We start from the raw sequence: 144179 nt of genomic DNA, 5'->3' as shown, positions 1-144179 counted from the left end.
TATATGAACAAAATGACCAAAACACTTTTGAGAAGTTATAACTAATTAAGCCACTTGTGTTCCCTCTGTGACCGCAGTTAGTGTATTATTCTATCCCAATGTAAATACATATTTTCAAAGAGAGGTTTGAAAACTCCCTGTCACTTTTCCAATGCGCCTGTATCGAAGACAGATTTTAGACTGTTTCAGCCAAAAAACCTTTTCCAAGCAGAAAATCCGATAACACTTTGTGACAAAAGAACTGGGTGCATGAAAAGCTCATGACATTTTCCACAACTTCGGCATCTTCAGTGCAGACGTTTTCGCAAAACATCAGTAATAGTAAAAATCTACATTTGTCAAGCAGTCATTACTTTCCAAAGAGCAATGCATACTTACAAAATTTCAAATTTTCTATCAAATTACCTTTTCTGAAAAGTCTTGAAATTCTAATTCTTATGCCTATATCTTTGAAATTAATACTAAATTCCCTTTGCTACACTGTCGGTAAGTTTGCTGGGTGGGTGTTTAAACTTCATTAACATTTCAGAGAGTCATGTCAACATCTCGGCAGCATAAGACGTCCCTTGTTTCATCCCTCCCCACCAAAAACCAAAAATTCAACATCCATCCTTGGCCAAAAGGTGCACTTGAGGGATCTGTGCAATCCAGTACCATACCCATGGGGACCCAGGAAGAATCTCACCCACCCATGTGCCTGGTAACAGGCAGACAGACCTCATTCTGGCTGTCGACCCTGCAGTGGCCCATTAAGTGTCTCCAGGCCCTCTTAAGCCATGGTCCAGGAGCCCCTGGAGAACACTGACTCAGACTCACCCAGAGGTAAGAGACCCTTTTTGGAGAAAGGTTTCTAGAAGAGAAGTACCAGCACCCCATTGGAGCAAAAAAATAGCAGTTTGGATACAATCAAGTGGGTAAGAGGAACAGTTTGACTTTTACCCTGTCACCCATCCCTGAAGCCCACATAGATTAGAGGCAAGAGAGGTCTTTTTCCATGTGTGATTTCTCCTGTGGGGAAAAGGAGAGGGTGTGAGTGGGCACCCAGCTTCCCCAGCTGTGCAAGATCCTGCCAAAGATTCTCATTTCTGTCTCTCCACATCAAAAGAATTGAACCGTGAGGAGTTGGGAAGAAATAGAAAGAACAGCAGATAGGACTCTTAGAGGACATTAAAGGAACAGATCCTATTATCTGCATCACAGATTCCATCAAGAAGCCTACCCGTGAGCCACTGGGAATGTATCACTCGTGACTACCCCCAACTGCCACAAAAGCACCTCCAAAGCTCCGCCTGCCTCACCCACACAGGCTTTGGCAGAAGACTGGTAAACAAGTGCAGAAAGCACATCCAAATCTGTAGGTCAGGGAGAGACCATGAACTTGAGATTAATGCCTCCTTTGGAAAAACAGAGAGAGACTGTCAGCACTCAGCCTGGTATGTTACAAGATCTGGAGAAGACATACACATTAAGAATTCTGCCCTAAGAGGGAGCAAGAAGATGGGGCAGGTGCATCCAGAGAAAGTGTGACACAGCCTCAGAATCTCCAGCCGTGCCTACAGAGGTACATACCTCTCTTCTGAACACAGTAAGGACTCTGGGGGAGGTGGATGCTACCTCAAATGCAAAGAGTGTAAAGCAAAACTTCAAGGAACATGAAAAATCAAGGAAAAATACATCACAATCTCCCAAAAGGATAGAAATAATTTCCCAGTAACTGAACCCAAAATCATGGAGATTTGTAATTTACCCAAAAAAGAATTCAAAATAGCTTTTCAAAGGAAACTCAATGAGCTAGAAAACACAGAAAGGACCATTGGATGAAATAAGAAAAATCAGAAAAAGCACAAACAAAATGAGAAGTTTAACAAAGAGACAGAAAACACACACAAAAAATAACCAAACAAATTCTGGACCTGAAGAATATAATGAATGAAATGAAGACTGTACTAAACAGGGTTTTTTTAAGTTTATTTATTTATTTTGAGAGAGAGAGAAAGCACTGGTAGGGGAGGGTCAGAGAGAGAGAAGAGAAAATCCCAAGCAGCCCAATGCTGGGCTCAAACCCACATGAACCATGAGATCATGACCTGAGCCAAAGTCGGATGCTTAACCAAGTGAGCCACCTTGTAATTAAGAGTTTTAACAGCAGACTTAATTCAGCAAAAGAAAGAATCTGTGATATTGAAGACAGGGACTTTGAAATTATCCCATCAGAGGAGAAATAAGGAGAAGTAATGAAGAGTTGAAGGAAATCTACATGATTTATGGTACACAACCAAAAGAAATTTTCTGTGAGTTATCTGACTCCAAAGGAGAAGAGAAAGAAAAGGGTCAGAGGGGGTGATTTAAATAAATAGTGGCTATGAACTTCCCAAATCTGGGGAGAAATGGATGTTCCAGTTCATAAAGCTCATAGGTCACCAAAGAAAATCAATTTGAAATCCTCTCCAAAACATATTACAGTAAAACTGTCAAAAATCAGACAAAGGGAGAACCTTAAAAGCAGTGTGAGAAAAAAAGCTTGTAACTTACAGAAAATCCTCATAATGCTATCAGCAATTTCTCAGCAGAAACCTTACAGACCAGGAGAGAGTAGGATAATACAGTCAAAGTGCTAAAGGAAAAAAAAACAAAAAACAAAAAACAAAACCTGCCAACTAGGAATTCCTAGAGAAATAAAAGCTAAGGAGTGCTCCACAAGACCAGCCTTAAAAGAAATACTGCAAGGTGTTTTTCAAGCTTCAATGAAAGGATGATAAGTAGTAATATGAAAATATAGGGCAATACACAATGCAATGATAAAGGTAAATATAGAGTCAAATTCAGAATACTCTAATACTGCAGTAGAGTACAATGTTAACCACTGAATTCTACTTAACCTTGTATAAAGTTTAAAGGACAAGAGTACTAAAAATAACTATAGCAACAATAATTTATTGATAAATGCAATATAAAAATAGCTGAACTGTGACATCAAAAATATAAAAGGAGAGGAGTAAAAGGTAGAGTTGTTGTATGCAGTTAAAGTTATCAGCACAAAACAGGCTTATCTTACTATAAAATACTTTCTGTAATCCTCATGGTAACCAGAAAACAAAAATCCACAGTCCATTCCAAAAAGATAAAGAGAAGAGAATCAAAGAAAACCATGATGTAAAATCACTAATTCACAAAGGAAGCATCAAGAGAGAAGGAAAGGAACAAGGGAACTATAAAATAGCCAGAAAACAATTCATAAGTCCTCACACATCAATAGTTACTCTAAATGTAAATGGACTGAATTCTCCAGTCAAAGGGCACAGAGTTGCTGAATCAACTCTATGCTGCCTGCAGGGATTCCTATCAGTTTCAAGGATCCACATGGATTCATAGTGAAGGCATGGAACAAAATACTCCATGCAAGCAGAACCCAAATAAAGTAGGGCTAGCTATACTTACAACAGAAAAGTAGACTGTAAGCCAAAAAAGAGCAACAAGAGACATACAAGGTCATTATACAATCATAAAGTGGTCAATTCATCTAGATCTAACAATCATATACACCTATGCACCCAACATCAAACCAGCTAAATATATTAAGCAAATGGTATCAGATCTGAAAGGAGAAACAGACAACACTATGATAATAGTAGGGGACTTCAATACCCCACTTTGGCAATGGATTGATCACACAGACAAAAAATCAACAAGGAAAACATTGGACCCTTCTGCACTGTTGTTGAATGCTCCAGCCATCCAACTTCTGGGTATGTGTCCAAGGGAAGTGAGAACAGGATCTCAAAGAGATATTTACATTCTCATGTTCACTGTGCCATACAACTCACCATAGCCAAGATACAGAAGCAATCTAAGTGTCTCTCATTGGATGAATAAAGAAGATATAGATGATAGATTGATAGATAGATAGATAGATAGATAGATAGATAGATAGATAGATAGATAATACATAGATAATAGACAATAAAAAAGAAGGAAATTCTGCCATTTGTGACAACATGGGTGGACTTTGAGGGCATTATACTAAATGCAACAGTTATAAGAGGAAAGGCTGATACTATCTGATACCAATTCTATGTGGAATCTAAAAAACCCAAACGTAGAGGCATCTGCATAGCTCAGTTACTTAAGCATCCGACTCTTGATTTCGGCTCAAGTCAGGATCTCAGGGTTCGTGAGTTTCAGCCCTGCATCTGCATGGTAAACAAAGAGCCTGCTTGACATTCTCTCTGCCTCTCTGCCCCTCCTCTGCTCATGCTCATGGTTTCTCTCTCTCTCTCTCTCTCCCTCTCTCCCTCCCTCAAAATACATAAATAAACTTTAAAAATGCATAGAAACAAAGACTGTGGGGTAAGGGAAACAGGGAGATGTTGGTCAATCTACACTTTTAAGACCAGTAAGTTCAGGTGATCTAAAATACAGCACGGGTGATTATAACTAATAATACCATAGTTTACACTTGACAGTTGCTAAGAGAGTAGATCTTAATTGTTCTCACCACAAAAAAGAAATGGTAATTATATATGATGGAAGTGTTAGCTAACACTATGTTGGAGATCATTTTGCAATATATAACTGTGTCAAATTAACATGTTGTAGGCCTTAAATTTACACAATGTTATAAGTCAGTTATATCTCAATAAAGTGGGAAGAAAAAAAAACATTTCATATATTGCTTCTCCTTCGGAAATTCTAAAATATTTTAACAAAAGTTGGTGGTGATTATTAAAATCTTATTCAGAATACATAAAGTATCCACTCTGATCCAGATACTATGTTAGATGCAAATTATACAATATAGAGTGACATAATCCATTGTGTACTGATTACAAGTGGTTTTTTTTAATAAATCCATGAAATTAACGAGAAATACAATTAAGTAACTATTGCTTTATAGATAAGCGAAATAAAGTAATTGAGAGCTCTCATTGTTGTCAATTTCAGCACTAAAACGCCATTGAAACTGTTTTAGCAGAAAAGCTAAATTAATTGCTTTGTGTTTTTCAATTTTTTTTAATGTTTATTTTTGAGACAGAGAGAGACAGAGCATGAGCAGGGGAGGGGCAGAGAGAGAGGGAGACACAAAATCCAAAGCAGGCCCCAGGCTCTGAGCTGTCAGCACAGAGCCCTACGCGGGGCTCGAACTCACAAACCATGAGATCATGACCTGAGCCGAAGTCGATCGTTCAACCGACTGAGCCACCCAGGCGCCCCAACTGCTTTGTGTTTTGCCCTCTTAGATTCTCCCTAACCACTCTCCAGTACATATGGTGAAGAACAAAAAAACAGCCAAAAGGTTAGCAACCAGGAAAGCATAAGAAGGAAAAACAAAACAAGATAAAGAATCTCTACAATGACTTTTAAGTTAGAACCAAGAGTACCTCTAAACTTGTTCATGGAGACACATTCATTGAGTCACACTACAACATAGTTTTATTAATAAGGTAGAAGCTTTGGGACAGCACATGTTTCTGACAGAGAAATACTTTACAAGCCCTCCTTTGTAAACAAGGATGTTTCTTTCACCCCTGCTCTGCAAGCAGAAAATTTGAGTAGCAAGTTGTGGAAGGCATCATTAGCTCTTCTGCACACCATCCCTCTCCTGCAAGTGCAACTCCTCCCAGAAAGGATTTAAATACCAATGCTCATTCTGAAGGGCACCAATCTCATTGGTGCCACCAATCTCAAAGGCCACAGGAGGCAACAAGGTTGTATAGCATTCTTGTCAAATGGTGTTCCAATATGAGCCTTGAGAAAAAATACACATTGTAGCCCTGGAGTTGAGCTTTTCACTTATCTTAAAATTAGCATCTTAAATGTTTACAAGTATATGCTTTACTCCTAAATGGGTTTAATGCATATTCATTGATGTGGAATATCCTCTTAGTGTGCCTTATATCTGAATCTGCTAATACATGATAATCCTTGGGGAACAGGTAGAAACAAAACAATTATTTTTAGCAAAGGTAATCAGAATTTACAGATTTTTTTTCAGATTTCACAGATATTTTGACAAGGAGAAGTAAATGTGTGTCTGAGATGAAGTGAACAAATTCTATCTTATTTCAAATATTAGCTCTTTGACCTAATGTTCAGACTCAGTAATATTAACCAGAGTGATCTCATCGGGGTAACAGAAAGAATGCCTTTGTGGGTATTCCTAGCATCATTTTCTGCTTTCTGACTTCTTTGTTTCCTCATTTCAAAGTGATTTTTAGGGAACCAATCTTGCTTATTGCTACTCAACAAATCACTCCCATAACTTACTGGCTTAAGCCTACCCATTTGTTTTATGATATCTCATTTTAGGGGTGAGAAGCTGGCACAGGGTTCAGGCGGGTGATTGTTACATTCCACGTGGACTGATGCCTGAGGTCACTTGGTGGTACACAGCTGGCAGTGACAGCACCACACCCCCGCTCACATGCATGGACCTTGGAAGTGATGGCAGGGATGCTCAGAAGTCTCGGTTCGGCCATGACAGTCAGTTGAAGGACCCACAGGTGATTTCACCCTTCTGACAGTGTCAGAACATTCACACTTGTTACACAGTGGCTCAGGGATCCCAGAAAGACTGTTCCAAGAAACAGAAGGTGAAGTTGACATTCTCATAAGAACTGGTCAAAGCAATTACGCAGCGCAGCTCCATTCAAGGGAAGGAGACGTAGGTCCCACCTCTCTAGAGAAATGTCTGAGAAACTACAGCCATCTCTAATCTGTCCCCATCAACAAGCTTTCCTAAGTACCTGCTCCTGGCCCTGCAGACACAAATCACAATACTTTACCCTCAGATACCCTACTTTCTGACTTATCTAACCTTTATTAAATCATTGGGCTATTACTTTTAGTTAAAGAATTACCTCAGTCTTCCATGAGTTTCTTCTAAGGCAAAAGAAGCAGAGAATATAAAAAATAGAATTTTTGTTAAATTTTTTTGACATTTATTTATTTTTGAGAGACAGAGAGAGACATGGCGCAAGTGGGGGAAGAGCAGAGAGAGAGGGAGACACAGAATATGAAGCAGGTTCTAGGCTCTGAGCTGTCAGCACAGAGCCCGACACAGGGCTCGAACCCACGGACCGTGAGATCATGACCTGAGCCAAAGTCGGGTGCTTAACTGACTGGGCCACCCAGGCGCCCCTAAAAAACAGAATTTTCAGTATGCATTTACTAACTTCCAGAATGTCTGTTTTTAATAATCAAACAAGCATATTTGTTATCATGCCTTGCTATTATCAAGGATAATGTACTAACAATATTACACATAAAAACTGTATTACTGATGAAGAAATAAAAGCCTGTTTCAGATAAAACGACTAACCACTAGGCTATGAGCTAGCATCTTGCGCATTTCGTGGATTGCGGTCTCAGGCGTATAACCATCAAGCAGCTTTCTTCCGGTCGTCCTGCCGGTAGGTGTCAGAGCTGAGCAGGCCGCCTCCCTGGTGACCAAGTACAGACACTGCTTCTGGTCTATCGAATTACATCAATTTTTAACACAAAACTCTACAGTGAAGTTCAATGCTATTTATCCTCATTCTCTGTGAAACCTCGATATTCAATATTCAGAGCTTCTTATGATCATGTATGCACAGTGCCTTTTAAAAATCTCAAGGCATTTATATTCAAAACCTCCCTCAGAGCTCTGAGGATATAATAATTTATATTTATGCCATATACAACTTGGAGATAATTACATGGCAGTTGGGCTGTTTTTTTTCTAACTACCACACTAATGTTCAATAACTGCACTTTTGACAATCCACGGGCATTTAATTAGCAAAAAAAAACACCTTGGCAAATGCAAGTATCGTGCTCATTTAACAGATTTGAGACAGGCCACTGAAGAAGAGGGAAGATTTAATGGACACTCAGATAACTATACTGGTATTGGTCTTAATACGGTAATTAAGTACAATGATCTCATTTTTTTAATCTACCAAATGATTTTTGTCATTTAATGAGAACCACATTATAATTAAATATTTAAGTAATGGCCCTTACAAAGCATGTTTTCAGTATCACCAGTATGCACAATTTTTTTAACACTGTTGGTATGTGAGATTAATATAAGGCTCAATGGATTTACAGTATAATTTAAATATATCTCTGGCCTATACCTAATAAAGAAAATTAGACAGAAACGTGAAAGCTGTAAACTGTATGAAATGTGCATTTATATGTGCACTTAAAAAGATAATCTATAGGAATCAAATTACAACTGGCATGAATCAAAGAATTTCTGAAGCTGGTTCCTGAATGGACCAATGAGAAATATTTAATAATTTTGCTTGCTACATCTTTACTTAATAAATAAAACCTCCCAAAACTCATAAAAGCTTTTTGGAAAATTTTTCAAGTTGACATGACAATATCTCTTAAGCAGTTTTTTTCGGTGACAAAATTTGAGTAAACAATTTTTAATATTTGTACAGTATTTAGAAAATGGAAAATATAAATATGGAGAGTAAACAGTGCAATGAATTCCCTGCTACTCATCACCCAGTTTCTTGTTTTTTCTCAAATTTTTATTTAAATTCTAGTTAGTTAGCACACAGTGTAATGTTGGTCTCAGGAGTAGAATTTAGTGATTCGTCACTTACATACAATACCAAGTACTCATCCTAACAAGTGCCCTTCTTAACAATCCCTGGTTTGTTCTCTGTAAGTAAGTCTCTTATAGTTTGCTTCTCTCTCTTTCTTTCCCTTCCCCTGTGTTCGTCTGTTTTGTTTCTTAAATTACACGAGTGAAATCAGATGGTATTTGTCTTTCTCTGACTGACTTATTTCACTTGGCATAAGATCTCATCCACGTTGACCTCATCTAGCCTCATCCATGTTGTTGCAACTATTTTTAACTTTCTAAGGAACCTCCATACTGTTTTCCAGAGTGCACCAGTTTGCATTCCCACGAATAATACAGGAGGGTTACCCTTCCTCCACATCCTCGCCAACAGCTGTTGTTGCTTGTGTTGTTCATGTTGGCTACTCTGACAGGACTTATTACCCAGTTCCAACATCTTTCTAATCACCGCCATTAACCCTCCACTCCCTCGTTCACCAACTCTGCACCTCTACGGTTTGATGCAAATCCCAGATAAGGTATCATTTCACCTGTAAACACGGTAAGTATTTAAAACTTCATTCTGTGTCTCCCTCTCTCTCTGCCCCTCCCCCGTTCATGCTCTGTCTCTCTCTGTCCCAAAAATAAATAAACGTTGAAAAAAAAAATTTAAAAAAAAAATAAAACTTCAAATTGTGCTAAGTTAGGATACTTTACAAAGTCGATAAATACTGAGTTTAAAATTTAATTATTTTTTGAAAACTGAGTAAGAAATGAGTATTTGAAGTAAAGTTGAAATGTCATTATTTACCTTACAGGAGACATTACTATTTTTAAGAGTTAGGGAGTTATCGTTTGGTAATCAATAATGCTTAAGACAAAATCATTGTTATTAGTTCATCAGTGACTCAACATTATTAACCTCATTTAAGCCACTTTTTTTTTATTGTTTATACCACATCCAACTTCAAAACACTAAAACAGTTTTGTACCTATTTAAAATAATAATGTGTGATTTAATTTTTAAAATCTATTTGCTAATTCAAACTGGTCCCTATCCATTAGTCGAAACTAGCAATGTTCGGGGCACCTGGGTGGCTCAGTCGGTTAAGTGTCCTACTTCGGCTCAAGTCACGATCTCGAAGTCCGTGAGTTCAAGCGCTGCATCAGGGGCTTGATCAGAGGAGGACAGATCAGAACCTGCAGCCTGCTTTGGATTCTGTGTCTCCCTCTCACTGCCCCTCCTCTGCTTGTTCTCTCTCTCTCTCTCTCTCTCTTTCTCTCTCCCCCACCCAAAAAAATAAACATTAAAAAAACTAGCAATGTTCTGCAGTGATTATAGGCAAAATCTTTGACAAAATATGAAGTATGATAAATCATATTCCCAGTCAGTGCATTCATTCATTCCACAATTATGTATCAGTCACTTATTATATCAGGCTCTTCCATGAATTAAAGATCAAATTTGCCAACAAGACGGATACAGCTCCTGTCCTCATAGAGCTCACAGTCTAGTGCGAAAACAGACAATGAAGAAACAGCCTTATACATGTATCATGTAACACCAGACAGTAAGTTCCAAACAAAAACATCAAGTCAAGTGACATGGTTGCCAGTGACTCGGGGGAGAGGCGGTCCACCTGATTCCTGAGGAGGAAACCTGTGTGCAGACACTGCAAGAACAGGAATAAGCCCAGCAGGAATTTATAGAACAGCAAGAGGAAAAGCCTTGAAAGGGACACAGAGTGAATGTCCAACAGGAAGGGCAGGAGCGCCCTGGAGCTTGCACGGAGGGAGAAAGGTGTAAAAGCTCCGGGAGATGAGGTTGGCCACGTCATCAGAAGCCGCGTCGCGGAAGCGCTTCCGGACTAACGTCAGGATCACGGGTTTTGTTCTGAGCACAATGATAACCCGTTGAAGGATTCTGAACAGGGAAGGAAAGCAATCTCAATTTTTAGGTTGAAAAGAGCACTCGGGCTTTTGTATAAAGACCAGCTATATAGAACAGGCAACATGGAAGCAAGGGGATAAGTTAAACTCAACTGAAGAAGTCCACAGAAGAAATGATGATAGCTCAGCAAAGGCAGAGGACCTAAAGACCATGAGTAGTCACATTTAGAATATATTTTGAGGGGCGCCTGGGTGGCTCAGTCGGTTACGTGACCGACTCCTGATTTGGGCTTGGGTCATGATCTCATTGTTTGTGAGATCGAGCCCCAGGCCGGGCTCTGTGCTGACAGTGTGGAGCCTGCTTGAGATTCTCTCTCCCTCTCTCTGCCCTTCCCCTGCTCACTCGCTCATGCGTGCTTTCTCTTTCTCTCTCCCTCTCTCTCTCTCTCTCAAAATAAACAAACATTAAAAAATGTTTGTTTTAATTTAGAAGTTATCTTGTCTTTCTTTTTGAGAGACAGAGATAACATGAGTGGGGGAGGGGCAGAGAGAGGAGAGAGAGAGAGAATCCCAGGCAGGCTCCACACTGTCAGCACAGATCCCGACTTGGGGCTCGAACCCAAGAAACTATGAGGTCATGACCTGAGCCAAAACCAAGAGTCAGACGCTTAAGTGACTGAGCCACCCAGGTGCCCCTAGAATTTGTTTAGAAAGTAGAGTTATAGAGCTTGGTGGTGGATTGGATGTGGAATTCATGGAAAAAACAGTCCCATAAGACCTCTACAACTTTCACCTGAGCACAATGTAATGCCCCTAATGAAGTAACAGCAGGAGAAAGCCAGTCTGCAGAAAGTAAATCAAGAGTTCTACCTTGGTCAGGTTAAGTATGAGACGCTTATGAGACATCTACAAATGATTAGGTAGAATATTTAATACATGAGTCTGATGCTTGCCAGGAGGCGGGGGATTGGGGTCGAGATGTATGTGCATCTCGTGTGTGTCTGAATCATAATGAATGGCACAGAAATGAGTGACATCACCCAGGGAGTGAGTGTGGATGGAGAAGGACATCAGGCTGAGAACAGATCCCTGGGGAGAGGAGGAGCTGCCAGCTTCTCAGGCACAGAAGGAGCAGCCAGAGAGAAGAGGAAGCCAGAAGGCGATGCTCTTTGGAAGCCAGGCAATGTAGGTACCTCCAAAATGGCAGCGTGATTGGCCTCACCCAATGCTTCTGCAAGGACCAGCAGATGAAAAACGAATGTTGGTTACAACGTTTGTCATGAGGGGAATGTTACTGGTGAACCGACGGTGGTCATTTCGGTGGAGTGGCAGAAATGAAAACTTTATGGAAGGAAAATAAGTTATAAAATCAGGAGATAAAGAATTAGAGAAAAAGGACATCAAATTTTCAAGGAGTTTTGGTACGCAAGGTACCAAAGAAATGGCTTACTATTTGCAGAGTTGCTGGGTTTATGGATGGCTGTTCCTTTCTCTTGGGATGGGAGAAAATGGAGCACGTTGGACTGCTAATCAGAATAATGGTGTAGAAAGCAAGAATGTGATGGTGCAGGAGAGAATGAAGATGATCTCAGAGAAAGGTCATTGAGTAAGCTAAAAGATGCGGGCTCCATTAGCCCCAGGGAGGCTGCAACAGCCCTCCCGGATGCGTGAGGTGAGGCTGTAGATGAGCACACGAACAGGATGCTAGCGCGGGCGGTCCGTCTCCCGCCATGATTCTCCACCAACAGACCGTGAACACCAGAGAGTTCTTTTCCAGAGCTGCCCCTTCTCCTCCAGGCACGTCAGCGGCCCCAGGGCCCTCGGGAGGTGGTTCTCAAAGCAGGGTCCCCACGGCAAATGCAACAGGATCACATACAGGTACTTTGGAGAAAAATGATGTCTCAGACCCTAACCCAGAAACTCTGGGCAGGAGCCTACTAATCTGTGTATTAACACGCCCTCCAGGTATTCTGATGCATGCTGAGGACGAGGGAGAGCTGTGCAGGCAGCTTCTAAAATGACCCCCAGCCCCATGGCTTCCAAACAACCTCCCCCGCCCCAGACTCACAAGCTTATTGCCGGCGCCCCACCCACCTCCCTCTGAGAGTCTTCAAGAGCAATCTAGAAGCCTCGACAAATAATTATCTTTCCCAGCCCATACCCTTGCAGTGACCATATTCATGGCCTGTCAACACGCTTTTTATACTAAAAAGCAAAGTTTCCCATTATGATGAAACTTCAATTGTACTTGAGCCAAGAGATTTGTGCAAATGGCTTATTTTTCATCAGCAGGCCAGTTCCACTGTTCCAATGTTTCTAGTATACTTCACATATCAGGAAAATATCATGTTTCTGGATATATGAAATGCTTCTGAATATTATGTCTATGTCTATTTTTTTTTTATTTTAGAGAGAGAGAGAAAGCATGAGCAGGGGAGAGAGGCAGAGGTGGAGAGAGAATCTTTTTTTTAATATTTATTTATTTTGAGAGAGAGAGTGGGGGAGGGGCAGAGAGGAGGGAGAGAGAGAATCCCAAGCAGGCTCTGCACTGTCAGCACAGTCCGAGGTAGGGCTCGATCTCCACAAACCGTGAGATCATGACCTGGGCAGAAATCAAGAGTCAGACACTCAACTGACTGAGCCACCCAGGAGCCCCAGTCTACCAGACCAGAATTTTCTCTTCCTGCCACTCTTGGAGGAGGAAACACCAGATTGTTTCCTTGGGTAAGTCATGGAGAACTCACAACTCTCTCTTCTCATGACCTGGGGTAGGAAGCATGAATCTTGTTTTCCTAGGACTTCGGCAAATAAATTCTTCTGGAGGCTAAAAAGCCTGTGTAAATATGTGAGTATAGTACACATCTGAAATATGGTAAGCTTATGCTATCAAGATGGTATTTAAATTTTATTCTGGTTATCACTTCAATTGATCAAACTTTTAATATAAAGAATAGTCTTTTCTCCTTTTAAATGCTAAAGCTCATCTCAGTGGGAAGTATTATAAACTCTATTTAATGTGCCTCCTTTACAACGTGAGCATCACCTTTGTCATATTAAAATCCATTCATTTTTCGTGAGATAAAATTAAAAAGAACTCCAGCCGAATATAATTAAAAACTTGGACTATATGTCTTCCAAAGAACCAAGTGATTTCTGCACTGTGGGGAGTCCTATATGCTTTCCCACTGTGGCTAAGTTCATAAGTGCAGTTGAAAGGATCCGTGCTGATTATAATTACATTCTAAATTAGCCAATATTAGCACTGTGCCAAATAATTCACATAGCATGGTTTCCATGTTAGACAATCAATTACAGTTCAGATGAATCCATGCAAAAATCCATAATTTTTACTTAGGACCACAGTTTTTGTAATTTAACATATTATTACAGCAGAGCCTTCAAAAGGTCAGGCAGAACAATGGAAAGCAATTTCCAGTTAGTAAATGTTCCTTTATTGTCACAAGAGGGTAAGAAAGCTGAGTATATCTGCATGCTTGGTAGGATCAAAATTTTAATTTATTTTGACATTCGCCTTACAGAATACTTTAAAATGGAGAACAATTCTATCTAAAACCTATTAAAAATTCACAGTAGTGCACCGTGATGATGTGGGTCTCGTTAGAATCTTCCACACTGGCCCTTCGCTGGGAGACTGCAGAGGTAGGAAGAAACAGCACCGGACAGCACAGCAGGTGTGAGCACCTGCCTAGACACCCAGTGGAAAACGGCTTTACATTTTCCCAAGTTTGAGAATTTAGCAGCATCCTGCTGACCCCAGGAGTTTCACCTGTTACAGCGGCATAACAGAATCATTCCAGAAAATTCTGTGGTTTATCTTCTGCATACTAATGTATTAGGTCTGGAGAAACACCCATTGTTTTTCTTTCAGTATATACAGTATACTCCCCAGAGCCAACGTAATGGATTCAATTTGGTCCCTAGACTCCTCTAATACAGTGAACAGAAAAGCAAACATGTTCTCAGACAGAAAGATTAGATCTCGTGTTTATTATCACGTAAGGGTAATTTCACAAATTCTCTCCAAGATTTTAAAGTTAACTATCACCAGAATCTTTATATTAACTGAGTCACTGAAAATACACCCACCAAAACCATCCGACGAAGACGGATGCCAGCAACGAAGACGACGCAGAAACCCCCACAGTCTCTGGACAGTTACGAAGATTAACTGGATGATGCAAGGAGAACCCGGATATTTAGACCAGGTTATGTATTAAATATATTTGGTTGTAAATCAGCCAAATCATATACACACATATACCCAGCCTCACTCCTCTGGCTCCACAGAACCCTTCTTCGGAATGAAGGCATCGTCCGGAAAAGGACATGGAGGGAAGAGAGTCCTTCATTGACGTCTAAACATGTTAGCTGCTGCTTCCCTTCTGCGAGGTCTGAGAACCAGATCCGGAAAGAAAAGGATGCATGCCAAAGCGTGGAGGGGGGAGGAGAGGCATGATGAACCCCGGGCCACCCAATTTGAGACCATGCTTGTGCAAACACTCCACCAGAGGCCTGAACAGTGCAGAGGCAGTGGGCAAGACCAGGCAAGACAGAAGAAGGCGGTCTCCCTTTAGAGGCCACATGCTCCAGAGGTCCAGAGCCCAGATGCCGGGGCTGGACTGCCGGGGTTCAAATCCCACCTTCGCCGATTAGTAGAAACAGAAACAAGAGCACGTCTGAACCCCTGCCAGCCTCTGCTTCCCTCATCTGTAAAATGGGAATAATGACAGCACTCCCCTACAATGAGGAAACAGCTATTCTGAGTTGCCGCTTGGGCACTTTGCAGAAGGGCAATCCTGCTCACACTCAGAATCTGGTCCAGAGTTTGGGGTTTTCACTTCCCCAAAGTGGGAGCACAGATCCTGCTAATCCTGTATGGGTGGGGTGTCCCTCCTCATTCAGCAGGTCGTAATCTGCATATTCTTCTTATTTTTTTAATGTTTATTTTTGAGTGGAGAAGGTGGTGTAGAGAGAGAGGGAGACCCAGCATCCGAAGCAGGCTCCAGGCTCTGAGCTGTCAGTACAGAGCCCGATGCGGGGCTTGAACCCACGAACTGTGAGATCATGACCTGAGCCGAAGTCAGATGCTCAACCGACTGAGCCACCCAGACACCCCCTGCATACTCCTAATATACCAGCTACCAGCCCCCAAAACACCTCCCACAAACACACTGGTTGTCCTAAGGATCCAAATTGTAAAGATCAAGACCTTGCACATGGTAGCAACGACAGGACAGGCACTTCCCTCTTGCTCTCGTCAATATCAGCTGCAGTTGTCCCTTTTTAGAATTAAAGACACATTCCCCGACCCTAGTGTAGAGGAAAGAAAGAATGAACACACTGCTCTATTTTTTGCTGCTGCTGCTGTTTTTGTTTCCTTGTTTTCTTGCTTGCGTGGGATCACCTGGGCTGTGTTCACTCCAGCACATAGGCATTACCTGGAGGAAGGAAATGAGCCGGTGGAAGGTGGTCTGGGTTGTGTTCATGGGAGTAACACAGGCAAACGCTTCTGTTCTCCGCTCTTCTCTGGAAGTGACCTGCTGTACCGCACACAGCAGTGGCCACGGCACTTGCCGGACTTGATGTCCACACGTCCCTCAGCACCACGCTGCTAACAGGGAGTGATTCAGGGGCCGGGAACCATCAGGCTCATTAACTGCTCAGGATTACTAACTAAGCACTTTTCTCCTCCTGGCTCCTCTCTTGTTTGTGTTTTCATTGTTGTTGCTTCCTGGGGAATTTGTATTTTGCAGGGGGAAAAAATTGTCTAAAATGCTTAGGAAATACTTCAAGAAAATGCAAACATTTTTAGGTTATGAATACCCAGTAGACAAAAAAACATAAAACAAATAACATGTAATAAATATAAAGGTATTTCCCTTCATTTTACTTAAAGGATTCCTGATTTGTCTTTTAGGAACCACGGAAACGGGGTAAGTTATTCCCAGCTATTATGCACAAACAGAAAATATGCAAAATGTACCAAATACACAACTGGGGAAAGCCGGTAATTTTTCTCAAATGTGTAATTCTCTGAATCGATGACCCTTCTGAATCTGAGCGCCTTCTGTGTGTGACAGAACTTTTGCAGGTGCCCTGACAGGGGGGTCATGACTGGACTGAACAGAACCTCTGCAGCTTGTTTTCTGGGACCTGTGTCTGCATGGGTGTTGGGGGTGGAGGGACAGAGGCTGGAATCCAAGAAACTAAGTAAAACACCTAACATGGTAGACGGTGATGTTAGCTATGGAGTGAACGTAGGCAAAAACGAGAACCAAGAGTTATGTGAAGTGGCAGGAAGTCTCAATTTTAAATAAGGTGATGTCCAGGGAAATACAAATCAAAACCACACTCAGATATCACCTCGCGCCAGTCAGAGTGGCCAAAATGAACAAATCAGGAGACTATAGATGCTGGAGAGGATGTGCAGAAACGGGAACCCTCTTGCACTGTTGGTGGGAATGCAAATTGGTGCAGCCACTCTGGAAAACAGTGTGGAGGTTCCTCAAAAAATTAAAAATAGACCTACCCTATGACCCAGCAATAGCACTGCTAGGAATTTACCCAAGGGATACAAGAGTACTGATGCACAGGGGCACTTGTACCCCAATGTTTATAGCAGCACTCTCAACAATAGCCAAATTATGGAAAGAGCCTAAATTTCCATCAACTGATGAATGGATAAAAAAATTGTGGTTTAGGGGCGCCTGGGTGGCACAGTTGGTTAAGCGTCCGACTTCAGCCAGGTCACGATCTCGCGGTCCGTGAGTTTGAGCCCCGCGTCAGGCTCTGGGCTGATGGCTCGGAGCCTGGAGCCTGTTTCCGATTCTGTGTCTCCCTCTCTCTCTACCCCTCCCCCGTTCATGCTCTGTCTCTCTCTGTCCCAAAAATAAATAAACGTTGAAAAAAAAAAATTAAAAAAAATTGTGGTTTATATACACAGTGGAGTACTACAGGGCAATGAGAAAGAATGAAATATGGCCCTTTGTAGCAATGTGGATGGAACTGGAGAGTGTGATGCTAAGTGAAATAAGCCATACAGATAAGGCAGATACCATATGTTTTCACTCTTATGTGGATCCTGAGAAACTTAACAAAAACCCATGGGAGAAGGGAAGGAAAAAAAAAAAAAAAGAGGTTAGAGTGGGAGAGAGCCAAAGCATAAGAGACTCTTAAAGAGAACAAACTGAGGGTTGATGGGGGGTGGGAGGGAGGGGAGGGTGGGTGATGGGTATTGAGGAGGGCACCTTTTGGGACGAGCACTGGGTGTTGTACGGAAACCAATTTAACAACAAACTTCACATATGAAAAAAAATAAGGTGATGTCAAATGAGTGTTAGGGAGCAGGTGGCCTTTGTACAAACGTTGAGGAATTGCGGGAGGCGGGGGTCATTCAAGGCAGAGGGCACCATGAACACACACACCTTGAAACTGACACGGGTTTGGCACAGGATTGGCGTGCTCAACACACTGTCAAGAAGGTAGTCACTGGTGCAGAGGGCACAGGGGTTGAGTAGCTGGGGACAAGGGCATAGAACGCTGGGGGTCACATGCCCCCCCAGGGTTCTGCCACCGCTCTGCAGGAGGGGAGGAGCCAGTGAAGGGGTGTGGGGGAGAAGGGCGGCATCTGCACTGGCCTCCTCCAGCACAGGCCACGGGAGCCAGTGTGCGGTGCCCGGGATGGAAGCGGAGGGGGCTCAGCTCAGGTAAAGACGAAGGATGGTACACAGGGACCGCTCTGGGCAGTGGGCAAATGGGAGGACGCGAACCTGGGAAAATTCCCTTCTGACTGCTTGCGTTTTCTCAGAACAGTAAGCGAGGTCACCAATGAAAAGTAACATCCCTACACACACACACACACACACACACACACACACACACACACCCAACCCAACCTCTTACACATGCGCACAGATATTCTAGGAACTCATATATACCGTAGAGAAAACATGAAGGTTAAGGTTCACTGTCAGAAACACAACATAATGAAGCCAACCCGTCCAAGAGCCCAATCAGCAGAAACAAAAAAGGCAAACAGCAGGAAAACCGCTACGCAGAGGAAGGAACGATGTTCTGGGAAATCTGGTGACAGTGACAAGCACGTGGGATTATGATGGCACACGCCTCGGCCTCCACTAATGCAAGTCTCGTGTCTGTTCGTTATCGCGATACCACTCCTGAGGTCTCCGCCATGTAGCAGAATACAGAACACTGGCGTGAGCTTTACAAGATATAAAACAGTGGTCTACACTCTAATTTTTACCCCCCCCCAAAAAAAATGCTAAATAATCAGTGGTTCCTCTTCATACAGTAATTAGAGGAAATACTTTTAAAATTATTCAATTTTCAATAAAAAGTATTCAAAAATTATTCACCATCGGGGTGCCTGGGTGGCTCAGTTGGTTAAGCGTCCAACGCGATTTCAGCTCAGGTCATGATCTCATGGTTTGTGGGATCAAGCCCCACATCGGGATCTGCACTGACAGGACACAGCCTACTTGGGGTTCTCTGTCTCCCTCTTTCCTTCTGCCCCTCTCCAGCGCATGTACACTCTCTCTTTATCTCTCTCAAAATAAATAAATAAGAAGGTAAAATCAAAAATAAATCATTCACCCTGGTCTGTTGCTTCAGTCTCCACCCCTGTGCACGTACCCACAACAGCAGCCCACAAATCCACGTGGACACACATGAAAGCACATTCATCCGGTCCCCTTTGTCATGCTACACTTACTTATGCTCGATTGTTTCATGCAGAGAAATTTCCAGTCCTCGTAAAAGTATGAGTATGGTTTTGTTTCCTCCCTTTTTATTATCCTTATTCCTTGCAAAGAAGACAGAAAAGTAGAGCATGGTATTTCTTTCAAAGGCCCCCTGCACATGTATTCGTCACACGTACCTTAAGAAATCAACCTAGGGGCGCCTGGGTGGCTCAGTCGGTTAAGCGTCCGACTTCAGCTCAGGTCATGATCTCGCGGTCCGTGAGTTCGAGCCCCGCATCGGGCACTGGGCTGATGGCTCAGAGCCTGGAGCCTGCTTCCAATTCTGTGTCTCCCTCTCTTTCTGCCCCTCCCCTGTTCATGCTCTGTCTCTCTCTGTCTCAAAAATAAATAAAAGCGTTAAAAAAAAAAAAAATTAAAAAAAAAAAAAAGAAATCAACCTAAAAGTTAAACCTTTTCTTGTCCGCCTACAGTTAAGACTCATTCAGTATCTCCCAAATGTTCTCAGATGTTGCCTCCCTAGCTGCCGTAGGACCAAGTGGCTCATGTGGCACTCTGCAGGAACCATACTCACAATTCCTATTTTTAGCATCTTTAAATGGAGCAAGCATGTTTGTATTACCAAGGGTCTCCAAATATAATTACATGTCATCATTGATATTGTGAACCGTATACAGTTCACTGTATGATCTAATAAGTCTATGAATGTTTGCCTCAAAAAAAAAAAAAAAAAGGATTGGGCCATCATAAGAAAAAGTATAGAAAGGGTAGTTAATTCACCAAACTAGTACAATAATCCAGATATGTTATCACAACATATTTGTGGTTTATATTTATATCATGGAGTGATGGACTTCTGAAAAGTCACTTTATTTTTTCAGTGTTGTATTTTATTAAATTCTCCCATTTCTGTCACTGGTATGTATACATAAATCGAGTGCAAAATATCTTCCGCACAACTTCATTTACGGACCATCAAGCTTACCTTTAAAAGAGAAAACTATTAAAGAGTGTTCCGTGAGGCACTGGGAAAAAAACAAGATTTGAAATAGATAATTAGCAAACTAGCTAAATCACAGTTATGATTTCAATTTTGCTTTGGCCATCAAGGAGACTAGAAATAATTGCCTTCCTGGCTTTGTCCACATGATTAGAAACCTCTCCAGGCTAACGTCAAATTTACTCAGTCACATTTGGGTCTGATAAAGACAGAACTTTAGCATTTTTAGGGTCAGAATCAATGAACACATGAAAACAAAGTCGAGTCAAAGGCTAGCTTCAGTGGTTTCAATCTGTCAGCCTTTGAGAGACGACATATTTTAGAACACCAAACTCACATTTGTGCCAGCAGAGATTTTTAATTAGCTTTCCGACCTACCAGCAATAATGGAGGGAGCAGAACCTGGGTCACCACTTAGTGTGGTTTGGATCCTTTGAAAACTGACTTTTGTTCTCTTTTGAGCCAGGGCACTGACTGCCCTGCGTGGCTCCACGGGAGTTTTGCAGAGTGACAAATCAGCTATGGCACAAATAGTTTCTAATTAACAGTGACAGGATATTGACTGGGGTAACAACTGCTTGATAAAAGCCAAAGAAAAGTTTCAGGGGCATGAATTTTCCACTACATTCAGAAGTGATTATTCTCTCAAGATTTCAGGTTGGTCATTGGCTTTCCACAACAGATATTGGAAAATCCCCTTTTGAAAAAATTTTACTGTTGTAGCTCAGTTGGAAGAAATGGATGAAACACCACTAATCGATGATCGTTCTTCCCATGAATCAGCTCTTCACCTGCCCCTGAATCTCACAAAGCACGTTAATTACAGAACACAGATGTGGCCACCAGCTGGACAACTCTGACAACTGGGGTTTTCTCCTAAGGGTAGTATCATACTCTGAATTCTTCTGCACAGAGTTGTTCCTATTCCTTAAGACACTACTTTTTATGCAGTGTGATGCTGCTATTTCACATAAAGCTGAACAACTCGCTGGCTCCCCCAAAGAACTAGATTGCTTCAGACTCCTCAGAGCCAGCTGCCCAAAATGATGAGAGTTCAAACCACTTCACAAATCCCTAAGAACTGCCAAAGCACTTAACCGTGGGGTAAGTGATGCCAAAGCACTTAACAATGGGTTCTTACAGGTACTCCCCAGTGGACACCTACCTCTCCTATAAGGGTTATGGACAGACAAGTGTTTGTCAGCCCACTATGAGCCCTAAGTAGACCCACTTATACTGACATTACGTACTGGAGATGAGGTTCCAAGTAAAGACAGTTATTAAAAAGCACTCGGTTCCTCAAAAAATTAAAAACAGAACTACCCTACGACCCAGAAATAGCACTACTAGAAATTTACCCAAGGGATACAGAAGTGCTGATGCATAGGGGCACATGTACCCCAATGTTTATAGCAGCACTTCCGACCATAGCCAAATTATGGAAAGAGCCTAAATGTCCATCAACTGACGAATGGATAAAGAAGATGTGGTTTATATACACAATGGAATACTACTTGGCAATGAGAAAGAATGAAATCATACCATTTGCAGCAACGTGGATGGAACTGGAAGGTATTATGCTGAGTGAAATAAGTCAGTCAGAGAAGGACAGATATCATATGTTTTCACTCATATGTGGATCTTGAGAAACTTAACAGAAGACCATGGGGAAAGAGAAGTTGAAAAAAAAATAGTTACAGAGAGGGAAGGAGGCAAACCATAAGAGACTCTTAATACAGAGAACAAACTGAGGGTGGATGGGGGGTGAGGAGGGGAAAATGGGTGATGGGCATTGACGAGGGCACTTGTTGGAATGAGCACTGGATGTTGTATGCAAGCAATGAACCATGGGAAACTACCCCCAAAACTAAGAGCACACTGTATACACTGTATGTTAGCCAATTTGACAATAAATTATATTAAATAAATAAATGAAGGAAGGAAGGAAGGAAGGAATAAATAAATAAATAAATAAATAAACAAACAAACAAACATTTAAAAGCTACTTGTGTGCAAGAAAACATGTTTCCATTTTAACCTGTCACATTTGAGCTGTTGGGCACCTAGTGGAACTCAGTGATTCTTACATGGTATACAATCAATTTCTTCCACTAATTAATAAAGTTATAGTCTCAAAAGCAGAAAGGGTCTTATATATTCAATCAGCTCAAGTACCCCCAGCATTGAATTCCCTCTACCGTATCACTGCTAAGTCACAACCAAGTCTACAGACAACTTCACAAATGGAGCTATTCTAAGGATAAGGAATAGCAAAGGAAAAGATCCTAATGTTGAAGCATGCGGGGCTTGCTTGAGGAACAACAAAGAGGCAGTGTTACTGGAGTGGAGAGTGTAAGATGTGGGAATGATTGGAGATAAGCTCGAGAGGTAACCAGCAAGGGTGAACAGGCGGGTATTTAAGGAGCAGTGCGATTTTTCTGGATGAGGTGGAAGGAAAGGGTTTGGGGCAGGTAAGTAACTGATATGTTTTCATAGGATCACTCTGGCTGCTATGTTGAATGCAGATGGAAGAGAAGGTGAGACCAGAAGCAGAAAAACCAGCTAGGAGACTATTTCAATAATCCAGGCAATGTTTGTTGAAGGATTGGACCAGGGCATCAGCAGAGCAGATGATGAGGAGTAGTTCGATTCAGAAGATATTTTTAAGGTAGAGCCACAGAAGTTCCCAATGGATAGAACATGGTCCATGAAAGACAGAGAAAAGGATGAACCCAGAGGTTTTGTTCCAAATAGCGAGAAAGATGATGTTGCCATTTACTGACCCAAGGAAGACAGAAGAAAGAGCAGGCTTAGTGGGGTTACACAGGCGCTCCACTTTGGACAAATGAAGTTTCAGGTGCTTATCTAAGTGGAGACACCAGAAAAGAAGTGGGATGGTCAATCTGACACTCGGGAGAGAGGTGAGGTTGGAGATTTGAGTTTGGTATTTGAGGTGCACATGGATGGTATTTAAAGCTTTGAGACTGATGAGATCAGACTGAGCCCTGAGTGTTCCACCATCTAGGAATGGGGGAAGTGAGGAGAAACCACAGAGGAGCCCAAGGAAGAAAGGCCCAGAAGCCAGGAGGCAAACCAGCATCTGAAGCCAGAGGAAGACCGTGTTTCAAGGACTGGAGAGTGATCAGCCGTGCTGAATACTGCCCCAGCTCAGGAGCCTGGGCACTGGCACAGAATGGAACAATGTGGAGGTCATGGGGCCTTGACAACAGCAACAGTGATACCCTGAGTGGATCTGGAAGGAAGAAATGGAGAGACGGTGAGTAGGTGGCTTTATACTGGATTGTCTGTGAAGGAAATCTAGCTCACTCATTATGACAACCTTGCAGACAGGCACTATTGTACCCATTTGGCTGTTGAGGAAACGAGGTCCTGAAGAGTTAAGTGAGCATCTTAAGCCAATGGGGCCAAAGCTTCCGCTTTGACGCGTCTGGCTTCAGCTTCTCGGCTACCATTCAATAAAACTGCTGGTTACGTAAATATATTGGAGCAGCTCTGACACCAGTCACATCATCACAGATCCTGCTCCTTCTCTACTAGTAATTCTTGCCTCCCTCATCTTGTACATGTGCTGTTCTTTACGACGTACTTTTGTCCTAATCAGTTTTCATTCTGTTAGAGCCATTGTGTTACTCCTGCCTAGACGGTACATTTTTAGAATCCCGATTCAGTCATTATACACACTTGCTATTTTGCCCTATTTTAGGTTAATCCAAATATGTGAAAATGGATGCAGTTGTTTCTGTTTTTGTTTTCCCCAGGATTGCTTATATTTCATCCTCAATTATTCTTCATCAGTCTGTAAATGCCTGGAGCTTTTCCATCTGACCAGCCTAAAACATTTCCATTGTAGTTTAAGTGTCATTCTTACCTAGACAATACTTTTTAAGAATTCTAGTCTTTTTCCATAGATTATGAAATATTACTTTGCTCTGGAAAATTCACATGCAGGTGTTGCCATTCATCATTCTTCCTAATTGAAAAAAAAAGCAAGAAAAGAAAATCCACTTTTCTTTGGATTTGATGAACTATATTAAGTTGCCTTGCCTCTTAGTGGCCTCCTAAGCTGTATAACATACTTCCAGGAAACAAACCAACTGAACAGTTTTGGGTTGGTGGGAGAGTGTGCACCAAGAACAAAGATTTGTTTGTGCCAAGAACAAAGAGAAATAATAAAATATCAAGTAATATTGAGATATTTATTTTGCCTATAACTAAGAACAGAAATCTTTGTTTTCTAAAGCTCTTCCAGATAAATGACAGTAAAATCTCCCTCAGAAGGGACTGTATGCATCCCACCCCCTAGTCTGTCCATCTAAAATGGCAGAAATATATGCATGGAGCTTCTTTGAGAGAGAGACAGAGAGAGAGAGAGACAGAGAAAGACAGTCTGACATGCTCATGACTCTCCCAGCTCCCCAACAAAGTGACTCAGTTATTCAAACACTGAGGGAGAAAATGCAACTTAAGGTAGAGCCTGAGAAACTCTGGGTACTTGCAATGGAGCCATCTTGAAGAATTCACTGTGCATTGTCCTGGAGAAAGTCCTAGATCTCCATTCAAAATGGTCAAGAAATGACTGATTCTATAATACATGTAACAGGAACAACTGGCTATCCATTCTGAAGGAAAAAAGCCTAAGATCCAGGGGCACCTGGGTGGCTCAGTCGGCTAAGCATCCGACTTCGGCTCAGGTAATGATCTCACCATTGAGGGTTTGAGCCCCACATCGGCTCTGGGCTGACAGCTCAGAGCCTGGAGATGCTTCACATTCTGTGTCTCCCTCTCTCTCTGCCCCTCCCTGACTTGTATTCTGTCTCTCTCTCTCTCTCTCTCTCTCTCTCTCTCTCTCTCTCAAAAATAAATAGACATTTAACAAAAAAAGAAATAAAAAGAAAAAGAAAAGAAATGATTGATGGAAAACTGTTAAAAGTGGTTACCTATAGGGAATGTCATCGTGTGGGCAAAAACATGACAAGACCTGTCATGATCACCCATGTGCCGCTTAAAATATTTAAGTAACATTTTAAATAAAATTCTAACTCCTGACCTATTTTCCAAAGAGCTTTGTGGTGAGGATAAAAATGCATGTGATATTTTTCTGCAATATTGTCTCAAGTGCTACAAAATTCAGTGTATTATTATTATTCCTTTAGCATGAATAAACCATACATATAAAATCCTGAAAGACGGAAGGAAGGAAGGAAGGAAGGAAGGAAGGAAGGAAGGAAGGAAGGAAGGAAGGAAGGAAGGAAGGAAGGGAAGGGAAGTAGGAAGAAAGGAAGGGACAGAGGGAATGACGGAGGGACACACTAAATAAAGTTGCATAAAAAGAAGGGAGTGTATCAGATCAGATGACCATCCTGATTGCTCTAATTATTGACACAGTGTTAGCATAAGGGATTCATAAGGAGAATGAATAACTCACTGTCATTATAAAGCTCCTCAGGTTTCCCTTGTATAGTATTTCCAGCCTGTGAAACAATAATGGATTACTGAACACTGCAGAAATTCTTTGACTGTTAGTGGTGAATTCTCCATTCCTTTTCACTACTTACAAACTCCTTTAGTAAGATTTTATTCCATGTTACATTTCATTCCTCAGTTTGTACCCAAAGAAAGGCTGCCCAATGACTTTATTTTTAGGCTACCTCTCCGATGCCTCTAAAATTCATGCAAATTTTATGAAAACTAGAGTATAAATAAGTTATTCCATACATATCTTCACACACACACACACACACACAGACACACACACACACAGACACACAAATAGCTGACCCCTGTCCTCACTGCAGTTCAGAAGAAACCAATATGCTTCAGTAATATGCTCTTGAAAATTGGTTTTATCGAAAGCATGAAATAAAGCATAAGAAATCAATACTGAAACAGATTGCATAACTCAACAGCATGGTGCCTCTTGTCATGTGTGTGGATAAATTTCAAGAATAACCAGTTATCCTATTGGAACTTCTATTAGTACTTAGACCTTAGAGTCTTTTAACTCATTTTACATTTTAAATCTTCAATTTGGCAAGACAGAGTATTAGAGAGGCAGCTGAAGAGACTGTAGCAATCATATTACAGTTTGAAATTGTCAAAAAATAGAAGTATATAATTTTACTTCTTTTAAGGCAATTATAAGAATAAGAACTGATTTTTGTGATGCAATTTTCAATTTACATGACATTTATCGGAAAAATAGAATCCCAGACAGGAAATTCTCTGATAGTTACCAAGACAATTTTGTGAGTCCTAGTTTAACTAATTGATCCTTTTTCCGACCACTTACCTAATTTCCTAAAGAAGTTTTTCAACAAACCTGAAAATTACACTTTACGTTTCTTTAACGACACCCTTAAAATTAAGTGGAAAAGTCAAATCAGTAAAGCAGTTTTTAAAATGACAATTTTATCATTCATTTGACTCATCTAGTATAATTGTATATTTCCTGTACTTTGATCTCTTAGAGAATGGATCATTTTCAAGGTTTTCATAAGCTTATAATCAATAAGATTCCAGAGGACAAACAAATCAATATGGATTTCCAGTGTTTCAGCCTGTAGAAGTCTTTTGTCACATATGAAAGATCCTGATTTATTTGGGTGGTTTAACCCCCAAACAGCAGAAAGTACCTGATCAACAATGAAAGGCTTTTCTTCCCCCTTGTATCTATGTAACAGACAAGAAATAACCAAAATAAGAAGTCTTCCCTAAGTGGGGCGGTTGACTTGGTTAAGCATCCGACTCCATTTTAGCTCAGGTCATGATCTCAGGGTTGGCGAGTTTGAGCCCTTCATTGGGCTCTGCACTGACAGTGTGGAGCCTGCTTGGGATTCTTTCTCTCCCTCCCTCTTCCCCTCTCCTGCTCACATGTGCTCACACATGCTCTTTCTCTTTCTCTCTCTCTCAAAATAAATAAATAAATTTAAAAAGAGAATCTTCCCCAAGAAAAGAAATTTACAACTGGTATTTGCATTCTGGAATTGCCCTTGGAGAACCAGGGTTCTACTTGCTTAAAGACAGAGAGTGAAGCATTGCTAATCCTCCTGCTGCCGTAAACCCTCTGGTATCTTACTCAACTGCTATAAAATGAGTAAGTAGTGTTTAAAAGATTATCCAAATATGTCCAGACATCCAAGGAGTCAGGAATAATTGAAATATTGAAACAGATTGTGATCCACCTTCAAGGAAATCAAGACTATAGAAAACAGATGCATATCAAAAGAGCCAGGGATCTGGGTGTTTGACAGAGGGTAAAATAACAAAGACTGTTTTCCTGCTAATTCCCTAAGGATTGCATGGGGTAGGGGATAGAAAGCATCAGTCTAAAACTTTGAATATGCTAAATACATTTTTGGTTTTATTTCAACCATTCTCTGTGTTTCCATTTGGGGACAAGAACTAGCTGTATTCTAGGAAAGACTGAATCTGGAAAATCTATCAGATGTAAAAGAACATCACGGTTGGCCTTGCCACTCAGCGTTTTTTCGTCTTTCATCTGCCATTTGTCATCATTACCCCTATAAAACGAGAGATCGCCTCTCAGACAGCTTAAAGTAGGAGAATCTAGGTTACTCCTAAACCAAATCAGAGTATTAGAGCAGAAATCAAGGGCAATTCAAGCAGGTGAGGAGTCTCATGGTCCGCCATGGGGCAGGTGCAGTGAGGAACCAACTGGGGACACCCTGAAGATACAGGACCCAGAAAGGCAAGGGATACGGTCCTGTTTATATGCAGACTCCAATCAGTGAGGATGAAGATTAGTAGGGGAGCTTGACCAACATCTTTGATTCGCCTTCACTAGGCCCTCAAATTCAAGCAAACTCAAAGGGAAAACTCAAAGGAACTGTCAAGTCAAGAAGAAAAAAAAATCTTCATGCCTTAAGCTCATTGTGGTCTGGATTGCGTGGGGACTTTTAAACTTTACAAAATGGCCTTCTGTGTTTATTATAGATAGACTAGTGGAACACAAAATCTTTCTGTCACCTCTCAGATTTCTCAGAGAGACCAGGGCCAGAAATCAATTCATGAAAGGAATATTTTTTCTCCTTAGTTGTTTTGAATTTTTTTTTTTTTAAATAATGAATGTGACAGTCCTGGATTGCTCTACAGATGGGCCCATCCAATAGAGACATGGCTAAAAAATCTCTATCAGGAATCACTCCAGTCCTGGCCAGGATTTCTTGGTCCTATATAACTCCAGGAAGTAGCTGAGGAAAACTAAGGCAGGATGAAACTTTTTAAGATGAGTTAAAAATGAATGTGGATGAAGCCCCAGCAAGCGTATGAGAGACCACTCATGTGGCACAGAAGCCTGACACAAACCCTCCTGTGCCACGTGTCTTATAAAAATACAATCCGTTCTCGGTATTCACAGTAACAATGTTCTATAAAGTCCCTGCAAACGCTGAATAATCATGAATATAGAACTATTATTACTCTTAGGGGAAAGACAGGGTACGTCCCGGGAGCCTCAGGTATATTTATCAAGAAACCTAGTGCCTCCCGGTAGTTTTCCAAATCCAACTCTGTCCTTGCAAGAAGGATTCACCCTACTGTCAAGTTGAGGTCTTGCTCATCTCCACTTCCTGCCACTGCAAACACCGTCAACAATAAATCTGATGTTTATTTTTGTCATAAAATGTACTTTCCAAAAGATTTTTGTCCCACAAATGGAATCCTGCTCAAATTCAAAGAACACTACGTCGAAAGTTCACATGTGCGTACTGTTTATAAATACCACAAACATCTAAAATTGGATAGCGATCCTATGAGTTTGAGAATGCCAAGTTAACGTCTGGCACCTGATACTCGAAAAGAGAGAAGATCTATAAAGGGGACTTGGGAGGAAAGGCTTTGGAAACAAAGAAGGGAAAGGTCCCCAACCACCTGCCTTTGCAATGTGAAACCTCCCAAGTGCTAGCCTCTCTGTAGCCACACTTCTTCTACTTTATCTAGAAAATATAACTTTTAGTTAAGAAAAGAGGAATAGAATTGTTTAAAATAAGTATAATCATTGAAAAAAAAGTATTGAAAAATAACCTAAAAGGTAAGAACATGAATGAAAAATTCTGAAAGCTGAGTAGAAACTATGAAGAAAATCAAAGCAATACAGATGATTCCTTTAAAATAAGAAAGATAAAAATTTCACAAAATGTAAAGGAAGAGAAGAAGACTATGAAGAAAAGGCAAATACATTTAAAGAAAGGAACAGAAAAGTTCTGAAATACAAAATAACTGAACATTTATAGAATAAGTTAAAAATAAGACATGATAAGGGGTGCCTGGGGGCTCACTCAGTTAAGCATGTAACTCTTGGTTTCAGCTCAAGTCATGATCTCACGGTGTGCGGGATGGGATGCAGCCTACCTGGGATTCTCTCTCTCCCCATCTCTCTGCCCCTCCTCCACCTGCACTCTTTCCCTCCCTCTCTAAATACATACATACATAAAAACATTTTAAAAAATAAGAAGTAATAAATATTAAAGGACCACATGAAACAAGTAGATAACAAAAAACCAAAAATATATAGAAAAAGAAAAATAGTGAGTAGAAAAATATCTAAATAATAGCAGATTCAATAAAGTAAGTACAGCCAAAACAGGTGAATATACAGCAGTGTAAATAAAAAAGCATTTCAGGGCACCTGGGTGGCTCAGTCAATTAAGCATCCAGCTTTGGCTCAGGTCATGATCTCATGGTTTGTGAGTTTGAGCCCTGTGTCGGGCTCTGTGCTGACAGCTCACAGCCTGGAGCCTGCTTCAGATTCTATGTCTCCCTCTCTCTCTGCCCCTCCCCTGTTCGCACTCACACTCTCTCTCTCTCTCTCTCAAAAATAAACATTAAAAAATATTTTAAAAAGCATCTCAAATGTTTTTTTTTAAGTTTCAGACTCACTGAAGTAACCATTTAATGAAATGAAATAAAGAGATTACAGCTAATGAATGGAAGAAGGGGACACCTCGAAAAATGTGTAAATTGAATGCCTATCACAAGATTCAGAGTTCCACCTCTGTCTTGGCACGAAGTCCCTGAAGAGGTGGACCAAATCCTTGATCTTCCTCCTTCTCCCCGCGTACAGATTGGAGCCACCACACTTTCGGTGGCTCTTCTGGAACATGCCTGTGGATGAGGTGAGCATCACCCACAGGAATGCCCCAGGTCAAGCAGGAAAGGCAAACATGCAAGCTGGAGCCACACAGGACAGAGGGCTCCAAACAGAATGATCCAGGGAAAGTAACAGTGCTAGGAGACAGCACAGTGAGCGTTTACCTGAAACCCTACTGAGGCAGGGGTGTCTGGGCATCTGGCTGGTTAAACATTCAGCTCTGGTCATGATCTCACGGTTCGTGAGTCCAGGCCCATGTCGGGCTCTGCATTGACAGCACGGAGCCTGCCTGGGATTCTCCCTCTCTCCCTCCCTTTCTTCCCACCTTCACTCTCTTCCTCTCTCTCAAAATAAATAAACTTAAAAAAAACCCTACTGAGGGCTGACACTTCCATGGTAATTACTTCAACTATAAAGAGTTTTCACACACAACCTTAATTTTTTTTTAGTTTCTTTCAAGCAACATCATATGTTATTGAAACAAGAATATAATTTGTTTTAATAACAATTATCAGGAGAATCCCAGATGGGACCAATTTCAGTTATATAAAGTTAAATCACTACTCTATAGCACCCCAAATTTGGGGAAACTTTGATTTCTTTATGTAAATATGTACACAAACATACACACATGCCTACACGCTCATGCACCTGAAGCAGAACTATCCTGGGAAACAACATGTAAAGATTCCAGGCCGTGGTGTGAATGAAACCAAGTCAGATTCAAGGAGCAAACTGTGGGTATAACAGGACAGGTAATGATTCCCTTTTGCATCCTCTCTGAACACAGAGGATTGAAATATTCCCAGGGTCCGGTCGCCTGGGTGGCTCAGTTGGTTGAGCATCTGACTCTTCATTTCAGCCCACGTCACGATCTCAACTCCGTGTCGGGCTCTACGCTGACAGAATATGTTTAAAAACATATTCCCAGGGTCATGAATGAAATACATACACACTCAAAATTAAGGAATAGTGCATGACACATCACTCAATCATCTATACTTAAATTTTAGATTTAATGCAGTCTTCTATTCATTATGGCACACTGGCACAGCCTTAGCTGAAAAATAACTTTCTCTCTCAGTAACTGTGTATTCTTTGTAATGACCCAGTGTAGGAAATCCAGCTAACAGCTACAGTGATGATCTCTTTTCCACACGGCGAGAACACACAGAAGAGCAAACCGCATCGGAGCAATCATAAGTGCAGGGCCCTTATCACACACTCTAAAAGGACGTGCCATTTTAATTTTCTGGCACTTTCCCAGGAACTTTCAATTTGCTCCTGCTTATTGACTTATCTCTTCAATTTTTCCTACTCCAAGGAAAGCTCTTCTCAGCCTGAAATTGTACAATGCTCATTTTGCATCGGTTCTTTTTCTTGCACGGGTGAGTATGAGAAGCTGCACGATGAGGGAGCGCACCTGAGATGCCTAGCGGACATCCTACCCCCGAGCACCACCCCGCCATCAACTGCACCGCTGGCACCCACCCAGCCCCAGAGCTTCACGCCCTCCGCTGGTATGTGGGAATAATAATACAACACGTCTCGCGAAATTGCTTTGCAACGATGTAGTGACACGATTCCCATTTGTTTTTATATTTTTAATAGGATTAGATGGGTAGGAGGAAATCTGTAGCAACATTTTCTTGACCGTCCTCTACAACATGGTGGCCTCACCTTCCATTTTATTGTTTTATAATCGAAAGACAAACATACGATGACAATCGTGAAGAGGCAAGGATAGCTTGCCATTTTGATTTTAGTGGCCGGTACTCAGCAGACTTCTAGGAAATTCCACGGCGGGGGGGGGGGGGGGGGGGGGGGAGGTGGGATGTGCCAGTTCCGTTTGTAAATAAGCTGGTTTCTTCATTCGTCCTTGAGGCTATATCCTTTCTTACTTAAAAATAAAATGTGGGAGTCAGGCAATGCCATTATAGCAAGCTGATATTCTGTCTTCCTATTTTTCAAAGCTTCATTCAAGAGCCTTTCAAAAAACACCCTTGATTTTCCATTAAAATTCAATTTGTTGATTTATGTATTTCAAGATGGGACTTCAGAGATCATTTTAAGAAATCAAAAGCACTATTTTTTGAGACATCGTTCTTTGAAAAGCCTGATCCATTGGGTACATACTGGTTTTCAAGTTTGGTTGCTGTTTCCCTTTAAAAAATATAAATTCCCTAAGATAAAAAAGTACTTCTGCATGGGTTCACTTTGAAGACAGATCTTTTCAATATCATATTCTTAAAATGGCAAATTCATCTTTTAGCTGATCTAAAGAATTCAAAGGAAGTTAACATATGCTTTTTTCAAGATCATAAATGTTTCTTTTTTCACACAAGGATCAGAAGAAAATCTTGATTGCCAAAAATACTTTTAAAATTCTACTATATATGTATAGATTGTGGGAAAAGAAAAGGTCAAAGTGACGAAATTTCTGACAAGATAAAGCAGATGAAAAAACACACTTCAGATTCATGGTAGTTGTGGCCACTATATAAACGGTAAGTGCCCAAATTAAATGTCACTGGACTCCTGGGTCACCGTTTACTTTAGAGAGTTTCACTTCCTTTGTAAGACTCATAAAAGAAAGCCAATGCCTCAAAAGGTTCCTTGGTCTGAATGATTCTTCAGAAGAAAACACCTAAGAGGAGGATTACATTTTCAAGAAAGATAACCAAATCTATAAAGATAAGGCAGGACCATCAGATGAACCTGTAGAAGTGGATTTCTAGGCTCTAGAAGGCATACTCTTGTTTTAAGAGTTACTGTTATAAAAAAAGGGGGGGGGGGGGGGCTTCCCTAAATGTGTATTTGGTCCCGAATCAAACAAAAAAAAAGTCTAAAAACAACGTATACAGCAATGGGGGGAAATCCAATCACTGACAAACTATTTTATGGCATTAAGGAATAATTGCTACTTTTTAAGTCTGATAATAGTACAGGAGTTTCATTTCTTGAAAGAACTTCCCTTGTAGAGATAGGTACTGACGTATTTATAAAGTGCTCTAAGAGTTGCCTTGAAATAATCCCTTGATGGAGGAACGCGTTTGGGGATTTAGATGTAACTAGACAAGCCATATGCTGACAATCACTGAAGGTGGGTGATGGGACCCAGGTGTGCATCACAATATTCTCTCTAATTCCACAGATGTTTGGAACTTTTGTGAGTAAATTTTATAATAAGTATTATCCCTGCTCCAACATTCTTCCCTGTGATAAATATCACATTTCGGTTGGAAATGCCTTAATTAAGTACTTTCGATGACTCCAATCCTGTTAGTTTTAGACTGGCATGATTATTAAATAAATCCTCCTTCATAAGGCAGCCTACACCATTCCTAGAAGCTCAACTGCAAAAACACATTCACATTAAAATGTAAAATTAAAAATAAGCATACCTTCCCATCATCCACCGTACATTTGCAAGCACACAGCACACTGTATGGGCTTCACATATTACAACTCACAGATGATTTGGCTCTCACACGTTTGTATGTAAATATAGATTCAACGATCTGTCAAGATACAGGACCATCTTCCCATCCAAAGAAATGCAAAGACACGAATGCCCTTCAATGTCAGCCCCCCACAGCCCACCAGCCACAAACTCCCCTCCTGAGCTCCCTTTCGTCTCCCCATTTCATCTCCCATGAGGCTGAAGCTTTCAAGGAGACAACAGTCTTACGAAGAACTTCCTGCTAGGGACATATTTTCGCTTAGGATTCTAGGTTGACGCTCCCTTTGGCGCTTGACTCCACCTCTTTCTCCATGAACAGGGGAGAAAACACACAGAAATAGGACGGGAGTAGCTGCTCCTTTGTGTGGGTTCACTCTCCTGAGGATGTGAAACAGTCAACATAGGGCTTGGTGAGTGAGGAGTCTGATGAAAACCCCTGCCCGCAGGACACAGTGGGCTGGGAGAACGTGGGTGGAAAAGCAGTCCCCCGTCATTTTTAGGCTATCATCTCTCTCCTCTTTCTTGAATCTCACCTTAATCCAGTCGTCCTGCTGCTGAGTCTGTAGTTCTAGTTTCCTTCTTACCCGTTTGTTTCTTATTTAAAGGTGACTACACTCCAGGGGCGCCTGGGTGGCGCAGTCGGTTAAGCGTCCGACTTCAGCCAGGTCACGATCTCGCGGTCCGTGAGTTCGAGCCCCGCGTCAGGCTCTGGGCTGATGGCTCAGAGCCTGGAGCCTGTTTCCGTATCTGTGTCTCCCTCTCTCTCTGCCCCTCCCCCATTCATGCTCTGTCTCACTCTGTCCCAAAAATAAATAAACGTTGAAAAAAAAAAATTTATTAAAGGTGACTACACTCCAAATTAAGGCTTGATGTTAAGCAATTAAAAATAATAAATAAAAGGTGTTGATAACAATCAGGGGAGTAATTAAAATTTAATATAATCTATATAGCACCCATTGACGTTGGAACGTCACATATTCCATCAAATCTTTTCACAATGTGCAATTTTTTTTCCCTATTTTTCTCTGATTTATTGAAGGGTCCTCTATTTTCCACACCTGGATGCTACCATTAGGGAAAAAAAAATCCTTTGGGGAACCAGGGCACATTGAGATTTTAAATGAAAACCAAATAAGGGGCCAGACTTAAAGTGGAACTGAAAATCCAAGTATTCCATCGGCAATGTTAATAACTGTATAGTCATGCTTCCTGGTTTCAGACAGATTAATTCATTATGCGACTCTCACATTTATGAATGGGAGAAGGAAACATCATTTAGCTCATCACCTGCTCCATTTTGTGTGCAATGTAGCCTACAGAAATCCATGTGTTATTTTCATTCCTCCCCGTGTTGCAAGCAACTGCAGGAAACAAAGTGCTGGGATTCATCATGTAATCAATACCCTGTACATTAAAGCCTCAGCATCTCTCTATGCAGCCACAGACCATTTAATCACTGTCAGCGGTTCTGTGTGATTCTAGACTGTACAGTGCAGTCCTCAATAAATATTGTATGCTTCTCTTTAGAGGTTTATTTCTATTACCTCTAAAATACCAGGGAAGTAGCCTCTTTATTGTTCTTTCCTTTTGTAAACTCTGGCAGTAGCCGTTAGTACGGCATTTATCTCTTTCCTTGGAATGAATTTGATTTTGCGATTCTTAGCCTAACACAGAAACGGGGAAGGTTTTGTTTGGCCCTGTTACCTGTTTCCAAAGTGCTCCATAGTGGTTTTGTCCTGTGAAAATTGTTTGAATTGTGTTTGCATTCTTAAGAGCTCCTCAGAGGAGTTCCTGTAATGGTTTTGTTGTTTAAGAGTGTCTTGTCACATTCATTTTTAAAGATATGGTAATGAATATGGAAAGGACGAATCTAGTCCTTTCACAGACGTTTTCCTAAATGCCTATCAGACTCAAGCAAATAAATAAACCCGAAATCACACAAAGTAAAAGTAAGATTAAATCTAACTTGCCCTTTGATTTCAAATAATACAATAGTAATAGAAACAAAGAACTTTTTTTTTTTTCCACTAACAAAAATCTACTTCCTCAGACCAGAACTTTCTGAGTGGGTTCAGCATGTGGATAACAATCTTTGCTGCAGGTGCAAATCAACCTCTAGCTATTAATGACCGATTTGCAATTTTTATTCATAACACGAAGAAGATCCAAAATATTTGGACTTTGTTTCTTGATTTGAAAACAATGCACTTAATTATTTTACCTGACAATTATTTGAAGGTGAAAACCAAAATGACTGATGTCCCTCCTTGCTGTTCCTCTTTTTATGGGTCCATTTGCCCTACACGAAATAGCTGGAGAAAATACAAAGCACCTGATTCATTAAGCTGGAAACATATTGTCCCTACAGCAGGGTGGGATGGTAATTTACTACACGGCCAGGAAAGACAGACTTTACAACCCAGATTTGCAGCTTTTAACCTGGAAACTTAATAGCAAAGGCAATTCTGCTTACTTTGTTTCCCTTCAAGTCAGAAAGAAAGCAATATCCACCTTGTTACAAAACAGAGCAGGCCATATTTTATATTGCCACAGTCAATTATGTGAGGCTGTGTAACCTTTCCCATCTATTATAGTCTTCAAATCTTTCTGTGCTAATGTTGCCGACACAATACAGAAGCAGCTTCAAAGCATCTTTGCAGTGCTAGAAAGGAAAGCCAGCTGCACTGCTCAGAGACTAAGCTGAGATGACCAGATTTCTAATCTATAAAACAGGGACAGCACACGTCAGGGGAACATCATCGGGGGTTTTGTGAAGGTATAGCTCCAGCTATTCCCTTTTGTCAAGTAAAGGCTTGTTTACTGAAAAAAGAGAGAAAGAGAGAGAGAGAAACCTGAAAGGTTCTGTTGTGAGAAGCTGGCAAAACAAAACAAAACAAAACCCACATTCAATTAAAGCTACAAGATTAAATATTCTCGTTGAAAACAATGCTATGCTCCAATGTACAGAGTTGAGAGAATTCTACCGACAAGGTAGACTGAGAGACCTACAGGTTCATCAGACTCACCTCCAAGCCCAGTAGACCTTGGTTGTAACAAAACATTCGCTACAAGAAGGAAATGATACAATTGTAAACACCACGGACCTTGGGTGGTTGTAACTTCTGATGATCTCTTGGGTTCCCTGGACACTTTTACTCCGCCTCATGTGTCTTGTGAACCAGGAGACAACCCCTGAAAGCACCACATCAGCAACCTCTGAAGGTCGGGAGGTGTAATACCTGGGGCCTCAGTCTGCGGAGGAGGATGGGAAACCACTGACACACGCAGTTCGGGAAGGAAAACAACTCACGCTATTTTCTAGATTTACACAGCAGCGTTTCCTTAGTTTCGTAGACTGCTCTTTGCAAACATGGTCTCATCCAATATCTCGTTTGATTTTCACAACTCAGGAAAATGTTGAGCTAGTGTTAGTTTGGCCATTTCGAAGAGGAAATGTAGATTCAGAGGCTGTATGGCTTGCCTTGGGTCACACAACTAAAATGCAGGAGGGGCGCCTGGGTGGCTTAGTCGGTTAAGTGTCCGACTTGGGCTCAGGTCATGATCTCACAGTTCATGGGTTCGAGCCCCGCATCAGGCTCTGTGCTGACAGGTCGGAGCCTGGAGCCTGCTTGGGATTCTGTGTCTCCCTCTCTCTCTGCTCCTCCCCTGCTCATACTGTCTCTCTCTGTCTCTCAAAAATAAATAAATGTAAAAAAAAGGTTAAAAAATTTTTAAAAAAATAAATAAAAAGCAGGAGAATCCGGCCCCAATTCTGTTCTTCTTAACCCATTGATGAATGCACTTTCTTTTAACTTCTCACCAATGGATTTGGGGAAGAAAAAACATTGAGATTACTTATTGGGTATCCTATTTCACATTTTCTCAGGGGAAAGCAGACAGAAATGCTAAGGTATGAATGAATTAGAACAGAGATTTTCATAGGATGATTTTTTAAAGTTTTTTTTTAACATTTATTCATTTTTGAGAGACAGAGACAGAGCATGAGCGGGGGAGGGGCAGAGAGAGGGAGACACAGAATCCAAAACAGGCTCCAGGCTCCGAGCTGTCAGCACAGAGCCCGACGCGGGGCTCGAACTCACGGACAGTGAGATCATGACCTGAGCCAAGGTCAGATGCTCAACCGACTGAGCCACCCAGGCACCCCTATTTATTTTTTCAACTTTTAAAAATGTTTTTATTTATTTTTGAGAGACAGATTCAGAGGACAAGTAGAAGAAGGACAGAGAGAGAGACACAGAATCCGAAGCAGGCTCCAGGCTGTGAGCCGTCAGCACAGAGCCCTATGTGGGGCTGGAACTCACAGACCCATGAGATCATGACCTGAGCTGAAAGTCGGACGCTTTACCGACTGAGCCACCCAGGCGCCCCTCATAGGATGATTTTGAGCCCTTTAAACCATATTGCTTTGTTCTTGCAGACACATTATACTTAACTTCTATAACAACTCCCTAGATCTTCCACAAGAAGGAAATGTAAACTATCCATCATGAATTGGATTAAAAGCTCTGTTTTAAATGGAAGTGCCTAATGTGGTTACATTTAAACTCTGCCATATATTAACATTCAGAAGCCTAATTGAGGAAATAATAATTCTCCAACAGAAGACAGATTCACAATGGGGGACCAAAACAAATAAGCTTTTATTTAGCCCTCAGTATTAAGGTCTTCACAAGATGTAATGAAATAGCCAAGAAGAAACCATGCCCGTGAGAGAGATTTCCATTGTGCAATAAGGGAGCAAGATTTCTTCAGTCTTCTTGCACTTGTTTTTTTTTTTTTTTTTTAATGTTTATTTTTTCATTTTTGAGAGAGAGAAAGAGAGCGTGAGAAGAGGAGGGGCCAAGAGAAAGGGAGAGACAATACCAAGCAGGCGCTGTGCTGTCAGCCCAATGCGGAACTCGAACTCACGAATCACAAGATCACAACCTGAGCTGAAGTCATAGCTTAACAGACTGAGCCATCCAGGCACCCCTGCACTTGTGTTTTTGATTTCGTACACAGCCTAGGGACAGTGCCTTAGCTAACACCTCAAAGCTTCTCATATGGATTGTCCTGTTGACAACGTTACTGTATTATTCTGTGAATGTCAAAAACTAGAAATACGAATGTAACACTGAAACGGGTTGTGGTCCCACCTACAAACTGCCAGCATCCTCTAAAAACAAAGACAGCTCTTAACTTGATAACAAGTGAATCTTTTAAAGAATTGTCTTTGTTCTTCAGCCTTACATTTCTGTGACCTTAAGTGCAACGGTACATCCTTCAAGTAAATACCAAACCCAATGTCTAAGTTATGCGATGTCAAAGAGATGATTCATTTACGATTACAAAGTATCAAACTACGAAAGCACAACAGCAAGTCTTCACCAAGAACACAGAATAGTAGTTTTGCTACATCCTCGACTGTGAACATAATTACTACCACTCTCATCCTGAACACGGAAGTCAGCACATTTCATAAGCCCACTTGCTAAAACAAAATTCGTCTGACTGTGGAATCTGATGATCGAGGCTCATTCTGTCCATCTGCCTCCTCAGACACCTTCTTCTTTCTTCACCGTTCCATGGACATCCCCCTGAACTTGAGCTCTTGACTCCACGTGGACATGCAAGTCTTCAAATTAGAATTTGCTGATATAAATGTACAAGGGTGGGCAGCATCCACCAATTCGAAACGATTGCAACAGGTGCGATACTGGGAGGCTATAAAGTAAGCATTTCGCTTACTTCACAATTGAACTTGGATGCTCCCTGGAATCCTTGTGGTAACGAACTGACTGAAGGGGCTTAGCTAGGATGACGTCATCAGCAGGAACTGTCAGATATTTGATCTCCCAGCCTTCTGATAGCCACAATTTCATCCCATCTCATCAGACTACTTCTATCCACGTTTTTGTTGCGTCCTCTGCTTCATCTAATTACTCCACATATAAGTAAGTAGAAACTACAATTACCTCAGTGTCTACATCAGCCATTGTCACCCTCCTGCACTTGTCTGTGAGAGACGCACATCCTCTTTATCCAAACCAAAAAATGCCTCCGTTTCCATTCTGCTAAAGCATAATGCTGAAATGACACAGAAAAAAAAGTTCTCAAGCCATACTTGCGTTTCTGGCAATTTCTAACATAATTTTACGGAGGAGCCAGGAATTCTCCCAATAGGTTAGGTCATTAGAGGTCCAACAAGACCCACATACAGGCATCTAACCATCTGAACTGAAGTGAGACTCTCTCTCTCCCTCTCCCAGGTCAGAGAGACGTTAAACCCCGCTTGTGCAGAAATCTGAGGAACGCAGTATTGCTTGTCACATATGCAAATTCAAGCATACGATTTTTTTATTTAGATATAATGGACACAGAACACCTCAGTTTCAGGTGGACAATGTAACGATTCAATATTTATATATATGGCAAAGCGCAAAGTGATTACCACAGTAAGTCTAATTAACATCCATCACCTCACATAGTTAGAAAATTTCTCTTGAGATGAAATTTAAGATCCACTTTTAAGTAGATTACTTTTAAGATCTACTCGCTTAACACCTGTCAAATATGCCATACAGTTACCATAAGATCCCCAGGACTCATTTATGTTCTGGCTGGAAGTCTGTGCTTTCTAACTCCCTGGCCCCATTTAGCTCCCCCCCACCCACCCACTCCCATCCAGCTCTGGCAACCACCCCCTTGTTGTCTGTGCCCGTGAGAAGTACGCTTTCTCAACCTAAACAAGGAGGGGCCCTGAACATTCTTTTATGTGCCTTGTAAGGTCTTTTATCACCTCCTTCCTTTCAAACTAAACCCTGATACCCGCTACCCTGGTGCAATGGATACACAGCCAAAAGCGCACAGACAAAAGGCCGGATGCGTACTTGAATTTCGAGCTTTCTGATACTCCTTCCCCAGAATCAGAACTGTTTTTAAGTATAATCTTTACCACACTTGAATTTTCTCTTAGTGTGCAACACTGAGTAGACTGTAACTGCATTTAAATCTCCAAAATCTCCCTCCCTCTTGGGTGTCAAACACTACTTTCTCTCAAGGCTGTTACCTCTGCTATGCACTACAAAAGTCTATTTTGAAACGCCCAAGCTGAGGATTTCTTTCCCTTTCTATTTCTGAGGCACCGCCATCCAGTGAGGAGTAAATATACAGAGACTGAATTCACGGCTGCCTAAATGGAGGCAGGTCAAGAGTGGCAGGAAACACTGATTTTTTTTAATTAGTTAAGAATTGATAATGTTTTGTCTTCACATCATCACACGTCCTGGCTTAAAACACTGATTGTTGAACAATCTCAGCCTAGAAGACTGGAAGGTCATATTTCACTGAGGAAGCTTAACAGATGTGATCAGCTCGCTTTTTTTTTCTCCAAACCAGTAAGTCACTTGACCCCCACCACCTCACAGGAAGGCTCCTGAGGTCACACGTGCGCGTGTGCACACACACACACGTGCCCGAGATCCAGTGTGATGAGGTCTAGGTCCTGTGTGCAAACACCAGTGAAGAAGCCCGGCACCTGATGAGGAGAATGCTGCTAGTCCTGCTCCTCTCCACACAGAGGGGCCGCCCAGGTGATCCTCACCCCCTGAGAGATGATGCTTTTCTGCCAATACAGGACCTGCCTTCTCTGGTCCAGGTCTCAGGACAAGCCAAGTTGAGGGCCCATGTCAGAAGTTCACTTTAATTCCACCCTCTCCTGCTCAGCCAGTGTTCCTCACAGCACAACCATTGTGCCGCAGTGGCTGAATTGAGAGAATTTTCCAGCGCTGGTTGAGTCGGCACCATTTCACTCCTTGAACTCTTCAGGTCCATGCCTTGAGTTTGGGTCACCAGCCTAGACTCATACTTTTCTCAAAGAAGTTATATTTCAAGAGTTCCATCCCCTTCCCTCCCACAAGACCTCAGCCAATGCTGTCATAACCCACACCGAGAGCTCTCTAAGTTGACCTGGGAGAACTGAGGTACCTTACCTCTCTAAAGATGGTTCCAGATGTAAATGGATCTACTTCATATAACTGGTCAGCCTCACACACCAGCAGTCCCAACAAATGGTAGTCGAGTAGGGGCGCCTGGGTGGCTCAGCTGGTTAAGTGTCCAACTTCAGTTCAGGTCATGGTCTCGTGGCCCATGAGTTTGAGCCCCATGTTGGGCTCTGTGCTGACAGCTCACAGCCTGGAGCCTGCCTCAGGTTCTGAGTCTTCCTCTCTCTCTGCCCCTCCCCTGTTGGTGTGCTCTCTCTCTCTCTCTCTCTCTCTCTCAAAAATAAATAGAGAAATTTTAAATAAACAAATGGTAGTCCAATAAAGTCACAAGAAATGTTGGTTTTACCGAATCCCAGAAAAAATGGCTGCTAAGCTGGCAACTTTGTGGCATAACTAGAGAAGTCCCTAAGTAACCTTCCCAAGTATAAAAGTACTTCTTTTTCCAACTACATAACCATGGAGTGAAGAAAGGAAGGGTCTGGACATGTTACAAGGTTAAAAAAAAAAAAAAAGCTCTGTGGAAAAGATAAATGAGCCTAATATGTGCATATGTACAGTCATCTAAGTAGCCACTCATAAACTTTCCCAGGGAGAATAATAACTTACGCCAACTGAGTAGCTGGGAATTCTGATTTCATTTATTTTGCTACCTAGAAACCCTCTATTTCTAAAATGACTTCTAGTCTCATACCCTGGAGCCCCAGAACATCTGTCTATGGTGCTTTAGTTTAGAAGTCACAATGTATACACATGTATTGAAGCCTCTCATTCTTCTCCTTCACGAAAACCCAAACGCATGGTACTATCAGCTGGGACAGCGCAGAAGCCGTGACCATGAACAAACCATTTTTCCAGAAAGTACTTTTCCAAGCAGAGGGATTTAGAGTTTTAGGGACAAGTAATACACCAAACAGGTACTCGCACTTATTTGATGTAGCAATGAAATATTACCAGGGTCAGAGCTAGCCCAAAGGAAAACCCATTCAGCAAGGCTCCAAAGCACCATTTCTTTTTTAAAAAACATTTATTTATTTATTTATTTATTTTGAGAGAAGGAGAAAAAGAGAGAGAGAGACAGGCAGACAAAGAGAGAGAATCCCAAGCAGGCTCCAGACCGTCAGCGCAGAGCCCGATATGGGGCTCGATCCCACAGACCGTGAGATCATGACCGGAGCTGAAGTCAAGAGTCAGACACGCAACCGACGGAGCCACCCAGGCGCTCCAAAAGCACCATTTCATGGTGGGTGTGTATGAAAGCTTGAAATGACATCCTGAAGGAATAATGCAAGATAGGTGATCCTCTCAAGGTCACAAGAGAAAGTCACTTGAAGCCTCTACTTGTCGGAAGAGGACAGGTTGTTTAAGGAAACTGTACCCGCATGCCGACCATCTTTCACGGTACCATTTCCCCTCACCGTCCGCACAATAAGCATCCATCTATGGGTACTCCCTGGGCTCCTATCAACAGTCACTGCGTACATCAGGGACAGATCCCTTGTGGAGACATAGCTTGCTGCAGCCACCTTCTGACCTCCATTATGCAATAATGCCATTTAGCCACAAACGAAGCTTTTGTTAAAAAGAAAAAAAGCGAAGGTCCATACAGAGCATATGTACGGAAGGAAAAAACAACAGACAGAAGAGCCGCCAGCCCCTAGGGCCTTGGAGGAAAATACCGTGTGGGCCTCTTAGTACTTCCATAGCATGCATCTCATAGGAGTGACTCACCCAGTAAGAACATACCGTCTCTGCTCTGCTCTGTCGCTGCTCAAGCCCACCTCTCTGAGCCCACATCTCCCTAAGGGTTTTGCATCCAGTAATCTTGGCACAAGGTGAGAAGGAAAGAGGAACAATCGGCACTCACATCACAATTTCAGTAACCTAAGTGCAATTTTTATATCAAATGCTCTCTGAGAAGGAGAGAGAGTCAATGACAGTCTACTTTTTACTTTTTTAGAAGAGAAGCAAACCCAATCACGCATACGCACACGTCAACCGCAAGCTTAGAGAGCTGAAAGGGTCCCCCAGTTATCACGCACTGAACACAGTTCCCCTCCAAAGGGTCATCTTTGACATGAACACGGGAAACTTTGGGGTTCTTCTCTTTCCTCGGGGAGCCGTGGGATTGTCTCAGGTCACCCCATGACAGCTTTTACAGCAGTCACATGAATAAACGACACCCAGCCTCCCTGGAAAATGATGGAAGCTTTGTCAGCAGAATTTGTTGAAGAAAAACCCCCTCCTGTTAAGAAAATAAGTCATGATTAAAAAGTAGAGGCAGACTCTACGAAGAGACCTTCTCAGCGAATCCTACGCTCACACACAGGCTTGACCCACCGACCATCTTGCAATGGCTTCTCACCTAGCACTCCCTTCAGCTCTTTGTTGTTTTACCTCCACAGAGTTGAGATTCTTGTCCATAAATACCTGAGTTGAATAAATGGTTTGAGTAAAGTAAGTCTAACGAGGGAGTCCTTTATGAGGAAATTGACAATAGCATCCACTGAAGAAGTGATTGTGACAAGGAGAATAAATGCATTTTGTACTACGTGACACAAACCTCTTTTGCAAGTGCACTAAAACCCAGATGGCTCTGTTGACAAGATACCCGGCTTTCACAACCTCCTGGAACTTCCTTATAATCCTACCTATACTGGTTGGGGAGGATCGCTAGTAAATCATCACAACAGAGCTGAATTTTAACAGAGATTGTTGAGCCATAATCCTCGTTTTCTGAGATGAGAAGGCTGACAGACGGACACCCACCTCCTCTGACCCAGAGGCAGCTTGGAGAAAGGGTTCTGACTGACAGGGTGACCGTCCCCCCCCTCCCCCCATGTTTTGGCCCTACCTCCCTCTCCCTGCAGACTTCTGGCCCCGTTTGATGTGCAGCCCCAGCATCTGTAGATGGGTCTGCACCACCGAGTGGGATGTTCTGATCACCGTGAGGAGGAATCGTCATAAGCAGAGCCTAACAAGCCCTCAGAGCTTATAGTTCTCTCCTGCTCCAACTAAAAATTCAAGGTAAACTACCCTACCAAGAGAAAAAAATCAAAGAGCTTTCCCTTATAATTGGTAGAGATTACACATCTGAGAACTCAGTATCTAGCCCCAAGCCCAACACATAGAAAAGCTAAATGATGAACATTTTAACCAGCGAACATGCAGAAGGTAGCTAACTAGCCTGGTACCTAGAGAAAAGCTTCCATCTCAGCAAAACTTGCTGTTCAGGAAGTTGTGGTTGTGGCCACAGAAAGACAGGATTACAGTTGTCAGAGACTAGGTACCAGGCCTTTGTGAGAGGGACTCTGTCACCGTCTGGTCAAGGGGGTACTTCCATTTAGAAGAAGAAAATGCTAGGGATGTCTGGGTGGCTCAGTTGGCTAAGCATCCAACTTCGGCTCAGGTCATGATCTCAGGGTTCCTGAGTCCGAGTCCTACATCGGGCTGTCTGCTGTCAGTGTGGACCCCGCTTCAGATCCTCTGTCCCCCTCCCTCCGCCCCTCCCCCCTGTTGTGCTCTTTCTCAAAAAATGAACATTAAAAAAAAAAAGAACATATACACTATCAGCTATTTTACTAATTTATTTTCTTTTTTTACATGTTTATTTATTTGAGAGAGAGAGAAAGAGCATGAATAGGGGAGGAGCAGAGAGAGACGGAGACTCAGAATCCGAAGCAGGCTCCAGGCAGAGCCTGACGTGGGACTCAAACCCTCAACAGTGAGATCATGACCTGACCCAAAGTCAGATGCCCAACCAACTGACCCACCCAGGCACCCCACTAACTTACTTTCTTTATTCTATGTCCTTTCCTCTCCCAATTGAAAAGGCACTTTTGGGGCGCCTGGGTGGCTCAGTCAGTTGGGTGTCCGACTTGGGCTCAGGTCATGATCTCACACTCTGAGTTTGAGCCCCGCATCAGGCTCTGTGCTGACAGCTCGGAGCCTGGAGCCTGCTTCGGATTCTGTGTCTCCCTCTCTCTCTGCTCCTCCCCTGCTCATGCTCTGTCTCTCTGTGTCTCACAAACAAATAAAAACATTAAAAAATAAATAAAAAATAAAAAATAAATAAAAAGGCATTTTTATATTGTGATTACTTCAAAAGCAAAGATACCATACTACCTCTAGGGTGAAGCAATCTGCAAAATTAAATTTTAGGATATGAATTAGATGGCTGGAAACATGTCATTTTATTTTATATATTTATATGTATATATGTACTTATATATGTATAATATATAACACTGCATATAATACATATAAATGGATATATAATATATAATTTTATAAGCTTTTGCCCATTTAAAATGTTTTGTTTTCATATTAAGTGAGCTCAAAAGCTGTTTCCATCACTATGAAGAAGGAAACAAAAATATCCAGTTTTGCTTAGGATTGCTGGAGAGGTTTTGGGTGGGGGAATGGGCTAAATAGGCAAGGGGCATTAAGGAAGACACCTGTTGGCATGAGCACTGGGTGTCCTATGTAGGGGATGAATTACTGGATTCTACTCCTGAAATCATTATTGTACTATATGCTAACTAACTTGGATGTAAATTTTTTAAAAAATAAATAATTTTAAAAGAGAATATTCAGTTTTGATACCTCTGCTATTTATGCAGTCATTTCTATAACCCCAGCCTATAATTTATATTATTAGATTATTTGGGTCCTTATAATTGTATGCTGCATTGCAGAAAAGAACAAGGTTCCCTGAAGAGGAACCATTTATAAGGTAGGTATTATAGACTAAACTGTGTCCCCACAAAATTCCTATGTTGACGTGCTAACCCCCAATGACTGGAGAGAGAGAGCCTTTAAGGAGGCAATTAAGGTTACACGAAGCCATAAGGTGGATCCCTGATCTGATAGGACCGCTGTCCTTACAAGAAGAAAAAGAGACAGCAGGGACACCTCTCCTGTGTGCACACACAGGGGAAAAACCACGTGGGGACACTGTGAGAAGGCAGCCATCTGCAAGCCATCACCAGAAACCAATGCTGCTGGACCTTGATCTTGGACTTCCAGCCCCCAGAACTGTGAGAAAAGAACTGTCTGTTGTTCAATAAGCCTTCCGGCCTGCAGTGTTCAGTAATGGTGGCCTGACAACCACTGAACTAGCCGATGCCCGGCCCGGAGCTGGGACAGAATGGACCTGTCTTGTTGCACATTCCTGTAGAAAGAGCAATGGTGTTCCATATCACACAGGAATGAGACCTCAGGGGCACGGCTTCCATTTACAGCAGAAACACATTCACATGAGCTCATAGGCCGTACTTGGCTATTTTGCAGATGTAAGTGGGCTAAGTTAGATTACTTAGACTTTAAGTCTTGTTGAAAATCACACAAGTAAGGTAAAAAAAAAAAAAAATCACAGGTGCACAAAACCAGGGCCAGAATATGAGATATTTTGATATGAAACCCATTATTAGAAGAGACAAAAATATTGAAAGAATTCAGAATGTCTCATTTAAACTAAATCTAAAGTTTCTCTGATCAATTATATTATATACTTGCTCTGAAATAAATGAAAAATTGTTTGCTGGTTTAAGAAGAAAAGCTTGACATTTCTGTTGTTTTTACTGTTAAAAGTACAGGAAATAGTAGGAAACAGAATTCAACACGACATCACAAATGAAGGCACTGATAATCAGACTGAGGCCAGGAAAAACTCATCAACTCACAGTAAGTGATAACACATTCTTTCCCTAAGGAATGCCCTTGATTTGGACATGCTAGGACTATAAACCATACATTTGGCAGCTGTCTTTTTACCTATAGATCAGTTCTGTTGGGCACACAGAGCATTTTCTGGTTTACGGTTTTGTTTTAGTCTTATTGCATGTGCAAGCAATTTGGTGATTTCACAAAATCTAGATTTCAATCTTTTGATAAAAAAATCAGAAGACCAGGAAATTATTACTGGAGTCTAGGAGTAAGCTTTCCTCTGTCTACACACAGTTCCCCAATTCCCCAGACCCAACTAAGACCACTTTCTTCATTTCCTTACCTTCCTGGTTCCTTCAGACATTTTGTGTATTACTGCTACTTTAATATTGGGATTTTTTTTTTTTTTTAAAGAAAGGTAATGCGCTGCTTGTTATTCCCTCCCCATCAATACATCCCTTTCTATAAACCATTCTAACTGGAGACTGAAACATCTGAATGGAGCAAGAAGGGCTGACGTTTGTAAATCTTTTCCTGGAAAGCATGGTCCTTGAAATTAAAGTAGAAGACTTAAAACTTAAATAAATAAATAAATAAATAAATAAATAAATAGGTGTAAAAACAGACAGATGTGCAGCAATGTGTGTGCTTTAAGTTTTTATAGACTCACGATATATTATATATATATTCAGTATATGAAGTCATACCAGGGGATAGAGATAGGCTTAGAAGAACGCACTGCCTTATTTATTTAAAATAGACTAGATAAAAACTGAGTAGATCCTGGGGCTTGGGGTAGGAAATACATGTTCAGCTTGTCACCCACTTCTAGATTTGAGAAAGGGATTCAGTGGTGATACTGAGTGAGGCTAGACCCCAAATGGCAAGTCTGCAGAGATCACAGATCTCTCCGAAGGTGAGAATGATTCATGGAAAGGCAGTGGGGTGGGTGTGCATTAGCGGGGCTCACACACACACACAAAATTGCAGAAAGGGAACATTATTCCAAAGATTCTGACACAGCCCTGAAAATAACTTAGTGTAAAAAGAGAAAAATGTCTTTAAATTGTTAGCATTTGGAAAAAAAAAACCCTCAAGATTAAGCACAGGCATATTATGGTTCAACCATCACCACCATCCGCCTCCAAAACTTTTTCACCTTCCCCAGCTGAAACTCTGCAACCATAAAAATAACTCCTCACTCTCTCCTCCCAAAGCCCTTCCCTTCTCTCTTCCATCTCTATGAATTTGGCCACTCTGGGAACCTCGTATGAGTAGAGTCATGCACTCTGATCCTATGTTACGTAAAACAAAGTGACGAACCAAAACAGAGGCTCTTACATAGAACAAACTGGTGGCTACCAGAGAAGGGAGGTGGGGACAACGGGTAAAATAGGTGAAGGGGGTCAACAGTACACTTGTGGGACAAGCAGTGAGTAATACACAGAATTCTTGAATCACGACATTCTATGCCTGAAACTAATATAACACTGCATGTTAATTACACTTGAATTTGTAATTAAAATTTAAATTTTAAAAATAAATAAATAAAATGGTATGCTATGTATATTTCGCCACAATAAAAAAAGACTCAAGGAATCACTTTCTTTTTTTTTTTAAGTCTGTTTATTTATTTAGTTTGAGAGAGAGGCAGAGAGAGAGAGACAGAGAGAAGGGCAGAGAGAGACAGGGAGACAGAGAATCCCAAGCAGGCTCCACACTCCACTCAGAGTGCACTGCAGAGCCTCAGGCGGGGCTTGATCTCACGAACCGTGAGACCAGGACCTGAGCCCAAATCAGGATTCGGATGCTTAACTGACTGAGCCACCCAGGCACACCAAGGAATCACTTTCTTTATGAAATCAGAGTAGAAAGTCATAAAGGTAAAATAAGCAGGAAACTTTATTGAAAAAAACCAACAAGACAGAAGATGGGTAGAATAAGGGAGATTTCAAGATGGAAAAAAACATTAAAATTGATGACCTGTATGCAGATAGTATACAGCTAAACGGCTGCTATAGAAAAAATTGAACCTGAAATGTGATTGACAAACATGAAATAAGCCCATAAGATAGAGAGAACATTGTCTGTGGCACATGGCAAGAACTGTAGAAAAGGCAGCTGTGACTGTTATTTGAGGGAGGGAGGTGTGAGAAGATCTTTGTGATACACAGAAAATAATAAATAAATAGACCGTGGGAAGCTGTGAAGGACACATAACCCAGAAGCTTACAAAAAACTATAAAGGGTCACCATACCCCAGGGAAAGTCAATATACACAAAACAGATGGACCACAGTGATTTTAATGGCAAGGATTTTTTTTTTTTTTAAATCCACAGCACAGGAAAAACCAACAAAAAAGAGGATACCTAAAGAGGGGGAAAAAAGGTTTTTCTTTATATATTTTTTCTTCTACACAAAATGCCACAAAAAAATAGACCAACATGTATTATATTTAAGGAGTTTTAAAGGTTATGATCTACAGATTATTCCTTTCACTAAATACTCTAGCCAATCAAGAAATTAATCAAAACTAAGAACCAAAGAACAAGAAAATCAAAGTTAAAAATAAAACAGAGGAGTTTCTGGGGTGAGGGTTTCTGATAAAACACCCAATCACAAAAATCCCACTGAGCATCACCACCTACAATCACCAAGGCTGACTGAATCAGCCACATTTAGGAACCTAAAAATACAGACAAGCCTTAATCAAGATTTAAAGCAAAATACTTCATTGGGATTGCTGTTTCTTACTGAGGGAATGATCTTGTTACTGAATGTAAAACATTCCTCCAGAAGTGTTTATTCTACACAGAGGTTTACCACAGGATTCAAACTCACATACAAAAGTAGGTCTGATGGTTAAAGGCGGTGATCATACACAGGGGTTTATCAGATTATTCACTCTATTCTTGTGGGTGTTTGAAATGTGGCAGATTAAAAAGTTTTATAAAAACAGGAAAAAGGTATACAGTGGGGGTGGGGGGACGGTTCTAGAAGTTAAAAACAAAACTTGGGTCACCTGTGTGGCTCAGTGGGTTAAGCATCCAACTTCAGTTCAAGTCATGATCTCGTGGTTCATGAGTTCGAGCCCCACGTTGGCCTCTGTGCTGACAGCTTGGAGCCTAGAGCCTGCTTCGGATTCTGTGTCTCCCTCTCTCTCTGCCCCTCCCCCGCGCTCTCTCTCTCTCTGTCTCTCAAAAATAAACATTTAAAACAAACAAAAAAACCTTTATGTATAACTTTTAAACCAGCTATGTTCCCAAAATTAATAGAAGTGTTAGGCTCAAATTCAAAGATACAGGTTTGAGAATGTCTCCATGAAAGTTCCACATTAGCTTACAAACTAAAGCAGGTTGGCCTCAAAAGGACTCTTCTTAAAAAAAAAAAAAAAAAAAGAATACTTGGTAAAACAAAAGTACCCAAAAGTATCCAATTACTGTTCCAGGTAAGGGATACAGAGGTGAAACCTGTTACTTTCTCCTAATTTATAGATGTTAAGATTACTTAACATCTATAGTGAAGAAAATAAAATACAAAAACGGATTCTTAAAAACATGTTAAAAAATTATACTCAAGGAAAAACGTTGGAAGAAAATTTAATACGAAACTTTTTAAATACAGTTTTGTTTAAATGACAGAATTATTCATTAGTATTTTTCTTCTTTCTATGAGTCTGCATTTTCCAAGTCTCCTTTAATGCATATAATAACATTTATAATGAATAAATTATTCTAATTGCTGGGGTTTTTCTCTTGCCCAGCTCCTGAAAACATTTGGGGAGTGCTGAGGACTGAATATCTGTGTCCTCCTCAAACCCATAGGTTGAAACCTAATCTCTAATGTGATGGTACTTAAAATGGGCAGAGCCCTCATGAGTCAGATTAGTGCCCTTACAAGAGAGACCCCAGACAGCTCCCCTGTCCTTTCTGCCAAGTGAGGACAATGTAAGAAGACGGTCACCTGTGAACCAGGAAGGGGGGCATTTCTGCAGAATCTGCAGGCACCTGAGCTTGGATTTCTAACCTTCAAAATTAAAAAGTAAATTTCCATTATTTATAAGCTACCCAGCTTATGGTAATTTTGTCACAGCAGTCAGAACAGACTAAAAGAGAGAAAAGATTTTATAGTAAGAGTGGGATTGATTTTGTTATTTATGTATACGTCTTACCAAAAATAAAAGTATCCTCTTTGGGGGCACCTGGGTGGCTCAGTCGGTTGAGCGTCCGACTTCGGCTCAGGTCATGATCTCACGGTCCGTGAGTTCAAGCCCCACATCGGGCTCTGTGCTGACAGCTCAGAGCCTGGAGCCTGTTTCGGATTCTGTGTCTCCCTCTCTCTCTGACCCTCCCCCATTCATTCTCTGTCTCTCTCTGTCTCAAAAGTAAATAAATGTTAAAAAAAAAAATTTTTTTTTAAAGTATCCTCTTTGAAAATAATTCAGTATTGAAATGAAATAAAGTGGGTAAAAAATATGTAATCACCAGCCTCATTTTTTTTAATCTAGGAATTTCACAAATGCAACTAACAGTCTTAAAATGACAATAGCATCCACAGATAAAGCTGGATTTTCTGGATGGAAATTAAAAGCTCCAGCAGCCTGGGAGGTTTATTTTGTGTGTCCCTCTTCTATTCTGCTGGTGTTATTCTGATCATCACTGAACTGGTGCTTGCTTTGCTCCTTCAAAGCTCTCCCAGAAAAAAAGATTCTCATCTATTTCATAATGAGGAGCCCTCAACTGTTAGTCAAACTACCATATTCAAAACGGTATTTTCTACAAAGCATACTAACATTTTAGCATCTTCCTTGATAACAGTGTCTGCTTTATGACATGCCTCAGACTTGAAGCTATTTTCTTATTACACACTTTTTAATCTGATCAAGGCTTCTATTGTAATTATTTCTTATGCTGTTGTAATTTTCCACTGGTCTTTTTTAATTCCCCTTGGTGAGGGGTCTGATAGCACATTGGATCTTCTAAGTATTCGTTCATTTTGCAGTAACCTCTGGGCACCTGCACTTCACCTGACTTTCTCTTCCAGGATGGTTTTTACCCTCACTTGTTTGCATCTCTCTACATTTTGCCCCAGAATGATTTATCATCTTTGTTGTTCTTAGGAATCACTTTTGTTCTAATTGCAAAGCTAAATAAATTGCACTCCTTCTCTGTCCCTTCAGAGAATTCTCTTTCAATTGGACATTTCTAATTACGGCCTAGAGAGCTCCTAGAAAAATTAAGGTCAGAATCACTGCATTTCAAGAGTGTTGCAAAGCATCGTGAGCCCAAAGATCTTTTTTGTATACAGGCAAACCTCAGACATAATGCAGGTTTAGTTCCAGACCACTGTAATAAGAGGCACGTCACGGTAAAGCAAGTCAAATGAATTTTTTGGTTTCCCAGTGCATATAAAAGTTACGTTCACGCTATACCATAGTCTAGTAAGTGTGCAATAACGTGTCTAAAAATGTATATGACCTTCATTTAAAAATATCTTATGGCTAAAAGTGCTAAGCGTCACCTGAGCCTATAGGGAGTCATAATCACTGAACACAGATCACCATCACAAATATAATAATAATGAAAAAGTCTGAAATATTGTGAGAATTGCCAAAATGTGACACAGAGACTCAAAGGAAGCAAATGCTGTCGGAAAAACGGTGCCGTGCAAACCTGCATCTGTAAAGAACACAGTATCTGCAAAGTACAGGAAAGTGAAGTGCAGCAAAATGAGGCATGTCCACCAAAACAAAGAGCTGGCTACTTTTACTCCTATAATGTAAAGGTTTTCCTGTACGTTTTCAGATCTTTTGACTCTCGGCACTGCTGTCCCGCTCTCAAAACTATGAGAGACTGAATACAGAGGTGGACAGTGGTCAGACCACACATGAAAACTGAACTCTAGCCCCCAGCCTACAGCAGCTAGTCCGGGAAATCAATCCACTCTCTGCAGGGACCCGTCCAGACAGCCAGCCTACTGTCTGCAAGGCAGACTCGCAGGAGGTCAGACCATGATCCCTAGCAACAGTCCAGGAAGCCAAACAATAACCCTTGCAGTGATCCACCCTCCACAGCCAGGATTCCATTCATGACGACAACTTCCCCAACTGTCACCCACATCCAACTTAGGGTCCATCAGAGAAAGTCAAATATGCACCTGTAGCCAAGCACACAGGAGGCCCTGCTTCCAGCTAGCTCCCCCGCCGCTTCCCAGGGCTGATACCCTGCAGACAGAGCACACCTGGAGCCTGCCTTGTTTCCCCACCGAGCGTCCCTACTCCCCTGCTCCTGAGTCTCTGCTACACCCAAGTGATGGTGGCCCATCCCCTTGCTAGAGCAAGAGCGAGCTATGAATAAAAATAGCCTTTGCTTATTCTCACTCACGTGGTCTTCATTTATATCCAAATTAGCCTTCAAAAATTCTGCTAGAGCTTAACTTTCAGATATAATGTAGGGGCTAAAATGCCTACTTTATTTACTGCTTTGTTATTCCTCGGAACATAAGGCTTTATGAACCTTCTACATTTTGCTACATCTTTTTTATCGAGGCCACACTTATTACAGTGGCTGTGTACTTAACATAAAATAATTATTGCCTTTTTATCTGAGGGCTTATATATTTATAAACTAATCTTTACCGAGTGTTCGCAATGTGTGAGGCACCAGGGGAAATGCAGATAAACAAGATGTGATTTTAACACAGATACTCACAGTCTGATGTCCTCGACTATTTCAGTGAGTATCACCTCATCACTTTTACATGTCAAATTTAGTACCACACAATAGGAGTATTTCATATCTAATGGAAAAGTGTGGACTTCTCCTAGGGATCCCACCAGCTCCTACCTGGAAAAGTGGGTGAGGAAAATCAAAGTAGTGTTAGCCTTCCTCACCAGGTTAGGACTGACACCTTAGGACCCTATTGAAATGGTTCTGGTTTCCAGAAATAGTAGTCTAGCGAGCTAAATTGAAAAGAATCAGACCACCAGGTGCTTGATGAAAACACAGAACACTGTGTCCTTAACAGGAAGCTTCATTTTTATTCTAGGCAAATATAGGGCTTTCCTTTGGACTACTAACAAAATCTCTGACAGCAAAGCCAATATCAAAGCTCAGAACCGGCTTAAAAGAATAAGAGGAAAGCCCTTTGTACCTGTAACTTTTCCCGTCTAACTTACGGATGATGCTGGTTGTTCCAGAGTGGACCCTGTTCCCTTCGGTGGCTCAGCAGCCTTCCTCAGGTTACTCAGAAGTCAAAGGAAACTCCCGCAGTATCACTTCCCGAGAGTTAACCAGGATGTTTTCACTCCTGCTGGAACGCACGAAGAGCTATGGTTTCCCATATAGAACCCGAAAGAGTTCTTCCTCCATACCCCAGCTTAGCTACCCCACCATTTGAGAGAAAGGACCATTTCTCCATCCAGGGACATCCATAGTGGAGGAGTATATTAGAGCAGCCTTCAGGCAGAAGTACCAAAGAACAAGCAGAATGATAATGAGGTTGAACCTGCCTGGAAAAACATAAACATGACAATTAAGAGCAAGGTTATAAGGCAAAGTAGCACTGAGCTCAGTACTGGGGTCCTGCCAGGCACAGGAGTTCGGCTGTAAGAGAATTACTAATCGCTCCATGTGCTTGGCTCACTCACTTCTTTTGGTCTCTATTTAACCTGCCAGTAATGCAAAATCTCTGTTTGGTGTGGCTGCTGAAAGAAAACTGTGAGTCCTTCTCATCGTGTGTCACATAGGATTTTTTTCTTTTTCCCAAAGCTATACTTCCAGGAGCATACACTTCTGGCTGCCTAGCTGAAGAGAAATGTTTGTAAATCTCAGTTACAAGGCCCAGCATGAGCATTCAAGAATATGCAAATTTCAGGCCCAAGCTCGTGTGTGCCTGTCAAGTAAGGGCATAAAATTCACACCAGAGTCTGATTCCAAAATGAAAATATTATACAAAGTATTTCAATTACCCACAAACTCATACAACTCCGTTGGGGAGATATCTATAGACAGTCCCTAAGTGATGGGTTCCCTAGTCATTAACACAGGGCAGGAAGATATATTCAGGAGATTTCTAATTCATTTTTTCTTTCTAGATGAATGACAGCTTCCCCTGTTTTTCAAGGCTCCTGGGAAGAATGTGCCAGGCGTCCTCTGGGATTCTTCCTCCAACCTTTAATATAACCTACCTCCCCGCAGTCTTGCTATTAGTTTATGGATGTAGTAAGAAAAAAAAAAAAAAAGCTTCTGAGATATAAAAATTAGGGCCCGGACCTTATTTAAGATGATACATTTACACATACACATGAATAGTAATTTGAAAGATTTAATTTTATATTCCTTATGCCCATAAAGTGAACCAGAATGAGATATTCATGATCCTTCCCCAAGAAAATAAAGAAACTCATCTTAAAGTCACTTACAGTCCCGTATAAAGTGTGATTTCTAACCCTACCATTTTAATGATGAGAAGTTGATTCAAACTTCCCTTCTGCTAAGCCTGTACCAAAGCAGTTTATATTCTTCCCAGGTTCTTTATAGGCTTGTGCTTCGTAATTAATCCCCCAAGTGTAATATAAAGCTAGGCTAATACAAATATCCAGTCTCCTTGAAGCAGCCGGCCGAGCAGGTGATACAGGCACACAGATCAGCCTGGAGAAGCAGACTGGGAAATGGGGGCCAGGGGCTGGGGGAGGGGGTAGGAGGAGGAATGAGACAAGAGGTCACACAATCAGCCACATGGCAGCTCTCTTTGCAGAGAAAGCAGAATTCACTGGCTAGATTAAAAAGGGCCACGAAAATGTATTGCCAGTTATTTCCACAATGTAAACACTATTAAATGAAAAGAGACAGGAAGCCAACTCCGTTCCAGTGTGAATGTAAACAACAGTAATGGTCAAAGCAGCAGCAAACCCTATCTGACCCCCTTGGTCTCATCAGAACCCCCCTGCTTTATGATGCAAATGCTCCAGGGCAGGTGACATCCAGGACCAAGGAAACTGCACATGAAATTAAACAACTTCTAACGCTTGCCTCCCTTCAGTCATTCTGCATGGGAATGTGTGGTTAAAAGCCTTCTGAAAAGTTTGCTCACATTTCAAATTCTTCCCGTAAAACTATTAAGATGGGGAATGAATATCTGAGTTATTATCATCGACTGACTCAGCAAAAGCTGGAAAAAGTAGATTCTTTTGAAAAGCACGTGTTCTTTGTAAATCTTTTTAGGATCCTGAGAACCAACTAATAGGATAATTAACACGCTAAAACAAAGCAGTTATACAGATATAAGAATTGTTAGTAGATGGAAGTATTTACCGATAATCACAACCTCGTCACCAAATCATGTGTGTAAAGAGAATAATTATGAAATCTGGTCACGGTCGTGCAGTTTATAAACCGGAGAGAAAACAAAACATCTCCGGAACAATAAAGAAAGCACGATGTCTTAATTTTATCAACAGTCCGCAAGTCCTTCCAGAGCAAAGGGAAATTGTTAAGGAAAAGAGTGTTCAGGAAAGACACTTGTGAAGGAAGCAAGAGTTTCAGCTGACTCTTAAATGATCAGATACTGGAAAAGTGGCATGGAAACATTCCGGCTCTGAAGAATCACACGAGGGACACTGAAACCCTAAAAATGTCAATAATGGAAAAACCAGTAGCATTGCTTTGTACTTACAGGAGCCACATGCAAAATACAACAAAAATTTCTGTTCACAAGAGCCATAATTTTTTTTTTTTTTTTTTTTTTTTTTTTTTGAGACAGAGAGAGACAGAGCATGAGCAGGGAGGGGCAGAGAGAGAGGGAGACACAGAATCGGAAGCAAGTTCCAGGCTCTGAGCTGTCAGTGCAGAGCCCAACACGGGGCTCGAACTCATGAACCGCGAGGTCATGACCTGAGCCAAAGTCAGAAGCTTAACTGACTGAGCCACCCAGGTGCCCCCATAATTTTTTTTTTTAAACAACAAAACACTTAGGAATAAATTTCTCATGGAATGTTCAAGAGCTAGATGATAACATTCTGAAATGTTTCTGAAGGGCCAGCTGAATAAATAGAGGAAGAAAGTGATTCCTTGGGGCACCGGGGTGGCTCAGTCGGTTGAGCGTCCGACTTTGGCTCGGGTCATGATCTCATGGTTTGTGACTTTGGGCCCCGCGTCGGGCCCTGTGCTGACAGCTCAGAGCCTGGAACCTGCTTTGGATTCTGTGTCTCCCTCTCTCTCTGCCCCTGCCCTGCTCGCTCTCTGTCTTTCTCTCTCTCAAAAATAAATAAACATTAAAAAAAAAAAAAAAAGAAAGTGATTCCTCTATGAAGTAACTCAATACCAATATTGCTAATCATCTCCCTTAATTTATATATTCAATGCAAATTCAGTGACTTATCCTAGTGCTTCTAGAACTCTTCAAACCTTGACAAACTGATGTTAAAAGACATGTATAAGAGAAATACAACTTGAACGGCAAAGGAATTTTGATGAAGAGAAAGGAAAGGATACTTGCTCTCTATAAATAAAACTATAGGAAAGTAAACAGCAGGGGGTAAAGGTGCCAGAAATGATACACAGATCAACAGAACCAAAGAAAATATACATAAGCAATCCCAGTTATCTAGGGCTGAAAATATTAAAAGGTGGCATTTCAAAGTAGTGGGAAAGGATGCACTATTCGATTTGCCCATGCAACACGGGAACAATAGGCTATAAATTAAAAAAAAAATTAAAAATCTAGATTCCCTCCCTCACATTACTCACATTTCAATTCTCAACATATTAAAGGGCTAAATGTGACAAGCAAAACTCTGACAGCATGGGAGAAAACAGGGGAATTGCTTATAACCTTGGGGAGAACCGGGAACCTACCTTAAACAGACACAAAGCAGAGAAGCAATAAAGGGAAAAGGGATAAATCTAACGACCTAAAAATTGTAATCTCCACTACAGAAGACAAGCCCAGTTGGGGAGAAAATATTTACAAAATGTAACACACAGAGAGAACTATACCCAAAATTTTTAAACTCCAGAGACCTTCCCTTCTGCCATCCATCATGCCAGTGTGAACACAGCTCATAAATCAGCAAGGATCTTTCCTTCTCCTCCCAGATATCAATTTTCAGGGACACACGGAGACTCCTATAAACTGTAGACCCCAGATTACAGGTAAGAGCTGGACAGAAATCCTGAGATAGGACGAGAGCAATGCGGAAGGCAGCAGAGCTCAGAGACCATGGACATGATGCTTCTGAAAGTGTGAACACAGGCTCAGGCAAGAGGTATACCCCATTTTTGCCACCACAGTTGGGAGATACAGATTGAGCCGCCCAACTAAAGCCCCACTGGATGCAGTTTGGGTTTCAAAACCAGATGAGATATGGCTACAAATAAGTCATATTTTCCAAGGCAAAGGAAAAGCAAAACAACTATAGAATGGGACTCTTCTCTGGTCTAACATCCTACAAAAAACTTGCAGGTAGGTGGTCCAGGGAAGCCCAATTCAGTCAAAGGTACATAAAATATCAGGATTTGGCAGGATATCAATGCAAAGATGCAACAGTAGAAAATAAAAGATATTTTTGAATCTGTTATTAACAGATGAATAACACTCAGTAGAAGAAGAAAGTGTTGGCAAAGAACAGAAAGATCTGCACCGAACACTGTATAAGGAATTAAAAATATAACAACCCCTGGAATGAAACCATGGACATACAAGCCTTCTAGTATCAGAAATACTACACAACACACACATGCATGTACACCCACACAACAAAACCAGAAAGAAGCAGAGACCTCACAGTAAAATGCTTTTTAGTATCTATAAAGCCAAAAAGGGGTGCCTGGGTGGCTCAGTTGGTTAAGCCTCCGACTTTGGCTCAGGTCATGATCTCACAGTTCCTGACTTTGAGCCCCGCGTCAGACTCTGTGCTGATAGTTCAGAGCCTGGAGCCTGCTTCAGATTCTGTATCTCCCTCTCTCTCTGCCCCTCCCTCATTTGTGCTCTGTCTCTCGGTCTCAAAAATAAATAAACATTAAAAATTTTTTTAGGGGCGCCTGGGTGGCTCAGTCGGTTAAGCATCTGACTTTGACTCAGGTTATGATCTCACAGTTCATGAGTTCGAGCCCCGCTTCAGGTTCTGTGCTGACAGCTCAGAGCCTGGAGTCTGCTTCAGATTCTGTGTCTCCCTCTCTCTCTGCCCCTCCCCCACTCATTCCCCCCCCATCAAAAACTAAATAAACATTTAAAAAAATAATTTATAAAGCCAGAAAACATATCAATATAATATTAAATGACTAAGACCAAACTTCTCTGTCATATCAATAAACGTAAATGAGCTAGACTCAAGCACTTAAAAAAGGATTTTTGTTCTGATTCCAAAACAAAAACAATTGTAGATAAAAGAAAAATGTAAATGGAACTGAAAAGGTTGACTATAAAAGAAAATTTAAAAATTAAACAAAACCAAAGAGAAAGAAAATGAGAGAGAGGGAGAGAGAAATCATGATCTTATTAAGAGAGCCTGTCAAACAGCCAAAAACTTAGCCAGATCATAAAAATATATAGTAAGGTAAAGACAACTACTACAAATTCCAAACGGTACAATTCACCATGAAGATAGCTTAGGAATATCTATGCTCCAAATAGCATGGCCACAATATCCATAAAGCAAAAAGTACAGGAGATACAAGGGGAAATAGGCAGAAACAAACTAGTTAGTAGAATATCCTAAACCAAGTCTAAAGCCCAACACATGTAGATAAAAACAAGTCAGTTTGGGGGCACCTGGGTGACTCAGTCCATTAAGCATCCAACTTCAGCTCAGGTCATGATCTCACAGTTTGTAAGTTCGAGCCCCGTGTTGGGCTCTGTGCTGACTGCTGGGAGCCTGGAGCCTGCTTCGGATTCTCTGTCTCCATCTCTCTCTGCCCCTCCCCCATTTGTGCTCTGTGTCTGTCTCTCAAAAATAAATAAATGTAAAAAAAAAATCTTTTTTTAAATCAGTTTTTAAATAACATAACATCAAATAACATAATTAATAAGTTATACCTAATTTATATAGAAAACCTAGAAAATAGTAAAAACATTTTCTAGTCAAGTACATTTGGGCAATTCATAAAAGTTAGCTACATATTTGACCCCACAGACATGCATTCAAAAGGCACCAAATTGACCACCACAGTCTGGCAGGCAGATTTTTGGCCCTGGTGACCCTCGTCCCCTGGTGTCATGCCCAGGAGTTACAAGGCAAAAGCTGTCAGATGTTATTTAGATTATTAATCAGTTGACCTTAACTTAGGAAGATCATCTTGGAATATCTGAGTGGGCCCAACGTAATCACATGAGCCCTTACTAGCAAAGCTTTCTCCCTGCTGCAGAGGTGGGAGCCGAAGACAGGCAGCAGACTACCCAGAGCCCTGGGAGGACAGAACTTTGCTGGCTCAAAGATGCACGGGGCCACAAGGAAAGCCCAAGAAGGAAGTTAATTTTGTCAAGATCCCCTGAGGTGGAAAGAAACGCCAGGCCCCTGGTGAAGAGCTTTCCTCTGGCCACTACCTTGATTCCAGCTTGGTGAGACCCTGAGCAGAGAAAACAGCTGGGTCTCCAGCACAGCTGCCCTCCAGAACCAAGGTCACACGTGGCCACTGCTTGGAGCTGGCTGAACTGGTGGTCGTTTATTCACCAACAACAGAAAACCTCAGCTCAAGAAGCAGAGTTACATCTGAACATCATGGGGTGGGGGGGAGGGGGGCAGGGCATGAGAGTGTAGTAAGAAAAATAACTCTCTCGGATTTTAAATAAAAATATATGAAGATCTGTTTGGCTGCTTAGCCTCATTCATTTTGTCCTAAATCTATCACCAAATGTATGGATACTCTATAAATTTGAAAAACGGGTTGATCTTTAAATGAGCTAACAAGGTTTTCTCTGAATTTATATCTGAGAGTACTTGATGGTGTAGGAAATATTTCATCCAAAGAAGTAAAATATCAATAGCAATAAAGAGACTTGTCTTTTTCCCCCAGAGTCAATGAAAACTGTAAGCAGTGATTCATTTGACCATGTTTTACAGTAAAATGCTGCCCAAACTCAAAACAATTACAGTTGGCCAGCATATCTCACTGCCGCTTACGTAATTACCCATGCATGCACGTGTCTCAGCAATCCTAAGTGACACCTTCTGGACATCGTCATACTCTTCATATCTGAATGAGCCTTGCACATCAAAACTAAGATATCAGAGTCTATTTCAACCATTCAAAACAGGAGGAATATTTAGAGCCCTGACGCTTTCAAAATTTTTAGTCCACCACACTATGGCAGAGCCATTTGGTGGTTACATACGTCTATGATATTTTTAGAGAATTTAGACTCAGTTTAGATTTACAGATTTAAATGAGAACTATATAACAAGTCAATTCAGCTTTTCAAAATACCCATACAAATAGACTCCATAAAGATACCCTTTCCTCCACATTGGATTCTGACTTTACTCAACAGATTTTCTGAAGGGCCAGGTTCCCTAGAGACTTCCAACAATGGGTCCCTTGGATTCATTTTCCTAGCAATGATTCATATTTAATTAACACAACTCAATCCTTTCTTTTTAAGTTTTGTCCTCACATAATGAGCCAATTTGTTACCTATTCATTTGTACAGTGCTTATTTTTCTCACACAGAAATGCTGACACAGATATGAGATCACAAGCAGGATAAGAGGGAAAAAGACTTCCTTTTGATATGAAACTTTTAAAGCCCATTAAGCAATTAACCAGAGCCAACTACGAAAAAAAAAAAAAAAACACAAAACACACGTTTTTAAAGCATCTGGTAGCAATGACCAAAAAATGTAGGAAAGTTTATAAAAACATAAAAAACAAGTAAGAATGACTAAATACAAAAGAGCAAGTTAATGGAAAATGTACCATAAGTCTGGATATTTCCTAAGTCACTGAACGTTAAAAAGTACATGAATAGCTTTGGGATGCCTTTTCCTCTCAATTCCTCAGCTTCTTGTTGATTAATCATTTCTAGTTGTTTCATGACTATTTACACAATGGGGTTCTGAAAAAGTCATGGGTGTACTTTGTTTGAACATATTCTCAAGAAATGAAAATCAAACTATTTTGCAGACGTGTCTTAGATTTTCTTGGTAGCCAAACGTAGATAATTCTTTCTTGGTAAAATCAGGCATACAGAGTACCTGGTATCTAAGAAGCACTTAGAAAACTTGTTAAATGGTTGAATCTAACAGACAAGAACTTATTTAATGTTAATAAGAATACCTGATCAGGAAATGATGCCATTACCCTTCCCCCGACCCCAGGGTGGAATCATTCAGGTTGTCAGGGGTTGGCATTTCTCCTCAGCTCTAGCTCCCTCCTTAATTCCAGAGTTCCATGGTTATGTGTGTTTTGCAAAGCTGTGCAGTGTTGGACAATGGAAGTGAGTGACTACCACCTTCCTATGAACAGCACCGCGCCTGTGACCGTCAACCACGCAGAGTTAGGCGGGTTTAATGCATAAGCCTGTGGCTTCTTGGAGGGATTCGGAATTCCAAGGTAGATAGAGCAGTACTCTCAGGATTTTCTGATTCAGCAAGCCTGCTGATGAGGGTTTATCATACCAGCTTCGTCTTCCAGACTGTAGTTTATGCACTAAACCAATGACCCTTGTATGCTGCAGTGTCTGTCCTCCATAGCTGAGATACACCCGAGAGCCGGGTGGTGAAGCAAGACTGACCTCCGCCGCGGTCCTAGAAACCCACAGCCCTATAATAACCTTAAGGTTCACCTGATTAGAGGTCTCGGTTCCCAGCATGACGATCTCCTCCACCAGAGGACACAGTGAAGTTCTAATTCATCTAAAGCTCCAACTCCCAACTGGCCATGTTATCTTCCCATGCCTGGGGTCAGGACAAACAGGATTCTCGGCCACCCTTGGTGCTTTTAACAGTGAACTGTCCCTTGCTGCAGCCAATCCTGGCAAAAAGAAGAAAAAAACACAGGTCCCCTGCCCCTGCCCCGAGCCATAAGCCCTGCATCGCCCCGCCTGTGCAGGGCAGACCAGCCGAAACACCGGCTGTGATGGAGGAAACGAGAACGCGCAGGGGAGAGGAAGCTGGTGCTCTCCATGACGGTCCTCAGAGCCGCAGCAGCAGTGCGTTCTCTCCTGTCTTCTAACGGTGACCCAGTTGTACTGAGTCTTTGGAGATTGATTGCAGCAGCCACCACCTTGCAGGGAACTCCGTGACGCTCCGACGGTGCACGGGGGCTGTGTTGGCCGCCCCTCACACACCACGGAGAGTCCTCTCGCCCTACCTCCTGCTCCGGCTTCAGCTGCAGACACCGTTCCATGCAGCCCGCGGCCAGCTGCGTGCAGGTGCAACCCGGAATTGCCTCCCCGGGAGCCCCTGGTGCACGTGCTCTCTCGGGACCAGGGCTCTGAGGTCTCCCAGCAAGGGCAATATCTCCAAGAATATCTTCGACTATTTCCACCAACCTCAGACAGCTAAATATATTTTGCAGTTGCACTTGGTGTTCTAGGAGTTCATCAAAAGTTACTGCAATCCTGCCACACTCTGCTCAAGGTTCTGACCTGCAGATCTGTCCTGGAGAGCTCTGCGGGAGGGCTGTGCCCTGGCGGCTGCGGGGGCAGGAACGGAAACCGGCTTCCCCAGGAGCTGGCAGGGGGCGCAGCGTGCACCCGCTGAGGCTTGCGCTCCGCATGTCCTTCCGGCCTTTGCTCCACCAGGACCTGTTCCCTTAATATGTCCGCTCTCGGGGAGGGGTGGACTAGATTTGAAGGGAGACAGGACTGAAAGCTTAGCTGGAGTCGTCTTCGGGGCTGATTAGAAGGCTGTCCATAGGAAGTTCAGGGACGGTGTGTCTGGACGAGGTGTCCTCTCGGGATGAGACTCATGGCAACGGCGTTCGCCCAACCGTCAGCACTGTGCACAACCGAGCTCGGCCAGCACCCCCGGAAGCGGGCAGACACCCGCAGGGGGTGCAGGGGGACCCAGGGGCGGGGATACTCTCTGAGAAGGGGAGGGGCGTGGCCAACGTGCAGTACTCTCGCAGAGACATTCTCTCTCTCCAGCTAGGGATGGGGAGCTGGGAGGAAGCTCCCTGGGCAGACCCCACACCAGGGAGGCAGGCGGGCGGGCGGGAGACAGCACACCAGGCCTTTCACCGCAGACCCGAACTCCTCGCTCCTGCACCAGCCCTGCTGGGTGCTGGTTACTGTAACCCAGTCCTGCACAAGGATTCCAGAAACTACTTGCTTCCCTTGGGCACTGCCCCACATTACTGGAATTAATCCAAGCCCCAAATGGCAGAGGATGTTAACACTAAATGCAAAAGCAGGGCCTTCTCATCGAAAAGTTGGGTACTTAATAGAGGCCATTCACCCCCGTGCCTACAATACTGTGCATGTAACATATTTCCTGTCCGTGGCACCAAGCAGGGACGGCTATGTCAACACTCTCACAGTGACAGATGCCTTCATTTGCCGTGTCCGACGGGAGCCCAGCCGAAAGCAAAACATGGCCACAGCAGGCTGAATCCTCTATGAAAATACCTGTCAGGACCTGAGTTTCCCACATAAATCCACTCAGCTCAAGAGAGAAACCGTGAGCACCGGTTGCCACACAGCACATTTCATCTGACGGGGTTACAGAAACATTTCTCCTATTTCAGGGGTCAGCAAGCTGCAGCCCATGAGTCAAATCAGGGCTGTTGCCTATTCTTAGGCAGCCTATGAGCCACGAGAGGTTTTTAAATTTCTAAATGGTTGGGGGAAAAATGAAAAGAAAATTCTGTGATGTGTGAAAATTGTATGAAATTCAAATTTCAGTGTCCATAAATAAAGTTTTATTGGAACGCAGCCACATTCATTCATTTTCATACCGCCTGAGGCAGCTTTCACACTACAAAAGCTCAGAGTATTTATTATCTATCCTGCTACTGGCTGAGTTGTATCCCCAAAAATTCATATGTTGGAGTCCTAATCTCCCGTACCTCAGAATGTGACTGTATTTGGAGATAGGGCCTTTGAAGAGGTGATGAAGTTAAAATGAAGCCGAAGGGTGGGCCCCAGTCTTGATTGGACTGGTGTCCTGATAAGAAAGGATCTGGATAGACTGGTTCGCTATACACAAAGACTGCAGGGATATGCACGTGCACGGAGGAAAGCCCACATGAGGGCACAGAGGCAGGTGGCCATCTATCAGCCAAGGAGAGAGGCCTCACCAGAAACTGAATTGGCTGGCACTTTGACCTGGAACTTCTAGCCTCTAGAACCGTGAGAACACACATTTCTGTTGTTCAGGTCACCCAGTCTATGATATGCATGAAGCCCTGGCAAATTAATACATATCCCTTCACAGAAAAAGTATGCTGACCCCATCTATACCATAACACCCTTCACAGATTCACCTGTGTACTCGACTATATTGCAGTTCAGTATGTTGTCAGGATCCCCAGAGAGAACAGGCCTGATGCACTCCATCTTCTTCCAAGACCAGTGAAGAAAGGGTGGTCCTTTTGCAGAGGACCAGGACGCACAGTCACCCAAGGTGGGCATCCAGTCACCATCAGGCCCGAAGAGAAGGACCGCCTTGCTGTGCTCGGGTGACACCTGCGGATGTCTGGGCACAGGTAGAGACACGCAGGTCTGCACATCTGTCCCTGCATCAGGCAGGCATCTGCCCCTGAAACTCTGCCTATGGGCGGGCTCCAGGCTGTTTCCCTACATGTTGCCTTGGTGGCTCCACGACATCAGGGTTTAGAAGCACTTCCTCAGGCCCTGATATTTAATCCCCCTGCCTCGTTTATTATGATAATCCCTAGTCTCTGTGTCTTTCTTTCCCTGTCTCTGAGAAGAATGTAAAACATCCTGGCTGTTTTGTTATGGGGACCGTGCCTCCCTGCTTGCCTCCTGTTGAAGCAAGCACTCATGTCTGTCTCTCTCCTGCTCTTACTCAGGGTGGTTTATCAGCATTGGCCTGCTCTGCCGAAATGTGCTTCACAGACCTGCAGAAGCCACGCAAGGCGACGGTGTCCACCCTCACACCCTGAACCACGGCCTCTTATGTCGGCTGCACAATTATCAAGCACAGCCTTTTATCCAGACACCATGTGCATTTTGCATTCTCCTCCTGGCTCCAAAAACAGAGGAAATGCCTAGAAAAGTAACGCCATCTTGATAAAAGTTCCATCTTTTTTGGTAAATACATGGGTGAGGATTAACGTAATTGATTAGTTATGAATTCTTGGCATTTATCCACATTAAAAAAATTTTTTTTTATTTATTTTTGAGACAGAGAGAGACAGAGCATGAGCAGGGGAGGGTCAGAGAGAGAGGGAGACACAGAATCCGAAGCAGGCTCCAGGCTCTGAGCTGTCAGCACAGAGCCCGACACGGGGCTTGAACTCACGAACCGCGAGATCATGACCTGAGCCGAAGTCGGAGGTAAAAACCGACTGAGCCACCCAGGCACCCCATCCACATTTTTTTAAGATTTTTATTTCTTTTGAGAGAGAGGGAGAAAGAGACAGAAAGAGAGCATGTACGTGAGGGCACGCAAGCAGGGGAAGGGCAGAGAGAGAGAGAGAAGAGAGAGAATCCCAAGCAGGCTCTGCACTGTCAGCAAGGAGCCCCAACTGGGGGCTCAATCTCACAAACCATGACATCATGACCTGAGCTGAAATCAAGAGTTGGATGCTTAACTGACTGAGCCATCCAGGCGCCCCATCCACGTTTTTTTTAATTGCACCAAATATGTATTAAAAAAAAGAAAAACAAAAAAACAAGAAAGGCCCTTTCCTCAATCTCTGATAACTATGCTTAAAATGAAGTAATAGTTGGGGTACCTGAGTGGCCCAGTCAGTTGAGTGTCCTGATTTCCACTCAGGTCATGATCCCAGGGTTGTGGGATCGAGCCCCGCATCAGGCTCCACGCTGGGCACAGAGCCTGCTTGAGATTCTTTCTCCCTCCCTCTGCCCCTCCCCTGCTCGCTCGCGCTCTCTCTCAAATAAATAAATAAATAAATAAATAAATAAATAAATAAAATAAGGGGCTAGGAACCACAAACACACTGATATATTAAATATTTCCTTTCTGGGCCATTAGTACTATATGCAACAGTCCAGTTTAGCAATTATAAAGGAGATAGTGGGTCCAGTGACCACGCTTCTCGGGTATCGTGCTAGGAACCGGAGCAGAACATGGTATGCGTTGCCTCGAGAGGCTGGCGTGTGAGCCGGCAACAGCAGAGCAAGGGGAGGGCTGAGCCGTGTGCCAACAACACAGCAGACAGCAGAAGCGTGGAATCCGGGCCCAGGGGAGAGGAGGCTGCGGGGAGCAGTGGGTGAGAACAGAAAAGAATACTTCCCGGGGCGGTGTCACCTGGGCCAGATCTTAAAGAAGGTAGAGATTTCACTAAGTAAAGACCAGAGGACTAAGGAAAGGGCACAGGGCCCCCCGGGTGAGAGAAAAGCTTCACGTGAAGGGTTCTATGAGCAACAGAAAAGCTCGTGTTAAATGACATTCTGAAGTGGAAAGTCATGTAACGCTACACCTCAGTCCTAGCCTCCAACCTGCAGCTGGATACAGCCTGATACAACTCTTACCACCTGCCCACTAAAAATGTTACCTTTCTCAATTCTCTGTTCAGTCGGACAACAAATATTTCTGAGCGCCTACTGTGTGCCAGGGACCGTTATAAGCACTGAAGATTACAAGAGGGACCAACACAGACCATGTCCCCGATGGGCTCAAAGCACACATGTATTAGTATTTTAAGAAAATTAAAAGTTCTCATATATTACATCTATTTTATACACATATCTAAAAGAATCCACTTAAGTGAACCCGAATGACAAAGGAGAACGCAATGATCACAAACAGCCTCTCCAACGTGGAATCCGCTGGCCACATGTGGCTATTTAAATTTAAGTTAAAATTGAATACAATTTAAAATTTAGTTACTCAGTAGCATTAGCCACATTTCAGGTGCCCGATGCCCCCTGTGGCTGGTGGATTCTATACTGTACAGGACAGACCCGGACACAGACCACCTCTCTCGTCACTGAAGGTGCTGTTGGGCGGTCCTGATTTAGCACATGTCCCCCATAAAAACAGCCCCATCTTCCCCTCACTGACAGGAATGAAATAAGGACTTTGACAGAGATCTACTGACTGAAAGCTCATTCTTGCAGTAATTCATGAACAAAAGTCTCCCATTACATTTAAAACTTGGCGCAAACACAATGCTTTCCAAATCATGAAACTGCATCAAAATAAGATACAACATACCGTGGATATAAACTTTTATATGGGACATTTTATATTTTGGACACAGGCTGAGAATATGCTTTTTGCCTCCATTGCTGAGATGTCATGAGAACGATGAATAAGAAAGATCTGGTAACCCTTTCTTTCTTTCTTTCTTTCTTTCTTTCTTTCTTTCTTTCTTTCTTTCTTTCTTTCTTTCTTTTTTATGAAAGAGAGGTTTCACAGAGGATCACAGGACTGTGCAGATGCAGGAGATTTGAAAGATGAGGCACAGCAGGCCAACTACAACCTAGAAGATGTACAAGGAGGACCTCGGTCATGCCAGTTGCCAATCTAGAGAAATTCAAGACTCAACAGTGCCAGGAAAGTGGAAGCAAGAGACGTGGACATAAAAACAGCCTATAAATGATTCCCACCCCACCCCCAACTTCTGTGTGCAAAACACCTGGCAGCCTGTTTTTTATACAAGACAAGCCATGGAAGGGGCAGCTGGGTGGCTCAGTCTGTTGAGCATCCGCCTTCAGCTCAGGTCCTGATCTCACGGTTCATGAGTTCAAGCCCCACATCAGGCTCTCTGCTGTCAGCACAGAGCCCAGTTTAGATCCTCTGTCCTCTTTTCTCACTACTCCCCCACTCATTCTTCTCTCTCTCTCTCTCTCTCTCTCTTAAAAACAAATAAATAAACTTAAAAAAAAAAAAGACAAGCCACAGAAAAAGATGCCCCCCCCCCACACACACACACACAAATTGGGTACAATGTTGGGAGGAACCAGGGTGGCCATGATACTGGGCACAGCACCAATGGAGCATTTGTTTCTTAGCATTTTAGAATGTATTGAAAAATAATCCATGCAGTCTGGGGCACTTTGTTAGTGTCTCATTTTTTTTTTTTTAATTTTTATTTATTTAAGTAATCTCTATCCCCAACACGGGGCTTAAACTCACAACCCTGAGATTAGGAGTCACACGTTCTTCCCACTGAGCCACCCAGGCACCCCTTTGGTGTGTCTTTTTTTTTTTTTTTAAATGTTTATTTATTTTTGAGCAAGAGAGAGACAGAGCATGAGCAGGGGAAGGACAGAGAGAGAAGGAGACACAAATCTGAAGCAGGCTCCGGGCTCTGAGCTGTCAGCACAGAGCACGACATGAGGCTCAAACTCACAAGCCATGAGATCATGACCCGAGCCAAAGTCAGATGCTTAACTGACTGAGCCATCCAGGTGCCCCAGAGTCTCATTTTTAAACATGAAAGGGCAACCAAGCATCATTAGACATTTGAGGAAATTCTGGAACATAAAAACCAAGATTTGAAAAAAAAAATTTAAAAGATCCCAGGTTTAAAACAAAAACAAACAAATAACAAAAAAAGACAATGCAGGAAAGAGAACTTTTAAAAAGTCTAATTCAGAGACCTCTAAGGAGATATTCCATCCACAAATAATAATAATTTGCTATGAAAAAGAAAAAGCCAGAGAATCACAAAAGACTCTTCAAAATTAAATATATAATTGCCAAAAACCTCAATAGAAAAGTAGGAAGATGATAAAGAATATCTCACAGGAAAACAAAACAGAAAGAGGAAATGATAGTTATTAAATAAAATCAGAGAAGAAACCCAGTTTGCTTTCCACTGAACTAACAGATTCTAGAGATAATAGAGAACACGTGAATAAAAAGAATATATTAAGGCTTCCACAGAAGGTAAAGAAACACTCACCTAGAAAGGAAAGAAAATCAGATTCTTTATTACCAACACCAGATGGTAGATATAGCAACATCTTCAAATTTCTGGTAAGAAAATCATTCTCAACGGAATTTTTTTTTTAATGTTCATGTATTTATTTTGAGAGACAGGGAGAAAGAGAGAGAGACAGAGACAGGATTCCAAGCAGGCTCCACTCTATCAGCACAGAACCCAATGTGGGGCTGGAACTCACAAACCATGAGATCATGACCTCAGCCAAAATCAAGTCACTCAACCAACTGAGTCACCCAGGCACCCCTCAACAGAAATGTCTATAGAAGTCAATGACTTAGTTGACCATAAGTGCCAAGTGAAGGCATTTTCGAACATACTGGGACTCAGAGTATTAATTTCCTTCTTAGAAAGTGAATCAAGGATGTAATTTACAAAAGAAAGGACTAAGCCAAGAAAGAGGATGAGAAGGAAGAAATCATGGGAGGCAGGAAAGAGTGGCTCTAACTCAGGAGACCCATGAAAAGGAAGCTGTCCCACAGAGCAGCACCTGTGCTCAGAGAAGAAAAGATAAGGGACCCAGAGAGAGGTCTCTGGGCAAAGGGGAAATCAATAAAATAAATGCTCTTATGCTGATTTACTTGAAAATTAGACTATAGTAAAGGCAGAGCCAAGTGAAAAAAAAAAGGCAATAGAATTCCATGTGAAACAAAAAGCTCAAAAACAAACAACATGATCATTGTACATGGCCTTCTAGTGAGCAACAAATACCTAGTCAGGCCAAGTCAATGATTTTGTTCTCCAGCTCTTATCAAAATCTCGACCAAGAAAAGAAGACAATTATGGTTACAGGATAAAATGGAATGTTATGTGGACAATATGAAATCACAGAAAACAAGGGTTGAAAGGAAGAAGACCTGGAAGAATAATGTCGTTGGCATCCACATGCACACGGCGAGGTATCGGGAGAGATCGCCTATAATCAATGACACAAGAAATAAAAAGGTAAAATATTATTTGGAGTCTAAAAAACAATCAACAAACTAAAAACACCAGGGCACCTGGGGGGCTCAGTTGGTTAAGGGACCGACTCTTGATTTCAGCTCAGGTCATGATCTCATAGTTGGATTGAGCCCCGCGTCAGGCTCTGTACTGAGCACGCAGCCTGCTGGGGATTCTCTCTCTCTCCCTCCCTTTCTTCCCCTCCCCTGCTCTTGCTCTTTCACTCTCTCAAAATAAATTAATTAGTTAAAAAAAAAAAAAAAAAACTAGGCAGGTAGGCTCCATCAGTCTGTTTTAATAAGCTCCTCCAGCAGATTCTGTTGCCTACTAAAGTCTCAGAATGACTATTAGGGACATTGAAAAAAAGCTGGGAAGAACAGACACCTAATCATTAATAATTCAAGCTATGGAAAGTGTCATTGGCAAGCATCATTTTCATATAAATATAGTTGATATAATGGTAAATGTATGTATGTAGTACATGTGCTTTTGCTTGAATAGGAAAATATGGAAATTTTCCAGAATATCAAAGTACCCATTAAACTATGCTTACTTCCCCAGAAAACAATAGAGAGGAAATTTTACTTTTTTAAGGTTATTTACTTATTTTGAGAGAGAAAACGTGAGTGGGAGACGACAAAGAAAGAGAGAATCCCAAGCAAGTTCCGTGCTGTCAGCGCAGAGCCCAACATGGGCTCAATCTCATGAACCAGGAGATCATGGTCACCACCTGGAATCAAGAGTCAGACACTTAACTGACAGGCACCCCTTAGAGGTGAAATTTTACATAGATGTACTCTCTAAGACAAAAGAAACTGAGGCAGAGTTGAACATATGTATAGCTACAAGAAACATACCAAAAGTTGAATTAAAATTCTAAATAAGCACCAACTAAAGTGTGCTCACAACCTCTTCCTAGCATAACAATATTTATGTCTCTGATGCTCCTAAGGGCCACAACCATGCAAAATGTGCCAGCAAGAAAAGTGTTAACTAACCAGAGCAGAGCAAATTTCTTCCTCACAATTACTATTCTAGCTCTGGGGAAAGAGCCCAAATGACTTTTCGAATATCTTTCCTGTACTGCTCATCATTTCTGATTTTCACAAATCAAAGTTTACTGTGACCTATGCAATCACAGACTTTTTATTCCAGAGACCCCACCCAACTTAGTCCTTTCTGGATCATACTCTGAAATCCAGAAGACCTTCAAGTCAAAGAAGCTCTCAATACTTGCGATAAAAGTTCTCGGTGTATAAAATATTTTAGGAGGGATACAGAAGATGCAGGATTGGAAGAAGTAAAACAAACCTAGAAGGAGAAAGAGGAGGGAACACAGAAGAGACATGACTCACCGTGATTCAAGTTCAAATGACACAATAAAGCAGATACAAAACGAAAAGAATATGGAAAAAAGACGGAGCCCAGGTACCACCGAAGGAAGGTGACGAGAATCATAAAATGAAATGGACCTGGAGATATGGAGACTTAAAAACCATCATTATAGTTGATTTATAGAATCCAGTGTAACGGCCTGTTAGAGAAACATTAGGCACATATCTAGCTGCAATTTTTTTTTAGCTGTTCTCTTTTGAGAAGATTTATTTGCAACAGTGCTGCATGGTTAAAATGCCATCACAGAGGTGAATGCAAGCATAAGTATTTCCCCAGCTCATTCTAAAAAAATAACAAAACCCTCTTTCTCCTCTTTTGGAAAAGCAGAAAGTGCTGGGATTTTTTTAATAATAAAAATTAATAATGAAACATTTATTAAAGAAAATCAAAGCAAATACGCCATAAATCATCAATGTTGGCACATGGCATATTAAACGTCTTTTCTTAACCACTCCCTTTTCAGGTCGTGAAGGAATACTACACAGTAACTAAAATATGTGCGTGTTCATAGACGTACAAGTCATTCTACGACGTGCTTTCTCGCGGACAAATGAAATAATGTCGTAGAACACTACCAGGCAGTCCATTGTAACGTATGTTTACGGTTGGATGTATTACAAGCTCTGCATTGTAGGGCCCCCTCTTTCCTGGTCTTAATGAAAAGGCTATTCCTGGGGTCATTCTCAGCATTGACATGATAATCCAACATCCGTGGCTATTATCACCTAAAAGCCTTAAAATATAAATTAATGTTTTATTTTAAAAAATGTAGGCAAGCATTATATAATGCCTTTGACCACTTAATTAAAATTTTCTGGAACGTGTCCATCTCCCCTCTAACTGCCCTTCCGACAAAGACATTCCATTTCCTCAAGCTGATCCAGTAACAAGTCCCTGGGCCTGACACACAGCTGGACTCCAAAACTGCCTGCTGTACCAAACTGAACCCAGACCCATGGAAATTACCTCCTTGGTTTTTCTGGAACGTATCCATCTGCGTGTTGCTATGGACTGAATATCTGCATCCCCCTCAAAGTCATATGTGAAACTCTAATTCCCAGCGTGACGGTACTAGGAGATGGGGACTCTGGGAGGTGGCCCGGTCACGAGGATGAAGCGCTCGTAAGTGGGGCGTATGTCCTTACAAAAGGGCCCCCAGAGAGCTCTCCCTTGCCCGTGACATGACATGAGGACACAGCAAGAAGACAGCCATGTCCCCCGGAACCGGTAAGAGGGTCCTCACCTGACACTGAGTCTTCCAGCACCTTCACCTTGCACCCCTGGGCTCCAAAACTGAGACGGAACCGTCTACAGTTGCAGTCACCGCTCTTTGACATCTTTGTTTTAGCAGCCTGGGCAGACTCGATGAGAAAGATGCAATTCATTTTATGTGTTTAACCATCAGCATGTATGCTAACACATTTCCCTGTTTGGGAAAAGCCTCGGGGAGTCCCCTAAGTCACCTCTCAGCTTCCCAGCAACGTCCACCCTGCTGTGCCTCAGGCCAGACAAACCAGAGCCTGGCCCACAGGCTGCAGAGAGTGCAAATATGTCTGCTCCCTCTGAGGTGTTCGGGGTCCCTCCGTGGCCAGGAACGTTGCTAGGGTACGTCACATGGAACGGAAGGTCAGGGTGGTGTCTTGGACCCCCGGGAGAAGGAGGCACACAGCTGTAGGGGCGGCCTGCTGGCAGACTGCCCTATAGAGGGTCTCGTTCTGCGCCCTGGCCCTTCCTCGAGCTGCAGTCCTGTCCTCTCTGTTGGTGCTGGCATCTCGTCGGACCTGACAAGTCCCAGAACAAGAAAACTCCCCACCTTGCACGACTCCCTCCCAGCCAGGAAGCAGTGCACAGAGCACTCCGCCTCATCCACCTCCCCACCTGATTCGGTAAATCTGGGGTGAGGCCTGGCCATGGGACTAAAGACTCCCCGGGTGACCACTGTGCAGCCACACCTGGGAACCACAGCTCCGGACCTCCGTTCATAAACTGGCATAAACTGGCCCACACACCATCTCGGGCAGTAAAGCTTACCTGGCCCTCTTGAGCCCAAATCTTTGCAACATCAGAGGCTGTTTACAGACGGTATTCACACTTGGCCAGCTGCTGCTGTTCCTTTTAAACCCAAAACAGCCCTTCCAGGCCTCGGGTCTCAATTATGAAAGCCTGCCACCCACCCTAAGAAACCTTTGGGGAGATCAGGGGTAGCAACCAGTGAGGGGTGGCAGGGACAAAGCCTAACAACTAGAAAGCTGAAAGCTCTGACAGGCATCTGAGAAGAACAAGCGTTTCAGAGGGAGCCATCGAGGCCTTCCGGGCCCTTGGGGCACCTACAGCCCACAGTACTGCGTCCAACAAGGGGCTTTGTGGGTGGCGGGCACAGCCTCCTAATCCAGCCCTCCTTGACCTGGGACCTCGGGATCTTTCCAGCACCACCGCCTGCCGTGGAAACCAGCAGGAGTTAGGGACGCATTACTTCACCTCTGGAAGGGCACAGACATGTGAAGTGTGCCCTGTTTTTCACAACCAGAATTAGAAACGTTGTGACCTCTGTGTCCATTGCCCTGTGGGAAGCCCTCCATCGCTGGCAGGTAGACCTGCTCTGTAATATTGGGGACATGCTTCTGCCAAAATAAATAAATACTGTTCTTACAAAACCGAACATATTTTTACCGTACCATCCAGTAATCACACTCCTTGATACCTGCCCAAAGGAGTTGAAAATGTGATCCCACATAAAAACGTGGATGTTTACAGGAGCTGACAAAACTCGAAAGCAACCACCATGCCCTTCAGTAGGTGAGTGGATAAATAAACGGCAATAAACTGTGGTCCACCCAGGCAATATTGTTCAGTGCCAAAAAGAAACGAGCTATCAAGCCACAAAAAGACACAAAAGAATCTTAGATGCATAGTACTGAGTGAAAGCAGCCAATCTGAAAAGCTACGTACTGTGCGATTCTAACTACATGACACTCTGGAAAAGGCTTAACCGTGGACACGGTAAAAAGACCAGTGGTTACCAGGGCTTGTGGGGGAAGAGCGATGAATAGGGGATTTTTAGGGCAGTGCGACAACCCTGGATGATACTAACATTGTAGATACATGTCATTATACATTCATCAAAACGCACAGAATCATGCCACCATGAGTAAACCCTAATGAAAACCATGGACCTTGGGTGATTATGGTGGGTCAGTGTAGGTGCCTTGACTGTAAAAAGGCACCACCCTGGATGACGTTCGTAGTGGGGGAGGCTGTGCATGGGTGGGGACAGCGCTATGTGGCAAATCTCTATATGTTTTGGTCAATTTTGCCGTGAGCCTAAAACCGCTTTTAAAACATCAGTCTATTGGGGCGCGTGCGTGGCTCAGCTGGTTGTGTTCGACTCGTGATTTCACCTCAGGTCATGATCTCACGGTCATGACATCGAGCCCCATATTGGGCTCCATGCTGAGCACGGAGTCTGCTTGGGACTCTCTCTCCCTCTCTCTGCCCCCCCCCCTTCTCTCTCTCGCTCTCAAAAATAAATAAATAAATACATAAATAAACATTTTTTAAAATTTAGTCTAATAAAGGGGTGCCTGGGTGGCTCGGTCAGTTGAGCGTCCAACTTCGGCCTACGTCATGATCTCCCCATTCCCAAATTCAAGCCCCACATCGGGCTCTGTGTTGACAGCTCAGAGCCTGGAGCCTTCTTCAGACTTTCTCTCTCTGCCCCTCCCCCACTTGCACTCTGTCCCTCTCTCTCAAAAATAAATAAAAAATTTTTTAAAAATTTAAATTAGTCTAAAAAAGTGAAAACATTATTCATTTTTAATCAGAAACTCAGTTTTAACAGCTGTCCTACATCTCCATTTGCTAAAGAACATGGAAATTTCAAATTATAAAAATTATCATGAATCTTTTAATATACTGGGCATTTTTTGAGCCTCCTTCTCCCCCCGTGGCAGGTGATCCCCATATATCTATCCAGCTGACAGGCCCCAGTTAAGTAGAGGAAGAGGCTAGGTGGGCTGGGCTCCCCCAACACTGGATCTGTTCATTTGCCACAGTTTGGCTCCCTCTAATGAACCCCAGGATTTTAAATAATTTTTTACATTAATTCATAGTCTTCTAAACAAACACTCCTTATTTACATCAGGTTTGCATTTGATCCCAGGCTTTTTTGTTTACACGAGTGTTGTTTTAGTGATTCTGTTGAAGTCCATGAACTCAGAAACTGGGATCTCAGTAATTTCAGTGCTCACCAGTAACCTAATATGACACCCAAAAATGCTCTCAGTAAATGCCTGTTAAATTATTCGTCTCTTGTCTCAGCTATTTTAAAGGTAACACGTCTGACCTTTAATGCGGTATGCTTTCTCTCCACTAATAGGGCTATTTCTTAGAAGCTCATTTACATTACCTGAGTATAAATTTAATATTTTATTTATTCAGGCAGCCATCCCCACCAAACTTGGCAGAGCCAGGATTAGAATCTCTGTATTTCTGGAGTCACCTGTCGACACAACAGTGGTTGAATAATTACATTCAGCAGTCTCTAACCTGAGGCAATTCCAGCCGCTTCCGCTAAGCCGCGGCTGGGATCTCAGGTATCAGCACATCGCCAAGATAACAATAAAGCTCATAAAACCGAACCTATTATCTGCCAAACACATCTCTGGATACTTGCATCTTGGAGAGAAGTCTATTATAGAGATACTAACACACATCACACCCCCACCATCCAAGTACATCCTACAATATTATTATTGATGGTAAGCGCCAACTAAACTCGTCATCAGCCATAATCAGCCGATCTGTCTGGGACAGATTTAATTTACCAACATAAAACATTCTCATTTTCTGCTCTCCCAGGTTAGGCACATGCCTGAGAGGTCCCAGGGACTAATAATTGCCACCCCAGGGAGCTGACTATATGTCACTGATTATGACCAGACGTTAGAAATCCTTTGCTAAAAAAAAAAAAAAAAAAAAAAAAAACTATTATAAATATGAAAGAACTTTTGAGCTATTCATAGGTTTTCTTAGAGGCTTTTCCCAAATCCAGAGCCAAGATAGAACAGCTCAGCATAGCATTCATATTTAATGACTCTCAAGCTAGAATGTAAATCCATGTTCCGTGTCCATTAACTCTCCTTAGCATTTTAACAACTGGCCTAAATCTTGCCTTTGCCTCCACTGGTGAAAATCCTCATGATGCCAAGGTAGGCAGGGGCCAAGAGTAACAGAATTCCTCCCAGCCAATCGGAAACACGGAAAGCAGAAGCAATCTGAGCACAGCGAAGCCAGACTCCCCTTCCTTGTGCAGTCCCGTATGGAAACTCAGCACTCACCAACCCCCCAAGCAAGAAAGAGACAAATTAGGGGCTTTATTATTTATTCTCAGTGAACACAGAAGCCCTTAGGGGTGTAAATGAGCTGTCAAGCATTAAGAACAAGTAACCCAATTAGGAACCAGAGTTTTGGCCTTAAGTGCTTCTGTAAAGAAAATCTAGAAAATACATAATGCTCTTTAGCAAAACCTGAGAATTCAGACCCAGCAGGGTCACCCAAATCTCATCAGCTGTGTCCGCGAAATAACACCTACAATTCCTAGGAATAAAAATTAAAGTTGACATCAAGATATATACGTTGGCAATCCCATGCTGGTCTGAAACACATTCAAACACAATAAATGACACTTCTCATAAACAGTGCCCTTTGACAGGATGGAACATACTAGCCATGCTCTAGTCGATGAAGGAAACCACCACCCCTCTCCACCTGCACCACAACATAAATGTTGTTCTATGTGTGACACCTTTGGAGAGTATCTACTGATACGGGAAAAATCCCACCACAGGGTAACAGCTGTTATTTAAAATAAGTGAAAATGACCCACCCTGCACAGAGAAATCATTGTGTGCTTTGAGGCCCACGGGCACAAACTTGCTTCCAGAGGCAGGCGTCCAGGACCCTGGTCTGAAACCAAACTTCAGGTTCCATGTCTGCTACACTGAACACTCACTGCTCACGAATCACCTGCTGTGGGTGTCAGGTGTCTCTCGGGGACTTTTCATTTGCTCACATACGTGAGGTGTGTGCCTTTCATGAATTCTCTGTGATGAAGCTGAGAAGAAGCGGCTCAGAGAATAGGGTGAGACTGTCCCTGAAGCACGGGCTGCCACGACGCAGGGGACAAGGGAAGCTGGTGACGCTGGCTGGTGAGTCAGTTATTTTTAATTCATTACCATCAGCCTTTGCTCTCCCTTGGTCACCCCTAACCTACACACATGCAGTACAAGCCCTAAAATTAAGATTCATTAGTTCGTACTGTCTTCACACCTGGTGAGACCACGTGGCCCTTGGATAGGCTAAGTTCAAGTTCCTCCTCCACCCCACTCTGCTCCTCAGGAAAGATCTGCCAGCCAAACGGTCCCCTTACCACGGGGACCTCGCACAGCTGCTGCTTATCCCTGAGCGCTGAGTTCAACTCCCAGCCAGCCCATAAATTATTCAAAGACCATCACGTGCTGCCACCGGAACCAGGGGCACCTCGCCCTCTTGCTCCTCCAAAGCCCGCCCCCTGCAGCCCCTGCTGGGTCCCCCTGCTCCGGACTGCAGACTCCTATGGCCCAGCATGGCATGTGGCTTTCTCCTCCGGGATGTGAGTAAATAAGCTGCTGTTAGTTTCATCTGTCCAGCATCCAGTGTTGTGTGTCTGGCCATCCCCATTCCCTGGGCCGGGACTCTGTCCCTCAGCAACACGGTAAACAGGAGTGATGAAACACACATTTCGTAACTGGCTAAATCCCCCAAATTCACTCAAGCTCCCACCACATGGAATCTGAGCTGTCATGGACACCCCGATGGGTCTGGGGGCAATACAGGGGGCAGGCTTCCCCTCATGCCGTGCCACGGGATGGCTCTCTGGTTCTCTGTTTTTTGACAAAAAAACAATAACAAGAATGATTATGTATCAAATCTTTTCCTCTTTGAATAATTAACAATTTCTCTATAGATGCAAGTTCACAGAAAAAAACATTTCTCCTTTTTTTTTAAATGTTTATTTTGAAAGAGAGAGAGAGAGCAGGGGAGGGACAGAGAAAGAGGGAGAGAGCAAGAATCCCAAACAGGCTCCATGCTGTCAGCACTGAGCCTGATGTGGGGCTCAATCCCACAAACCACAAGATCATGACCTGAGCCAAAATCAAGAGTCGGAGGCTCAACCAACCGAGAGACCCAGGTGCCCCAACATTTTTCCTTTGTTAAAAAAAAGTTCCAGAGGCACCTGTGTGGCTCAGTCAATTAAGCTCAGGTCATGATCTCATCGTTCATGAGTTCGAGCCCCATGTCAGGCTCTGTGCTGACAGCTCAGAGCCTGCAGCCTGCTCTGGATTCTGTGTCTCCCTCTCTCTCTGCCCCTCTCCAACTCACGCTCTGTCTCTCTGTCTGTCTCTGTCTCTCTCTGTCTCTCTCTCTTTCTCTCTCTCTCTCTCTCTCAAAAATAAATAAACGCTTAAGAAAATGAAAAATACATCAAGTTCCAAGCAAAGGTTTCTTTCAGGAGAGTTCTACACCAAACAGTAATTTATTCTTCCTTCCTGTTCTTTCATGCTTTATAATGTTGATTTTTAGAATGACCTTCCCACCTACAACATGAATTTTGTCCTCCTTATGTCGCCTTATCAAAGTTCAAAAACTCCTTCTTCAGCCTCCAATAAATAAGAACTACATTACAGCTCTACCCCTAGCCACAGACGCTCCATGGTTTACGCGAATGTTCACAGGGATCCCCAGGGAACGCCAATGTATCGCATCACATGGCAGTTAGCTTCCATACCCTCTGACCACACTCACTCTTCTCAGAGCAGAGACGGGACAGTCCCCACCAAGCCATCTCCCCGGGAGCACAGAGGACCTGCCCACAGCCGTAATCACTAGAGCGGCTGGAAATCTGTGCCCGCTGAGACACCCACTGACCCATGTCTGTGAGCCAGCAAAGGCCCTCGGGACGCACGGTGCTGGGCCGCAGGCTCAGTGTCTGGGACTCCGCTCGGACAACCAGCAGAGCCTCCAGGGTCCCAAGACCACAACAGGCTAATGAATGAATTCATTTACAACAAGCCCTGTGAAAACTGCCCCTTAGCAGTACCTACCAAAAAGAACGCTACTGTAGCTGATTCAAACATTTCCTTCTTCCTACTGCTCTTATTTAAACAAACGTGTTGCAGACCTACTATTTAGTGAGTGTTCTGCCAGGTTTTAATGCGACAGTGATGTGAGTTTCAGCTCCCCTCCTCCACTGGCTCACGGGGAAGGAAGCAGATACAATAGCGTACGAAACTAGGGGAGTGGATGGACTGTGGTCCACCCAGACAGGGGAATGTTATTCAGCACTAAAAAGAAATGAGCCATCAAGCCACAAAGAGGCAAGGGCTGGGGAGCCTCAAGTGCATATTACTAGGTGAAAGAAGCCAGTCTGAAAAGGCTACCAACTATATCACAGTCTAGAAAAGACAAAACTATGGCTATAGTAAAAAGATAAGTGGTTGCCAGAGATTTGGGGGGCGTGGGGGAGAGATAAATAAGGAGAGCACAAGAGATTTTACGGCTGTGACACTGTTTCCTATGATGCCATAGCAGGAGATACATGACATTTACACATTCATCAAAACCCACAGAATGTACAACACAGAGTGACCCTCAATGTGAAGGATACACTTTAGTTCTTGACAATGTATCCATGTTGGTTCATCAGCTGTAACAAATGGACCACACTAGTGGAAGATGTGCAGGGGAGAAGAGTATCTGGGCAATCCGTCGGTTCAATTTTTCTGTAAACCTAAAGCTGTTCCAAAAAATAATGCTAATTTAAAATAAAATAATTCAATAGGAAAGGCCGGTTTTAGCACCCAACTGTAGCACCAATTCTGACATTTCACAATAACTAATAACAATAACAATTTAAAAAAAACTATTTGATGTTTTATAGACAGAGTGGCACTTAATCTTTACAGCAATCTGTTATTGTTCCCATTTTGCAGATGAGCTATTTGCCTGAATTCACAAAGTTTCTTATTAGCTGGCCCAAATCTGTTTGACTCCAGCACTTAGGTCTTAGCCACAACAATCTTCTCATTGCCTTTTCCCTGGAGGATGCGACACAAATCCTTGTGAAAGTCAGGGACAATCAGCCCCTCTTTGGGAAGGAGGGGGGCTCATGAGGGGTAAAATTCTTCAGTTCTTACTGTGTTAGAGACACTAATATTATTTAGACAATGGAAGACTGGACTGCCAGCCAGGCAACTGGAGTCCACACCCACATACTCCAGGATAAATTTGATCAGGCCTGAGCTGAACATTTACAGGTGATTAGAAAGCAATGAGTCTTTGATGCTGAATCCATTACAATCATTGTTGATCTGGCAACAGAGAGAAAAGGCTTTCCTAAGATAGTAATTTATAAGCAATAGCCACTTCAAATAAATGACTGCACAAATTTAATGACTCGAAGCTGAAGCTAATCTTTAGACCATGAAGCCATGACATCCTCAAAGCTGTCACTAGTCTTCCCAGGGCAGTCTGCACAGATACCCGCTTGTATTTAACACACCAGCTCCAAGTAATTCCCATTCCAGTAGACCTGCCAATCCAAACAAAATGTAAGACACTAAACACCACCTCCTTCGGTACAGGACGATTCCACTGCACAAAGATGCATGGTCCCAAGACTACCCATAGGGGCCGAGGTGATCACTCACTGCAAACGGGCTAAAGTTACTTTGCTTCCCAGGTGGAAAAGACCAATCGTGACTTAATCTAAAGCAGTAATGTAACCTATATCTAAACCTCAACACACCACGTAAACTACTATTTGGTATCATTCAAAATTAGAACTGTTTCCCCTAGAATTTCCCCAGTGATATTTAATAGTCCTGAGTTAGGTTGTATCTTACTTATGTAAGTAGACTTATATGAAGCCCAGCAATAAACCTAATTAAAATTACTAGTTAAATTGAGCCTGGATTAAAGCATCAGAGAATATCTTTTTGTACCACCTTTTTATACCAACCGTCATATCAGAGTAGGAACTTGTTACAAACTGTCGTTAAACATGTCTGATAAATTAGTAGGAAAGCATCAGAACACAGAGCCCACTGCTCTGGGGATACGGGATCCTGTCAACAAAAGCCTTCTCAAATGTTTTCGTATTCGGAAATATTTCAGGTGGGTTCTCAACAGTGTCTGTCTGATTTGGGCCTTGGCTCTGGGAGGCCGTCTCCAGTCTGCAAATGTCATGGAATCCGTATTTACATCGAACAGATGCACTATGGCAAATCAAGTCAGTGCCATTTCACAGGTCCAGTCCCGTTTGCTCCTTAAATGAAAAACATAAAAGCTGTGCATTGGCTTAAAGCACCAGCCATACTAACAAATAGGTTTCCACATTGCCAAGTTTAACTACGTGGAAATGGGTCTAAAAACACGGTATCTTTAAAACATTTTAATGGTGAGTTGGAGGGGAGAGAATCATGCTCTTAAAAATGTCTTGGAATCCTCTAATTCAGAGGGGGGAAATGTAAGTTAAAATACCTTTGTAAACAGACATAAAAAGAATTTGTGTAGCACCACAGCGTTTTGATACTATTTAAACAATAATCTCTAACTCAACGTTTGAAAGAATGTCACCCGTTAGGAATTGTTTTTTCATCCTTAGTTTAAGATTGATAATTAAACCATATAATGAAACGAAAAACATTCTGAAGGAGAATTTAGAAGTAATGCAGATTTATACAGGAAATGAAAGTTATATTACAATTGATACGGCTGCATTCATAACCATGTAGATATGGACATACTTACATTTTTTCCTAGAAATTATACCACCTAATTTCCTCCTTCACAGTCTTCTTTTAATTTCTGACATACATTTCTGCCTGAAACAGTAGCAACTCACTTGCAAATACACCTGAATTACACTGTAATACTCTGGAACATCTGAGGATTTGGGCATCCTGTGCGGAGACACTGTCAGTATGCAGTGCCCTCTGCTGGCCAATTTATTAAACACTGCAGTAACGTTCGGGAGTAGTATTAATGCTACTTACTGTGCAAAGCAAAACAGATACTAAGATTCTTTTGACTTAAAGATATAATTCCAGATAGTCGCTATTCACTGCTATAATGCATTCCTTAAACAAATGTTTGCCTTTACCAAACCATTGGACAGCTGCCTTGCATAAAGAAACATCCATTGCAAAAAATAAGAGAACATATATAAAGAAGCAGATTTCTCATGCTTGCTTCAAGTTGCAGGTCAAAAGTTACCCCATCTGTAACCTCCTTATCACTTTATTTGTGCTTCCTCAATGTTCTCATGGCCTCTCCATGGTCTCACTATGGACCACTTGCACTGTAATCTTTCGGCTTGTATCTTCTCCATTGGAACACATCCCATGTGAGGGATGGATCTTACATGGGCTGCCTGTGGCCACCATTTTCCAATATCAAATACATATCAAATCCTTCCACTGTACCCCTGAAACTAATACATGTCAATGACATCTCAATAAAAGTAAATAATAAATATAAAAATTTGAACTTGGCAAATTTAAAAAAATTGTTGGTTGAAAAGGAATAATTCTTGAGAGAGAGAAAAAAACTTTAAAATTAAATATTATTTAAAAATATAAAAATATATAAATCGTTGAGACTCACACCGTGCGAGGTGCTTAAAGAATGCTGGGAAGAAAGATGACCCAAATCCTGGTTGATGACTATTTCGACCATACGCCAGGAGGTCTTTCCAGGAAGAAACAAAACCTAGACACTATAAAGACAAAACTGTGTGATTTGGCTACATAAAATAGCAAGTTTTCACTGTGCAAAACAATATTACCTAAATGTCAAAACACAAGTGACAACCTGAGAATGTTTTTGCAACATATATAAAAGAGGGTAAAGTCCTTACTATTTAAAAAGTGTTTATGCAAATCGGTAAGAAAAATACCAGCCACCTAATTAGACACACATGGGCAATTTTCAGACAGAAAGGAAATGCAGATTGTCTTTAAGCTTTTGTAAATAGGCTCAACCTCACTAATGATTAATGAAATGCAAATAAAATATACTTTTAACCCAACAACTATCAAATTGATAAAAATGAAAACATTTTGTAATCTTTGTGTATTAAAGCGGGTATGGGCACACAGCCCCTCTAAACGTATTGTGGGCAAGAAAACAAACTACAGCTTTGATGGCAGATAGTCTGGCAATATTTTCCATAATCAAACTTACAAGTATACCCACACTTACCTAGGCATTTATCCTACACATCTACTCACGCTGGTACAAAGATCTTCATGGCATCGTAAGTTGTAATAACAAAAAAACTGGAAACCTGAATGTCCATCAGGGGAGGCTGAATAAATAAATCTTGGAACAGAACGCCAATATTGGGGGGGGGGGGGGTGGAATTACTTACGCCAGTATGGACAAATTTCTGGGACACATTTCATTGGAAAAATGTGCACAATAAAGAATATCACACACCCCCATTTTGTGTTTAAAAAACAGATACAGGGGTGCCTGGGTGGCTCAGTTGGTTAGGCCTCCGACTTCAGCTCAGGTCATGATCTCACAGCTTGTGAATTCAAGCCCTGCATCGGGCTCTGTGCTGACAGCTCAGAGCCTGGAGCCCGCTTTGGATTCTGTGTCTCCCTCTCTCTCTCTCTCTGCTCCTCCCCCATTCCTGCTCCGTCTCTCTCCTTTCTCTCAAAAATAAATAAACGTTAAAAAAAACAATTTTAAAAAATAATAAAAATAAATAAATAAACAGATGCACACGCTTGTTTTTCATCAGCATGGGTCTGGACGAGTGTGGAAGGACGACTGTGGAAGGCCCTCTGGGCTGCGGGGGGCTGGGGAGCCAGGAGAGGGGAGTGGGGACCCACGGCATCCTACCAACACTCTGGGGCCCTGCCTGGGTACTTTTTCGTGTGTTCCTCTACTACTCTCCCAAAAACTAAAGCTTAACAACTATATTTTAGAAACTTTTTTTAAACCACCTCCGGCGATTCCGCATCTACAACGCGAACCGCGTATGCACGGGAACCATGAAGTCACTCTGCCCTGACGTCTCGTTGTGAACTGCAGGGAACAGGGGTGAAGGGTGGCTAGCCCCGGAAGAGCAGCGCACAGCCTCCAGGGACGGCCTCATGCTTCCTGGAGGCCGAAGGTGGCCAAGGGCAGGAGGGAGGGACCCAGGCAGCCTGCCCAGCCCCGCACAGGCCGTCTGGGAGGCAACACCTGCTGGGAGACGTGCTGGCCAAGGAAGCAGGGCGCCCCCTGTGGCGCTGAGGGGGCTCTTCAAAGGTTGTACAGAAAACTGGGCCGCTCCAGGCCTGCATTACTGCCCTCAACAAATTCCCTGGTTATCCTGGAGGAAAGAAAAGGGCCGTGTGGCTCCGGGACAGCTGAGGGCACGCAGGGTGGGGGCCGGGGTGACCCTGCATGGCCCAGCACAGCCCTGGGAAGATGCTACAAGCAGCCTCGAGGTGACCAGCAGCGTGTGAGTTTTTTCTACGAGTGTCTCTACTGGGGCAAAACACAAATTCAATGGGTTGCAAATTGATTGTAAAACCACATGATTTTTAAACCACTTAAAAGCAGCAAACAGTGCTGACATTATAGGAATAAATATGCATGACTGCTCAGGAGCTTTTCGAGTATCTTCCAACTTTTTGGTTGTGGATCCCTATCCATAAAAATTTTTGTGAATATGTACCTGCAGTCTATGGATATTCACCTACGTATACATACTTACCACTGTACTCAATATTACGCACGTTATAAAACAGATACAAAGCAGACTTTTAAAGTTTAAGACGAACTGTAAAGATAAACAGCAGTTTGACTATTTTCACGCTCACCATTTGGAAGCCATACACAGAAGCTATAAACGGTGCTTCCCACACGTCTGGCATCCACACACCCTCAGTGGGTTTTGGGTATATACAGAGACCACCACCTTCAGTGAAATTGTTGAGAAAGCCTAACAATTTTGTAAAATAAATCAATGTGAAATGTGAAATATTTTCTCTTTCCCATCATTAAGAAGGATGGTATCCAGCCCAGTAGACTGCCTGAGTCACAGAAAGTTGGTTTGTCTACTTCTAGTGAAAGGAACATCCCTGTTCCTCTGGAAAGACAGCAACTGTTTGGTGGCCATCAGCTACTTCTAGACATTTTAGCTTGATCATGAATCCAGAAATTGTGAAGAAATTCTTACTAGAAATTGCTTAGAGGGCTGGAGAGATGCTAAATTGAAGGCCTTTCAGAGTCAAAAATTAGAAGTTTGAATTACCTAAATTTAGGAAATCACAGAAACGAGATTCCTAATCCTCCCTTTGATTGATTTGGCTCTGGAAAGTATTCCTTCACGTTCTATGGCAGCATTCGGATGTGGTTTATAAATATTCCCAGTAAGACCTCATTGATCTCTTTCTCTGAGTAGTGGGGAAAATCATCCAGGATTGGGAAAGTCAAGCTCTCAGTGGCCAAGTTATTTGTGCACCAGAGTCTGGTCTCTGTGATAAACCCTAGTATTATATTCTCAACAGTAAAAACTGTGATCAATCAGTCGAGGTGACAGATTCAGCCTAGCCCAGAAATTAATATATCCTTAAACCACCTGACATCACAGAATCATCTTTACTGGCTTTATCAGTAACATGAAGAAAAGTTTTTGCCTCCGTGAAAATTTATGTGAATTACTTTTCCATCAGCAAACAATATATTCTGGTATTTTAAAAAAAATGCCTGGGGGCGCCTGGGTGGCGCAGTCGGTTAAGGTCCGACTTCAGCCAGGTCACGATCTCGCGGTCTGTGAGTTCGAGCCCCGCGTCGGGCTCTGGGCTGATGGCTCAGAGCCTGGAGCCTGTTTCTGATTCTGTGTCTCCCTCTCTCTCTGCCCCTCCCCCGTTCATGCTCTGTCTCTCTCTGTCCCAAAAAAAATAAATAAAAGTTGAAAAAAAAAAATTTTTTAAATAATAAAAAAAAAAAAAATGCCTGTTTCTTCACAAGAAATACTATAAACAGAAACAGCCAATGGCAATGATCTCATCTAATTCACAATTTTCACTATTTCCTTCACCAGACCAAATTCAACAGTCATGTTGTTGACCACGAACTTATCTTTGAATAAGGACTGTCCTATGGGTGGAGTCCCTTGTTTTTATATATATATCAACACGCTTGTTCACTGAACATATGTCTGCTGCCTTAAAAATCCTATTCCTTCTGATGCTGTTCCTGGCTCCACCATATCTCACAAAGTGATTGTGAGCTAAACAAGCAAAAACTCTTGTATTAGGACTACGTATTTATCCAAAGAGTACAGGAGTGCTGATTTGAAAGGGCACGTGCACCCCAATGTTTATAGCAGCTTTATCAGCCAAAGAATGGAAAGAGCCCAATGTCCATCAGCTGATGAATGGATAAAGACCTGGTATATATACACGTACACACACACACACACACACACACACACACACACACACACACAATGGAACATTATGGAGTCATCAGAAATAATGAAATATTGCCATTTACAACAACGTGGATGGAACTAGCGTGTATTATTGCTAAGCAAAATAAGTCAGTCAGAGAAAGACAAATATCATGATTTCACTCATATGTGAAATGGAAGGTACAAAACAGATGAACATAAATGAAGGGAAGCAAAAATAATATAAAAGCAGAGAGGGAGACAAACCATTAGAGACTCTGAAATACAGAGAACAAACTGCGGGCTGCTGGTGGATGCTGGTGGGGGGATGGGCTCAATGGGTGAAGGGCATTAAGGAGGGAGCTTGTTGGGATGAGCACTGGGGGTTATATGTAAGTGATGAATCACTAAAATCCATTCCCGAAATTATTATTACACTGTATGTTAACTAACTTGGATTTAAATTTTAAAAATAAATAAGAATAAAAATTAAAATTAAAAAAAAAAAACTTTGGCATTATGTATTTTCAGGAAAATGAAAATAAAAGAACAAAAATCACCTGGTGCCCTCCCTTCATCTCCATTTATGGAACACATATGTCAAGAGCTGCTTCATATTTGGCACTTGGGGTCAGGAGATTTTCCCCAGACACAAGCATGTATCTACAAATACACCTACAGAACAGTCCTCAATATCCTATGGTACTGGCCCCTGGTGTTATGCAACCTTCAAAAATGGTCTGAATGTCCGAGAATGGAATCTTGCCAATAGCTTGATGATCTCGTTCCTTGGACACGGTGTGTCAATTTTTACACAAGATGTTGTAAGCATCTTGGTGATCAAATGTATAAGTTGTATCCATTTTCTTTAAGGAATTCACCTTTTCACGATCTCTCTGTCACTTTGGTCACTTCTCTACCATTCGTCCATTTTTAAAACTGAAGATCTTTAATTTGTAGTTATTCCAAAAATCTTCCATTAGTTTACAGAAAAGGTGATGGTGCTTTGTTTTAAAAGGACTCAAAGCTTTGGGGCGCCTGAATAGCTCGTGTGTTTAGGTGTCTGACTTCGGCTCAGGTCATGATCTTGCCATTCGTGAGTTCGAGCCCCACATCTGGCTTTGTGCTGATGTGTGGACCCCGCTGGAGCCTGCTGGAGTCCATTTCAGATCCTCTGTCTCCCTCTCGCCTTGCCCCTCCCCTTTCCCTGTTCATGCTTGCATGCTCTCTCTCTCTCTCTCTCAAAAATAAATATTTTTTAAAAAATAAACAAAAGGACTCAAACTTTGACGGGCAATGCCACCCACCACTGTTATTTACGTTTATGTCTTGTCGTATTTCTTAGGTGACATGATCATCTTACTTACCTTTGTAATACATAAACATTTATCACAATACAGTGTACCTAGAAGATCTCAATAAAAATTAAAATGGGGCACCTGGGTGGCTCAGTCGGTTGAGCGTCCGACTTCAGCCAGGACACGATCTCGCGGTCCGTGAGTTCGAGCCCCGCGTCAGGCTCTGTGCTGACAGCTCAGTGCCTGGAGCCTGCTTCGGACTCTGTGTCTCCCTCTCTCTTCCCCTCCCCTGCTCGTGCTCGTCTCTCTCTCAAAAGTAAATAAACATTTTTTTTTAATTTTTAATATTAATTGAATCAATAAATTGATTAGTTACGATTGCAAATTAATTAGGCATTGCAAAAAACTCATTCTTGGTATCGCAAAAAAGTGAAAGTAAGTAATTAATGAGAGGTATCCTGGGGTGAAAGAAGGCATTGTGTACATAATTATGATTTACTTATTCATTCAGCCATTCGTGATGTAAGACACGTATTGAGCACCTGCACTCCTGATCCACCACTTACTGGCTGTGAGCTAGGGGGGATCATGTCTCATTTGGGCTCACGCTGTTCTGTCTACCAGGAGAGAGCCTCTAATCTGCCTAGAGAAAACCTAAACGAAAAAAGCTGAAACTCAAGGGAGAGTCAGTGCCAAAAATGCAAAAGACAACATAATTTTCATGAGCATATGCAGGTATAGGATGTTATTTTATGATATGTTATAGCATTTGCCAGCAACTAAGTTTGACTCAATCCATAACTTACACCTTGCTGTCCTTAAACAATAAAACCCATTTCCTCCTTAGCCCCACATGGTGTATCTCTGGGGCAGGTGCCTCCTGAATCCTCTTTAAGGTTGTCTTGGAGGTACCAAGGGCTGTAAGTTTCAGTCGCTGCCAAAAATAGATGTTCTCCTTCTACCTAGTGCCTACTTCATTTGACCCATCATTTTGACTCCCAACAACAGCCAACACAGTTGCATACATTTACTGAGGATGTACTATGTGCAAGGAGCATTAAAAGTTAATCCTCAGAGTAATCCTATAACCTTGGCATTTTCATTGTCCCTATTTTAGGGATGAGGAAACTGAGGCTTAGTGAGGCTGGGTAATTCATCCAAGTCTTACAACCAGCACACTGCCAGCATGAGAATCTGAAACCAAATCTATCTGGTTCCAGAGTTTGAAATGCTACACATTCACTTATATTTCCAGTGGTCCCACATATAATAACTCCATTCAGAAGTGCCTTCTTTGGTTTGCCCCCAAATATGCATTCTCTCTCCCTTACTGCCTTCTATTACTACCGACCCTGTATTTCAAGATCCAGGGTCTGAATGTTTGTAGTTAGAATCTTCACCAAGAATAGTCCCTATAATGATAATAACCTCTTTTTCATCCAGAGGCTTATTCCAAAAATAATACAGTTTATGGACAAGAGCATTTTTCCTCTATTTCTCTCTCTAGATATTAACGTCTTAAATATCAATGATGATTGCACATTAAGGTGGGAGACGAGAATAGACACAAAGTGCCCCAAAAACGTTGCCTGAGGTGAAATGCGCAAGCTGAATGATGATTAGTAAATAAGAAAGCCACATTAAATAGGTTTAATAAAATGTTGATGAGCTCTCTTTCTCCAAAGGTTAATAACCAGTGTTAATAACATTTCCAAGTTGGTATTTCACTGGTACCTCTAAGTTATAAACATGAAACTTACTTCCCAAACTCTGATTCAGTTCATCAACCAGAATCCAGCGCTCCTTAAATTAGTGCCACCTTGTTGCCATGAATGGCAATAAAGAACTTTTACATTAATCATGAACATAAGCTGATCAGGGAATGAATTTCTCCTAAATCATCTTGCTCACAAAAGATGATCTCCTTATGAGAATTATAATTCTATAGAATTATTAGCTGTATTTTTTTTTAAGAGAACATCAACTTCTCCTTCCACACATTTGTGTCTTTGGTACCGAAGAAAGAACGAGATTAATCCTGTATTAATCCTGAGAGCTGTAATCCTCTCTTTATTTTCCACTCACTATCAGTGCAGTGTGAGCAGCATTTAAACAATCAAGCTCTCTTGTCTTTGCCAGTGTTTTACATGCCAAAGAGATTTTCCAAAGGGCTCCAACCATCTTAAGATCACACTTACCCGATCCCTGGAGTCTTCAGAATCAGTCCAAAAAGAGAGAAAATTGGATTTCAGAGTGGCTCCCAGCCCTGATCATCGTAAGTTACTGCCAGATTACCTCTGGCATCGTCGGTGGCTGGGGAGTCCCCACTGCCAGGGGCCACTGCCAGCGATGGGTCTAGGCAGAAGCCTCTGCTCCCTCCAGTGCAGGAAATTCCGACTTGGTCTGTCAACTGTAACTGCCGGCAGGCATTTGCTGGAGGCTGAGAGTCTCAAAAGTGCACTAACAGAACCAGAACTGGCAGGGGCCTCCCCTCCATAATTGAATCTGAGCGTGTGGGAATTCACTACTTTGACTCTGGGCTGCAGGCAAGCTTGACCCTCTCCTTCATTCAGGTCTGTCACTGAACCAAGGCTTGTAATTACACCTGGAGTCATGCCAAAGCCCATCTGTCTCCTACAACCGGGAAGTAGATTCCTTTTCATCAGCAGGACCTCTCACCAAACTGACCAGTCCATCACTGTCACCGACTTTTATGATATTATAATGATCATCAATAAAAAACTGTTTCAGAGAACCTTTTCTACGTAGGATGCTATTCGACAGTTTGCCAAAGACCAAAGTTTAGCAAACCTTGTATGAGTCCCAGGGCAATTCTCAGTCAGGCATGCACACACAGGCACCTCCACAAGACACCTCTGGAGAAAAAAGGAGAAACTGTTGTTTCATTCTACACCATTTAGACAACATTTCAATAAAAATTCTATTTTTACCCAAAGCAATCTACATATTCAACACAATCCCAATCAAAATTGCACCAGCATTCTTCTCCGAGCTAGAACAAACAATCCTAAGATTTGTATGGAACCACAAAAGACCCCGAATAACCAGTTATGTTGAAAAAGAAAACCAAAGCAGGAGGCATCACAATCCCAGACTTTAGCCTCTACTACAAAGCTGTAATCATCAAGCCAATATGGTATTGGCACAAAAACAGACACAGAGACCAATGGAATAGAACAGAGAACCCAGAACACAAATGTATGGCCAACTAATCTTTGACAAAGCAGGAAAGAATATCCAATGGAAAAAAAGATGGTCTCTTCCGCAAATGATTCTAGGAAAACTGGACAGCGACATGCAGAAGTGTGAACCTGGACCACTTTCTTACACCATACACAAAAATAAACTCAAAATGGATGCAAGACCTAAATGTGAGACAGGAAACCATCAAAACCCTGGAGGAGAAAACAGGCAACAACTTCTTTGACCCCGGCCACAGCAACTTCTTACTTGACATGTCTCTGGAAGCAAAGGGAAATAAAAGCAAAAATGAACTATTGGGACCTCACCAAGATAAAAAGCTTCTGCACACCAAAGGAAACAATCAGCAAAACTAAAAGGCAACCGATGGAATAGGATAAGATATTTGCAAATGACATATAAGATAAAGGGTTAGTATCCAAAATCTATAAAGAACTGACCAAACTCAACACCTGAAAAAAAAAAAAATCCAGTGAAGAAATGGGCAAAAAAAATGAATAGATACTTTTCCAAAGAATACATCCAGATGGCTAACAGACACATGAAAAGATGCTCAATATCACTCATCATCAGGGAAATACAAATCAAAACCACATTGAGATACCACCTCACACCGGTCAGACTGGCTAAAATTAACTCAGGAAACAACACATGTTGACAAGGATGTGGAGAAACAGGAACCCTCTTCCACTGCCGGTGGGAATGCAAACTGGTACAACCACTCTGGAAAACAGTATGGAGCTTCCTCAAAAAATTAAAAATAGATCTACCCTACGACCCAGCAATAGCACTGCTAGGAATTGACCCAAGGGATACAGGAGTGCTGATGCATAGGGTATCTTGTAAACTTTTACCCCAATGTTTATAGCAGCACTTCCAACAATAGCCAAATTATGGAAAAAGCCTAAATCTCCATTAACTGATGAATAGATAAAGAAGTTGTGGTTTATATACACAATGGAATACTACCTGGCAGTGAGAAAGAATGAAATCATGCCATTCGCAACAATGTGAATGGAACTGAAGGGTATTATGCTAAGTGAAATAAGTCAGTGAGAGAAAGACAGATATCATATGTTTTCACTCACATGTATAACTTGAGAAACTTAAACAGAAGACCATCGAGGAAGGGAAGGGGAAAAATAGTTACAGAGATGGAGGGAGGCAAACCACAAGAGACTCTTAAATACAGAGAACAAACTGAAGGTTGATGGTGGGGACATGAGGGAGAGGGAAAATGGCTGATAGGCATTGAGGAGGGCACTTGTTGGGATGAGCACTGGGTGTTGTATTTAAGCGATGAATCACAGGAATCTACCCCCAAAACCAAGAGCACACTGTATACACTGTATGTTAGCTACCTTGACAATAAATTGTATTTAAAAATAAAATAATGATAATAAAATGTAAACAAGCTAAAAAATTCTTTTTAAAAATAAGTTTATTTATTTTAGAGAGAGCACGAGAGTGAGCAGGGAAGGAGCAGAGAGGGAGGGAGACAGAGAGAACCCCAAGCAGGCTCTGCACTGCCAGCGAGGAGCCCGATGCGGGGCTCAAACTCACGACCTGTGAGATCATGACCTGAGCTGAAATAAGGAGTCAGACACGCAACTGACTGAGCCACCCAGGCACCCCTAAAATTTTTTTTTTTTTTTTTAGTTTTGATAGAGAGATAGAGTGCACACAACCGGGGAGGGGCAGAGAGAGAGAGAATCCCAAGCAGGCTCTGTACTATGCAAACGGTGAGATCATGACCTGAGTCAAAACCAGGAGTCAGCGGGGCGCCTAGGTGGCTCAGTCGGTTAAGCGTCCGACTTCGGCTCAGGTCATGATCTCGCGGTTTGTGAGTTCAAGCCCCGCGTCGGGCTCTATGCTGACAGCTCAGAGCCTGGAGCCTGTTTCAGATTCTGTGTCTCCCTCTCTCTCTGACCTTCCCCCGTTCATGCTCTGTCTCTCTCTGTCTCAAAAATAAATAAACGTTAAAAAAAATTAAAAAAAAAAAAACCAGGAGTCAGACACTTAATCAGCTGAGCCACCCAGGCACCCCCTCAATAAAAATTCTTAAGGAAAATTGGAGAAAATGTCTCAATCTGTGAAACAGATTTTACAAACAAATTATCCATGCACATGGTATGCACACCAAGGTATACATACAAAATCCTAGTTGTCAATCTCCTCTGCTTCACTTTATTCCAACTCTTGTAAAGAACAAAGAGTCCTTCTTTGAACTACAGGGGAATGATTAATGATGAAATGCTTCTGCCTGGTTGGAGAGCTTTCAGGGAAGCAGTCCCTTCCACAACGTGTCCAGGAGCAAATGTCAGCTATCAGCAGCATTTCATGCCCATGGCATCCGGAAGGAGCGCCTTCACCCTCTCCCTGTTCAAACCCCAAACAAACAGCAGTAAATATACAATTAGGTACTTGATCATTTACGAAAAGCTCTACCTCTTACCCGCTGAGGGTACAACTCAGTGTCTTTACAAGTTTTGGCTGAATATATAATTAGCTGCCTTTGAGCCACACCTGAGGAAAACTGGACTGAGCCACCTGAGCCCCTCTGAGGGTTGCCCTACCTGGGGAACCCAGAAGTCCCTCCTCTGCCTGCTGACCCCCACTGTTGGAGCTTCAAGGGAGGCATGCCTGAGAGCCCCCATGTATGGGGAGCTTGCCCGCCTGGCAATTAGCCCAGTCACTCCTGATTGGGGAGCGGAGGGGGTGTGGCTGGACCCTAAAGGAGCTTGCTTGAGTGGAGATGACCTCTGCCAGTTCTTGACTTGGGATCTGGAATTGGTCTCGTTCATGACTGCGTGCCTGGAGAGGCACGGTAGCCACCCCAGCAATGTCCTTCCAACCCAATCCAGATCTTCCTTTTCCTTATCTCCTTCCTACACCATGTGCCATTGACCTTAACAGACAAGCCATTCACTGCCTTCCCCTTGCTCCTCACCACCCAGGCTCAACACCCTCCCTTACTCGTGGAAAGGGGGAAGTGCCACACACCGTCTTATCGACCAGAGAAGCAGAAAAGGCAGGAGGGACCAGAGAAGCAGAAAAGGCAGAGCTGCAGGTGAGTTCCTGCTCCGTCACCCGCTGACCTAACGTGTCTGGAAAGACCAAGCAGTTGGGTGTTTCCTTCTGGTTGGTTGTTTGTCTGTGTTCTAAGAAAACCTCATACTAACAGAAGTCATGTGAATATCAAGTCTTTAATTAAGAATGCACGTCGTTCTCCAAGGGGGTACTCCTAATTATACTCTGCATTTTAACACTGATGATCCTTAATCTTTGTTCAGAACAGAGGTTCTCAATCTTGGCTGTAGGACAGAGTCACCTGAGGAGTGTTTAAAACTCCTGATCCCCTGGCCACATACCAGATCGATTAAGTTCAAATCACTGAAGGGGAGACCCAGGCAGGAAAAGTTTTCAAACCTCCCAGGTGATCTCAACATGCAGCCAAAGTTAAGAACCACTAGTTTAGAAGAACCTTCCTTGTTAAGTTTTTAAAAACTTGTTAAGTTTTTAAAAACTTGTTAAGTTTTTAATCCTTTTGATTTCAGCAGTTTTATGTATGTTGCAATACATTCCTGTAAAAATTATAATGACAATAACTAGTACCCTTTATTAAGAGTTTGCTCTGCCGGGAGCATTAGATTAAAGTTAAGTACAACTGGAGCATCTGGGCGGCTCAGTCGGTTAAGCATCTAACTTCAACTCAGGTCATGACCTCACGGTCCTGGGTTCAGGCCCCGCGTTGGGCTCCGTGCTGACAGCTCAGAGCCTGGAGCCCGCTTCAGATTCTGTGTCTCCCTCTCTCCCTGCCCCTCCACTGCTCGCACTCTGTCTCTCTCTCTCAAAAATAAATAAACATTAAAGAATATTTTTTAAAAAGTTAAGTACGATAATTTCAATAAAAATGAATGAAAATAATACACATTAGAAAAACTGATGGCATTTCATGTTTGTAAATATCTATAAACCAACATACTTCAATGCGCATAGAAGACGTTTGGAAGGATAAACATCAGACTTCTAAAAATGATCCCATCTGGGGTACAGAATGCCATAAGAAAGAATGGTCTTTTACTCATTTTTTTTTTTTTTTTTTTTAGAATTCTTCACCTTTATGGGGCGCCTGGGTGGCGCAGTCGGTTAAGCGTCCGACTTCAGCCAGGTCACGATCTCGCGGTCCGTGAGTTCGAGCCCCGCGTCAGGCTCTGGGCTGACGGCTCAGAGCCTGGAGCCTGTTTCCGATTCTGTGTCTCCCTCTCTCTCTGCCCCTCCCCCGTTCATGCTCTGTCTCTCTCTGTCCCAAAAATAAAAATAAACATTGAAAAAAAAAATTAAAAAAAAAAAAAAAGAATTCTTCACCTTTAAAATTCTTACAAGGAAGATGTGTTTTGAAATTTAGGAATGCAAAATCAGTCAGGAGAATTTCTTTGCAATCCAGGACTTTGAGCTAGAAGTTAGGACTCAGAGTTTGCAAACTAAGGCTTACCCAGTGACCAAATATGGAGACAGCTGGAGTAGTAAAAGATATCCAGCCGATTGCTTGAAAGAGCCAGATTCTGGCAGACTAATGCATCTGGACGGCAGGTAAATCACTTCTTAAAGGCCACCAAATCTACCAATGGGGAATGCACAAGAGTAATTATTTATGGTTATATAGGAGAACTAACTGAAGTTAAGGGTCGAATATTAAATAATAGATTTCTATTTAAGTAACAGATTTTGACTCTGGCAGAAAGGTGACAGGGAGGGAAGGAAAATGAACGGGACTAGATAAGAGACCAGGCAGCACCAAGATGCAAGAATTCAACATGGCTGCATGGCTGGTGGAAAGTCCAAGGACGCCGGCAGTCTCTGTCACAATTCCAGAACTCATGAGGCAGGTGAGGAGAGCAAGATTCCCACCCACAGTTAACATTCACCAGATGGGAGATGGGAAAGTGTCATGAGTCTCCTGACAGCCACCACTCAGCAGGTGGGGGTACAGGAAGCTTTCCCCTGGACCCGGGATCCCAGCTACGGGATAAGCTCGGATGCTCAGAGAAGAAGCATGAATGGAATAAAGTTCCCCTTCGGTTTTAATTTTAATGTACTTTGTAATAAAAACTGCATTTATGTAAGGTATACAACCTGACGTTTTGATATACATACACACAGTGAAATGATTACAACGGTCAAGCTAATTAACATACCCTTCTCCTCACATAGTTCCCTATGTTTGAGAGGGAGAGAGAGAGTGTGTGTGTGGAGAGCACTTGAGATCTACTCTCTCAGTAAGTTTCCAGTATCCAACACAGTTCTATTAACTATATAGTTACCATGCCGGACATCTGTGACAACATGGATGGAGCTGAAGAATGTGATGCTAAGTGAAATGAGCCAGACACAGAAAGACAAATACTGCATGCTCTCACTTGTATGCAGAATCTTAAAAAGTTGAATTCATAGGGGCACCTGGATGACTCAGTCAAGGGTCCGACTCTTGGTTTTGGCTCAGGTCATGATCTCATGGTTCGTGAGTTCAAGCCCCATGTCAGGCCTGTGCTGCCAGTGCAGAGCCTACTTGGGATTCTCTCTCTCTCTCTGCCACTCTCCTACTCTCTTTCATTCTCTCTCTCAAAATAAATTTTAAAAAAAGTTGAATTCACAGATATAGAGAGTGGAACAGTGATTACCACGGGCAGGGAGGTTGGGAAAATGGGAAGACGTTGGAAGACGGTCAGAGGGTAGAAAGTTGCAGCAGAACAGGATAAATAAGTACTCACTCTTCTTGATCAGAGTTTGGAGAAGGGTCTGAAGCATGTGGGATACTCACAGTACAATCTGCCAGGATTTGGGGGAACAGAGAAGCCAGAAGCTCTAATGATAAAGGCTGAGCTACAAAACAGAAGGACCACAGGACCTTGGAACCACCCAAAGAGGCCTAGGCCTGATTGCCAGAAAGAAGACTCAAGCAACAAAGCAAGGAACCAAACCATCATGGTGGGCCTTTATATCCTGAGTCTGCATGTGATCTAACATCTCCTAACTTTCCTAAAAGCCAAGGCAGAAGTCACTGATGTATTTCTTGCTTTATGTAGCTCAGGACAATGGAAGTCTAGAAGCGGGTGAAGGACATTAGTGGACCCAGCTCCCAAAAGCTTGGTATGGCTGAGACCAAAGAGGCAGAGCAATATGGAAAAGCACGGGGCAGTGTTTTTCCAAGGGAAGTTCACTGTCTACCTGCCTTGGTAACACCTGAGATGCTCGCTAAAAAACATCAATTTCTGGACTTCCTTCCAATTCTACTGAGCCAGAATATCAATGTGAACAGAGCAAGGCCAGGAACCTGAATGTTTCATAAGTAACTAGGTGGTGTCATCACCTTTCATTCGTAATGGCTGAAATGGTGGTGGCTCCAAAGAGTTGTTGTCAGATAAGCCTGGGTGAGACTTGCCTTAGCGTCTTACTGCTCACGTGACTCAGACAAGTCACCGAACATCTCCAAGTCTCAGGCCTAATGCCTTCATCATAGGCCCTGGCGTAGAGGAGTCCTCAATAAATTCCATTTGTCACAGTGAGCCAGTGCACAAGTGGCCAGCACGTGCACACCCCACACCCATTTTCGCCATCTACTTTGACAGAACTCGATACTCCTTCTGATTTCTAGAACACTCTAAAAACTCAAATGGCTTTTAATATCTTCGTGGTTTACGTCATAAATATATATGCATGATTTCAATAAGTCATGCTAATGTAAAGATCCAATAAAGTTTTTTCTAATAAGGGACAAGATTAAAGCAACAGAAAACACCCTATTTATTTAACTCACTTCAATCAAAGAAGTAATTCCTTGTTTCTTCCTAGACTGTCTTGAGTAATACTTGAGACCTTCAATAATAACTATGCCATCTTCCATATCATATTTACACATTAACAGTGCACTGATAAGAAATATTAATTTCAGTAATGAACCATTTACTTTTATTAGGGAGGAAAATCTAATTTGTAGTTAAAGTATTCTTCTAAATATGTAGATTAAATGCCTTCTTTCTAAGCATTTAAGGAAAATTATATATATGATACTGCAGAAATTTGTTAGAAGTTAATTATTTGAATATGCAAAAACTAGAACTAATTAGATGCATGAGAATTATAACAATCCAGATGTAGGAAATGTATACGTTTTCTCCATGCATTGATCCAGGGAATGAGGACGTGCAGAAAGAAAGCACAGGGAACTGGAAATTGGGCGGCAAGGTCCTCAAAGCCCTGACCTGGCTCACTTGGGACTGTGCACAAATCACCTTCCCGCGTCTGATGATTAATTTTGTGTGTCATCTTGTCTCGACCATGGGGTTGCCCAAGAATTTGGTTAAACATTATTTCTGGGTATGTCTGGGAGGGTGTTTGGGGAACGAGATTGGCATTTGAATCTGTAGACTCAGTATAGCAGATGGCTCTCCCTAATGTGGGTGGGCGTGACTCCCTTCCGCTGAGGGTCTGAACAGAGCAAAAAGGCTGAGGGAGGGAGAATTCATTCTCTCCGCCTGTTTCGGAGCTGGAACACTGGTCACCTCCTGCCTCAGGAATCAGACTCAGCCTGGGACTATCCTGTCCGTTCTCCTCAGTCTCCAGCTTGACAATTCCTTGTAAGAACTTTACATCATAAATATGTTACTATACCATATTATAACAAGCAATAATTATAATAAATATATGCGTATTATATATATCCTATCGAATATATATATATATATATATATATGTGTGTGTGTGTGTGTGTGTGTATATATCTTCTAGTGATTCTGTTTCTCCAGAGACCGCATCTAATACACCAAGCGTGTGTCCTAATCCATAAAATGAGGACATTGCACCTGTTGTTCTTCAAGATCCCTTTCATTTGCATATTCAGTGGGATGTGAATACTGACCGCTCCTGTGATTCAAAGTTCTTTGGAAAAACAGGGAACTGAAAGTTCAATGTCTTAGTGAAAGCAGTTAGTAATTACGTGACTTTGAGGGAACCATCAGACCTCTCCAATGCTTATTTTCCCAGTAAAATGAGTCTATTATTAAGTAAACGCACATGTATGGTTAGAGCTTGCCAGCAACATCCCCTTTTGGTATGGAGAACTCCTTTGTATTTGCCACTTTTGGGGACCTTTCCATAAATTAGTTAAAGCCTACAGATTTTATTTTTTTTTAATTTTTTTTTTAACGTTTATTTATTTTTGAGACAGAGAGAGACAGAGCATGAACGGGGGAGGGGCAGAGAGAGAGGGAGACATAGAATCGGAAGCAGGCTCCAGGCTCTGAGCCATCAGCCCAGAGCCCGACGCGGGGCTCGAACTCACGGACCGCGAGATCGTGACCTGAGCTGAAGTCGGACGCTTAACCGACTGCGCCACCCAGGCGCCCCAAGCCTACAGATTTTACATACAGACTTGGCAAACTGCCCTTCAAAATAGCACAGTGGTTTGGAAATAAGGACAAATATTTCAAATTAATATATATCAGTATGCTATAATAATATATAATATATTATACTATAATAACATAATATTATATAATATTAATATTATGATTGAGTTTTAGCAATTTGTTTTAAAAACACGGATGGATGACTTCTGCTTGGACCCCCCTCTTCAGTTCCTGGCGGCTACACATTCTTAAAAAAGTAAACACCCACAGCTGCTCACCAGCTTGTGGAGTTGCTCAGAACTTTGCTTCCAGCCTGTGTTGTTCCAGATGAGCTATTATAAGACGCGCTGTTCAGAGAGATGCTCCTCTCCGGACCAGTGCAGGAAAGGGCCTTGACCTCTGTGCCACCACCTTGTTTCAGCAATAAGAAGTCGTAACTCTTTCCTTCCCTTTTTGGCTAAGAATCCTACTTTTCTTTCCTATTCAGCTTTTATTCAATCAATTATGAATTGAGTGCCACGCATCAGGCACTGCATGAGATACCTCAGCGAATAAAACAGAGCAAGACTTTTGCCCTCTACATGCTAGTGGGGGGGGCGGGGTAGACAGGTAAGGAACATAAATTAAGTAGCATACCACAAGGTGGGTGCTTCAGAGAAAGAAAAGGTAGAACAAGGTAAGGGGGATTAGGAGTACAGGGAGGGAGCCGGTTGGGTGGGGAAGGGATCAGGTGTGACCTACTTCCAGCCCGTCCCTGGTCCATCAGAAAGTGATGGCCCACCCACACTAGTTGCAGACGGCATATGTTAGCATGTTCTTTTCAACTGTAAAGCATTATAAAAATAAATATATCCATTATAGGGGCGCCTGGGTGGCTCAGTCGGTTAAGTATCTGACTCTTGATTTTGGCTCAGGTCCTGATCTCACAGTTTGGTTCCTAAGTTCAAGCCCCACTTCGGGCTCTATACTGACAGAGCAGAGCCTGCTTGGGTTTCTCTCTCTCCCTCTCTCTCTTTGCCCCCCTCCTTGCTCACACTCTTTCTCTCTCTTAAAATAAGTTTAAATACATATATCCATTATAATAACCATAATCATCTAACTTAAATATTGGCACAAAAAATAACTAGAGGTCTCTCTTTCTCTCTCTTACACACACACACACACACACACACCCCTCCAGTCCATTCCCGTTACCAGACTTCTTTGCCCACAGTATTATTCGATGTCACCTGTCACCTCTGAGGAAGCAGTTCTGTGAGTGTTGTTTCCTATATTCAACACAGCCTGGAGCTCTCACCTTCTCCCCATCCCTTCTGAGGCCAACATCTCTGCGGTGAGTAGCCCGTGATCAACTATGCAAAATCACTTTCAGAGTATTATGGGGAGGTTTTTACAGCCCCCCAAAGCCAAGTGGGGCTCCCTTTTATAAACTGATTTTTCATGTAAGCTTCAGTAGGACTTCTGTTCAGTCTGGATAGATAATTGGGAACTGGAAATATTTAGGATGGTTTTTATTTTTTTTTTCATAACATTCAGGGAAAATGATCATTTTTTCCATCCCTAAACTAATGACGATTTTGCCATAAGCATTGTGCTTCTCCTACATGATTTAGCCGATTTCTTCAATAATGTTTCTTTTACCTGCTAGGTTGGCTGTGCCATCATTTCCTGGAACACCTGATTGCCTGGCTCACATTTCAGCCATGTCTCCCTTGAACTTGCTGATTGCTCAGATCCCTGATTCTCCCAGCTTCTTTCCTTTTTGGTACATTTTCAACTTCAGAGACTTTGAACTTTCCTCTCCTTCTGAAGTGGCCATAACCTGTTATATGTAACAGCATTAATGCTGACATGGATAAAGAATTAGCCCTGAGGCTGGCAAAAGTCCTGGAGTTCCGAAATCCCCACTAATAAGACTGCCCTGCAGTTAAACAGCTATAACAAACAGTAATAGCCTATCCACATCCATTATACAGCAGGATGCCCACTGCTTTATTGACTGGCAGAAAACAATTCCCATTTCATGAAACAATAAAAATTAAATTGAGTGTAAACTCTCCCAAGGTCACTGCCTCTAACCTTCTAACATCAGCAATGAGGGTTGTAAACCCCACCGTGTACCATTTGGTCCGGAAGATGCCAGAACATTGGTTCCCGTGCTGCGTGTGTGCGGCACCCCACGGGTGGGGCTGGGTGCCGCCTCCCACAGGCAGTGTTGTCAGGAAATGACAGGAACGCTCCTTCCCACTCCAAGTCTGGCAGACGCCTTCCTCACAGCACTTGCTGCCTGCCTGGCGCACCGAGTGACGAGGCCCGTGCACGTGTCATCTTGAGAGGTATCTCGGGCAGCCTCCACTCTTGGGGACAGAAGGAGTGACAGCTCCAGTAGTTACTGGCCCATCAACGTGACCGCCAGCCTCAGGGACCACCCCAGGTCACCCATCCTCCCCTGGTTACCCGAACACCTGCCAGCGAGAATTCAGTAAGACTCTGACCACTGACCACCCGATCGCCACCGGTCTCTCTAGCGTGAAGGCCTTCACAGACATACGAGCATGGGGCAAATGCTGAGTAGGTCCCAAGACGAAAAGGGAAGCTGAAAGGTGATCTAGCCCAACTCCCTCCTTTCCAGAAGTGCCACCAAAACTCTCCCAGTTAAAAGTAGCAGAATAATAAACGCATGGGGAGATGCTCTGATAAGATCAATTAGGACATTCGCTGAAACTCCTAGCGAAATGAGAACACGGTTTTTCGTAAAAACTCCCAAGCTGATACTAAAATGTATGTTTTTATAATGCAAAGGACCTAACACAGCCAAAACAATTCTGACAAAGAGGAACACACTTGGGGGAGACTCACACGACCCAATTCCACAACGACCACGAAGTCATAGTAAACGTGACAGGTGGTACCAGCATAAAGGACAGGCCCATAGACCAGCGGAGGAAAACCGAGAAATCCAGAATGAAACTCTACGTTAGCAGTCCGTTGGTGCTGGGACCAATGATTAGCCACGTGTGAACACGCAAATAAAACCTGACACCTTCACCACTCACCATACATAAAAATTAATTTATGTAGAATAGATACATCTAGCTATGAGAGAAAAAAAACATAAAACCTTCAATGAGGCAACATAAGAAAAACTTGTTGTGATCCCGGGTTGAGTAAAACGTTTTCAAATACAACACCAGAAGCACGATTCATAAAAGAAAAAATTAACCAACTGTGCTTTATCAAAGTTAAAAACTCTTGCACTTGGAAAAGATACTGCTAAGAAAATGAAAGGCAAGCCACAAACGGGAAAAATACTCGCAAATCATCTGGCAAAGGAATTACATCCAAAATAGAGAACTCATAAGTCAATGCTAAGAAGATAATTCAACTTTTTAAATGGGCAAAAGATCTGAACAGTCATTCCACAACAGAAGATACGTAAGATTTACATTACTAACAATTACTTAATTATATGTTTACAATGGGCGAATATTATGGTATACAAGTAATATCTCAGTGAAATTGTTTAATATAAAACAAAATCTAAAATCTCTATATGTGGCATGTCACAAATATTACATGCGACTATGAGTTTCAAAACTAATAAAAGACAATATTTCCAAAATATTACCAGTGATTACCTCTTTTTGTGGGATTATGGGTGATTATTACTCTCCTCGTTATCTGTTTTTAAAGTATTCTATATAAAGCATATACTCCTTTTATAATCAGAAAAACAGAAGGTTCTTTTTAAGGAAAATATGACACCCACTAAAGGTAGTACCAAGAAATAGGAATGTGACAACTCCTTCTAAAATAGGTTCTAATAGGTCATAACACTGATTTTAGTAATCAGTCCTACATGTTGGACTAAAATGTATTAAGTCCTACATGTTGTTCCTAAAAATGTATTAAGGACAACAGTCCTACATGTTGTTCCTAAAAATGTATTAAGAATCATGGGGCGCCTGGGTGGCGCAGTCGGTTAAGCGTCCGACTTCAGCCAGGTCACGATCTCGCGGTCCGTGATTTCGAGCCCCGCATCAGGCTCTGGGCTGATGGCTCAGAGCCTGGAGCCTGTTTCATATTCTGTGTCTCCCTCTCTCTCTGCCCCTCCCCCGTTCATGCTCTGTCTCTCTCTGTCCCAAAAATAAATAAACGTTGAAAAAAAAAAAAATTTAAGAATCAACTTGCCATGGGGCGCCTGGGTGGCTCAGTTGGTTGAGCGTCTGACTTCAGCTCAGGTCATGATCTCACAGTTCACGAGTTCGAGCCCCACGTCGGACTCTGTGCTGACACCTCAGAGCCTGGAGCCTGCTTCGGATTCTGTGTCTCCCTCTCTCTCTCTGCCCCTCCTCTGCTCTCTCTCTCTCTCTCTCTCTCCCTCTCTCTCTCTCTCAAAAATAAAAAATAAAATAAAATAAATAAAAAAGAATCGCCTTGCCAAGAGTGCCTCTCACCCGTGCTACCAAACGACCTCTCTGAGTGCAGCATGGACGGACCATCACCCATCCCGGCCTGCCCTCTTCATGCCTCTCATGATTCTGCTCTTGCCACAGGATCCCGCCCATCTCCCCTGCTCTTGGGAGTTCATCCCATTGGTCACTTCCACACAGATCCCTCTGGATTTTATCACAGAAGCAAAGAGGAACTGTGCTGCTCTCCCAGGGCCACCCCTACAGAGAGAGCCTCTACAGAGAGAGCCTCTGGTTAACAGCAGTGCACCCGGCTACTGAGAGAAGGGAATCAGGAGGCCACCTGGCTGCTGGGGGCTGACAGGGGACAGACAGTGAGGCCCAACACTGCTGCCCCTGCGCAGTCCTCACCGCCCCCCGCCCCGTCCCCACCTCTTCCCCCTCCCACTGCAGGGCCTTGGGCCTGAGCCGCCGAATCCTGAGACCTTCCTGGCTTGGAGGGAGGCCAAATGTAGCGAAAAGAGTGTGCTAATCCCTCATGTGAGGACATGACTCCTCACAACACGCCATGTTGGGACAGCGATTATTTTGAGCTGAAGGTACATAAGAAATAGTAAATGCAAGGAGAGACTTTCTTGGAACTGTCCTTCTCTGCCTAAAGACAGATCCCCGAAAGGAACCCAGTGATCAAAACTCCCCTCCCTGGGGTACCCGGGTGGCTGTCGGTTCAGTATTGGACTCTTGATTTCAGCTCAGGTCATGATCTCACAGTTCATGAGTTTGAGCCCCAGCTTCACTGGGCATGGAGCCTGCTTGGGATTCTCTCTGTCTCTCTGTCTCTCTCTCTCTCTCTCTCTCTCTCTCTCCCTCTCCCTCTCCCTCTGCCCCTTTTGTGCTCATGCTCTCTCTCAAAAACAAATAAACATTAAAAAAATTAACATTAAAAATTGATTAATAGATTCAAATACCCTTTCTCATGTGAATTTGTCTGCTCTTAGCTTATTTCACAGCCCCAGCTACCAAACCTAGGAGGGGAGAGGGAAAGTGCTTCCTTCCCCATGTGAGCCAGAGCAGAAAACCAGAGACAGCCGCGTCCTCCCGCAGCTCCCAGGCTGCTCCCTCGTGCACAGGCAAGATCTCTTTGCCACGGTCGCTCTTCACCGTCCCATCCTGCCTGCCCGGGGCCAACGCACACAGTTCACACACACCCCTCAGACCACTGACTCCATCAGCTGAACAAATCGCCACCGGAAAGGAATGTCAAAGACGCTGGCTGCGTGTCAAAGCGAGTGACAATTTTAATGCCGTGGGAGAACGTTGTTTCTCTGGCTGATGTTACTTTGGTTTCCGGTGTGAATGGAGGTGTGAACGGAAGGTAAACCGACCCTGCCCCACGTGAGGCTCAGCCAGACCCACAAGAGCCCCTCCACCTGGACAACTTTGTTTGCCTTCGGTCTTGGCAAGCTTCTAGCAAAAGAAGTGAAGGCCAGTCCCCAACTCCAGTGCTAGAATAAACAGATAGTGCTGTTTCCAAAGGGAAATAGTCACCTCCACAGAAACTGCAGGCGCACCAATCGCTCGTCCTCGGGGAAGGGAAGGACCAGAAAACAGAGCACAGGGTTTGCATTTCTGCGGCAGCCGTGTGGACGAAACGAATCCTTAGCGGCCTGTAACAGTGCTTTGACCATCCGGCTTTCCTCACAGACCCACAGAACTACAGCAGCGTCCCAGGTAAGAGGAGCATTCCCACTAACCCACGGTGGCTTTCCGCTGCCTGGGCGCAGAGAGAAGGACAAGGGAACAGTGCCGGTGACCTTACTGCTTATCACTTCACCGAGTCACAGTCCACGAAGCAGTGGTGACACGTATCCCCAGCAGCGATGGGCACGCCCACGCTATGAGTGTTTTGTAAAAATAACGAACAAAATAGAAAAAGTTTATAATTAAGAGCGGAAAAGCATCACCACAATGTTCTAGAGAGGATGCTAAACGAAGCTCCATAAAAACCTTGATGCAAACCCTGAATTTTCACCCGCTGGCCGCGTGATATGGATCCAGTCACTAAGCTACCGAACCCACCCTTCTTCATCTGTAAAATGTTATAAACTCTCTTCCTCCAAAGCATACGGTGTTGTCGTAAGGATGAAGTGATGAAATACAATACAAATACTGGGTTACTAAAAAGTGCCACACAGATGTATTACATTTTATGTTGAATATATTTCTTCATGAGTTTTCCAAAAGGATGAACAGAAGAAAACTCTCACAGCTCTCACTGCCTGCATTGCTTCATACCTTCCCCAGTACTAATGTACCTGGTGATTCATTACTGCTGATGAAGACTGAACCTGGAATTTTCATACTGAAACATTAAACTTTCACAAATGATGGCATTTTCAAAAAAGAGCCTGGCAGTGTTCGTATGCTAATAATAGACATTCCGAGCTGTGTCTATTCGTTAAAGTAAAAATTTCCAAGACAAGAAGCTGAGAATTCTTTACTCATTTGTAAGTTCTTAGTACCATTGAGCAACTATCTGAAAATTCATTAGGATAAAGTTCAAGGGTTAATATGTTCAGGATCTCCTAATTTGTTAACTAGGAATAATATACTAAAAACAAGTTGCCCTAATCCTTCAATTTATTAAATGGATATCTGCACTACCTTAGCAAGGAGCTGTCATTTTAAATTAAGAGTTGATTGAAAAGAATTGAAATTAATCTGCCTCATTCAGCCACATTCTTAACTTTTCTGAGAACAAAAAAAAAAAATTAATTATCTCTAGCTTTTTCCATCATGAGAAATTCTGACACTTTAAACATGACCTATCACATAAATCAATAGTGCGAGGCCTATGTCCGGTCAAAACTATCAATCATAGCATTTATTTTGTGTATTCTCAGTTTTTTAAATTGTCCTCCCTTTTTTCATATTAAGCCACTCCCCACGATCGGCACTTTCTGGCCATCTTGGTCTCATAAACCCATTCCCACAAACCCCCTGAAAATGCTGTTGGGCATCCCAGTTGCTGCATTTTTTTTAATTTTTTTTTCAAGTTTATGTATTTATTTTGGGGAGAGAGAGAGAGAGAGAGAGAGTCATTGCAAGTGGGGGAGGGGCAGAGAGAGAATCCCAAGCAGGCTCTATGCTGTCAGTGCAGAGCCTGACACGGGGCTCGATCTCACGAACCACAAGATCATGACCTGAGCCGAAATCAAGAGTCGGACACTTAACAGACTGAGCCACCCAGGTGCCACTCCCCCAGTTGCTGTATTTTAAAAGAAGAGGCAAAGTGAGGGCCCTAATTAGCATGAGGAATGATGACAGGAACACTCACATCATAAGCAGAAGACCCTCACTGCATTAGTCAGGGTTCTCCAGAGAAACAGAACCAATAGATCTATACAGATCTAGTTACAAAGGAGAGTTATTACAGAAGTTAGTCACGGGGTTAAGGAAGGTGAGACGTCCCACAAGCTGCTGTGTGCCAGCTGGAGACCTAGAAGAACCAGTGGTATAATTCATCTGAGTCCGAAGGCCAGAGAAGCGGGGAGATGATGGTATAAATTCCAATACGAGTCCAAGGGCCTGAGAACCAAGAGGGTTGAGGGCTGATGTCCAAGGGCAGGAGAAGATGTATGTCCCAGCTTAACAGAGTGAATTTACCCTGCCGCTCGGGCACTCAACAATTAAACGATACGCGTCTGCATTACGAGACATCCGCACAAGAACACTCAGAAATAATGTTTCACCAGCTATCTGGGCATCCCTTAGCCCCGTCCAGTGGACACACCAAGTTAACCATGACAGTTGGTTGCACGGAGAGGTCCAATGTCCCCATAGCGATGACGCCTTATAGCCACATGCCTGAGCTCACTCTAAAACGCCACTAACTGATCTGGTGATGGTAATAAAGCTCTCCAGATCTTAGTTTATCCGAGCTTACTTATCTACGAAAATATCTAATTCTGGAGGGAAGCCATGGGGCTACTGGGTGCAATTATGTGACTTATTATTTCACAAAGAACTGAAAGTGAGGAAAGCAGTATTTCAGCCAATATCTGTGAGTTCCACAATATTCACACTTGACTAAATTGGGTCAAATACCTTCCCAATTTTTTGTTTGATTTTTAATTCATGTGGTTTATTACTCACATTTTTATTTTATTTCCAACTCAGATTAATCCTTGACTTTATGAAAACCAAATGAATTCAGGAAGAGGAATTAACAAAATTGCTTAATTCTATTCCACAAGGAATAGGTCTGTTCTTGACAGTTTATCCTGAACTCCTATATCCAAAACTCCTTGAAACAGGACCCATGGTATTCGTTTCTCACCCATGTCATAAATAGTACCTTACTATGAAGACTTCGGAAAATAATGGGCTGAGTAATGTAACTTCCATTCCAAAATGAAACAGCCCAAACCCTTTAAGAAAATGAGCAATCACGATAGGAAGCTGTCAATTTTAAAATAAAAAAATAAAAAGCAAGGGGAGAGGAGGCTATAAATTTGACCTCTTCACAACAGGCTATATTCTTTTCTTTTTAGCTTTTTTGCATGGCCTAAAATATTTACAGAATAATAGCCATGTGTTTTCTAAGAGTGCTTCTTCCCTTTTCCACAAATGAGTAAAAAAGTTCACGACCTTTACATTTGTATGTTTACAGGGGCACCTGGATGGTTCAGTGGGTGGAGCATCCGACTTCGGCTCAGGTCATGATCTCCTGGTTCCTGAGTTCAAGCCCCGAGACAGGCTCTGTGCTGACAGCTCAGAGCCTGGAAGCTGCTTCGGATTCTATGTCTCCTCTCTCTACTCCTCCCCTGCTCATGCCCTGTCTGTCTGTCTGTCTGTCTGTCTCTCTCTCTCTCTTTCAAAAGTTAAAAAAAAAACAAAAAACAAAAAAAACCCACACATTTAAATTTGTATGTTGACTCAGCTGCACGGGAAGAGTCAGGAGCTATGCCCAGGGGATGCCTGCACTCCGGAGCAACTCAGGAAAGGACGATGCCCTTGGCTTTCTCCTTCCCACCCCCCGCCCACCTGCCCGCCAGCACTCATGCTGTCCTACCTTAGACAAGAACATGGACTTTCCAGGAAGGGGGATCAGTAGGAGTTCCACCGGCCACGTCCTGCGCTGGAGATGACCGTCACAAAGGGAAGGCTTGGCCAAACCAGTCACACGAATTTAAGAATGTCTCAAATGCTTGTAAAACCAGGCGTGGTGGGGCAGCTGGGTGGCTTCGGTTAACGCCATGTGATCTCGGGTCTCGATCTCCTGGTTTGTGAGTTGGAGCCCCGCTTCGGGCTCTGTGCTGACGGCCCATTTAAAAAACAAAAACGAAAACAAAACACCACCAGACCTCGCGTGGACCTGCGCGGCGAGGCTCCTTCCCGCTGACCCGGGAGGTGGTGCCGGCGCCAGTGTGACCACGCCGGGCCCCCGCCACTGTCGCTCAGGGAAGCCACCGTGCAGACGCCGTGACAGCGCAGGGTCACGGCCGCCGGGGCCTCGTCTGTCTCACCGTGCGTGCACGCAGAGTGGCAACGAGCGGAGCTCAAGGGTGTGGACCCGAGCTGAGCGTGGGCTCCCGCGCTCATCCGCGCCGAGCCTGAGGCCTCGCGCCCGGCGGCCCAGGCGACAGCCTGACCGGGACTTCGCGGGGGCCCTGCAACACCTGCGGCACCGCGTGCCGGGAGGGGAACGGCGGCGGCGGCCCCTACGCACGGCCGGCTCCGGGTGGGGGCTGCGGGTGCGGGTCGCCGGGTGCCGGGTGCCGGGCTCCGGCCACGGCCCAGCCCCACGCCGCGGCGGCGCTGCGCTTCCTGCGCACCTCCCGAGGACGGAGCAGGCGCGGGGCTGCCCCGGGCGCCTGCCGGGGAGGGGGGCACCTCGCGCCTCAACCCCGAGCCCAGAGCCCCGCCCCGCGCTGCACCTGCCGAGCAGGAGGCAGCTGCCGCTGCAGCTAGGCCTGTGCCCTCGCAGGCCCCGACGGGGTCGCGCTCGCTACTGCCGGTTACTGCCAGGCGCGGAGCAGCCTGCACAGGCCCGAGCCCGGGGCCTCCTCTCCCGCCTGGCTGCCGGGTAACTGACTGCGCCCCCGGCCAGAGGGGAATGGGCCTCCGGGGATGGGATGGGACGGGGCCTCCAGGAGGGTGTGGAGGACGTGACCAGAGACAGGCACTGCTGCAGGGTTAGGCCCTCGACTGAGCAGACCCGACCACACTCCACCACCACCACCGCCACCGCCCAGTCAGGCCACGTGGGTTCAAGGCCACGCTATGGGTCTTCGTAGGTGGACCAGTCTGTTATTGCCCCCCATGATGAGGGGTACCGAGGCTGTTGTCATGGTGGGCGATTACCTTCAGGAGACAAAGCATGTTTGGGGTGCTAACATCGATGCCCACGGTCTTGGGTTGATTTCGAGACCTAGAAAGGGTTTGGGTTTGGTTTTGGTTTTGGTTTGTTCTGCTTCTTTTGGCTAGAGCCAGCCGCAGTGACCCCAGCAGGTTCTGAGGGCCTGCAGCCTCCACGGCGGCTAAAATATAGTCTGTGGTGGGCACTGCTCGCTTTGGGTCAGCCCGGGTCACTAACGGGGCCTGGTGGTCCAACCTGGCTAATCACTGCTAGGAGTGAAACTGAGGCATGAAGTAGATACCTGGGTTTGGGGAGGTACAGGCTTAGCCCAGGCCCCTGAGACCCCCACCCTGAGCTGTGGAGGTGTGCAGGCAGGCGGGAACCAAGTAGCCCGAGGTGAATCACAGCCCACATCCCTTCCAGGGTGCTGCTCCGTTCCCTCATGTCCTAAAGGGCCTGGGAGCTTGTTCTTCAGAGGGTGCTGGGCCCACAGTGGCAAAGGTCAGGTGTTCTAGCCCAAATGGCCTGGTTGCAGGGCCCTTACTTAGGACAGGGGAGTCTCCTTTTCCTTAGCTCTGGATTTGTTACTGTTTTGATTGTACACTGGGCAGGGCGGGGGGGAATCAAACTTCTAGGTTTTTTTAATTGCCATTCTTTGGTACCTCCACAGACTAATAGTAAATAAAATTTCTTGCAATTATATGGCAAAAAAGATAACTGTGATACCAGCTTATATCTTTGCACACAGCCCTTAAACATAGGATCAAACAAGAGCGCAAACACAGGTAAAGGCCTGAAGACAGGGTCGCTTGGATGGCTCAGTCAGGTAAGCATCTGACTCTTGGTTTCCGCTCAGGTCGCGATCTCACATTTCATGGGTTCGGGCCCTATGTCGGGCTCTGTGCTGGTAGCACAGAGCCTGCCTGGGATTTCTCTCTATCCCTCTCTCTCTGCCCCTTCTCTGCTTTCTATCTCTAAATAAATAAGTGAACATTAAAAAAAAAAAAAAAAAAAAAAAAAAGCCTGAAGCTATCAACAAAGACCAACAGAGCAAGACCTATGGCTTCTAGATGGAGTCTGACTTTTCAAGAACACGGAAGGTAATTGGATAACTATTCTGTAATTTTTTTTTGTTGTTGATTCAACAAGATAAGCTTTCCCAGAACGGCAGCAGGAGGGATTGAAATTTTACCCACAGAGTGTGTTCTGGGATACCAGAATGCTTATGCAAAGTGCCTGTGGGAGATCGCCCTGCCCTGCAGACCTGTGTAGGGACCCCTCACAGAATTTGTTGATGGCTTCATTATTATCACTCAGAGATTTAAACAAATGTTTCTTCTTTTGTAGTGCAAGGCCAGAATACCAGCCTAGAGAATGATAATCTGTTTTTTCCCTCCTTGTATAGGTTTCACTTACCAAGAGTATTTCTTATGAGACAGTTGTAGCCATTCCGGGAGCCCACAAACCATGTTCACAAGGTCAAGTCCACCCAGACAAATGAAAATTAAAAAAAAAAAAAAAAAGGTGTGTGATCAGGTCAAGTCAAAAGTTAGGGACCAGCTAGAACAGAATGTCATCGTGCCTTTGAGATTAGAGAAAGGGACAGACATGCTTGTCCTTCTGTCTTGTTTTATGTTCCCTCGGAGCACGGCGACCACATCAGAGAGGCTTCCACGGGTGACTGATTTGACAGGTAGCTTACAAGTGCGGCCCAAATTCAAAAACCTCCCAGCCCCCGTGAAACCAGGCTCTTCTTTCTCATCTTTTCTTGACATTTTGCTCCTAAAATTAGCTTTTTGATGAGAAAATTGCAGTGGGTCATACCAAAGCTAGTTAGAGGTGAGGCAAATGCCTTAGATTGAAATTGAGTTGATTCTACTTTGCTTGCTGATGGTGGCTGGTAATTGGACATTGGAATTAGAACTGCTGTGACCTTTCACAATAATAAGAAAAAAAGCTCTATTCAATTTGCTGGAATTTTTTTCGACATTTAAAGCATTTTTTTTGAATGAAGTAATTTACTCTTCTTTTTAAATTAGCAATACCAAGCAGCCTGTTTTTCATGTCGTTCTGTGCATTTATTCAATAATTCTAGTTCTCAGATCAATAAAAACCAATCTGTTTCTCACTTTCTTATCACCTCTTGCTCCAATCCCAACCCCGCCCCCGCTGTTCATGGAAGTTACCAGTGCGACTTGCCTTCCCTCCCCTCACTCTTCCTGCCACCCAGATCTCAGAGATGCTCCTCTCCAGATGCAGTCTACACTCCCTTCCTCCCCCACCTAATGTCATGTCTGCACTGGCCTATTAGCATGTTTTGAGTTGCCGTTTGAGAGTGGGGTGATGGACAAGATGTGGAGTTGCTGTACCAATTATGCAACAAAAGCTAGAACGAGACTGCGTTTCTTTCTCCATAGGATTTCCCTAATGTTGTATCGCTCATCCTTTCAATTCATTTATTTCCATCACTTAACAAATGTTTATTGGGTGCCACTCTATGTTCACCCATATTCAAGTACCTTGATAAGATTGCATATTGCTCAAAGCAGGAAGAAAAAAAAAAAAAGTCTGCCCTCATGGGCTTATATTCTAGAAGGCAGACACAGACAATCAAAAAATATAGATCAATCAAAAAAGTAAAATGTGTATTATACGAGAAGGTGCCAAGAGCTATGAAAAAAAAAAGGAGTCTGGACTTGTAATGAACTGAAAACTTCTAGCAGGAAGATCAAGAGTTCTGTTTGAACACAAGATTTAGATATATGTTAGACAAGCAGAGGTCACCTACACAGAGACGCCAGTGCACAGCTGGAAATCAGGAGACAGAGCTGGATGATGGCTGGTAGTCACTTCCACAAACAGGATATTTAAAGCCATGAAACTGGCTGACAGCAGCAAGAAGGAGTATAGATTAAAAAGGCAAAAAGTCCAGGGGCGCCCGGGTGGCTCAGTCATTTAAACATCCAGCTCTTGACTTTGGCTCAGGTCACGGTCTCACAGTTTGTGAGTTCAAGCCCCACGTTGGGCGTTGTGCTGAGTGTGCAAAACCTGCTTGGGATTCTGTCTCCCTCTCTCTCTGCCCCTCCCCTGTTCATGTGCTCTGTATCTCTCTCAGAATGAATAAATAAGCCTTAAAAATTTTTTTAAATAAAATTCAAAGAAAGACTCCAGCTTCCACCCTACTAGCCCTCTCTTGTCCTTTCTCACTATCTTTTTCTACTAGGATGGAGAAAGCCAGCTAGTACGTTGTGAGCTGCCCACTGGGAAGCTCTGTGTGGCAAGGAACTGATGTCTCTGGCCAATAACCATCAAGGACCTGAGGCCTGCCGACTGCAGAAGTGGATTCTCCCCAGCTGAGCCTTCAGATAAGACCACAGCCCACGCTGACTCTTCAATTGCAGGCATCTAAGACACAACCTGAACCTAAGGATCCAACTAAACGGCCTGGATTCCTGACCCCCAGAAGTTGTGAGATAATAAATGAATATTGTTTTTAGCTGCCAAGTTTGAGGGTTGTCACACGACAATGTAACTAATACAACAGAGAGGGAGTTAAAATCCAGACATGTTGTTGCCAGAGCCTACTTGAAAAGAACGATATGGAGGGGCACCTGGGTGGCTTAGTCAGTTAAGCATCCGACTCTTGATTTCAGTTCACCTCATGATCTCACGGTTCATGGGTTTGATCCCCGCATCAGGCTCTGCGCTGACAGCATGGATCTCTCTCTCTCTTCTCTCTCCCTCCGTCTCTGCCTGCACGTACCCTCTCTCTCTTTCTCTCTTTCAAAATGAATAAACAAACTTAAAGAAAAAAATCAATATGGAGAAAGGGCTGTTAGGATGCGTATGGAATTGCAGAGTTTCATCATTTTCAATCCGTCCCTCTGCTGCCTACACAAAGTCCCCAGATCAAGACAAGGTAGGACTCTGGAGAGAAAGGATGGCATATTACACTTGTGGTCACGACTCTGACCTCCAGAGTGATCATACTCACAAAACAGTAGCCTCCCCCCCTTCACAATTTGACATGGGTAAACTGACGCCATTCTTGTCCATGGAATTAAAAATATCTAGCTTCATTTCATCAGATTCCAGGATTTCATATTTTTTTAACACTTCTTAGAAGACCTTTTAAATATAGCATTTAAGTTTAAGAAAAAAATCAAAGCTGTCTAGCACAAGTCATACTGTGGATCCTTCCCCCATATATGAAATTGGATTTTTAAAAGTCAATAAAACTGGCCTGGAGGGGGAAAAAAAGAAAAGGAGAGAGAGTTCGTAAAAATAGTTGATGTATTAATCAGTGAAATGAGATTAATTTGCTTTGCATAGAGAAGAGTTGGTTCAATCGACTGATGATAATGTAAATCAAGTCATTGTTTTTTTTTAGCAGCCCCAGAACTGCTGTGAACCCCTTCCTCCCGGCAGCTTCCTCCCTGAACCCCTTCCTCCCAGCAGCTGCTCCCCTACCCCTTCATCTCTGGCCCTACAGTATTTGAGGTTCATAAAGAACAAGGCCCCAGTGGAGCAAAGGGAAAAGGGGAGCTGTCCAATGGGCATAGAGTTTCAGTTTTGCAAGATGAAAAAGTCCTGGTCATCTGTTGGATAAAAATGTGAAGATAGTTGGGGCGCCTGGGTGGCGCAGTCGGTTAAGCGTCCGACTTCAGCCAGGTCACGATCTCGCGGTCTGTGAGTTCGAGCCCCGCGTCGGGCTCTGGGCTGATGGCTCAGAGTCTGGAGACTGCTTCCGATTCTGTGTCTCCCTCTCTCTCTGCCCCTCGCCCGTTCATGCTCTGTCTCTCTCTGTCCCAAAAAAATAAATAAACGTTGAAAAAAAAAATTTAAAAAAAAAATGTGAAGATAGTTAACACCACTGAACTTTATACTTAAAAATGGCTTAGGAGGTAAGTTTTGTATTATAAGAGTTTTACCACAGTTCAAAGAAACAAGTAAATACATAAGCGAGCCAGCAAGCAAAGGAAACCTTCACCAGGAGACCCAAAAGTTTTTATAAGTTCTAGAAATCTCCTTTTAAACATTTTTTTCTTCATAAAAGATAGTCAGCACTGATGACAAATCAGGGGGCATAATCTTGTAGTTCAAGTCAGCAGCTCACAGATAGCATATTAAATGTTCTATTGGAAATACAGGTTACTGTAGGAGTTACAGTTAATTATGCCAAAACAAATTTCATGGGCAAATGCAAACAAAGCACTACTTAGAATAACTAGTTAGATAATCCAAGGTGAAGTGTCCCTCAGAAGCTGAATACAGACATGTAAGTACAGGAACCTGACACCAACTGCTTCTAGAAGGAATTCTATTTCTCCCCAGAGTATACATGCAAAACACATGTAAAGCCAATATGACTTTTAAATATGCATAAACATGCTTATTAACACACACACACACTCTCTCTCTCTCTCACACACACACACAAATGAGGCCTGAGTCTCTACACTAATTGTCCTAGATCTGATTATTTCTACAACTAAATATTTCGTTAGTACCCTCAAACATAATCTGTAATACAATCTGAGCAAGCCTGTATTTTAGATGGGCTCTGAATGACCTCCTAATCTAAATTGTTCAAACAAAATAACACTTGAAGAATAGATTGAAAAATGAATATAGCGACAGAGAACTACAGTGAGCGCAGGAAGAAGCTGTCAGGCATTTTTGACATGAGTTTCATTAGCATACCAAAATACCGAGAGTCAGAGCAAAACTCAAACCCAGATATTCTGCTCATCTGAAATGCATTAATTCTGAGTGTTAATTCTCTGATTGGAAAGATGGAGGGGTTTGGGTTTTTTTGTTTCTTTTCTCTTCTCTTCGCTTCGCTTCGCTTCGCTTCGCTTCGCTTTGCTTTGCTTTTCTTTTAGAAACGTAAGCCTGTGGTGGCTCTAATTGGCCCCGAGTCTGCTCTACCTCTCACATACAAAATTTTCATTCAAACAACTTAATTTCCAAATAATTTCACACAAATTTAAGCTGAGTATAAGCTTATAAGGTGTTACACAAGATATACATTTTAGCACTTAATGAAAAATTCTTGAGAATATATATCCTGAATTCAAATAAAGAAAAAGGGAATACTATACCATGAAATAACAATAACCAATTAAAAATACTCTAGTCTTGAGAAATATGGATTAGAATTAAAATATTCAAGAGTTTAAAACAAATCATTTGCAATGATTAGGCATAGATTTTTGGCACTGATTTAGTTTCGTTGCTGCTAAAACGTCTTCAAATCTTATGTGAACCTTGGGCTGTCATTCCAAGCCAGAGGCTTCATCCATAAATTTAATAATGGTTCTCCATGCCCTAAGAATTCCTTTTAAGCTGAACTAACAGATGCAGCAACAGACAGAAGTAATTATATTAACTTGAAAAAATATATATAAATCTAATTTAGCCTGCTTGCCCTGGAAAATTTTAAACTATTGAGAATTATGAAATGAAATGCATAGAAACGCCACAAGGGGGTGCTGTGGATAAACCAACAAGAGCCCTTTCTTGGCCACGTGGATAACAGGGAAACAATCTTCCAATTTCCATCCTCACGGAATATGGAGAGAAACACAGACCGTGCACAAAAGGAGAGGAGGGATTTTTAAATAGGAATATATCCAGAACATATATCTAGAAACAGAGCATCACACATGAAAACAGGTATCAAAAGACAAACAGAAGACTTACTTTCCCTTACCCTATTTTCTGATCGGAGATTGAGTCATTTTAGAAAAGCAGGCTGTGCCTCTTTTCAACAGAGCACTAAACTTGAGATATATTTACTCTTTGTCTTTAGGGAACAATCCACTTAAAAAAAAAAAAAAAGTAGGTCAAAGGCTGAGTTTCCCCGGAGGGAGCCTTCCAGGTGCCCCCCACCCTGCCCACACCCACCAGCCAGCCTCCAATTACACCACATGCTAGTTCAGCTCAAAGCCCTGTCTTGTACCATGACATTCTCAAGGGCTAAGTAAAACACAAAAGCAAACAAACAAAAACCCTCACTCCTGAAGGTTTAAAATGCAAATCAAGTTCTGAAATTCTGAGTCAGGCTTTGTTGTGCACAGAATTAATTCCACTATTTTTAACTTCCCAGAAGTGAAGTCGCTGAAGAAAGTATCGCTGAAACTTGAAGATGAAAAGCTATAAGCCGTTCCATTATTCAGCTTTCAAAGCTTTCCCCTGAGTGACAACACAAAAACGGAGCTCCTCGCACAGTGCCGGGTTGTCATCTTTTTCATAAAAGCATTTATTTGATTGATAAAATCTGTGATACCTGGAGGTTCGATTATTTTTCACGAATCGTTTTCAAAATGAATCACAAAAGTGCTTTTCTTTGCTCTTCCTCGACCTTGTTACCGAACCCACTATCCCCAAATCAACTACAATTTAGCTATTCTAGATTTTCTCCCCACCCTGCCCCATTGCTCTGAATTTTAGCAAAGCATGAGCTAAATAATAATACAGCAGTATGAGTGGCAGAACCGAGCACACGGTAGGAGCTTGATGATCATCCGTTCCTTACCCAGTGCTTCCAGTTGGTTTTTGTGTGTGAGAAGACCATCCCCTTTGCTTCCACCCAAGGGCAGCTGTATACACAGCTGTCAGCGAATTTTCCACAAGCTGTGCCCTTCAATCCTAAGCCTGGGTCTCCCATCCAAGGAGGCCTCAGCATACCGACACCTGCCATTGCCTCGTGAGCAGTCTCCTGTATGCACTGCCCTGTAAGAGGCACCGAGGGGCTGTAGGTATGTGGAAAGTACGGTCTGTTAGTACCAACAGCTGGATCCAGCAGCCTTTTGAAACACTGAGCTAGGAGTCTGGTGGGTCTGTCATCGAATGCTGAGTTGCACGACACAAAGTGGTTGGCATGAGGCAGCAGGGCGTGAAAAGAATGTGGACTGTGGAAACAAGCCCCTTAGTGGGTTCAACAGTGTCCTCCAAAAAGATATGTTCGCCGCCTAACCCGGGGTACCTGTAAATGTAACTTTATTCGGAAATAGTTTCTTTGCAGGTGTCATTCATTAAACATCCTGAGAGGAGGTCTTCCCGGATTTAGTGTGGGCCCTACGTCCCATGACTGGTGTCCTTATGAGAGAAAAGAAAGGGAAAGTTGACGCAGACAGACACAGAAAAGAGAAGGCCGTGTGTGCACGGAGGCAGATAGGGGAGTGACACAGCTACAAGCCAGGGAGCACCAGGCGCAACCAGAAGCTGGAAGACAGAGAAGAGAATAGACTCCCCTTTGCTCTCCAGAAACAGCCATGCCTGTGAACACCTTGATTTCAGACTCGTCGTCTCCAACACTGTGAGATAAATCTGCTGTGTGTGTGTGTGTGTGTGTGTGTGTGTGTGTGTGGTGTTTTTTGAGAGAGCCCAAGCGGGAAAGGGTCAGAGAGAGGGGGACAGAGGATCTGAAGCAGGCTCTGCACTGACAACAGTGAGCCTGACGTGGGGCTTGAACTCACAAATCACTAGATCATGACCTGAGCCAAAGTTGGACTGACAGACCCACCCAGGTGCCCCAATAAGTCTGTTGTAAGCCAGCCGGATTGTAATAATTGCTTACAGCAGCCCAAGGAAGCTGATACAACTACACAGTTTCAAATCAGTTTCCCCACCAGCTCTGTGGCCTAGGACACCGAACATCGGTGTCTCCATCTAGAGTCATAACACGCATCTCACAGAAAAATCAAAAAACAACTCAGACTGCTTATCATCCAGTCTCCAACCTATGGGACCGTGCGTATGAGACTTAACACGTTGTCTCAGCTTCCTCATCTATGAAATGGGGATGGAAACAGTAACGTAACCTGGTAAGGCTGGGGCAAGAACTTGGGGACACCGTACACGGAAATCGCAGATGCAGAGAGCCATGCCTGCATAGACAAAGTCCTCGGCAAGCGGGAGCCGCAGATGCCTGACCCGCCGTGGCGGCGACTGGCAGGGGAACTGAGTAGGAGGGAGACCAGTAATGTTTGGGGGGTCCAGACAACTCTGACTGGAGAGTAAATGTGACATGTACCCTGAAGCAACGGTCCCATTTGGATGGGTCACAGAGAAGGAAAGGGCATTTCGGGAGGTGGGATGGGCTCAGGAACATAATGAGCAAAGGAAGAATGGAGTTGAAGGAATATGACAAGGGTCTGGAGAACCGGTGGGTAAGAGGGACCTGAGAGGGCTGGACGGCTAGACCGAAGTTAAAATTCAGTAGAAATCCCACGGGCGGTTCAGATGTGATACCCCATGAAGCAAAAAGACATTGAAGTCTTTGAATAAGGAAATGACACCCAGAAAAAGAATGTGTAAGAAAGAGAGTCCAGTGGGAAAGAGCAGAGCTGAGCTCCTCACAAGGGCTGCGGCGAAGGGCTGTGCACTTGCACTCTGGCCGGCATTTGTTTATTAGCACATGCAAACGTGCGTCACGTTACCGTGTCACCTTGTCATAAACACTTCTAAACTCCTCTCAGGGTCTGACTTACCTTATCGCAGACCCATAGGGAACAGCTGGGCCTCCAAACAGCCAGAGCCGGGTCTCTGAGGACTGGACCATGTGTCAAAAGGAGAGCAAAAGAGGGTAACAGACAACAGACCAGCGGGTGGGGGGCGAGGGGGAGGCACGAAGGGGGTCAAATCCCCTGATTTGCAGGTATGAAAGAAATAAGCCATTAACTATACTTAATAATACTGTACTGTATGTTTGAACCACGGGAACCTACCCCAACAACCAAGAGCACACTTTACCCACTGTACGTTAGCCAATTTGACAATAAGTTATCTTTTTAAAAATAAACAAATTTAAAAAATTCTTATCACAGGGGCGCCCGGGTGGCTCAGTCGGTTAAGCGTCGGACTTCGGCTCAGGTCACGATCTCACAGTTCATGGGTTCCAGCCCCGCGTAGGGCTCTGTGTTGACAGCTTCAGATTCTGTGTCTCCCTTTCTCTGTTCCTCCCCTGCTCGCACTCTGTCTCTCTCTCTCTCTCTCTCAAAAATAAATAAAGATAGAAAAAATTTTAAAAATTCTTATTGCAAGGGGAAAAATGTTCTGTAAGGACGGCAGGTGGTGGATGTTAACTAGACTTATTGTGGTCATCATTTCACAGTACATACAAATATCGAGGATGTGGTATGCTGGAAACTAATATAATGTACATTTATCAGACCTTAATTTAAAAGTTGGGGGAGGGGTCCTGGGTGGCTCAGCGGATTAAGCCTCTGACTCTTGATTTTGGCTCAGGTCAGGATCTCACGATTTGTGACACGGAGCCCCCAGTCGGGCTCTGAGCTGACAGCGTGGAGCCTGCTTGGGGTTCTCTCTCTCCTTCTCTCTCTGCCCCATCCTGCTCATGCATTCGCTCACTTTCTCTCTCTCTCAAAATAAATAAACTTTAAAGAAAGTTTTTAAAAAGGAGCAAAATCAGGGCTGCTGTCATCTTTAGGGAAGCTGAAGGAATCAGAAATGAGGAGAATCAGACACCGGTATTTTGAAAAGTAAGTTGGTGGAGAGTGAGAGCACTGAGCTGTAGGGAAAGTAAGGCAGAGCTGCCTGCAGGGCCTTCCTGAGGTGAATGAAACTGACTCGCTTATAGACATGGAAGGAACCGGAGAAAAGTGAAGTAAATGTTGGAAAGAATCACAAACTCAGAGTGACCACACACTCCTGCTCCTTGAGGCTCCCTGTCAAATCGCCTAGGAAGGGTCCCCCGCAGTGACGACGCACATGAGGGTCCTTTCTTAAATGTTGCCTTGTTGAGCCAGAATTACAGACTGACGATTTCAACACTGTTAAGTTAAATTAAATCACGTGGACTGAAAACAAATGTTGCCATGAGAGAGAAATTACTAGAAGGAAAACTTAGTAAAAAGAAAAAAAGATTTTTTTTCTAAGATTCTCCTGGCTACAGGGGGTCAGTGTTGCTTCGAAGCAAAATGACCCCAAGTCCTTTTGGGGGTCTAAAGGTCTTAAAGAAATTATTACATGTTCTCCTAAAAAAAAAAAAACAAAAAACATGTTTTGATACATCTGATTTTTAGGCATACTGAGTGACAGATGGTTACAGCATGGTAAAAAATTTCAACTTGTTAAAAAAATAAACTTGTTAAAAAATATATATTTCATGCACAATGAACTTGGATCCTCACTGTTCAAAAGCAATAAGAGAAATTAAGAGAAGGGAGAAATATATATATATATATAAACACATGCATCCTCTTTGATATATGTATGTGTTCAATATGAGTGTTCAATTTAACTCAGAGCTCAGTACCAAGGAGAAATAAACCGTGTCTTTACTCTTTAGCTGAAGAGGTCAGACATATGCTCATGTACATATTTAAATTGAGATTTTAAAAATACAACCATCCTGGGGCACATGGGTGGCTCAGTCGGTTAAGTGTCCAACTGTGGCTCAGGTCATGATCTCACAGTTGATGGATTCTAGCCCTGTGTTGGGGCTCCGTGCTGACAGCTCAGAGCCTGGAGCCCGTTTCAGATGCTGTGTCTCCCTCTCTCTCTGCCCCTCCCCAGCTTACCCTCTGTCTCTGTCTCTCAAAATAATAAATAAATGTTAAACCATTTAAAAATAAAAATAAATAAAAATATAGCAATCCTTGTAAATTAGCGAGGTAAAAGATGCAAATAATTAGCCAATGAAGCCAACTTTTATGTGGATTTTTTAAAAACAATAGATTATTTTTTTAAAGCAACACATTATTTCTCTGCTTCTCCTGCCACTCATTACCACATTTACCTCTTGGTAAAGATACAAAAAGGAAAAATAAAAGCTCTATTGACCCTACATATGAGAGAAAAAGAGAAGATTTAATGTATATGTGCAATGGAGTATTACTCAAGTAATGAAATCTGGCCATTTGCAGCAACATGGATGGAACTAGAGCCTATTATACTAAGTGAAACGAGTCAGTCACAGAAAGACAAATACCAAATGATTTCACTCATATGTGTAATTTAAGAAACAAAGAGCAAAGGTTAAAAAAAAAATACAGGCATACCTCGCAGCCAACTCTCAACTACAGAGAACAAACTGATGGTCATGGGGGGAGGGGGTTAAATAAGGTGATGGGGATTAAGAAGGGCACTGGTTGAGGTATGCGAGCGCTGAATCACTATATTTTGTATACCTGAAACTAATATTACACTGTTAACTAACTGGAATTTCAATAAAAACACACAAAAAAGAAAAAAAAAATAATGAAAGAAAAGCTTTATCGTAGGCGGTGAAGGCAGAGATTAGTATTGGCAGAATCTTCATTCTAAGAATAGAATTGAGGGACAGAGGAGTGGTCCAGGGAAGGAAAGCTAGATCACCTCGAACACAGGGCGAAAATTACAACTAACCTGTTGAGAAAGTCCCATAGAACGATGGGGGCCAGTTTGGGGATGTGTTGTGTTATTTTGATTCCGCCACATTGCCCCAGTCCCTCTCTTATCTGAAACATGTGGATATTCGTTCTTGCTTTGGACGAAGAGGGACAGAACAGAGGCATCCCGGCGCCTGTGCAGCTGTGTTCAACGAGTAACCAGATTCAGGAACCCACAATCACACATTGCGATGAAAGCTCCGAAAGAAAAGAGCAGAGTGACCAGACAAGACCTCTCAGAGGAAGTGACATTCAAGTGGAGACGTCAGGACGTCCAGACCAGGAGCTGTGCGTCGCTATTTCAGGTCACGGATGGTGCACAGTGAATGGGAAGGAAAGAAAATCGGGGGTCTGAAGAAGGTCAGATGTTATCCCAAGGGCAGCGGGAAACCAAAGAATGGAGGGAATCGTGATCCGATTTGCATTTAAAAGGAAAAAAAAAACTATTTTGGCTGCTGTGTAAATGACTGAGCTGGGGACTCCGCAAGAATAGAAGTAGGTTAGGAAGGGTATGTTGCCCCAGACAGATGCCCCTGAGAAGAGGGCCAGGTAAACAGGACAGTTAGAGGTGGAATTGGCCAGTCTCACTGGAGGATCCGGAAGAGGGGGAGGGGCGGAGGCAGTAAACACGTGCGTGTGTGCCTCTAGGTACGCACACATCTGTGCTTATGCCTCTCCTGTTGAAACTTAATTGTATTGTTTCTACACCAAAATACTAACCTTTCCTCTTAAAAGTAGAATTACTAAATTTTTACTGGTTATACAGAGAAGCATCAAGTAATAGATCATTGATTGTGTTGATTTATGTACATAAAATAGCACCAACTCAGTGTCACGACTTCACTGATCATGGAAGCAAAAAAAACTATATTCAGCCAAATGCTTTTAAAATTTAATAAAAAGAATATTAAAAGATGATTACTTCCTAGCAATTCTGATTGTATATCCATTGTTCAAAGTCTCTGTTGATTTTTCTCTTGAGAATATTCGTGGGAAATGAACAAATTGAATCCAAAAATATTCATCTCCAAATCTATAAATTATAGTCCAATTTCATTTCCATGCTGTGGGAGCATTTTCAACAACATGCAAGCACTATGATAAGACTATCTGCCTCAGCCAGGCAACTCACAGGAGAAACGATGGATCTGCGGACACTTCTAAGTCTTATTAAAAATACAAGGACGAAAAGACTCTAAATGGGCAGAGCTGCTATCCTAAATTAGCCCTGGACTTTCTAATGAAAATGGAGGTTACCTGGGCAAGCTGGTTTCCATCTGGCAAAACCGGAGTATCAACTCTTGTGGGCAGAATCTTAAGCAACTCGATTTCACAAGGTGTTAGGTGCCAGGTTGAGACTATAGGAGACTACAGATCCTGGGGGCTGGGAAATATTTTTAAGTTATAGAACACAGTGAGGAAAAGGCAGCTAACTAGAATGGCTATAACTTTCCTATAACTTCCTAAAAAATGGGCAGTCGCTACTAAAAGCCAGAGGGATGTTTAGAACCACACAACCTTTAAGGGCAGCACATGGATTTACCTGGATCTGTTCCCATCAGACTGTCCCTCTGCCGGTACCTTGCATAAAGCTACATCTTATACCCATGACGTCTCTATTTTAAGGAGCAGCCCGGGGCACCTGGGTGGCTCAGTCAGTTAAGCATCCAACTTGGGCTCAGGTCATGATCTCCCGGGCTGTGGGTTTGAGCCCCGCAGTGGGCTCTGTACTGACAGCTTGGAGCCTGGAGCCTGCATCTGATTCTGTGTCTCCCTCTCTCTCTGCCTTTCTCTCTCTCTCTCTCTCCCCCTCTCTCTCTCTCTCTCAAAAATAAATAAACATTATTTTTTTTTTTTTAAATAAGGAACAGCCCAAGGATCCTGACTCTTCTTATTGGTGATTGTTGTAGGAACAAATCAGGATAATGGTTGTAAAGGGCTTTGAAAGATTAGAATGTGCAATGCAAATGCAAGACTATTATAATGAGTTATGATTTTGTTTTATGACTCATCTGTTACATTTTATTATAACTATAGACCGTATGTAAAGCACAAATATCATACAATTATAATTATACATTTTATATTATATAATAGTATACATCATTTACTGTTAGTCCTCAAGGGGCACCTGGGTGGCTCAGTTGGTTGAGCATCCGACTTTGGCTCAGGTCATGCATGGTTCATGGGTTCGAGCCCCGTGTCGGGCTCGGAGCCTCGAGCCTGCTTCAGATTCTGTCTCCCTCCCTCTTGCCCCTTCCCGCCCCCCCTCTCAAAAATAAATAAGCATTAAAAACAAACACCTGGAAATCTCCAGAAGGCATCTGTCTCACAGGTAATCCAGGCCATATCCCTGAGCCGTCCGCATCTCTGGCTGTTTTCTAAGGCTCAGAAGCTGCATGAAAACTCCTGCTGTCATCGGTTCCCTCTCCAGCCAGGCCAGCCGAGATCCCAGAAGGCCAGGGCCCCAGGTGCTTGCTCCTCCGCTGGCCAGTCACATGTTCAGGGCACATACCCTGGGATATGCTGGGCTACCCAATGATGTGGTAAGCGCACACACACACACACACACACACACCACACACACATACCTACACACACCCCCACACACCCCATACACACACACACACCATACCACACACACACCCTTCTCGTTCACGCTTCTGTGATGGTTCCACAAAATTGCTTCCTTTTGTTCCCAATGTCACTCCCAGATTTGTAAAATTAGTGGTTTCTGTTTTCAGTCCCCAGACTTGAGCCCCTCACCTGGAAGGTGTGTGTGGAGAGGCAGGGGGGCATCTGAGAGTAACACAATGAGGGCTGAGCTGGAGGGTGACAGCCAGCGGCTCAAGTCAAGATTCTCTCTCTACAAGTTGACAATCTAGGGTGTTTCTATCATGCCCAGTTTGGCCCAACTCTCTTCTCTCTTATTTTCTGGAGCCACTCATTAGAAAAGGCTGCTCCAAGGGGTCTGGCAGAAATGCTTGACTCTTTTAGCTTGACTACAACTTGGGTCTAGGCTGTGAGCTCTTAGGGTCATTCCCAGAGTCCTTGGTTTGCTGTGGGAGGAAAATCTGACAGACCAGCAGTATCTATCACAAGGAAATCCATGGAAAAGCTACCTTTATGTACAATTAAACATAAAATTGAGAACACGTTTACAAAGAGCTGTTCCAATGTTTTCCTTCTATTCTCCATGAAAGTGTGGTCCATCTTCCTCACCTTCCTTCCTCTATCCAAGAAAACTTTGTTACAGCGTCAAAAATCCTGACCACTGCTCTGGAAAATGACCCAGCCCCGTGCTGGTCCATTAAGCAAGCATGTCATTAAGGCCTTCTTTGTCATCGCTGGTCCTTCCCAAGGTGACTGTGTCTCCTGACTCTGTGAATGCACTCACGTCAGACATGGCTGGTCCAGCAAAGCCTCGGTGCTTATCCCTGATTTATGTAGAATAGCAAACTCCCAGATGGCATCCATTAATGCAGAATAGGGGAGGGAGGGGCTCCACTTGCAGATAAGCATCAGAAATGCCTCTTACCTTGCAGATCTGACTGTGTCAGTAGTTCTGAATCAGGCTTACCCGATGACATAATTAGCGTCATTTACCAGGCAGTGAAATTCATACAAGCATACGATTTCATTTAGGAGAAAGAGAACGATATTTTGGTCTGGTAACTCCCTCATCTGGCTGTAAGTCAAGTAAGATGAAACATGTGATCTTCAACAGCTTTAAAAAAATCTTTCTTTTGAAATAATTTCAGACTTACAGAAAAGTTGCAATAATAGTACAAAAAATACCTATATAGCCTTCAAGTAGATTCCCAAATAGTGACATTTTGTCACATTTGCCCCATCATTCTCTCAGTCCTAATATGCATAGTACATTTTTTCTGAACAGTTGGAAAGTAAGAGGCAGACATAATGACCCCCTACTGCTAAATACTTCGGTCTTACTAACCACACTACAATTATCAAAAGTACGGGAGTAGCATTGATATGGTACTATTATCTATCCTAGGGATCTTATAATAGTTTTGCCAATTGTCACACTGATGTCCTACATACAAAAAGAAAACTAAACAGTATTTCAAGGCTTTTGGGGTAGGATCCCAATGGGTCTGAAATTCTTTCCGGTAACAGGGTAGCATTAAGAATTGTTAAGGGCTCAGTACACCATAGTCCTGGTGTAAAACATCTCTTGGTATTTAGGCCTTGACACCTGCTGAACCAACATTCTTAATGGAAGAATGAGAAATGGACACAGAGAATGTTGATGATAGGCCTTTTATTTCTTCTCTGTTTCTCTTTTGACCAACTTAACTGAACTCAACAATGCCTTACAGATGCCTGGTACACCCAGGGCACTATCTTTGGTTCAGGAAGATACAAGGTTAAATAAAATGCAGTCCCAACACCTCTGTGAATCAACATGTTATTAAATAAACAGTAGCTAGAGGCGCCTGGGTGGCTCAGTCAGTTAAATGTCTGACTCTTGATTTCGGCTCAGGTCATGATCTCACAATTCGGGGGATTGAGCCCTGGGTTAGGCTCTGTATGCTGACAGTATGCAGCCTGCTTGGGATTCTCTCTCTCCCTCTCGCTGCCCCTCCCTTGCTCTCTCTCTCGAAATAAATAAACTTTAAAAAACAAATAAACAGTAGCTAAATTAAAATAGTAAAAAGGAAGTTAAAAGGGAGATACATGATACATTATTGAGTCCCTACTATTTGGTGGATGCCATATCAAACGATTTATATACATATTGCCTTTAATTTTTACACACATATGGTGAGATTGGCATTATTTTTCCTGTTTCAAAGATAAGGAACTCGAGGCTCATAAAATAAAGAAATCTGCCCAGCTTCTCCACTCAGTGAGGCTCAGAACCCGTAATGTGAACCTGCCTCCAAAGCCTATGTGCTTCTAGGAAAGTAAGAGGCAGAAACAGATCATGTAGAGCCACAGGGAGGGAGAGAGAGAAGGAAGGAGAGAATGAGTTACTAGACGGCAAGAAGTCTTATATTTGAGCACAGGATGAAGAACGGATAGGACTTTGAGAGCAAAGATGAAAACAATCTAGACAGAGGGAAAGCCAGTGGCTGCAGGGTCCTACACTTTGACCCAGCAAAACAGCCAAATTCGGTTCCCATGACAGAACAGGGGGAAGAGTTTCTTAAGCATCTGAGTCTGCCCAAGGGCCCTACAGCAACATCAGAAAGCTGGAACAGGCAGTTCATACCATTAGACAGGAAACAGCTTCTCCCCTGGGAACATTGGCTAGGGGGCTTTCTTTTCACCATGGAGCTCCACAATGAAGCTCTTTCTGATTTCTTTTTTTAAAAGGAAGACTCAGCCATTTAAGATAAAGAGTATAAGATAGTACTGGGAGGCCTTTTAAAAATCAAATATTTCTTCAGGGGGCTGGTTTGTTAAGTGTAGACAGAAGCAAAGAGTCATAACTTGCCGGCCTCCTGACCATTGGTCAAGCAACGGACACACAGTCACCAGGGAAGCCATCTGGTTGGGTTGACATCTACTTTTTACTTCCCTCCCTCCAAGTTCATGAGCACTGTCTACCATTTTTTCTGGGAAGAGGGCTCACTTATTAATTTGATAAAATGATGAACGGGTGACTAATGAGCATTTAAAAGTCATGTGTTATCTTACCTAGATAGCCTGAGAACCCCAGTTCAGTAGGTACCCAAAACCATTTTACTATAAGATCTCCTTGCAAAGAGTTGTAGGGTTACTTACGTGGCTCAATTATAAAAATAACAAAATCATTTAAAAATGAAAATAATCTTCGAGAATAATCATGATTAACAGGACTTATTTATTTATTTATTTATTTATTTATTTATTTAGGGGGGAGAGAGAGAGAGAGAGAGAGTATGGCCACACACATGCAAGCAGGTGAGGGGCAAGGGAGAGGGAGACAGAGAATCCCAAGTGGCCTCCACGCCCAGCCTGATGCAGGGCTCAATCTCACAACCATGAGATCATGACCTGAGCTGAAATCAAGAGTCACTCACTTAACTGACTGAGCCACCCAGGTGCCCCAACAGGATAGGCTTTAGAATCAGAAGATTTTAATTTGATTTAAGTTGCATCCCCAGTGATCAACTGTGTGACATTGGACAAGTTACTTCCACAGGCCGCAGGTTAAAATGTTGGAATAGGGGTGCCTGAGGGCTCAGTGGGTTAAGGCTCCAACCTCAGCTCAGGTCATGATCTCACGGTCCGTGGGTTCGAGCTCTGCGTCAGGCTCTGTGCTGACAGCTCAGAGCCTGGAGCCTGCTTCAGATTCTGTGTCTCCCTCTCTCTCTGACCCTCCCCCACTTGTGCTCTGCCTCTCTCAAAAATAAACATTAAAAAAAATTTTAATGTTGGAGTAATAATAGCACCTACCATGAATTTAATATAGGTCTTAAAAGTAATAAATAATCATTCAGTATATCTTAGCTGATACTAGCAATGACCCTCAATGTCAACCACTGGTATTATTCTTATGCATGTTTTTTGTTTTCATTGGCCCTCCAGAGAAAACCCTGGTCCCTGTGCTGTGGCCTGCATTGCATGGAAACTGTACTTACAGGTGTAAACAAAATAAAGAGAATCTCATCAGGTTTCTTTTTATAAAGTTGTAATTAGAGGTACATGGACTTTTATGTTCTGCTTTTTCATGGAGCAAAGGATAGTCACTGGGTTTTTAAAAAAAAATTTAATGTTTATTTTTTGAGAGACAGAGAGAGACAGAGCACGAGTGGGAGAGGGGCAGAGAGAGAGGAAGACACAGAATCCAAAGCAAGCTCCAGGCTCCGAGCTGTCAGCACAGGGCTCAATGCGGGGCTCGAACTCACAAACCGTGAGATCGTGACCTGACCCGAAGTCAGATGATCCACCGACTGAGCCACCCAGGTGCCCCAAGGATAATCATTGTTTTCAATGCTCCTACAAAGTTGTTATAATCACCACTGTCATGCGGTTGTGTAATATTTTAACATGTGGATTCTGTGCTCAGTATACAAGAAAAATTCAATAAACACTTAAAGACTGGATTGGAACATTATCAGGATATGGGTTATACTTGGAATAGTAAAAAGTATTTCCCTGAAAAGTACTGAAAAATCTGACGTGCTTACCCTTTAGTGAAAAATATGTATTTGGGCATCTACATGACCATCTATGACCAGTCGTCTATGATTTGGGGAAAATATTATCCTACAATAAAGATGCCCCAAAACACCACCTCCATATTAAAATGAATTACAAATGGAAGCTTTTCTGTAAAGGATTCATACTGCAAATTTACAATAGAGTTTGCAGCATCATGACTGAATGATCTCTACAACATTTTAGAATAACGTTTTTTCCCATTATAAACTAATACATTTATCGTGCCGAAAATATAGATAATAAAATATACAAAAATAGTATATCAGTGCTAACATTACCACATCTGGGATAGAACCAGGAATTCATTTAGCTTTTTTCCGTAACATTTCAGTCTGTTCTGCCGCGCATGCGTGTGTGTTTGTGTGTGTGTGTGTGTGTGTGTGTGTGTGTGTGTGTGTGTGTGTTTTAACTCATCCTCCAGTGCACATATTACAAACCTCCCACCATGCAGGTGCGAGTCGATATTTCCTGATGCCCTCATAGACACCGACCGTTATCTTTCCTTTTCAGTCTCTGCCAGACGGAAAATTGCTTCCCACTTTTATTTGCTGTTTTTGGGATTCTATTGAGATCGAATATTTTTTCACACTTCCGTCAGCCACCCAAGGTCCTTCATTTGTGCAGCATATATCAATGACTAGTGAACTCTCGTTAAGTGTCTAATCATGTCGGCAGCCTTGACAAGGCTCTGTGGGAGGTACATTCACTCTTACTGAAACTCTCTGCTCATGATATTATTAAACCCCCACACCGCTCCCGCATTGCTGCATCCTGAGAAAGAGCCACCTGCACTCTCTGGGTATGACACGATGTCCGTGCCCTCTGTCACTGATGGAGTGAATCGTTTAATACCAGCTGGCAAGATGGCTGTCCCTGTGCCTGGGCTCCAATCCAGCCCATGTGGAACGCAAAACCTCTCAAGATGACCCTTCCTCCTTCCTCAAGTGGACTCTGCCTCCTTAGATCTTTCACTGGTGTGCTTCTGGGTGACCCTCCTTGACGCAATGAACAGTTAGGACTGTGTTTCTAAACTGATAGAGAATTCCTGCTGCCTGCTGTCTAGATTTGCTGGAACTGTCACCCAGCATATCATCACCGACCCTTATTTTAGAAGCTGTGCTCACATTTATAGAAATCATTATGCTTTAGCATCCTCTGTTTATTGTTCTTACACGCATTCCAGAAAAATAAACAATTCCCATGCAGCGAGCTGCACTGCATGAATGTGACATAGACCCGTATAACGGACCCAAAGACAGAGTCGTTAAGGTATTCCATTACTTCATTTAGGCATGATTAATACATCCATTCGTTTTTCTAGAATTTATATTCTCTTATCTCTTTCTCTTCACATTTATTCATCCAAAATTGGAGAGGGGGAGGAGATACAGAAATTTTCAAAAACACACACCCATAGGAAACACATCCCAGGGTTAGAACAAATGAAATATTGTGCAATTTCCAGGAAAATGTCAATAACGCCTGACTGAGCGTGAACAAATATCAAAAGAGTCAAAAATGCGTACGTCCCAACTAGAGGCAATTTTCCACTGTAAGTCAGGGGAGGGAGGCAATCAGCCTGCAGCCAGGGACCAGGGACAGTCTGGGTCCCCAACTCTCCACGTCATCAAGGTTTGTCTGTCCTGTCTCTCTGGGTTTAGAGGTTTTGTTTCCGAAGCTACCTTGCATTTTGACCACTCCTGTAGGTAGATTTGAAAAAACAAGTAAGCCCAGCTTGCCCCAATTTTGTGTTTACGGATGATACCCTATCAATGATGGAATGTCCCCTAACACCGATTTTCACAATTTCCCTGAAAGCACATATTTTAATAGGCCAGATGCGAGCTCTAACCGGGGACCCTACACGGCAGAACTCAGCGGCTGAGTGTGGACACGGAGTCCAAACGGCTGGGAAACGCTGGCTGCCACGTGATAGCAGTGTGATCATGCCCCTGCACTTTTGCTTCCTGATCTTAAAATTAGAGAATGGTGGTGACTTCCCCGCCATCTGTTTCCAGAATTAAATAAGTTAATACATGTTGAGTATTTCATCTGTCAGTTAAAAAAAGAAGCAGCAGTGAAAATCAGCAGCTTCTCTTACAATTTAGGAACTAAGTGGCCACAGGCAGGAGGGTTTCACTTTGACTTTCAGACATTATCCACAGACAAGAGAAAGGCTCTAAAGGCGGTTCAACATCTCCTCCGTCTACCTACCTCTGGCCATAAACATGTACACGGCTCTGAATTAGAATTCAGGACACAGTCTAAATCTGTGAATTCAGCCCTATTCATACAATAAGTGTTGACAACTTATTGAGATGATTTAACACATCGTCCAGATTAGAAGTAAACAGTGACTTTATCATGATTCAATCTCATGATTATCCCCCAGAGTACCTACCATCAGCTCTCTTCTTTTTTTTTTTTTTTAATTTTTTTTTTTTTTAAAGTTTATTTATTTTTGGGACAGAGAGAGACAGAGCATGAACGGGGGAGGGGCAGAGAGAGAGGGAGACACAGAATCGGAAACAGGCTCCAGGCTCTGAGCCATCAGCCCAGAGCCCGACGCGGGGCTTGAACTCACGGACCGCGAGATCGTGACCTGGCTGAAGTCGGACGCTTAACCGACTGCGCCACCCAGGCGCCCCCATCAGCTCTCTTCTTAACAACATTTACTCAATACTGAATCCACAATCTTAGTCCTAGCTACTCGACTGAGGTTATCATTAACCTAAGTACCAGTCTTTTTTCTTTTTAACTGGAAAAGAAGGACCACTTTTTTTTTTAAGTCTCTTTATTTTGAGAGAGAGAGAGAGTGTGTGAGTGGGGAGGGGCAGAGAGAGAAAGGGAGAAAGATAACCCCAAGCAGGCTCCACGCTGTCATTGCAGAGCCCAACTCAGGACTCCGTGTCAGGAACCTGGAGATCATGACCCGAGTCAAAATCGAGAGTCAGACGCTTAACCAGGTAAGCCACCCAGGTGCCCCCCACTAAGTAACAGTCTTTAAATGAGAAGAGGGATTATATATTTTCATGATCTCAATACTTAAATTATTCAGTTGTAATGGTACCAAAAATCCTAAAGAGAAATGGCCTTCTCTTCTAAAATGGGTGTCACTTCTAGGATCTTGGTCCACATCTGAAACTTCTCATATGACTCAGAAACACCCTTCCATTATTGGGCCCTTCATCCCGGACAACCATTTCTGAATCCTTGTTTCTAGTAGCATTAAGGACTAAAAAGTTACCTTCTCAAGCCATACCATCCAAACCTAGATCCGTGAATTGACTTATGCAACCAGCATTTGTTAAGGGCCTGCCAGGTCTTGAAGCCTCCTCTAGGGAGTGCGGAGATGCCAAAGGAGCAGACCAAGCGGTCACACCTGAGGGCTTCACAGTCTCCTAGGTGACACAGAAATGTGAGTCCGGAAGGGCACCTGTAAAGGAAGGGGACCAACGGTTCAGGCTCCGTGTACATAGTCAGCAGCTCTGAGGTGGGAGATCTTCTCCAAGACTTCGTCACGGAAGACATGATCTTGCTCTCTTTGCATAGACAGTCTCTCCCAGATGGCCATGGACAGTTTATGGAAGTGACCTTTCTTATCATTCGTCACACACCCACCCACCCCTGTGTGCCTCCTACCAGCTCAGAGCATTTCTGCAAAGAGGTCACTCTGCTCACGCAGCAGGCCCTTGCCTTCTGTTTACACGACAGCAACCGCCACTTTGTTCCTCAGAAGAAACGTTGCTGTTCTCTTCTATTTTACTTACTTATTTATTTAGAGGGGGGCACAAGTGAGCAAGGGGCAGACAGAGAGAGAGAGAGAGAGAGGAAGAGAGAGAGAAGCGGGGCTCACCAGAAGCGGGGCTCGAACTCATGAATCGCGAGATCATGACCTGAGCTGAAGTCAGATGCTTAACCGACTGAGCCACCCAAGTGCCCCTGTACTCTTTTAAAAGAAAATGAGGAAAATGTCATGCTGGCAAATGAATTTTGTTTTCCTGCCATTGCCAAGCGTGCCTGGGCAAGACAATATGGGAAGAAAATGAGAGTTTTTCCTGACCTGCACAGCTAGGTATGGTTTTTGGTGCCTCCTGAGAAAGAAGAGTGAGTTTAGTGTCCAGCAACAGCCAGTTCTATCCAGATCCAGGCAGGTGAGGGCCTCAGCATCTGGAATATCTCATCATTAATTCTGGAACCAAAGCCAGGAAAGGCACTGTTTCTCTGCATCTAGTATCTTCCTCCAGAATAAGGTTATAATAAAACTTACATCAAAAGGAAGCTACTTAGAAAAACTGTCTTGGGGTTCCTGGGTGGCTTAGTCAATTGAGTGTCTGACTTCAGCTCAGACCATTACTTCAGGGTTCATGAGCTCTAGCCCCACGTCAGGCTCTATGTTGACAGCTTGCTCAGAGCCTGGAGCCTGCTTTGGATTCTGTGTCTCCCTTTCTGCCCCTCCTCCACTCATGCTTTGTCTGTCTGTCTGTCTGTCTCTCTCTCTCTCAAAAATAAATAAACATCAAAAAAATATTTTTTAAAAAAACTGGCTTAATGCCTAGACAGGTCTTTGAACACACTCAGTGCTTATGAGCAGTGTAACCGGTCATGTCTGGGTCAAGCCTCTTCCCTCTGACAGGCCACCCACCCTGCTGTGCAGCAAAGTTGCAGGGAATTCTCAAAAACCAGTTGGACAGACCACACTGCCAGGGGCGTCTAGAGCCTCGGAAAGATAATGACAGAAAACAAATCTTTGAAAATGTGTACATTTTGCAACAAACAGGAATTGATAAATGCCAATCTTTTTATTTTTATGAATGTAACATCAGAGCCTCTGGATGTCTCCTGCAGAAAACCTCTGTCACTTAAGAGCAGAAGAAATTAACCAGAGGAAATGATGACAACTACAACAGGGGCGCCTGGGTGGGTCAGTTGGTTGAGCGTCCCATGTCCGCTCAGGTCATGATCGCGCATTTCGAGAGTTCAAGCCCCACATCGGGCTCAATGTTGTCGGCACAGAGCCCGCTTTAAATCCTCTGCCCCCCGTCCTCTCTCCCCCTGCCCCGCTTGCGCTCTCCTGAAAATAAACAAATATTAAAAAAAAAATAATGACTACAAGAGCATATGGCTCACCATGTGCCAGACATCACGCATGCTAGGTGACTCCTCTAATTCAGTCATTCCTCCAGTTAGCGCGGGGAGGCCGGTGCTATAATTATTCCCTTTTCCATATAAGGTCACTGAGGCTCAGAGTTAATAAAATGTACAGATACTTATGTCACAACCATGAAGAGAGAGAGGCCTGAGCATATGGGGATCGGACGATGGCAGAGAAGTAAGGCAGCACCAACACATAGTATCACATGCTTCAGACCAATTGATGGGAAGCCCATTTATATGATTAAAACATCTCATTCATTCTATAGGATATTTCTAAATAAACTGCTTTTTCTTCTCAAGTACAAATAGAAACAAAAGACCAGTAACACAATGGTCACTAAAGTTTCTTGTGACGGACAGTCCTTTGATGTGTGAACCTGGCAAAGGTATAGTTCCAGTTACTCAAACAGCCGTCCAGGTGTTGCTATGAAGGTGTTTTGTAGACATGAATCAAATCCATAATCAGTTGACTTTAGTTCAAGGAGGTTCTCCCAGGTAATCGAGATGAGCCTGATTCAGTTGGTTGAAAGACCTTAAGAACAGAACTGAGATTTCCCTAAAGAAGACATTCTGGCCCGGGACAGTAGCTTCAGAATGTTCCAGAATTCCCAGCCTGCCCTGTGAATTTCAAATGTGACCAGCCAGCGCCACAAGAGCATAATCCAATTCCTTGCAATAAATCTCTAACTATCTATCTCCTTCTGGTTCTGCTTTCTTGGTTGAACCCTTACTGAGTCAGTTCTGAAAATGTTCACCATAATTAATATATAAGAATGAGTTAGTAGAAAGATATTGTATACAAAAGCCGATATACAAAGTGTGTTTTTAAGGGGTTTTAAATTTTTCCCTGCATTCTTGTTTACTGATGGACTTCTACTCTCTCAGAGGAAGGACTCAGAAAATCACCTTGCTAAGCCAGAGTAAACTTTAAAGTAAAATTCCATTTGAATTATTCTGAACAAATTCTGAATGAATAGTCTTAATAAAGTTCCAGAATGTTAAAAGAGGAGACTCCTTCCCTCTGATTTAAAGTACACATTAACATACACAGTTCTATGAGAGGGTACCTACCTAACCCCCACAGAAATGTCAAATAACATTAATTAATTCATGGCACAGAATATTCAAATAGCATTAATGGAATGCCGATGACATTGAACACCTTTAGCTTTGTGACCTTGGACAAGTCTCTCAACATCTTTGTATCTCATGTTCCTCACCCATAAAAATAGGGATATAAATAGTGCGTGCCTCACAGGACTATTATGATGATTAAGTGAGTTACTATTTTGAAGGTCTTAGAAGAGTGCCCAGCACATGCTGAGCAGCATTTATTTGTGGGTTTGGGAAGCTGGCAAGGACTTCACAGAGAAGCTGGTGCTAGAAGGACTAGGGTTAGGGGCCGAGCCTGCGGTACGGTCCTGAATAAGGTAGAAGCCGGTTTTGAGCAGAGCTTAGAGGCAGGAAAGAGGGAAGCTTGTTTTGTTGACCCTAATTAAACCAGCCTGGATGGTTCTTACTGGAAACCCCATGAGGGAAAATGAGGCCAGATTGTGGTCAAAGCAAAGTCCAGATTCTAAGTCTATGATACCATATTCAAGATCCCTTTAAAACTGTATGTTACGTTTTTCAAAAGAATTTTATGGCTCAACAAGCTTACAAAACTGTTCCAATGAGGACTAACAGGTTTCTTTAAAGCAGGATTCCCCTAATTAGTAGATCAATGCTACTAATCTACATGCAGCAGCTCCCAAATGGGCAACAGATCCTCTTGCTCCAGAGCACCTCCCAGGAGAACGGGTCAGAGGTGCTCACGTCCGCAAACGCCAGCTTCATGAACTGTGTGTTCTGGTGTCTTGATGCTCCGGCATCTAAGGGTCCTGCTGACTGACGCGGACCAGCCACCCAGAGTGCACACACCCGCCACCTCCTGTATGTGGCTCTTACGACCCAGGAGGACACCTTCCTCTGCCCCGATCATCCAAGGCTCAGGTACCAGACAACTAGACAGCCTCTGCACCCCAGAGCCCACTGAACTGATTCAAGCAAGCCAACTCGAAGCCTGCTTACCCTGCCTCCTCTTGCTTTTCCTGAGGAAACCACCATAAAGGCTGCTGCCTACACTCTGCCATTGCTCCCACGGGCTTCGGACTCATCTTGCTGCTTCCCGACGTGGGAGTGGTGTGGCACGCCCCTCCTCTTAAGAAATGTGAGTAACAAATTATCTTCTCAATAGCAATCGCTGATCTGTTGGCCTCACCACAACCAAATAATCATAAAACCTACATTTTAAAACATCGGTGTTGGCAATGAAGGGCTTTCCAAGACTTTCAAGGGGAAGAGTCACCTAATTACGTTTTAGAAGTATTCACCTTAAGTATCACCGCTCTACCTCTGCACCACATTCCAAATCTCCAGAGCATCTCCAGAGCCCTGGGAAGCTCAAAACCTACCTGAACGTTTGAGAGGCACAGCAGGGTTGGGACAGCCCAAACTCCCACCTATCTAGGAGTCTCGACAACTTGATGCATCTCTGGGAGTGCAGTGGATCTCGAGGAGAGCCGTCCCTTAACCAGTCTGGCGACCCTGGGAGTGCGGGCAGAAGCCAGCTGTGGTTGGAAAGGTGATAGACAGTGAGCTGGCTGCGGCTTTGTCTCAGCATGTAGCTAGAGACTAGAGGTCTATGGCACCAAGATTTGTGATTCACCTGAACTTTCTCCATTGGGGATACACAAAAGCCCTTGAGAAACTGATCCAGTCTCTAAACACTTTGACCTCATTTTTTTTTTTCCGTCTACAATATAAGCGGGGGTGGGGGGGGTGGGGGGGGTTGAGTCAATTATCTTGTAAAATATCTTCTGGCTCTGAAACTCTAAACTCTAAATTCCAAATCACTCTGCAAAGCTACTAATTCGAGCAAATTTTATAATCCTATAAAATTGCTCGAAGTCATAAAGAAGATTGACGCAAAGTTTTTCCATCTCTGTGTACTTTTTTTTCTTTTCTGTACAATGCCTGCTCTCCAAAGTGCACTTCTCTTTTGTTAGTTACAATCACCCTACTCTTTATTGTGAGCCAATTAAAATAAATATTTTACTTTGGAAAGGGAAATGTACTTTTTTCCCCCAGACTGGTGCCAACCTTCATTCCACACCTCGTCCCATCACTTAACCAACTGTGAGCTTTATCTGCACTTGGAAAAGGCATTCGGGAATTCATGACTCACTGCCCCAGCAGAACTCTTTTAGGTTGAGAGGACACTGGCTACATCCCCTCCCCCACCAGGGGCAGCCCTTGGCGGAGCTCTGAATAAGAACAGCAATGACCTTGCCTTGAAAGTGAGGAAATGAATCATAGGGCTTGACCAGAACTTACTAGTTGTGTCTCCAAATGAAGGAACAATGATAAAACTGATGGTTGCCTGATAAGCAAATTGGAGTAAAGAGTGGAAGACGGAAGTACATTAGTCTGATATCTTCTGAAGGGAGAACTTTATGGAAGCTGTTTTCCTGGACCGCCTGTCGTTTCTTCTCTGGGGGGATCTCAGATTCCTCGTATGTAAAACGTCAGGTCTGAAACAGGTGATGTTGCACATGAGTATCTCCTTGAGTCAGTAAACATGGAGGTCGGTGCTGAATCCGTTGGCCACCCTGTTTTCCCAATAAGGAAAAGAGATACCCAGGTGTTACTGGATTGAAACACAGCCACTAAAGGAGTAGGATCCTTGCTCAAAAAAGTCTGTGTGCAAAGGAGAGAAAAGACTCTATAACCAGTGGGGAGCTTTCATCTTGGGTAAGCAGGCCAAAATCTGAGTGCATGATGGCACAATCGGAAAAAGAAAGAAAACAGCAAACGAAAACACATTCAACATTCCACTTGGCCAGTGGTTAGTCATGAGAAAGAAAGGCAAAAGCTGTCATAAAGTAGAAAAGATTTGCTCCATTAGTCAGCAGTGTGGAGAAGCAGGTATAAATGACAGCAGGGACACTAGGAGATGTGGACCATGGATTTCCTATTTTCTGGACACTAGTGCTAGAAAAATTATCTCTATGGAAGCATCCAACTATTGCAATCAACGTAATTATTCTTACTGTCCTGTAGAAACTGCTATATGTATTCATTCAATATGTATTTACTGAACATCTTCCTATTTGTAACTAAACTCATAACCACTTAGTTATCTATAGAGATAAATAATTCTTGCTCTTCAGTGAGGAAATGGGTAACGACAACTCACTGTCATCACAGTGCTGCTGAGAAGTATAAACAAAAGAACAAGGGAAAAAAATATTCTTACCCACGACTTTATGCCGAAGAGGAGACTGAAGCTCAGCTTTAAAGAATGGATACAGTTTTGATAGAGGAAACTGAGGAGAAAGCATTCTGGAAAGATGGAACGGGGAAGGTAAAGGCATTCCTTAAAATGGTTTACAAAACTACCCCAATATGATCTCCACTTAAATGTCCTGCTCATAATTATTAAGGTGGTGTCTTCAGTGTGGGCCGTCCCTGAACACACTCGGCACATCGGTACGTCCTTCCTAGCTGGCTCCGTGGCTGAGGGAACCTACTGCATCTTGAAATAAATGTGGGGATAAATCACCACTTAGATTCCAGTCTCCCCATCTCTCAGACCTTCAGGAAACTAGACGCCATCACATCAAGTGTTTGCTTTATTGGTCAAGGGAAATTAGCTCTTCAATTTCAAGCTTGAGGGTCCCAGGCAGAGTTCTGGTGTAGAAGATATAGTGCAGCGTGTGGCGTTACCTGAATGAGCAATCACAAGGGGGAATGATTCAGACACCGCTTCAGGGACTCCGCTCAGGCGAGCAAACTCCACCCCCACAGGACTGCAGGCAAGATGCCCGGCCTCTTGGGAGCTGCTCTTTTTTTTTTTTTTTTTTTTTTTAATGTTTGTTTTATTTTTGAGAGAGAGAGAGAGAGAGAGAGAGAATATGAGCAGGGGGAGGGTCAGAGAGAGAGAGGGAGACACTGAATCCAAAGCTGTCAGCTCTGACCTGTCAGCACAGAGCCAGACGCAGGGCTCGAACTCACAAACTGTGAGCTCCTGACCGGAGCCGAAGTCGGATGCTTAACCAACTGAGCCACGCAGGCGCCCCTGGGGAGCTGCTCTTGATACAAATCTCACATGTGAATGAGCCAATAACATCTTTCTAGTAAAATAAAATCATTTCTAGTGAAATATTAAAATGAAATCTGGGAAGGTTTTTGAGATTATTTCCTTGACCTGGAAAGGCAATACGTTCATGTCCTCTGAATGTTTAATGCTTTCTGTTTTCAAAAACTCCCAAATGGTTGTTCCAAAGCATATTAGATAGGTTTCTAAAGATATACTCTGTAAACTGTGGCCATCTCTGGAGGGATTATGGGGTACTTCAACTTTTTTATTTTCAATATTTTGAGTCGTTTGAATTTCTTACAGAGTGAATGCATTTTTCATAGGATACGTATATACTTTTTGCATTCAGAAACAGCCATCTGCACAGGTTGGGAACTTCCTAACTTGTTCTGTGCCACGTGCTCTTTTAATATCTCTCAGCATGTGGGTACTGCATGTAATTTTTGCAGTCTTACATCGTGATGCTATGCCCTAACAGATGCCCATAAAATATTCATTAAATAAGGGGCACCTGGGTGGTTCAGTAGGTTAAGCAACCAACTTTTGATTTCGGCTCAGGTCATGACCTCATGATTTGTGGGTTCGAGCCCCATGTTGGGCTTTCTGCTGACCCCGTGGAGCCTGCGTGGGATCCTCTGTCTCCCTCTCTCTGCCCCTCCCCTGCTCTCTCTCTCTCAAAATAAATAATTAAACATTAAAAAAAAAATATGTTCATAAATAAAATAGTCAAGAAGTAAGCAACATTCATCTCTCAGCACAGGAACACGTAGAGAAGGAGCCTGCCCATCAGTGTCTCGTCATTGTCGCGTTGCTGAATTCTGTCTACAATGAGCGGGAAACGAGGGAGAGAAACAGCAGAATGGGAACCCAGAGGTGTGTGCTGAGCCGCTGCCCTTCACGCACTCACCGAATGCTGAGTAATATGGAAGGTTGTGCCTACAATTGCCTATTGGTTGTGCCTACAATTGCCTATTGGTTGTGCCTATTGGACTTTGGTCCGAACCCCCGCCCTCCTGCCTGCCTCTGCTGCAGCACGCTGGCCGCCCCGTCCTGACCCCCTCCAGGGTGGTGTTCGGTGCCCCGACAACGCTGACGGTAAACCAGGATCATCCCCCTGGGTGCTGCCCTGTGTAGCAGCCCCACAGGGAAGGGCAGCCACGCCCCGCCTCCTGGGGCGACAGGGCCCTAGGCACCCACGTGCTCTGCCAGACAGTCGCTGGCCTCGAAGTCTCGCCTCCTAAGCCTGATGGCTTCATAAAGAGCCGGCTGAGTACTAGCTGTTTTTATTCAAGACTTGGGCTCAAAACTAAGCTAAACCCGATCAGGAGATTATGTCAAGGGAAGAAATGCTGAATTGGCTTTCTGGTGGCTCTGAGATAAAGAGCTGTTGCAGCCCGGCCGTGGTCCGGGAGGGCACCACCGAACAGTTCAATCAGTGGAGCCTATTTTGGTACGTTTGTGTGAAAAGTCAGCCACGGGATGCGTGCGCTCCGTGCTGCCCCCCGTGCTGGGGGCTTAGCCTCGGCACGCTGCAGAGGATCCAAAGCAGAGGGCGGGGGACTACTCACATCACCATCAGGCAGCTCCAGAATGTTCCTTGGCTCCCACGTCACTGAGTCAATCTGCGGCCCAACCCAGGACAACGGGAGCCCGTGGTGAGTTTGGGTATGAAACCACAGAAACAAACCCTAAGTGCCCAGAGATCTGGAGAAAGAGGTATAATGAATTCTTTACCAGTGAACTCTCACAGTATCCACAGGTCCTCCTTACCCAGCCTTTCAATGACAAGATCTCACCGCCTGCCTTTATCTTAAACCACGTATTTAGGACTTGGACCATGTCTGTATCTTTGCAGATGGCAGTTTAAGGTTTTTCAGTCTGAGCTCACAGGCCACCTAAGGTCGAGGGAGCTTACAGGGGACTGAGGGTGGTAGTGAGGACAGCCCTGAATCGGCACCCAAGCTGTTCCAACCAGACGGCGCCCCTGGTCTGTGGATGGTCTCAGACATCTGACAGTCTTGTGTCAAGGTCCTGGGGGTGCAGGTCTGAGGAAACCACTGACCAAATCAGGGAGAACGTGCAGGATGAATGAAATGTGTCCATTTCTTTTTTCTCTCCCACCGCGTTACTATAGCACTTGCTAAGGTTCGTGGGTGACCGAGGATAGGAAATACTTATTACGCCATTTTTGTTTGTTTGCATTGCTGTGAGTTTAAGTGCACAGGCTGGGACAGAGTCTAAGCAGAAAAGTGTGCACCCTGACCCTCCTCATCTCCCCCCGCTGGCCTTC

The sequence above is a fragment of the Puma concolor genome, chromosome D3 (genome assembly GCF_028749965.1).
Source record: "Puma concolor isolate L17-30 chromosome D3, mPumCon1.1.hap2, whole genome shotgun sequence".
Taxonomy (NCBI): domain Eukaryota; kingdom Metazoa; phylum Chordata; class Mammalia; order Carnivora; family Felidae; genus Puma; species Puma concolor.
Note: the sequence above shows the minus strand (reverse complement) of the source record.